Source organism: Juglans regia, chromosome 5 (genome assembly GCF_001411555.2).
Source record: "Juglans regia cultivar Chandler chromosome 5, Walnut 2.0, whole genome shotgun sequence".
Taxonomy (NCBI): domain Eukaryota; kingdom Viridiplantae; phylum Streptophyta; class Magnoliopsida; order Fagales; family Juglandaceae; genus Juglans; species Juglans regia.
This window is the reverse complement of record NC_049905.1, coordinates 19293361-19437539: the sequence shown is the minus strand read 5'-3', so window position 1 is coordinate 19437539 and position 144179 is coordinate 19293361. Positions and strand designations below refer to the sequence as shown.

Below are 144179 nucleotides of genomic sequence, written 5' to 3'. Positions count from 1 at the left end.
TCACTCCAGTCCTCCATTAGCATCAACCAATTTCGTCGCAAATATTCATATTTTTGCAATGATATTTCATTTCAACACCAGAACTTTTTGGACTTAGTATTGCCGAAGATCTTGCATCGATTCGCAAGTGATGTTAAAATGTATTTGCAACGCTGATGATACTTTTTGTGACAATTTTAAGCAACGTAAAAAGCTATTTTTCTTGCCGTGACTTAGACGTATTCTCCAAGACTCGCCTCGATTGTAACCTCGACCACAATCTTTTAGGCTTCATTTGTAACTTCAACTCATCTCAACTTATCACTATAATTTTTTAAATTCTAACATAAAATATAATAAATAATTCAACTTTTTCAAATCTCAAAATAATAATAATAATAAACAATAATATTCTAACAATATTTTATCATTTCAACTGAACTTAACTCAACTCAATTCAACATCTAAATGCACATCAAACGATTTAAAGCGATCACCTCTATGGTTTTGCCAAAACACCTACTATTTAATTAATGTAATTTGCTTATAAAAAAAATTCTATTATTTATTATTTCTTTATTTATATTTGCCTAAAACACCTACTACGTATGTACATCTCACCCACTTTTCATTTCAGAATTATAAAACAGCAAAAAATCATTTAATTAAGGACGCCTCTACAGCCCCCGCTGGCTGTCCCGCTCCCGGTCCCGCTCAATGCAAAATATAGTGTTTTTTTATTTTATTTTTTTATATATGTATTTTTTTAACACTATAAAATATTTTTAAAAAAAATAAAAAAATTATAATATCATTAAAAAATACTTACTTAATTATTAAGTAAAAAAATATATATTAAAAAAATTAAAAAAAATATAACGGGACCGGGAGCGGGACCAAGAGTGGTGAGAGTAGCATTATTCTTTAATTAATCTTGCAACGTAGGCTAGACTAGTCAAATTTTTCTAATCATTGCAGGAAAGTAAAAATGTTTATCTAATTTAGGTAATGTGATGTGAGTGGTTTTTATAACTTAATTTTAGCCGGAAGAAGCCGGATTATATAATAATAATCTGGATATTATATGGATCACTACTTTTTCAACTTTTCATAAAAATTTAAATTCATATAAACTTATTTCATACATTTTAATTTAAAAAGTTAAATTCACCTCAACATAAAAAAGTTAACACATCTCAATAAAATCTATAAAATACTATTATTCATCACTCAATTCAACTCCTCTCAATTTGAGTATAAAAAGGATGGTTGAGTTAATAAAGTAAGTTGCCTTGCACAATTTATTGTCGGAACTTGATTCTCATATCTCTTTTCCAAAGGCATCGTCCATGAAATTAGAACAACTGTCTTCCTTGGGCATTTCATTTTTCGTAGGCTCTAGTGGCTAGTACTATACTTCCTTCACTGCAAATTTTAAGCTCTTGTTTGGTTACATAAATAAGATAAGATTGAAACTTGTAATTAATAATAAGATAGTTTATATATAATAGTGAAATGATTTGAATTAAAACTTCTATAAAATTTTGAGAAATGAGAGAAAAAATTTTAAATAAAAAAATTATTTAATCATTGCATAAAAATGAAAATGTTTATTTAAACATGGTTGGTCTCCATGCGACACTTTTTTTTTACTTGTTAATTTGTAGACACGTGATTTCAATGTGGGCAAGAGTAAGTAAATTGACATTGAAATCACGAACAATGACTGTTCATCTGCACTGAAGTTTTGCCGTGTCGAATTGTAACATGTCGGAAGCTGAGATATTAGCAGATAACAAGTGTCAGTAGACGACCAGACGTGAAAGCAGTTGGAGTTGAATAGAAGTTGTGGTTGTTTTACAAGCAGAGGTTTGCCTCAATCTACCTCAATTCATTTTATTTATTTGTTATAATTTTTTAAAATTTTTATATAAAATTTAATAAATAATTCAACTATTTTAAATTTTAAAATAACTTTCTTAAATTCTTACATAAAATATAATAAATAATTTAATTTTTATTCTACTATTTATAAATCATCTCAACTCATCTCTAAATTTAAGACTTCATTTAGATTCAAAAATCCTCTCAATTCATCTCAACTCATCATTACAATTTTTTCAAATCCCAACATAAAATATAATAAACAATTCAATTTTTTCAAATCCTAAAATAATAATAATATTAAAAAATAATATTTTAACAATATTTTATCATCTCAACTCAACTCACTTCAACATCCAAACACAACCTAAATCTCTCTTGAGTGGAACTTAAACTTTCCGCGGCCACGTTAGGTGAGTTTAAATGTTGAAATGAGTTGAGTTGTGATGATAAAATATTGTTAGAATATTATTTTTTAATATTATTATTATTTTAAAATTTAAAAAATTGAATTATTTATTATATTTTATATTAAGATTTGAAAAAATTATAATGATGAGTTGAGATGAGTTAAGAGTAATTAATAATTCAAATGAAACCGTTGTCTTGGAATGCTAGAGAACTTTCAGGATACAACGATGTTTGGCTTTGTTGAAACTGTTTGTGTTGCAACTGTTCCTTTTTTATTTTTTTTTCCATAATCTGTTGGATTTAAGCCGTTTGGCTTTTAGGGAATTCTTTCTTTTTCTTATTTTTCTTTTCATTTAAGCTCCAATGCTTTTAACATTTTTCCAATTTCTAATGAAACATTATAATCTCTTGCTTTTAACATTATAGTCATGTTTTTCATAATTGATGTCTGATTGTAACGGTTTGGGGATATTTTTCTGCTTTATTTGGTTTCCCCTATGATTCTTTTAGGCCTCGTTTGTTTTCAAAAAGTATCTCATCTCATATCATTTAATCATTACAATTTTCTCAACTTTTAATACAAAATAAAATAAATAATTTAACTTTTTCAAATCTCAAAATAAAAATAATATTAAAAAATATATTCTAATAATATTTTATTTAATTTTTTAACTTTAATCTCAATTGATTTAATCTCATCTCATCTCATATTTAAAAACAAACGAGCACTTAATTGCTGGAAGGAAAAATATGCAGGTCTTATTTTACAGATTTCATCACTTCTTACATAAATGCTCTGTTTCGGCCGAAGTTTGCATGCAGCTCTATCTTGGAGAAATTCTATACTCTACCTTGAGGGATATAGATATATATATGGATTTTATAATCTTTATTAATACTTGAGATTATTTAAGAAACTCATAAAATAAATATTTTAAAATTACTTCATTTATTTGTATTATTTAGGAAATACTCCAATCTTTATGACTTGTTTAGTCAGCATTCAAACCTTTTGCAACTTCCAAAAACAAGCTTCAAATCCAATCCATTTTAAAATTTTAAGGATAGCATCCACCTAATTTAAAAAATGAAGTATTTTAATTAAATTATTAAGTGAAATGATGGAAAATTTCTATATTTTAATTTGAGGGATATATATATATGGATTTTTATAATATTTATTAATACTTGATATTATTTAAGAAACTCATAAGGACAATAATAAATATTTTAAAATTAATAAATACTTTATATTATTTAAGAAGCTCATAAGGAAAATAATAAATATTTTAAAATTACTTCATTTATTTATTTATTTTCGCTTTAAAATTTTAAACTCAAATCGTAATTTGTTTTAGAATAGTATTTAATTAATACAAAATGCCTTTATTTGTTTAAAAATTTTAACATTCATCTCACTGATTTAAAATTATTCACATTATTATAGTTTAATAAAAATAGAATGATTATGTAATTTAGTTATGTAAAAAATATTAATCAAACGAAATCAACAAGATGCATAAATAAATAAGATAAAAAGATTATGATTCCAAAAGAAAAGAAAGGGATGAGATGAAATAAGATGGTTTTAGATGAAAGTTAAATAAAATATTATTAAAATAATATTTTTTAATATTATTATTATTTTGATATTTGAAAAAATTGAATTGTTTATTATATTTTATATAAAATTTTAAAAAAATTATAATGATGAGATGAGATGTAATTAAACACTTTCACTATTCAAACACTGGACTTAAGTTTCACGTATCATATTTAAAAAAAAAAATCTAAAATTAATATAAAAAAATTATTTTTTTAATTGTAATTATTTTTTTAATGAGAATATTCCCCGCCGCAAGAGAACTACAAAAGCCTCGTTGTTTTAAAAAGGAGTAGGATTAGGAATTAGGACTAGGGTTTTTACTCTTTCGGCACGAGAAAGTTTCAATGGAGTCGCAGTTGAAGGAAGAAGAAGAAGGAGAAGAAGGGCAGCTTAGGGACAATGTGCAGCAGCTGGAGAGATCATTATTATCGCACAGTCGTAAATTGGTGCCTTGGTTGAACTGGGATGAGTGGCTCTTCGTCGAGCACTCTCTGTTCTCACACTCCCCAGACACCGTAGCTTCGGCTCTTAGAAGGGTAAACGTCACTCTGAACCTCCAATGTTCTGTTTTGTGCTTGTTTCCACGGAAAACCTTTTTCCAGATAATTGTCGATTTCCAGCGATACATGTGGAAAAATAAGCTGAGGATAACGCGCTTGGCAATATAAGAATGAGGAGATACTCAAGATTTAATTTATTTGACTATGTCGGTTGAAATTAGCTATCACGGGACATTTTTTTTTACCTATCCCTGGACATTGAAGAAAAAACTCCCGATAAAAGAATAGAATTTGAGGAAGAACTGTAGGGGGAAATTAGTAGCGGTTAATTAAAAAGAGGAGTTGAATCCCATGCGTGTGTTGCTGTTGTTTGTGAGCAACGGCTAATGTATTTTAATCAATTCATGTAGTATAATCACATTTTTTTGATTAAAAATAAATTTTTTTCACAGAAACCAAACAGAGGCTCGATTTTTCAAGGTTTTGAATTCTCTTTTGGGGTTTCAGATTTTGGCATGGCAAAGTAGAGGATGTCTGCCTGTGGCCATCGAGGTAACAGCTTCGATTATTGAAATTCAGCAAAAAGATCCTCATTTTAGGTAACTTCTATACACAGTTTCACAAATTGAGCTCTGCTTGAATTCATTTCATATTTCTTGTTCTTCAATTTATAAGTACGTGCATTTTTATTGGTCAAGGAAAACTGAAATGCTGCAGAAATTGCAGTTACTGCATGTTAGCTTTTGGAATTTTTGTAAAAGTTATGGATGAAGAAAGGAAGTTACTATGGAATTAAAATGTATATTCGGTTTTATCAAACTCTAGGATTTTGCTCTTTTTCTTCTTTTTGAAGTCTTCACCTGCAAGTTATATGGTGTAAATTATGTTTTTCATATATGCAATATGCTATGAATTAACTAATTGTCTAACCATTTTCTTGTGCCTTTTTGGTTTGATAGTAGAAAGGACCAATCACATGGTGCTACATTTGATTACAGAGAGGACCAAACCAACAATGGTTCACTTTCTGAGGAAATTTTGGCAATGTTGTACTGCATGGCAATTATTAGGTGAGGTTGCTTCATTTACTTCATCTTTTTTTTTTTTAATCATTTATTCATTCTTTTCCCTAAAAGGAGGATTAGAAGCGCTTGATTTGTGCAGTGAATTTCATTGACAATAAAATAAATCCTCTCCCTTTTTCTCTGGTTGAGATGACTATGACATAAGACAACTTGTGATGGCCAGAATGACAGAAGATAGTGTTGCTACATATTTTACAGAACAAAAAAACAATAATAATGAATTTTTAGTCATGTTCTGAAGCTCTAAGTGAGCGATCTAAATATAGTGGTGGATTGGCATGAACAACAGTACTAGTTGAACCTGTGGAGCGGAAAATTTATAGTCGCTTTGATTATATTAGAGGATCAAGAATCTTTTTGATAGGTAATCAAGAAAGTTTATTCATAGAAGTAGGCAAAGCCCAAGTACATTGAGTAATGACTAATGAGTATACATGAGAATAACCTAATTAGAGTTTACAATCGAAAGTAGAAGATCATGGACATATTTAGCCCATTACAAACAATAGCCCCCGCCCATAAGAACAAAGTTTTAAAAAAGAAAACTTTAAGCTCATCCATTGTTCTCTCACGGGACATTGGACTTTTAATAGGACTATCAGACAAAACCGAACTAGTAGGACTGTCGGAACTAGGAGCAGGACTATAAGCATTAGCAGCATTGGAGTGTGTAAGAGCAAGGGCAGTAGGTGAGCACGGAAGCTTCTCGTCAAGTTCAAATAAAGGACAAGTTTTTTGACTAGCTGGCTGTTTTCGGCATGAGTGTGTGGGTGTGGTTGGTGCAGCAGAGCTTTTATCATTTCTCTCCCGCCAAATGCACTAGCACATACATATAGGAACCATTCTCCAGATCGCTGCCAATTAGAGGATCAAGAATCTTATTGGGTTACTCGACTACATCTAGCAAACTTTTTTTCTCTAGGATCCAGAGGCACAAACTAGCACTATTGTGTGGTGGTTGCAATAATAAATTTTAACTTTTTGTTTACCATGAAAGGTTCCGTCGCTGATTTAGCTCAAGGATAACTTTTTCCCCAACCAGCCTTATTGAAGACTGAAGCACACTCTCACTGTAGATCATCTCATGACATTTTACCATAACATGCCGCGGAAAGAACATAAAATAGCCAAATAGAGTCCTTTTCAATAAGTGGTAGAGATTATTTAGACTGGATGCTGGTCACCTGATTTACCATAAAGCAACTGATGTTGTGTATTAATCTTTATTTAGTATGTATCAAAATATTCAACAAATGATTAAATCTATATTTTCCTATTAGCTCAAGATATTGGGATTGTTGATGATTTTATCGAGTATTAGAGTAGAGGTCTTTAGTTCAAATATATCATTACCTCCCAATTAAAAAGTCCATAGGTGAGGTCCATGTGTTGTCTGGTCCTACACCAGGCTGTGTTAGAATATTTATCAAATGATTAAATGTAATGCCCCAATAGAAGACCCAAACCACATGACCTATACTCTAAAAAGCCTAGTCAATGATATAATTGGAGCCCCATTGGAACTTTATAAAGAGAAAAAACTTCTCCTTCCCAAGCAATGTGGGATCTCATATATCACCTACCATTATCCTTATCATATGGGGTATCACAATCTACTCCTTAAATTCCCGTCGTCCTCATCGGTCCAGTCTGTCATAGTTGGCACAGCTTAAGTCCCACATTTCTGGTTGGGATAGGCTCTGATACCATTTGTAATGCCCCAATAGAAAGCCCAAACCACATGACCTATACTTTAAAAGGACTAGTCAATGATACAATTGGAGCCCCATTGAAACCTTATAAGAAGCAAGAACTTCTCATTCCCAAGCAATGTGGGATCCCATACACCACCTATCCTTATCATTAACATTATCATATAGGGTATCATATTAAATCTACCATTTCCTACCAGCTCATGCTTTTGGGACATTGATGATTTAGCAGTATGGTTTTGATACTACAATATGTATGCAAAGGAGGACTACCTTCTCACAAACTATTTCTGGTAGGGCTGCTCGATGAAAAATGATTCCTGACCTGATGTGTGTGTATTTTTTTCCCCGAGATGAACCCACCCTCCACAGGTTGGAAGTCCATTTTGGTTCAACTACAGGAATGCTTTTAATTCTTTTGACCAATATCCCTTTTGATTCAACCTGAGATATATATATTGATATTTAATGTGTGAATATATAAACTTACTGGTGCTGCATCTTGACAAGTTTCCCATTCAAAGTCATTGCTATTATTCTTAGCGCATGTGAAGAGAATCACGCCACTCAATTGGCTGTGAACCATTTGAATGAAAAGTGCATTAAATATTCTCAAGTCATATCCTTTAATGCGTATATGTGCAATCTGTCAACCATTTATTTAGAGAGAATTTTTCAACGACCGCTTTTTTTTTTTGCTTTTTCTTTTTTGTACAATCAAATATATTGCCAACAACTTGAATGAAAATTGTTGACCATGCGTATTCAATTCCAAGGCACATCACTTTACTTATGCTAGCTGTGCTATGCCTTGCACTCTTATTCTCTTTTCTAAGCTGTTGCCAAGAATGGAGAATGTTTTGTGCCATTGCAGGGACACAAATTAGCCCTAAGAGTGGTTTGAAGGCATTGCTTCCCATAATGATAGTTTACCCAAAACAAATTCCCTTTTTAGCTTCTATGATTCTGTGTCTTTTGTGCATGCAGTGGAAGAGAGGGGTCTTTGGCTAAATGTTGGGAGAGAAGACTGGAAATGGGTAGAGACTGTTAGCTTGTTTGGTGGATGGGGTGAGGTTCTGTCAAAACTCGCTAGATCTTGGCTGTCAATGGTGGATCTTAGCTCTAGACGGGGATAATGGCAGTGAAGTGGGAGCTAAATCTTTGAGAAATGCTAGTTGGCATACCAATTGTCAATGGACAACTCATTTTCACCGAATCACTAATTTTAAATAATTTTTATTGATCCATTAAAAATGGGTTGTCAATTGGTATGCCATTTATAATGATCCTAGATCATATGTTTACTTATAAAAAAAGAAGTGCGGGTTAGATCTTCCGACTTTTGAGCCAAAAACCAAACTCGACTTGGCTTGTAATACCTCTATGTCATCTCATTTGGAAGCATTTTCTTTCTACTGGCTTCCTTAGGGTTGGAAGTCGGAGGGGTGTGTTTCAAACCGATCAGTCAGAATTACACCCCTAATTGCTGGATTTCAATGGTTGAAAATCACAATTTTGTTGACCCAATGATATGGAGCATATTATAATCCAAGTTTGAAAGGGATACAATGTTTTTTTACAGACTTTACATGGGCTCCACTTTGCACACACACAGGTATAACCTTATAAACACATCTATTTATTGAACAGGTTTAGAACCATGTCACTGACCTATTCTGGGATGAAAGAAAACTTAATGAAGCTCACTCCAATTACCTGCAATCCTGCAAAGAAAGCAAATTTAACTGCTAACTATTACCAATTTTTATTCACATTGTGCAGCACGCTAGTCCCACATTGGGAATATGAAATAACTCTCATGTAGTGAGTAGGTTATAAAAGTAGTTATGAATGTTAAGTTCTGCATGGACTACTTACAACTATCTTTAAGACCTACCCATTCTATCTAGATTATATCCAATGCGGGATTGGGATTTGACATGTTGGCCACCCAAACTTGTATGGTAGTCATGCTTATTCTTAGAGTTGATCAAGTTGCCTGTTGGTGTGCATGCATGTTATGGAAGCTATGTTCACATATGAAACTTATTTTTGAAGGCTTGTGAATGGTGTTATCGAGAAGGCACGTAAGAAAACAGAGGTTTCAATTGCGGTGGCGGCTGATGCAATTGGTATTCCACGAATGCTGATTGATATTCGTCATGGTAAGCAACTTCAACTATTTAATTATAACGTGGAAATACTTATAAAATTTTTTTGACATGGAGATATTATTACATGTGTACCAACTTATTAAAAAAAGAAGATATTATTACATGTGTACCAATTTTATTTTTCACTTTTTGTTTTGATTAATCTTTTAGTATAGTTCCTGGTCTTTGCACACACCCATCCCCCACTAATATAGGAGTGAGTTTAATTATTTTAAGCACCCCATCTAATGTGATGCTGCTTGACTGTGAAGCCTATGGTGTTGCTCATTATTTTCAAATCCAATTTTGTTCTTGATCATTGATATGTCCTGGATTGAGTCAAATAGAGAATTAATTTTGTTTCTCGCTCTTTTAATTGCTATGATTCTAGAGGGATCTCACCGTGAACTTCCTGCACTTAAGATGGTTCGTAGTGCCTCAGTTAAGGTATGTTTCATTCTTGCTATTCTAATCTTTAGTTTGGACAATTTCTGATTCTTCCTTCTCATTCTGCAAGTTACAATTGTGATTAGCATTTGTAGGTGTCTAGAATTACTGTCTCAATTACAAATTATTACTATGTTATTAGATGATTGGACCAAAATTATTTCCCAAGGCTGTGTTCGGTTTTTGAGAAGACTAAGGACTTAACGTTAGGAGGAAAAATAATTATGGCAAATGTGGCTCAAGAATATATGCAATTTACTGACAATAGGATTGAGGTAGAGCATAATCCAATTTATTTTCTGCAAAAATCTCTAACATATTAGTTCTAACAATATTAATTTTTCACATGTATACTTCCTGTGTACTTGGGCTGTGCCTATTTTGCATATTTCTATATCAATAAAATATCTTCTTACTTGTAAAAAAAACAATATTAATTTTATGAAATACTGCATCATTAATATTAATGCATTTTCTCCTTTGTTATTCATAAAAAAAAATATATATTTTCTCCTTTGTTACCTAATAAAACAAGTGTTGGGGAAACATGAGTAGGTAATTCTGGATGTTTACAGTTTTAGAGGACATTTTTAAGTTCTGATTAGGAGGTATTCATTTGCTTATGTGCCAAGTTTGGTCTGATCTGGGCCACTGGTTAGACCATAAATCACATCTTATTAATTGCATTTTAAGTGTATGAAGTGTCATGTGCCAAGAATAAAATTTGAAGCATGAAATTTTCTCAATTTCCACTGAAAAGTTCTGTGAAGATATTTAATGTAGCCACAGAGGCTTGCATGACCGAACAATAAATCAGTTCAACTATAACAAAGCCTTCCATAATTGAAGATTTTATTAAAAAACGCAAAAAGCATAGCCCAGGTACACAGAAGTGTATAAGAGGAACATCAAATTAAGAATAGGAAATGAAACAAGAGAATCATGGAAGCTCAGCTCTTTAAAACCTATAGAAGCTACCTAAAGGAATGAAGTTATGGAAAAAGGATCGAGAGCAGACAATGGATAACTCACATTCCTTTTGATAGAATATTCTTGTTAAGGGTTTGGTCTGACATTTGGTAAGGTGAAAAACTCAGCTTTTAGAACTTGAATTTCAAAAGGCAAGACAATAATGCATCATTGAGTTGGCTTGATGCTTAGTCTTCGAGTTAAGCTCTCACGGTTTGTTTCAGTCACCGAACATCTGAGACTGTTTTCTTTAGCGCAATTTTTTGGTGTTGGATTAATTGAAATTAAGATGATTATTTGGGCTGGCTGCCTTGTTATTAATTTTTTTGTTTTATAAGTAATAAATTATTTCATTGATAAAAAAAGTAGGCATAGCCCAGGTACACTGGAAGTATACATGTGAATACACCTATTTAAGAACTAGAAACAGACCTTGTTATTAATTTTATTCGAGGGAGATAATTTTTGCGTCTTGGATCCCAAGGCAAAAGAAATTTTTTTATCAGTATGAAGAAGAATTTTCCCCCAAGGCAAAACAATATTAATTCTGTGTCTTAAAAATTCATGGAAAAGTTAAAAAGGGGGGAAGAATAACAGAAGGGTCCGTGATAAGGGTTAAAGGATCCGTTTTGGCTTGATGTTTGGTGTGGTGATCCGGCTCTTTCTAGTATGTTTCCGGTTATTTTTCGTTAGGCAGCCAATCGGAATGCTACTGTTGCTGATTTGTTAAACCGTTCCAATGGAATATTGCAGTGGGATGTTTGTTTAACTGTACAGGACTGGGAAATTGATGAGGTCTCTGATTTTTTCAGCTTCTTACACTCACTGGGGGTTGGTGGTAATGAGAGGGATAGAATGAAGAATGATATGGAAGCATACGGGCAGTAAAAAGTTTTCGGTACGGTCTTACTATAAGGCGTTGACTGTTCATCATTGTCCTCCTTTTCCTTGGAAGAGTATTTGGAGGTCACTTGTGGCTTCCAAAGTTGCTTTTTTCATATGGACAGCATCACTTGGGAATATTCTGACAATCGATAACTTGAGAAAGTGCGGTCTTCTTGTTATGGAGTGGCGTTTCATGTGAAAGAAACATGGGGAATCTGTGGATCATTTACTTCGGCACTGTGAGGTGGCAAAGGCACTGTGGGATGGTGTTTTCAGTAGAGTTGGGATGGCTTGGGTGATGCCTATGAAAGTAGTGGATTTACTTGCGTGTTGGATTGGATTGCAAAGTTCTCCTCAAGTGGGCTGTTGTGTGGAAGATGGTTCCGTTATGTCTCATGTGGTGTATTTGGTGGGAAAGGAATGAGAGATGTTTTAATAATAAGGAGCGCACTATGGAGGAAATCTGGAAATTCTTTGCCTTTGCTTTATTTCAATGGTTTTCAGCTATAGTGCTTGATGGCAATTCAGCTCATGATTTTCTGTTTTCGTTTCCTTCTTTATAGAATGTAATTAGGTGTTTTCTTTTGTATACTTCCTGTATGCATGGGCTGCGCCTATTTCACTCGATGAATAAAATTCTTTCTTACTTATCAAAAGAAAAAAATAATAGAAGGGTCCACAGAGTAATGTTCTAGAAGACATACCTATCTAGTTTGGATATTTTTTACCCTAGAATCGGAGCTCATGCATCCATTCTGTTGCATTATTTATTCATCCATTCTGTTGCAATTACTCATTCTAAAGCTTGGGATATTTGAAAATATCATGTTTGGTTGATGAAGCAGGCACTTGATTGGTTGAAATCATATTATTGGGAGCCTCAAAAGAAGGCAATTCCATTTCAAGGTGCTGGAACCACTAGCGTCAGAGAAGAAATTAAATTTAAACTCAGTGAATTGGCTCTCGCTCTGAAATTCAAGCAGAGTCCCTTGTGTTCTTCTTCACCAAAGGGAAAACGTATGTACGAAACTTTCTTTTCTTCTTTTCTATTAGTGTTTTTGATAAGTGATGCTGTGATAATAATACACATCGCTAATTTTTTCAATTTATGTGGTAAATGGGTTGATACTATTGAAAAGGATTCTGCATTGAGCATTGTGTGATACCTATCTAAGGAACATGAGCTTCGCATTCATGTGCAATCAATATTCATAGGAATTTATCTTTTTTGTCTGTCCTATGAACGATATGGGGGCTGGATATGTACATATATGTATAGATACATCCGTGCATCCCCAAAAAAAAAAAAAAGAAAAGAAAAGAAAAGGAGAATAAATGAATAAATAAAAACAATTTTCCCACCAACCATTGCTTGTTCTTTATTTTCGGGAGATCTCCACCAAATCTTGATTTATATATCATATTATAGGGGTTCTTATCTTTGTTCTTGGGTTCTAATTCAGCTGAGATTCCTCTTTCGAAAGCTGTACTCCCTTATTTTAAACCTTCCCCCCTCCCCAACACTGACCTGCCCAATAGTGATTTTATTTCACATGTGTTTGTTGGTTAAGGGACTGGAAAGTTAAATGTGGGTGCAGGTGCTGATTCATGTGGTTGTGGAGCATTTAGCTTGATTTGTTTTTCTTTTAGAATGTTTTTTTTCCGCATATAAATGGTTACAGTAGGATTGTATTGGATATCAGGAAAAAATAAGGTATTTGGCTGTTACACAAGTTGAAAGTTTAGAATTGTCACTCTTTGCTTGTTCAGAAAGATTGAAACATAAGACATGATTGAAAATTTAGTGAAACTAGTGAGTAATATATATGGGCTAGGTGAGTGTTTCACAACTGCATGGGAAATTGCAGAAAGCCAGGACAATTAAGTGCTTTTCACTTTTACTAAAATTCCACTTGTGTGCTGCTAAGCTATTGGTTCTTTACCATTCTTCATGCATACATTTTGCATTTGATATCATATGCTTGTTATTGATTGATCACATTTTGGTTATGTACATATGATACTTAGTAGTCCTCTAGGATATCATAATTCTATCAATTTGTTTTCACTTTCATAGGTAGCAGACATTGCGAATTACTTTGGGGGCGTAATAAATTTTTCTCGCTTGTAGGTCGCAAGCATCAATTATCAAAATCTGGGGGTAAGATCATTGTACTGGTGATTTTTTTGACCTGGTAGATTATGAATGCATCTGTAAATGTACCATACTGCATTGCCTCAAGTATAGTAAGAGTGTTGTATTGTTGTCCATATCAGAGAGGTGGAAGACGTTTGATATTAAAGAAGATTTTTGTTAAAAAATGAAAGTCACAAGGAAATTTAGTTGGAAAAACAATTAGGCATTTACTTCATCAAACACCATCAAACTTAGACACCAAGTGATACAAGAGTGTATGTTAAATGATTTTTTCTTAATAAGTGAGTGTAGATTAAATGATAGCAACAAGGAAGTTATTTTAAATTGTTAAAGTGCATTGCGTTTATATATATGTAGAGGTACAACTGTTGATACGTGCAAAAGATGAAAGTATAAAGCTATCAAAATTTGCAGATATGAATCATTTTCTTTTTTGATAATTTATAAAAACTTCATTAAAAAGCACAATATCCAACTTAAAACTATAGAGTGAAGCTTTTGCTTTATTCTAAATATGAAATCTTTTTTATTTTAAAATTGAAAATAAAGTTTTACTTAATTTCTTCTTAGAGATATGTGCTAGCGTGCGTCTGTTTTCATATATATGTTGGCTGATGGATATTTTCTTGTTTCAGTTTCTAAGAAACAGATTACCAAGAACTTGAAAATTCTTGTTCAGTTATATTCATCTTTCCCATCAGAAGTTGTTTCTATATTGCTGGAGTTCTTGTCGAAAGCCATAAATTCCTCAGATTTGGTTGAGCTTCCAGAAGATTTCCAAGTTGGTCCAATTACGTGTACTGCCATGGATAATTGGAAGCTTGTGATAACAAAACTCTCAAATAAGGAGCCAGAGTTACTGCTGACTCTTCTTAAAGCAGTTCTTGATATGATTGAAACTCAGGAAGCCATGAAATATGAGACAGGTAATACCAACTTAACCTTTGTGTGACATCCTGTTATGCATTCTTTTGGGCCTTGTTCAGATATCTCACTTTTATGTTACACGAAATTGCTACTTGTAAATGCTTCCAATCAGGAGATTTTATATTGGATTCAAGTCACACTAATTAGAGTGCAATCATGATCACAACAGACCAAGCAAGTTTGTAATAAATTATTTGACTGCTGTGATTTTTTTTCCTGTCGCTGACACTGGGAATTATATTTTCCACCACCCATGCATATCTAGGAGCAGGAAGAAAGAAATTTGTAGTCTTGTAGGTAAGCTGAGCTCCTTCCTAGCATTTTCTTTTGGCCACAGGAAGCCTGTGCATAAGCTTACAAATGAGGTCAACATGAATTCAAAAGTTGGTTCTTCCCAACATTCTTATGGCTTATTATGATTTGGTATAGGGAGTTGATAGATTGCACCTTTACTGACTCTTTTTTCTCCGTTGTTTATATGTTCTTTCCAATGGAAGTCACTGTTTGATTGTAAACTGACAATCTTCGCATGGGGAGATAGAGGATGTAGCTATAGAAGAAAAATGGAGTAGTTCTAGTGAAGGGCATTAGCACTATGTGATCGCGTGATATCTATCAAGTTGAAGGGAAGCTTCTGATTAGACTGCATTAAGTCCCTTCATGTTCTATGATATGGAAATTTTAGATTGTCAAAGAAGCAATTTCTTGATAAAATGAGTCTAACTGAATGAAATTGTAAAGATGTATCTGTAGGAATACTCAAAAGATGAGATAAGGATTGTAGTCATTCATTTAAAGGTAAGGAGGCTTTCCTTTTGAGGAAAAGATGAGTCACTTAACATTTCTGATAATATGGAACGAGACCGATTAATGCATTGTTGAGAAAGAAATAGTTTGAGGAAGGCCTATAAAAGCATGGTTGGTGTTGGTGAAAAAGGATACGTTAAATAGGGATAGCGGTATGATTTTGGATGGAATAGACTTATGGAAAAGAAAACATGTGGCCAGCACTGGTTAATCGACAAGGATTTATAGAGCTGATTCCAATATAATTGGGATCAAAGCTTAGATGAGTTAAGTTGAGTTATCGAAAATTATACTTCCGTGAGCTACTTAAGACTTTGGATTCATATGTACTTCGTCAACTGAGTTATATTTTTATTTCCTTTTGAAACATGTTAGACATATCCTTGCTTTGATACACAATTGTCATTTTAATTCTTCACTCAAGTCTGTCTCTCAAGGACATGTTCAATCATTAACTATATGTAAAGTTTTCCATTGAAAAGTTATAAGAGCCGGCTTGAGAAATGGTTAAGCTGCACATAGCATATCTTCTAGCTTTGCATGTTATGATTTTTCACATCTGCTCCAAAGGTTCGATATATACTAATCAGATCACTTTCATGATTTGATATGTGTAAATCTGTGTAGGAAGACAACATCAGACATGGTCAGACTATAGGCAGGACATCTCCCAAATTCAGCACCTTTCTTCTATGTTTGCATGGCTTGTTGAGAGTCTCAAGGGACTAAAGCCTCCTCGCCAAAAGTTTTCAGCAGCGGAAATTGAAGTTTATCCAACAGAAACAAATGTGTCGAAAACTGTTCTTTTAGAGCTTCTGCATAAATGTCTTCTGGTATCAGCTTCAGGCAACAAGCAGCTTATGGATTCAGCCCTCCATCTTGCCCAGCTGATGGGACAGAGCATTCTGATTGAGAAACTCAAAAAACTTCCCTCTTTAGGTTCATCAAATCTATATGTTACTGAAGAAGAAATCCCTTCTATGACGAATCTACTCACCCAGCAAGAGGAATCCATCAGTCAAGCAGCTAAGAAGCTAGAGTTGGTCAAACTTAACCGGATGAAGAGCAAAGTTGCGGAGACAAGATCCGGTGATGCGAAAAATATAAACAAATGGGTTGTGTCAAGGTCATGGAACCCCTGTCCAATTGGTATGTTGCCACATACCCTTGGTTCCTCCGGCTGTCTTCCTGTTCTTGAGCGTTGTGATGTCCACAGTAAGGTTCCAGAGTCATCAGAAAGGGAAGGGAACCGGGACTTGAACCGTTGCAGTAGCAAGAGAGAAGCCAGTTGTGACATTCAGCAAATAGATAAGTCAAGCATTAAGAAGAGGAAGGAGACAGTGGAGGCATGTGCGTCGGATGCAATTCCATCAATGGAAGGTGTGAAAGGCCATCTGATGATAGGTGGAATTTGGATGGGAGTTGGGGAAGATGAGCTACTTGCCATGGAGTCTGATGTAAGAATTTTGGTTTAAATCACATTTGAATTTATATGAGCAGTCATTTATGGACACAAAAGTGTTGAGCTTTAGCAGTAATACATTTGCCTAAAAGCAATTCTATTTTTGAAAGAAAAATTCTATTTGCAAACTTTTTTTTATTGACATATCAAACACACCATTGTCATGTAAGCATGCCGCATCAACAAATATAAAAGAGTATTTGTGTTTTGAATATTTTATCTCCCATAGTGAAGGGTATATTTGGTAACAAATTTTTTTTTTAAATTAACATAAATTAATAAATTAATTAACATGGATGTTTTTTTGAAAAACTTGATTCATCATCTATTTTCTCAGCATCTTTTCATCATCTCATTATATGGTATTAGATGATAGGTTTACAAGTGAACTATAATAAATAATTTTCAATCATCTAATGACACATTATAGGATGATGAGAGAATGATGAGTAGTATTACTCAGTCTTTTTAGTACCTTGCTGATCTGACTATTAAGCTATGATCACTTGCGGCAGCAGCAAGTCAGGCAGACAACCGATCCAGGTGGTGGAGGAAGGTCCTGCAGGGGCGACCTGAGAACATATTTTAACAAACATAAGAATGCCCACATGTGATCTCAGGTCGTCTCTGTAGGACGACTCCACCTTTGTAGGGATGTCTTGCCCTTGTTTCCAAACAATTTGGTGATGCCATGGAGATATTCCATGTTATATAGAGTAGTCCAGAGAACACTTGAATTTCAGTACTTTTGCCCCAAAAATGTACTACACCTCAGTACTAGCAAGAGGCATGCAATACTTGTTGTGAGTTCGTACAGCTTTGTACTCCATACATGCATGCACTCTCTATCGTACCGTTTGAGACTTTGCCAAGAAAAAAAGAAATGAAATGTCTTATCTCCTAGATGAGGGAGGCTAGGTGAAAGTGAAACCCCTTCGACCCATTAACGGGATATACTTCCCAAGATTCATAAATAAATTGAGATGTATATATATAAATATATATATATATATTTATAGATAATGATAGGCTTACTACTTATTAGTATCTGTTTATTATTTTTTTTTATTAGTAAAATTATATATTTTTTTAATTTTTTTTAATAATTAAAAATGTTAAAAATATACTTACGACGAAGTTTTCCTAAATACTGCAGCGGTGGGTCCTTTCCCCCGTGGAAACGGAGGCCATAGCGTGAGAGGCAAGTTGTTGGGAATGCATCTCATATGTTTGAAAAAAATCACCCTTTACTTTAAACTATCGTTCTTTTTGTATTATGATCAAACTATCAAAGATTTCGTTTTCTTCCAATTTGATACACAAGTTTTGTTATAGACGTGTTTCACCACCACCATCGCACGATCACCTACAACCAAAGAGTAAGATGGTTTGGAGGTTTGAGAGAACACCTCCAATGTCTAATTCAGTGATTGAAAATAATTCAATAATACCAATGAATGTCATCCTTTTTACGTACCTAAATTCTTCTCTTATATAGAGTTTTTGAACCGTTTTGTTGTTTAGATGATAATGGTCATATCTAGGGGTGTAAAAAAAAACCGATAAACCGGACCGAGCCGAACCGGTGGATTGATTCGGTTCCGATTTTTCTTTTTCTAAAACCGGACCGGTTCATATATATATTTTAATTTTTTATATTGTATATAATTTATATATTATATAATATATAATATAATATATTAAGACCGGACCGAACCGATCCGGTAAAACCGAAAGAACTGGTTTAGGGGGTAACAAGTGCGGAATCGGTTTTTAAAAATGCAAAACCGGTTCATACCGGTTTGGTCCCAAAATGTTTTTTCAAAACTGGACCAAATTGAACCGGTTACACCCATAATCATATCCATTATTCAAATTTTAAACCTAGATATGAAGGTTCGTCTCTTAATAAATCTGAATGATAACTGTTCTTATCCCTTGCCACAGTTGAATAGTTATCCAGTCAATATTGGCAGTCGACCAGATTATCTTGATATAGGCAGGGCTTCTTGGTAATGAGGCAGGCTTTGGGCTTAAGCAAGGGCTCAGGCCCATATGAGACTTACTAGTTAGAATGTCCTCTCCAAGTTTAATACTATCATTGTTAGATGAAAAATGGGCGATAGGAACAGTTATAATGGTTGGAATCTAAATGATGGGTAAATTCACAATATGAGTGGTAATTTGAGAGTAATAAAGTGATCACTTTGATAGTTTGATGATCATACTGGAAAAGAAATAGTAATTATTCTAATAGACTCCATATGGGTTCTCTTTTTGATTTATTCTAATATTGCATATTTGGGTATAGAGTAATACTAGATATAGTTTTAGAGTGTGTAAGTCTCGCGTACTCATTTTAAAAAAAAGTGAGGTCCATTATTACAACAATAATCTTTTTCACGTGAGTCTTAGATCTATCCACTTTATTTAAAGGGAGTGCATAAAGTTTGCATATCCTAATGCTGCAAATATCATTTCTCTTGAGTATATTAATCTTTGATTGAGGATGGCGCTATTCTTTCTTTTGTAAGTGGCTCAATATTTTTTTTAACAAGAGCATAAGCTTCTAGCATCATTGATCTCAAACATGCAGTTAGTTAGCTAAAAATATCGGGATATGCATTTCCTCTAGCATGAGACTCTTCGTTTGAGCTCTTATTCTTAGTCTAGTCCTCCCAATGCCCCGTTTAACTTACCAACGCACTGTATTACTCTTGCGTCAGGGCCCTTGAAATGCACCGTTAGACTTTCTCCTCAACGCACCGTTTCCAGCTCAGCACTTAAGAACAGAACCTACTTCAGTTTCACATCCATCTTCGAGATCCAACGATTTCTCCTTCCCTTCCCCCACGGAGAGAGAGAGAGAGAGTTTCGATCAAGGGAGTTTCCTGGAGAAGGGAGGGAGGGCGTGAATGGAACATTTTTTTCTTCCTCTGTAGTGCGGTCACAAGATTGAGAAAATGTGTTGTCGCAAACCTCTATTAGAGCACTTGTATTGGACTTATCAAATTTATTTTCAAATTTTAATAAAAAATACATGTTTTCTATATATCTAAAATTTCTTTATCCGTAACTTCACGTTGAATTAGATATTGAATTTATTAAAATAATAATATAATATTTTTTTTTAATAATAATATTTTTTTTTCATATTTTATAATTATACTAATCATATATTAATTAATAATTTAATCCGATTCTTACATTATTATTATAAGACGGTTGGAGATTAAACGTGAATAAAAAATACTATTAGATTAAAAGTGAATAAAAAATAGATTTGATGAGTGAACAACAGCCTTTTAAATTTGAAGAAACATATCTATTTACTGTAACTCAAAGTTTCACACTTATCTCTTTGGCTAATTCAATGCAGCTCCCTTTTGATGAAATTCATCATATTTTATATTTGGCTAGACTTCTAATTAAATCAATACCAATGTTCTTAGAGGCTATTATTTGGAAGAAAACGGTTGAATTGGTGGGAAGATATTCTCATCGAAAAAAGATTTACTTAGGTTATTGTTCAAATTTGAAGGTTTCAAGTGAGAGAGAAAAAGACACATCTATTAGATCCTACAATATAATTTATTGCTGAACATACATATATTTCGAACATTATTAAATAAATAAAAAGTAAACAATTCATAATTCATTTGATGTGTCTATATCTCTAAATAAAAACTCGTAGAAAACCTTAGATCCAAGATGTCTGTTGACCACACCAGTGGGAGGATCTTTGAGCCAATCCAATTTTAAACAAAGCCCGCATCCAAACCAAAACCAATACCACAAATGGCTCGATAATTGTCCAACTATACGATAACATACAAAACTTCTTAAATCCATAAGAGAAATGAAATTGTACATGCTTCAAATAGTCAAATCTCATATAAGTCTTTGTGAAAAATAGACTCCATCTTGAAAAAATATAAAAAAAAATTATTCTTTTTTAGTGAAATTCACTTTTTTATAAGAGAAAAAGTTCAAACCAGATGGGTGTTAAGTGGAGACTTACACCATTCAATGATATTGTGACATGTATGCTTTCCATCAAGAGAAAAATAGAACCGATTGCAGGTAATCACCATCTCTCTCTTTCTTCTCTCTCCTCAAGTCGTGTGATTTTTGTTCCCCCCCCCCCTTTCTCTCTCTCCTCAGGCTGTCACTTTCTCTTAGGTTGTGATTTTCGTTTTATGAATCTAATGTTGTGATTGTGTTGTTATAAATATGATGTTATGATTCTCAATTGCTATATCTCATGGTAACCAAACTGATTTTAAAAAAAAACCATGATTGTGACAAATTTGGGTGCTAAACCACTGGTGATTCAAATACCAATTGGTTCAGAAGATAATTATAAGGGAGTCATTGATCTTGTGAAGATGAGAGCTATAATTTGAACAGGTGAAGAGTTGGGTGCTAAGTTTGTGTATGAGGATATACTAGCAGATTTTCAAGAACTGGCACAAGAGTATCGATCACAGATGATAGAAACCATAGTTGAGTTAGATGATCAAGCTATGGAGAGCTACCTAGAAGATGTTGAACCTGACGAGGAACTTATTAAGAAATTAATTAGGAAGTGAACCATGTAAAGCAGATATTTCCTAGTATTATGCGGCTCAGCTTTTAAAAATAAGGGAGTTCATCCACTGGTTGATGCTGTCGTGGATTATTTGTCTTCTCCAATTAACTTGCCGGAAATGAAAGGAATTGAGCCAAAAAGAAGGCAAATTTGCAAAAGAATAGATTTTTCGGAATGCTTAAGGGGTAAAAGAAAGTGAGAGCTTGAGGGGAGAGAGGGTGGGGCAGAAATTAGACCTTTGGATGAAGAGAGAGAGATAAGGGAGAGGAAGAGAGAGAAGAGGGGAGAAAGAGAGTACCAAAGATGAGGGTACGAAATTTGATAACTTACACTCATTTCTATTTTTTATTTGTTAAAAGTCATACCCGTCACAAATCTATTGGAGGGTGTAAATTCCCTTTTAACACCCGTCCAACCCCTAACCTCTCTCTTTTATAAAGACTTTACGTAAAAATTTATCTATTTAAAACTTATAGTTGGCATTAAGCAATTCATAATATTTGTACAAATCATTGCAAAATACAATATATTCTATTGTTAAAAGAAAAATACTATAAATTTATAATACCATAAGAAACCGTACTTCGCGGCTTTAGAATATTCTGACAAACTAATTACTAAGAAGTGGGAGAGATTCGCTTTCAAACACTCTGAAGTCATACGACAGGACATCCCATTATCTTATCCTACGATGTTCAAACTTTTGTACACATGAGAGAGAGAGAGAGAGAGAGAGAGCATATGAAATTGCTCGTTCCATCTTCTGTTTTTAGTGCACAGCAATCAATAAATTTTCTAATGCTCTGCAGAGTTTGACCGATATGGATGTCTTTTGTAGAAAAGAACATGCTGTTTCTCTCTAGACCATATTTTTTTCTTTCAAATCACCGACCATTATGTTTTTAAAATAAAATTTTTCATGAGTATAACATGTATGCTTTTTAAAGATTTTTATCAAATTCCTCCTTAATTCTGTATCTGAATTGAAGGGAGCAAAGTGAGGTGGGCCTCTCTTTGCTCGCTGCTGCAATTTCAGTTCTCAAAGTTTTGATCCAGGCATCTCAAAGCCCAATTTCACATAGTGAAAAAAGAAAAATGATATTTGCAATGATTAAATGTGCAAGCGTCGCGCAATTTTTTTGAAAAAAGTGAGTAAATATAAAATCTACATAAAAATTAATTAATTTTTTAATAGTAAACTCCACTCTTTTTCAAAACGACTGTATAAATGCACACTTACGCACTCTATGACTGTATGTAACATTACTCGTGAAAAAAAGTTATAGATAGATGCACCTGAATATACAGACAATTCGGGTGGTACCTGCTTCTGCACACAATGGGACAGAGGGGTATGGCTTTATCATTACAACTTCAATCTTTATTATAGTATGAAGCTTCTTTAGAGCACTGTACAGAGACAAATGCATGAGAGGTAATGATGCAAAAAATCCAATATGCAAATCTATTTCTTCTAAAGACCATACACACACATATATTCATTATGAGCAAAAAGTTAAGCTGGGATCCATTGCATGTGAATTTTAATGATTTGGGTGAGATGAGGTGGTGTCTTCTCTACTCATGAGTCATGTTCTTCTGGATCTCTCTAAGATTACTAATTGTCCTATACTCATTCCCTGCACTACTTTTGGCCAAGTGGTCACTGAAAAGCAGATCAAATGGAAAACCTGAAAAGCTCAGTCTCCATGCATCATAAATTTATGAATAATGCTAGATATAGTTGTAAGGTGTGTAAATCTAGTACACTCATTTTGAAAAAAGTGGAGTCCACCATTAAAAACATGTTTGTCTCAGATTTACACATTTTCCAAATGATAGAACCTGTGAGTTGGCTTGCATTATTGCGTGGCATCATGGGATAGAGACCTAGCTACCTTACACTGCAGGCAGGCTGCAACTTCTATTGGCTTTTCCAAATCAAAAAGCAGGAAACTCTCACGTGGCTAGCTATAGTCATAAATCATTTTAATAATATATAGCTCAAGACAATTTCTAGCTCCTTTTGATCTTTCTGTAATAACCTGAAAAGCCACTGGATTTAACATATGATATTCATGTTTTTTTGGATGATTGCTGATGCCCACATGCAATACATTTAGATTTGTGCTAATGTAAGACAAAGCTCTTTCTCTCTCACTTCTCAGACTCTTTTGTCGGTATAAAAGTGAAAGCAGTACTACTTACTGCTGGGTGGGTCACATGGGGATGGATAAGGTCATGTGATGCATGATGTAATCCATACCACTTCTTCCACTGCAAATTTCTGAGCCTTTCAGGAAAACGTTCATATTAGTTTGGAATAGAATCTTCCTCGTTATCGGATTTCTTGTTGGACCTTTGGATTCTAAGTATCAAGCTGGTATTTCAGAGGTCTCCATAGGGAGAGCCAGACAACCTCTGTGATTAACACATGTAAAAGGATGTGTTGTGTTTTGATCAACCATGGTAATCAAGCAAAACACCACTTCATCTTCCTCCATCTAATCATTTTCCCATTTTAACACCTTCATAATTTACTAGAACTCCTATAGTTTGGATTTGAGAGTTCATGCAGGTAAATGTGCATGTGGGGTCCACACTGTTCCAATAAGGCACATATAATCTCTCTCTCTCTCTCTCCATACTTAGGCCATCCAATAAGCCTCTTCCCCACTAGAAGAAGAGGCACATAATCATATATCACACATATTTAAGCAGGAAAATTTTAGATCTTCAGTGAAACAACAACGATTCAATGAACATCAAGAGAAAAATCAACCAGAAAAGAAGCTGCATATAAAGGTTGACGTGGACGGCTTCATTATTTTGTTTAGTTATATATATAGAAGTGCATGTGTGTACACCAGAACATGCAAAGGGAATCTAAAGAACCTGTGCATGAGGCCATTCTTTTTTCTTTCTCTCATATGGGGATGCAGCTTTGAGAATTGAAATGCGCCCCTCCTTTAGCCAAGTGACAGAAATGGGAACTAGAAAATGATTTTTCAGTTTAAAAGTAGTTTTTTTTTCATCAGAGGATAAATATACTATTCCTTCTTGTCTGTCACTGCATGGAACTACTTTCCTACAGCTTCTAAGTCACGGGTATACCTTGGAATGTACAATATAATGAAATAGATGGAGTTTAGAATTCAGCAAAGGGTAGGAATGTTTCTACTCCCCTATATAAAAAATTGTTTTGTCATTATATAACTTGGCTAGGGGGATGGTCTTGGCTGTGGTGTACGCTGGATTTAACTAATCACTTGCAAATTAGGATTTTATCGTATGAAACGATTTCCTAAAATTTTTGCTTGAACAGGAAAACTTGAAGGTCTCAAGTGGGAGACAGATACTGCGTGATATCAGAGATTTCGTGGCTATAGATAAAACAGGCCTTTATGACATGCATATGATGGCCTTCCATTGACATTTGTTGAAGGAGAAATGTTGACTACTCAATCTAATTAGAGAGAAGTTTAGTAGTAGAAGAATATGTAATAGAATTTATTTTCATTCAAAACTAAAACTTAGTTTAATTAAGGTTCTTCACATCCTTCAATAGAAAACTAATATATAAGCTTTCTATCGAAGAATTGGAAAAACACACCTTAATTGGATTAAATCCATTAAAAGATGAAAAAAAAGAAGAAAATCTTAAAAATAAGGGTGATGCTAGATACAAGCATATGGGTTTGTAAAATATCTTCTTCTTCTTCTTCTTTCTTCTAGCAAAAACTGAGTTCTAATGAGGTGGGTTCTCATGATTAGGCAATATAGGAAGGCTCATCCAAATTAAATAAGCTCATGTACACTTCAAAAACACTACAAGAAAACAACTTATTTCCTGTCAGCTATTTCCTGCCAAAAAGATTATTTCCTGCTAAAATGAGTCTATTTTTGTCCCAAATAGTCATTCTCGTCGCAAATAATTTGTCTCAAATGCCCTATTTTTTTGTAGTGAAACTTTCTAACTCCTAAGAAACTAATATGCTGTATGCTGAACTTCTTTGAAGCAATGAGTTGGAGACGAGTGATCTTTATGTTTGGAACAAAAATTAAGTAAGAATTTTTATTTTGTTTTTTTGTTTTTTTGTCTCTTTGAGCGACCGAATCAAATCAAACAGAAAATCGAGGGGTTGTTCTATAATCTTAGATTCTTAACATGCATCCATCCACCCACCTCTACAGTGAAATGCAGCCAAGGGTGTGTGACTGTGGGGCCTATATATGGGCCACAAAATCCAGCGACAGATTTTGGTTTTCAAGTCCTAGAAGAAATAATTATCCGATCACTCTTTTTTCCAGAAGTAAATATCGGTGCATACTTTCCCATCTCAAAAACCTGAAAGATGAGAGTATGGAAAGCTTTGTCAGATGCTTTGAAACAATCAATCATAGCACACCCTTATCTAGTGCAGATCTCAATCGTAGTATTGCAAATCCTTTGTGATCTTGCATTAAAAACCACCTTTTAGCATTCATTTCCTTGATTTATGCGAGGAACATGAGCCCGGACGTACCAATATTTTGGTTCCATTATTACCACTTGTTTGCCTTTAACTATATGTGTTGTATTTGTTATAAAGTAGTGTTTTATTGGGGCACCCCATTCCCTCTTTCTGTATGTATATTTTCAGTTTAAGAGTAATCATCTTCATTAAAAAAAAATGAAAGTAACAATCAATAGCTAATTAATAGGTGATTGGTTCTTCTCATAAATAAAAATAATAGCTCAGTCTGTAGTATACTGACATGGTCACCTGCTTTTCAAAGGTAGAGAACCTGTGAGAGAGAATGAGAGCACAAAGAGCAGCTTTTATTTTAGTGATATGCTCATGTATGTTTTTGTTTCATTATGTTAGTAAACTCTAGAGAGAGAGAGAGAGAGAGAGAGAGAGATTTAAACATCTTGGGGGATTGGAGTGAAAGAAGAGAGTGAAAACAGGGGTGGTGAGAAGAGCATCAGTTCATTCTTTGGAAATGGCTTTCACAATGGATCAGAGCAGTGAAGAGATGGTGTTCTCAGTAGAATCTCAGAAGTCAGTGCCAGCACCATTCCTGATAAAGACATACCAGCTGGTGGATGACACTCGCACTGATCACATTGTGTCTTGGGGTGAAGATGAAACCACTTTTGTTGTGTGGAGGCCTCCTGAGTTTGCTAGAGATCTCCTCCCTAACTACTTCAAGCACAACAATTTCTCCAGTTTTGTTCGCCAACTTAATACCTATGTGAGAATCCCAAACCCATCCTCTCTTTCTCTCTCTCTCTAAAAAGCACGCACGCACACGTACACACACTCAAAATCATGAATACAGGACCCTGTTGTTCATCTGGTTTGTCTTTACTGTTATAAGCTAAGCATGGTTTGAAATAGTTTCTAGGGAGTTTAGAGCAAATTAATGAGTTAGCTCCTAGTTCAAAGGTATCTATAACACCAGGCTTTTCAAGGATGTTTTGTTTCCAAATTCTGGGAATTCTGTGATGAAAACTAGTCTGTCAATGTGTGTTCTAATGATATTAAGCTGAGAGATGTAGACAGCTGGATGTTACTTTTTCCTTTCTCAAGTTCACATGTTATGAGAGCCCTCAAACCAACAAATACACACTACACAACTTACTGATTAAAGTATTTTTTCACTAGATCTTACTTCTTAGAAACAAAGTCTCATATCAATTTCGTTTCTGTTTGGTTTATTTATATAATTCTAAGAACAAAGCCCTTGCAATGTTCTCTGGCTATTGATATGTAGTGTATATCAGCAGAGCATTCACATTATACGAATATAATTATACATACACACACTAAAAGACATGACAAGTGAAGATTCCTTACAGTTTTTTTTATTCAAATATTTCCACAAAAAAATATAAACACAGCATGTGGACTCTACTGTATTTAATGTTGTGGGGGTTCACAAACTGTGTGTCCCTCTTAATTGTAAGTAGTAGGCTCATAAAATTGTAGAGCATCTTGATATCCAAAATGGAGATCTAAATCCGCTAATCACACCACAACATAAAACAGAATCTCTTCTCAGTAAACATTCATCACTGTAGTTCAATGACTGTCCATATACTTCCAATACAAATCTTGAAAGACTGTCTCTGATTCTTCCTAATGATTATGACTGCAGGGCTTCAAAAAGATAGCTGCAGATCGATGGGAATTTGCAAACGAGTACTTTAGAAAAGGTGCGAAGCACTTATTATCAGAGATCCACAGGAGAAAAAACCCTCAGCTCCATCACCAACACTACTACCATGACCATCAAGCACGCCAATTTTTCCAACCTTCAGGTGATCAGATTGGTAATTGGTTTGAACCTGATCCATTGCCATCTCCAAAACCGAATACCGATATCCTCACAGCTCTTACCGAAGATAATCAAAGACTAAGGAAAAAAAACTTCATGCTCTTATCTGAACTTGCCCACATGAAGAATCTCTACAATGACATCATCTACTTCATTCAAAACCATGTAAAACCAGTACCCTATGATCAAAAAAGCAGTGATTCGTCTGTTCCAATGCTCATAGATTTGGATTCTTCATGTCAGGTTCAGAGTTTTGTGGGTGTTCAAGGTTCTAAAAATGGCAGCATGGGTAAGTCTTTGGTGACTAATTCAATAGAGGAAACAGATCATAGCACTGCTGCTGTCAAGCTCTTTGGGGTCCCTCTCAGTGGCAAGAAGAGATTGTATTCAGAAAAGGCTGATCGTCAATCAGAAGTGGAGTTTGGGGTCTGAGATGTTTAATTAGCTTCTAATTTTTGTAGGCTCCCATCATTTCTGAAAAAAGGTTATGTACAGTTTAAGAATTGAATTTTAGTTCAGGTTAAGAGCAGAAGGTCCACAAGTTTGGGGTTTCCATTTTTTTCCCCAAGACAAAAAGAGGATGAACTTTGACATATTTAAACCTTAGTAATATGCTAATCCATCTTACATTTTTTTCCTTATCCTACAGGTTGGCTCAACCAAGAATTTACATATTTAACTGATTATAAAATCTTCAATATGTAAAGGGTATAACCCAGATTTTTTTTAGTATAAACCAGAAAATTCTATTCATAAATCAGAGACTACAATCTTTCTAATTAGAAACAACATCAATTATATCACTCGGACACGCCTATCATCCAAATGAGCTCTGAGTCAAGAGCCAGAGCCTTTTTTGCCAATCCATGAGAAGGCTCATTAGCTTTTCTTCGCACGTGTTGAATTGACCAGTCCAGATGACATAGCTCCAGCTTGATTTCCTCTACAATTTGACCATAGGTGGTCCATGATTCTTCATTTCTTTCATAGCTTCCACAACCTTTAGGAAGTCCCCCCCTCTAGTACCACATTCTAGCTTCCTATGATCTTGCAGAAATTAACAGTCTTCCAAAGGGCCACACGTTGCAGCTAAAACTTCACTTGCTGAATCTCTTAATATTACTCCAACCCCCCATCTTCCTGTTCTCTATTTGGAGTGCTGCATCCAAATTCATTCTCACCTTGTTCATTAATGGCTTTTCCCATCTTGCAGTAGAAGCTGGTCTACTTGTGAAAAGAACAATACGGTACAAACCATCAGTACTTTTCTTTATATAAATGACTCTAATATTGTTTTTGCAATGTTAAAAGCAGAGTTGGGCATATATATAGTCAGTCAATAAACAACATTTGCTGGTGAAAAACTGATCATTAGGAGCTCAGCATTACCAGTGGAAAAAAGTAACATCATTTTCATCACTTTTCAGCAAGATGCTTTGGGGAATAAAAGATTTTGAGAGGGTAAAAAAATTGAAAAAAAAAAAAAAAGAACAGAGAAATCCAGAGGATTCCAGCTGAGAGGAATGGATATTGGGCAATCATGTCATGCATTGAGTTTGACGTTTTCATCATGTGGAATCTATATATGTTCACTTTTCGGTTTGATTCTGAAAAGAAGAAAAGAGGCAACAGAAAAAGAGATCAAAGAGTAGCCAAAGGGCTTGGGAGGGGGGGTAAAGCGATCAATGAAGGAATAAAAAGCAAAAAATTGGCAAAGATTGCTTTGGGATTGTAATTTGGTGCACTTTTTCTTTCCTTTTCTTTTTTCTTTTTTTCGTGCCTCGATCGAGATTCTACCCAAGTTCGTGTAAGTTTTATAGTGCTCTTGTTTCAGTACCGAAAAAAAGTAGTAAAAAATAAAAAATCACAACAAAATCTTTGGGATTTGTTTGGTTTAGAGATGAAAGTTGAAGAAAATATTGTTAAAATATAATTTTTTAATATGATTTTTATTTTAAGATTTGAAAAAATTAAATTATTTATTATATTTTATATAAAAATTTAAAAAATATATAATAATTAGATGACATGACATGATTTATGTAATCAAACAAGATCTACTCTCATAAGACCTCCTTGAATATTGAAGGCAAGGCACCATCTAACTCAATGGACCACCTCTTTCAATTCCACAAAGAAGCATTTCCTTTTCCAAACTCTCCCAAAACCTCACTTAAATGACCCTTGCAAAATCGCTCTCCCCTTCTCTCATGCTCACAAAAATAATAATAAAAAAAATGCAAAAAGCCTCCTATTGTTACCACTTGGATATAATAAGGCTCGTTTGGATGTGCATTTGGTCTCATATCGTCTCTTCTCATCTCAATATATAAATATTTTTTATTTTTTTTATATTTTTTTATCTAATCATTACAATTTTATCAAATTTTTATATAAAACAAAAAAAAAATCAACTTTTTTAAATCCTAAAATAAAAATTATATTTTAATAATATTTTAATTTTATAATATTTTTATTCAAGTTTTTTTCTATCATTTCCTAAAACTAAATAAAAGTCTTAACACGAATTATTTCACTACTATTCATAAATTTTTGATATTGTGTCATCTACTATTGAAATGACGCCTAAGACAATGCGAAGAATTGAAGTACAATAAACTTTTCCCAAAGAAAGTTTTAAGTGACAAGCTGAATCTTACTAATGGTAAGTTACTATAAACCTCACATAATTTAAAGATCAAGATTAAAGAACAAAGATCTGCTCATACAACAGTTACCTTAGATCCTAGCATGATCCAAAATTCCCTGGTGCATGTGAGATGCAAGGAATGCACACGTTCTAGAGAGAGAGAAAAAAAAAAAAGTAAGTATTAGGTTACACATAAATTTTACAATAGAAGTTTAGGTCTAGTATGTTTTTACAATTATTATTATCTTATTTAATTATTATAATTTTTTTAAATTATCACATAAAATAATATAAACAATTCAATTTTTTTAAATTTTAAAATAAAAATAATATTAAAAATATAATTTAATAATATTTTATTTAATTTTTAATTTTTATCTCATCTCATCTCATCTACAAAGACAAATGAGACCTCTCACAAAATTAGAAAACTTAAGGGGCAGTTAGGTTTACAAAAATTTGAACACCAACCCAATGAAAACTCATATCTTGAAATCCGGAATCCCCAGATCATTTGTGTAGCAAGGTGGGATTCCTAATTTCCTAGTACCTCTAACCTGTCTAATAATATTCCTGTCGAAATTCTACAAATATGCAAGGCAAATTTTCTACAAATATCTGAACAAAATATTTTGGAACCTTTGTTAGAAGGAGAGGGTCCTACAGTCCATCAAAAACAACAAGACAAGACATCTTTAAGGATCAACCCAGCCTTGCCTACTCTGTACCCACCAAGCCCACTGTACTGGACCACTGCCTTTCAATTTGTTTTCCCTACTATTTTTGGGACTGGTCCATATCAATCTCTATTTTAAAATCAAATCATGCATCATATTTTCAATCATTTTAAAAAATATTTGTGCGTGAGACTCACGTGCCGCCGACCATGCCGTATCTAAGTTTCAAGCACGGCTGAGTTACTCTTTGAGCCGTCACCAGTCTTAATTATCTAGCTATGTTTATGCTTTTCCCGAACCATAGATCCAAAGAAAGGAAGCGTGAAAATTAGCTTTAACAATGTGAAATAGACTACAATAAATCCATCAATTGGACTATATATTGAGGAATAATCTCATATTGCCTGTAGACAAGGACTTGGGTATGTTTATAATAAATGAGCAATCATTTCTTGAAAAACTGATTTTATGAGATGAGTTAGGCCCATGAATTTCTTTATGGTATCAGAGTCTGCCACTGGACGAATGAGGGTCTACATTACTTACCCTGTGACAATGACCAAAAACAATACTGACTTGCACGTAAGGAAGTGTGTTGAAGAATAATCTCACATTACCTGTGGATAAGATCTTGGGCATGTTTATAAGGAATGAACAATCATCTCTTGCTGAACAGGTTTTATGAGATGAGTTAGGCTCATGAATTTCTTCACTATAAAATCACTTCTATAGTGTCCCCTCCCCGACCTGTTCAAGGAACATAGGTCCATGTCTAATTTATGAAAAATTATGTATGCAGTCTCCGAATGAGGACTGCTCGCGCACGACTAAAACACATTGTCTCAGTAATTGTAAAAACGTCGTCATTTCATAATGAATTGAAAAAATGCATGGCTGAAACAAAACACTTCACTGAATTACTGAAATGAAACCCTTCGAGCTCGAGACCGCCATAACTGAATGGAGCGTCCCCTTCGAGCTCGAGACTGCCAAAGCATTGTCCAGGGTACTGTGTAGAAAGGGAGCCCCACCTTTTCCCTCACCAGACCCATTCTCACCCATACTGAGGGAGGGGGAGGGGGGAATATATACATCGTGTCCAACAAATTTCCTGGGCCACATCTTACCTGCAAAGACATCAATAGGGGACCATGAACGTACTGTTCCAACCTTTCATGCCATGCCCATGTTCTGTTAGCTCTAGCTAGATGGAACCAGCACTTCAGAGAAATTGGCGAGGAGAGCAAAAATGTGGACATGGATTGAAGAGTGGACAAAGATAGAGTGGAGAGAGGGAAATGTTTGAAAACTTAATTGAAAATGGACTCGAGATGAAAGTATGGAAGATGGCCTCAGGGCATTTATGTAATTTAACCAAATTTTTTAGTAAATTATCGAAAACTTCATTTCGTGCGCATGCAATCCCTGAATGGAGACTGTACTTTGACGAACTCCTAATTTATTGAACTCATTACCTATTTATTTATTTTGTATTGTTGCACTGCACTATCTACCGTTAGATTTTGTTGGAGCCCTCTACCCCTTCCCCTTGTATTCCTATTTGAAATGTTGTTTAGGGAAAAAAAAATTTATCCATATAGTAATTATTTGTTGAATTATCACTTGTGTGTGGTTGTTGAAAACTGATGAAGTTTTTACAAAAATGATCAAGTCCTTAAAATCTTTGAGTTGAGAGGATCAAGGACGGTAAGTATCCATGTTATAATCTTATATTTAGAGAAATGATATTTGTAGTCTGTGTCAAATCTCACATACTTCATTTAAAAAAAAAAGTGAGTAAATATAATATTTATATAAAAAATTAATTTTTAAATAAAAAATTTTACTCTTTTTTTTTTTAAATGTAAATTTTACACATTTTATAATTATATCTAGTATCATACTTATATTATTATTTTTCTCAAAGGCTAATCAAGCAAAAGAATATTAGAACTAGAGGCCCATGAAGCAACAGCTAGACAAGACATCTTGGACTGAATATTTTAAATTAGGTTTAACATCCAAACATTCAATTCTTAAATTACTAAATTTATCTTAACTCAAAACATTTTTACATATGAAACTCATAATATTTTTTAACTCAGTACCTCTTTACACACGGGATCCATAACCTTTTTTAACTTTTTATAAATATATATAAACTCATCTTAACATCTAAACATATTTAAATTTATTTTAGATGAGTTCTATAAAATTTATTATTATTCATAAAAATAATAAATTCATCTCAACATCTAAACTGTATTTTAATAGATTAACCTAAGCTTGCCTATTCTTGTAGTGTCTAAGCCTACTCTGGTAGTGTCCAAGCCCACTATCCTGGACCAGTGCCTTTCTCTCTGTTTTCTCTCACAGTTTGCAAACTGGTCCGTACCAATTTCAGGCAATGGTATTTCCATTGACTTTGTTTTGTATGGTAGTCCAATATATTTACTACAAATGATACAATAATTACTATTTCACAAAAATATAATTAAAAAATTAATTTTTTTCTCCTTATGTCAAATGTACAGTCAGCCACGACAACTAAAAGACAAATAAAAAATAATAATATTTTAATATAAAATTGTTGGTAAAAATAAGAATTTACTTTATTATTTTTAATATTGAGTATGAGAGAGAGAGAGAAAATAGGTTTAAGGCTTAACCTGTTGGGATAAATAGGATGTCAAAGACTAATTTAAAGTATTGCAATAGAAATAAATAAAAGAAAATAATGACTATCACATATAGAATACTAAAATTTATGTGGTTCAGCTTAATGTGAGCTTACGTCCACTAGCAAGGTCAGTATCAGAACTTTCACTATAAACAAAGATAGAGTATAGGAGATTTAATTCAAAACTTCTTCTTAAAGAAGTTAACTCTCGTACGCTCACAACTCTCAAATATCACTGCCTCTCAAAACTCAAAATGACTAAAGGATAAAAAATAAATTGTGTCGTTTCCTATTTATAAGAAACGATGCGGACCCTAGTTTGAGAACATTGGCTTAAGCGAGTAGTCGAGCGGCACTTGAGCAAATGTAGGGTTTTGACACCCCGCTCGAGCTAACTGTTGAGCAGGTGTCGAGCGAACTCTCGTACTTGTATACCGCTCAAGCTGAATGTCGAGCGGTGTCGAGCGAATTCTTTGACTTGTATTCCACTCGAGCAGAATATCGAGCAGTATTAAGCAAAGTCTCTGACTTAAATTCCGCTCGAGCTGAAGAACCACCACTCGAGCGGACACACTGTAAAGGCGCTATTTCAATTAGATTCAAGCTACCTCTTTACAAATCTCCACCTTACCTTGAACTTTACCAAGCCTAAAACAAAAAACCCCTGACCATAGAATTGAGCCCCTCCACCAAATCCCCTAAGGGAATCACAAACCCCGAACACCAATCAAGTCTAAACAGAGTTTGAACATGTACACTGCAACTGGCTTTGTCATCATATCTGCTGGATTCTTAGAAGTAGCAATCTTCAGAATCTTTATAACACCCTTTGTAACAATATCTCCAAGAAAATGATACCTGACATCAATGTGCTTCATTCTCTCATGATACATTTGATTTTTGATCAAATGTATTGCACTCTGACTGTCACAGAATACTGAAATCCCATATTGATGTAGTCCCAAGTCACTGAGCAAGCCTTTCAACCAAATGGCCTCTTTAACAACCTCTGTTGCTGCCATGTACTCTGCCTTTGTAGTTGATAAAGCAACAATGGATTGTAGTGTTGCTTTCCAACTAATAGCAGACCCACATAAAGTGAAAACATAACCTGTCAATGATCATTTTTTTATCTAAGTCCCCAATATAATCAGAATCAACATAACCAGTGATTCTGGAACTGAAATCAACATCTCTATCAAATATTAAGCCAAAGTTCAAAGTCCCTCTCAAATACCTGAGTATCCATTTTACAGTCTGCCAATGAGTCTTACCTGGATTAGCCATATACCTACTGACAATGTTCACTGCTTGTGAAATGTTTGGACGAGTGCAAACCATTGCATACATTATACTGCCAACGGCACTGAAATAAGGAACATTAGCCATGAATCATTCCTCCTCATCTGTCTGAGGAGATAGGGAAGCTGAAAGTTTAAAGTGTGTAGCAAATGGTGTACTTACTGGTTTGGAATTAAACATTCCAAATCTCTGAAGAACTTTCTCAATGTACTTTTCCTGGGATAAGTATAACTTTCTAGCTTTCCTATCTCTGTGGATCTCCATCCCCAGAATCTTCTTTGCAGCACCTAAATCTTTCATCTCAAACTCATTTCTGAGTTGGGTTTTTAACAAACAAATGTCATATATGCCTTTAGCAACAATAAGCATATTATCAACATAAAGTAGCAAATAAATGAAAGACCCATGAGATAACTCCCTATGATAAACACAACTATCATAGTTACTCTTCAAATAACCATGATCAATCATAAAGGAATCAAAACGTTTATATCATTGCCTTAGAGACTGCTTCAAACCATACAATGATTTCTTCAATCCGCACACATGATCTTCTTTACATTCAACAATGAACCCCTCTGGCTGATGTATGTAAATGGTCCTATCAAGCTCACCATGTAGGAACGTTGTTTTAACATCAAGTTTTTGTAGCTCTAAGTCATACAATGCTACTATATCAAGTAATACTCTGATCGAATTGTGTTTCACAACTGAAAAGAAAACTTCATTGAATTCGATACCTTCTCTCTGACTGAAGTCCTTAGCAACTAAGCGTGTCTTGTATCTTGCATCTGTATCACCCTGGATTCCATCTTTTCTTTTGAAGATCCATTTGCAGCCAATAGTCTTCATCTTCTTCAGCAACATAGTCAAATCTCATGTTTGGTTTTTGTGAAGAGACTCAATCTCTTCAATCATAGTTGCGCACCACTGTGCAGATTCCTTACTCTTAACAGCTTCTGAATAATTAGAAGGCTCCTGACCAACAATGTCATCTGCCTTAGTAAGAGCATACATCATCGTATATGCATGAGCATATTTAAGAGGTGGTCCAATATGCCTCCTCTGTCTACCTATAGCTAGATTGTAGTCTTGCTCACCCTGTGCCCCGCTAGCAGAATTAGAATCATGCTCATCTGCAATAGCATGATCTTGGGAGCCACCTGGCAACTCTTGTAGTGCTTCCACCTGGAACTCCACCTTCTTGCCAATATTATGTTCTTTACATGTAGGCACAATAAACTCCTTTCTCGGATTAAGTATAGATTTTTCATCAAATACAACATCTCTGCTGATTACAAACCTAGGTGATTTAGGATAACTATGATTACAATCATAGTTGCGCACCACTGTGCAGATTCCTTACTCTTAACAGCTTCTGAATAATTGGAAGGCTCCTGACCAACAATTTCATCTGCCTTAGTAAGAGCATACATCATCGTATATGCATGAGCATATTTAAGAGGTGGTCCAATATGCCTCCTCTGTCTACCTATAGCTAGATTGTAGTCTTGCTCACCCTGTGCCCCGCTAGCAGAATTAGAATCATGCTCATCTGCAATAGCATGATCTTGGGAGCCACCTGGCAACTCTTGTAGTGCTTCCACCTGGAACTCCACCTTCTTGCCAATATTATGTTCTTTACATGTAGGCACAGTAAACTCATTTCTCGGATTAAGTATAGATTTTTCATCAAATACAACATCTCTGCTGATTACAAACCTAGGTGATTTAGGATAAGTACACCACAGCCTAAATCCCTCCACTCCACTGGCATATCCAATGAATATGTCTTTCTTTTCTCTTTGCTCAAGTTTTCTATCATTAATATGAAAATATGCAGGACAACAAAAAACTTTCAAATTTAAATAATTTGCAGGAGTATCAGACCATTCCTCATTTGAGTTTTCAAACCAATAGCTGTGGCTGGAGAACGATTGACCAGGAAGTAACCTGTGTTGATTTCTTCAGCCCAAAAAATCCTTAGATAAGCTTGCATTAGAAAGCATATTGCAGGCTCTCTCCAAGAGAGTCTTGTTCATCCGTTCAGCTACCTCATTTTGTTGTGGAGTATGTCTAATTGTGCGGTGCCTAGCAATACCTTCATTTTTGCAGAATTCATCAAACTCACCTCCGCAAAATTCCATACCATTGTCAATTTGAAGTCGCTTTATTTTCTTACCTGTTTGATTTTCAATCAAAACCTTCCACTGTTTAAAGTTAACAAATATATTGCTTTTCTGCTTCAGAAAATAAACCAAACTTTCTATGAGAAATCATAAAAAAATGTAAGCAAATACTAAGCTCCACATTTTAATAGAACAGAAGATGGACCCCAAATATCAGAATGAATATAGTCCATAGTACTTTTAGTCTTGTAAACCCTTGTAGAAAATTGAAACTATTTTTACCGTCAAATTTCTCCACTTCAAAATTAGCCATAGCTATTCCTCCAGATCTCGCACAGAGCTGCATTTTGATATCAGTTTGTTAGGATAAACCAGATATCAAAGACTAATTTGAAGTATTGCAGCGGAAATAAATAAAAGAAAATAATGACAATCACACACAGAACACCAAGATTTAAGTGGATCAGCTCAATGTGAGCCTACGTCCACTGGCATGGTCGGTATCAGAGCTTTCACTATAAACAAAGATGGAGTACAGGAGATTTAATACAAAACTTCTCAAAGAAGTTAACTCTCGTATGCTCACAACTCTCAAACATCACTGCCTCTCAAAACTTAAAATGACTGAAGGATAAAAAAATAAATTGCGTCGTTTCCTATTTATAAGAAACGGTGCAGACCCTAGTCTGAGAACATTGGCTCGAGCGAGTAGTCTAGCGGTGCTCGAGCAAACGTAGGGTTTTGACACCCCGCTTCAGCTGGGTGTCGAGCGAACTCTCAGACTTGTATACCGCTCGAGCTGAATGTCGAGCAGTGCCGAGCGAAATCTTTGACTTGCATTCCACTCGAGCTGAATGTCGAGCAGTATAAAGCGAAGTCTCTAACTTGCATTCCGCTCGAGGTGAAGAACCACCGCTCGAGTGGACACACTGTAGAGGCGCTATTTCAACTAGATTCAAGCCATCTCTTAACATAACCTATGAATATGGATGCATGGGACTTTGAAAGATTGAAGGATTCTTCTCTTGTATGTAAAAGATTCACAGAAGAAGATTGATGTGCACAAAAACACTTGTATCATTCAACATACACGAACAAACTTATGAAACTTGTGGGCTTTATTGCTATTTTTTAAGGAGTAATAAATAATAATACATATACAAACGCTCTTCACAACATTTTTCATAACATATGATATAAATTGAGGATATTTTTATAAAGAGATATTACTTTTATATGGTATTTTATAATAATATCCCTCATTTTAAAACATGAAATATATTATGAAAAATATTGTGTATTTATCATTTTTCTTTTTTAAGATAGCAGATGTCAATGTCATGCCGAAAATGGACAATAAATTTACCAAAAGAAAATGTATTAAGCTCTTTTATTATATGGAAACGATTTTAACGATTTTAGGTGCGTAAATTCTGTGTATTTTTTTTTTTTTAAAGTAGATAAATTTATGATCCACATTAAAAAAACTCACTTTTTAATAATGGGTCCCATTATTTTTCAAAATGAGCAAACGAAAGTTTGTACACTTCATAATTATATATATATCATTACTCTTTATTATATGGGTGTAGGTACAAAAGTTGTGTGTATTGGTTACATCCTTACCATTTTTGCCATTATTATTGTATAAAACTTTTGAAGACTTTGGGCTACAACTTATATTTTATATATAAATCACCATATATGTAGAGGCATACTGTGGAGTGGCTGACTTCAAAGTTTAAATGGAGGAGATGCTTTTAAACTTTAGGAGACAAACATCAACCCCAAGAGATTGCATCTTAGTGGGAATTTCAAACTAAACCTAAAAATATGCCTAAATACCCTATTGCCTCATTCCTTATCAGGATGCATAAAATCCTTGTAAAGCATTTTCCCTGTCAGTCCTAAACTATTTGCTCCACAGTCCAATGCAACAGCCTCAACAAATCAAAGGAAAAACCATTTCTCCTAATGCTAAGTGTCCCCATAGTGGGTTTAGATAATGGGTCTCGATATTTTTTTTTTATTTAATGATTAAAGAAATATTTTTTTAATGATGTTATAATTTTTTTTAAAATAAATATTTAAGATAATTAAAAAAATACATAAAAAAATACACTTGTCGGGAGAATTCTTCTGTGGCTGCCACCCTTCTCCTAATTATCATACGCCACCATGAGATACCATTTAGTGACTAGTGAGAACCAAAAACTGTTGAGGAACCAATAACCAACCAACTTTATTTAGGCACATACCTTTTTTTTTAGCCTCACTCTTCTCTCCATTTCTCAATTAAAATGATTATTATTATCTTATAAGAAATCATGACAAGATTTTCTTTATTCACTGCAACTATTTATAGTTCTTCATTATAGATTTTGTTATTTTAATCATACATATTAATGTGACGCAATAGATTCTTCATTTTATCTTTTAAAATACAACATCAAAATTCATTTTTTCTATTTTACATATTGATTTTTATAATATATCATACATCAGCTTATCTATTTTTTCTTCATATCATTTAAATATTATCTTTTTATATTTTTTTATTCATTTCAAATATTTTCTCTAACTATCAATGATATTCTCAAATTTTTTGATATTTGCAATATCTCTCCATATATAATATCATATAATCATGTTCTATTTTAAATTAATCCAAGTTTATAAACTAAACCAAAATATAAATTAATTCAAAAAAATATATATATATTATATAATAAAAAGAAGAGATTAATTCAGTTTTAGATTTTGTCTTTGGTGCCCAGCAAAGAAGTGTGGGAATGAGAGAGATGATCTGAAATGAAAAATAAAAGACTTTTGAAAAAATGGAGAAAATCAATCAGCAGGAGAGAGAAACTAATTTAAAATGTTTACATTGATGAATAGTTCCCTCTACATGTACCTTGTTATTGTAGTAAAATGTAAAATAAATGATGAAATACATATCTTTTGAAGGGAACTTTTAAGAGAATTTTTTTATATTTTAAAGAAAAATAGTATAGAGCATACATTGGGATTGCTCTAATGACAATTAAAAAAGAAAAATAGCATTACACTCATTTTATTTAGGATTTTCAATTACAGAGGACAATTTGAACAGGTTGATAACTTGAGAGACAGGTAGTGACATATGATTACAAATAAATAATTAGTTGTTTTTAAAAAGGATGCATACACGTGGCAATCTCGTCGTAAATTATAAAAATTTGAAATCAAGGGAGTGATTTGCAAACGAATAAAAACTCAAAAACTGATTTTATAATTAACCCCAATTTTATTTTTATTTTTTTTGGCAATGTTTCGGTCCACGTGGCATCAGGTTGTGTGGATAGCTGTATTCCAGCTGTGCCATTGGCTAAAAGTAGGTGGTCTGTTATATATGCTTTTATAAATCGAATATTCTACTCAGCCTCCGGTTCGCTACCCGCACGCCACACTCCTGACGTGGCCGAACCCGGTTCCTCTCCACGTCACGGTTCTTTCTCTACTCAATCCTCTCCCGGATATGCATCTCACGCCACTCGACGAAACGTATCTCCCTCTTCAATACGCATCTCCATCTTCGAGCCTCAGAGAAACGTATCTCCCTCTTCGAGCTGCATCTCCATCTTCGAGCCTCAGAACACTCCCTCTTCGAGCCGCATCTCCATATTCGACCCTCAGAACTCTCCCTCTCGAACCTCATACTCATCCCGACGGTGTAACTCCAAAATCTCCGAAACCCTAGAAAATCTCCAAAATCTCCCAAACCCTAGAAAATCTCCCAAACCCTAGAAACAACTAAGTGGAAGATATGCATTTTATTTCACCCCTTCTCTCTCCCCCCTTCAGCCCGAAGCCACTGGAGTGATGGGTGCTTAACCTTTGAAGACCCATCTCCCTCACCCCTTCAGTAGAAGAAATTTCGTCTAAGGTAAGAAATTTTTTTTTTCCAATTCGTTTTAAATGTCTACCTTTGAAGACCCATCTCTCATTTTGATTTATGCATTATTTTTGGAGACACAGGGACCGATTCACCACAACTGTTTGAAGAACCATCTCGCTGACTCCCTTCAGTTTTTCAGTTTGAAGAAATCTCCGTGAAAGGTAATTTTTGTTTCAAATTCAGTTTATGCATCTACCTTTGTGTCAATGCCGATTGAAAGCCCTAGTATTTTTTGTATTCCAAATAAAAAACCCTTTAGAAATTAGGTTACATCCCTTGTAAATTACATTTTGTTTTTGTAAAAGCTCTGTTATGAACAATGTGAAGTGTTGAATGTAAAATAATTGCCAAGTAAACAGTTAGCAATTTGCGCATTCTTTTAAGCCAGATAGTTTTGTTAGTTTTGTTAGTTGTACCCAAATCTTATGTTTGTATTAATTTGTATTTTAGTAAATTATATGCCTCTGGTTGGCTGTTTAAAACAATTCTCTCATGATCTCATTGTATTTATGCTAATGTGTAGTCACAAGTGGTCTGCATATGTGACACAATTTTTTTTTTAGTTACTGGTCATGAAGTTACTGATAATTATTTCAATTGTCATACTATTGCCAAAAGGAAATTAAGGCAAAACCCTTTTCATCTTGGCAAACTTGCTAGTGCATTCCATTCATAATTTTATGCAATAGAATATAGGTTTGTAATGGCAAAAGACTAGTGGCAGTATCATGAGATTGAACATGCAAAAGCAATATCTTAATACAGAGATCAAAAACAAAAAACTTATAAATCAACCAAATGATGAAAACTACTATTAAGGCTTCTGTTTGACTGTTGTGTCTCTCTCTTGGAGTTTCTGCATTTTTTTTGGGTTGTATTTATTCACCACAACCTTTGACCCATCTGCCCACCCCCTTCAGTAGAAGAAATCTCTATCAAAGGTATGTTTTTTTTTTTTCCAACAATGTTTGGGTGACTGCGAACACATATTCTGGTGGCAGATTAGGAATATCTTCTACCTCTAAATGTGTGTATATCCTATGTAGCGAGAAGTAGGGAAATTTTCTTTTTCATTTTATGTGGTTTTTCCTTTGAACACTACTTATTAATATCTCTAATATTGTCATCATTTATAAAATTAAACGAGACCTTAATCAAATTTTTAGATTGTCTTGGACTAATATGTCACTTTTTAGTTTTTCACTAACTATTCAAAAGTTAAATCCCATGTTCTCTTTTAATTATCTTACTCTTTGTAATAATAAATACTATTTATTTAAACTTTATTTTATACTAATTATAAAATTGTTAATGGATTGTAACACGAAGCAAAATCACAACCTTTGTAATTTTTTGCATTGAAATTGTGCTCAATAGCAACCAAAGTCATGTTACACATTCTATCAATACAATGCGCTTGTTGTTAGCATTTTAACTGCTTTTGCTTGTTAGCATTTTAGCATTCATTTTTCTGGTTTTAGATAAATTTTTACTTGGTATGAAACAAAAAAAATAATGTCAAATTGATGTGAACAATAGATGTTGTTAGCATTTTAACTGCTTTTGCTTGTTAGCATTTTAGCATTCATTTTTCTGGTTTTAGATAAATTTTTACTTGGTATGAAACAAAAAAAATAATGTCAAATTGATGTGAACAATAGATGCACCCAGATTTTATATGGCAGGTTTGATATTCTGCTCCTACTGTCTAATAATTCTGATAATGAAGCATGTGGGTAATAATTCAATGTTACACTTAAAGTATTTTATGTCAATCATCACGTAGATCAACTATGGCATCGATTCAATCATCATCATGTATACTTAATGATTTTGAAATGGAATTACTGAGTTGTTGGTGTGGTTTGAAAGCGCCATTAAGGATCTCCCACACCTCCAAAAATCCTGGAAGGAAATTTTATGCTTGTCCGAAATATGGAACGGTAAATAATTTGCCAAGTTTTGTATTGCTTTAACGCATGTACAAAATTATATATACATTCTAGATTGAAATCCTTGAATTCTATACAGGAAGAAACAAGATGTCAATTCTTCATTTGGGCAGATATACTTCAATTAGTAGTATCTGAGAAAAACCTGGTGAGAGAGAATGAAATTCGGAAGAGGGAGGATGCTTTATTGTTGCGTGAGTATGAAGCTCAAAAAGAAAAGGAGAAACTAATAGAGAGAGAGAAAATGCTGAAGAAGCAAGAGGACCTACTTCGAGGAAAGTTAGTAGAGAATAGGGTTGTACGTATATTGTTGTGTTTATATTGGATTGTATCTCTTGTAATAGTTTTTGGTTGGTTCTGAATGTAGATGTATCATGTTAGTTTGAAATATAAATAGAATGATTAGATCCTAACATGTATGATATGTTATCTATGTAGTCTAATTATGACAGCTTAGGCTGGTTGCACTGTTATATGATTGAAACTGGGTAATTATATTTATGGTTGTTATGTGATTGTGGATGGGTAATTGAATATCTGGTTGTGAATGGCCCACTACAAGTGTGAATTTGGAGGTGGCTTAAGTAAGAAAAAGGAAATCCAATCTAAGCATAGAGAAATCCATTTCCTCTGCTTATTGAGCGCTTAAAGAAGTCAAGGTATGGGTTCTTGAGGTTTAACATTGTCAAATACGCCAATGTTGCCTTTTTTTTGCTTTTCTTCTCTTCTTTACGTGCAGTACTTCATTGATATGGGTAGTGCATTGTGGTTGTTAACAGTAGTCTTGGTTCTGCTGTGTATTGTGTTTTGTTTGGTCTTGTTGGTGGGAGTTTTGGTCATAGATTCTATTCTCCTATTCTGTGCACAAGACTTTGACATACTTCAGAGTTTAACACGAATGGGTGAGGCTGTTGGTTTCTCCAATTCTTTGCTGTTGAAATGCCTGATATTTGCTGCTGAAATGTCTTATCTTTGTGGCTAGTGGTATTTATTTTTTCTCAATTATTTCTATCCTGCTGATGTTAGCTTAATAGGAGAGCTGAATATCCAAAACAGATTCGTGTATAGTTGAGTTTTGCCTAGATTCGCATGATTATTAATAATTACTTGTATAAAATAAGTAAATACGTTGACCTTGTTTTTCATTTGGAGCCTTCTACATTGTAGATTTCTTCTATGCTAATTAGTGATAGCATGTAATGTTTGTGAGTACACAATTCAGATAACTTATTTCGTTGATGGTGTCTTGAATATACACAATTTCTGAATGGGGAGTGTTAATTAGAATTACTAGTCATATTTTCACATATATTTTCAACGAATCAGAATATATAGCTCAATGTGTATATAAACCCATATTTTACTATGGTTGTCATTTGTCTTTACAGGTGCTTATTTATTACAACAAATTGAATCAGCATTTAAAAATGGGTTATGCTTAGGACTTGGCGCAGAGGCAGAGGCATCTGGTGTTTCAACTATTCTTCCGTTCTGGTTGTGAATGTGCTGGACTTTTCTTTTATTTTTCTTGTATTTACCATGTATGTATTTAGAAGGATATTGTGACTTTCAGTTGTGGTTGAAGGAAAGAGGCAAATTTGCTTCATGGCATACTACCATCTTTATTGACTACTACATTGCCACAGTTTTCCAATATGCAATGGACATGCAATGGACGTATCATATAAAATTTCCCAATATTATCATGCAACGAAACCATCTTTTTAGACCTGAGAAATGGAGCATCTGAAGGATGCTGCAAGAAATAAAAATATCCATCTAACATATTGGAATTATTCAGCCATTACCATTTTGACAATACTGAATGTGGAAATCAACCAACCCAAACAAATGCAACTTCTCAACCATGGAGAGTAAAATCAGTTGGCGCATATTGTTTCTCTAATTTTTTACGTAATCTGTCCTCATCTAAACAAGCTAAGCATACAAGGTACAAATTTAATAATCTTGTGGGGTCTACGCATACAAGCTACGGAGCCATATTGTTTCTCACTTTACAGGATTTTCACAGAATTCACTTCTCAATAAAGTCCTTGATGTTCTTTGGCCAGATAAGGTACTCTTATCTTTTCTTTGATTCAGCCATATACTCGTGCGTCCAATAAGTTGGTTGTGCTGGCTTTAATAATTTGTCGCCTGGAAAAGTTGCACATATGCCTTCTGCAACTTCTACTCCAGTTCACTCTATTAGCATCCTGAAGAATATAGAAGTAAAATCATTATGGAAAGCTCATAGGAGATAAAGAAATAAAAATATAAAATCATCGCTAGATAGAAGTTAATACCTTCCTTTAGATTGAAGTTCAAGGAGAAGTGCATTGATCCCACCATTAATAAGAAAATCTTCATGAACGCCCTAAGCTAGTAGTTTCCTGATAAATCCAATTATCAAATGACTGAGAGGCAAACACTGAGAGGCAAAAGGCTTGTCCTTGAAAATTTCTTACAGGTAATCTAAAGGTTTCATGCTCATTTCCCAGAATTTACAAGAGGATCCCTATATAAAGGTTAGTCAGCAAACCTTAACAATATAATGATTATCACCATTATTCCTTAGTCACATGAACAAAGAAAAAAAAAATACAGTCCAAAATATCCAATCAAGTCCTTCAATCAGTTTTTGTCGTTGGCCGTGGCTTTGATAAATTACTGTGGCTAGGATAATACTTCCCGCCACGTGCACAACCAATTGTCACATACTTCGCACTCCCATCCAGATCTCTCTTCGTTCTTCTTATGATAACACCAAAACCCTCTTGTTTGGCGTATCGTTTGTAATAGTCTAAAACCTCTTTATCAGTAGCAAAGTGCATACCAGCGTTTGGAGGCTCAACTCTATTATCATCATCTGAGACTTCATTCATCCCCTCCCCGTTTGGCTCTATATTTATGTCGGATGAAGTTCCTGACAAGAAAGATTGCATGGTTAGTAAAAATTCAAATGTTTACTATATTTAGTAGATGTTAACTGATATGCATGTAAAATTAGACCTTCTAAATTCTGATCAGCTACAGAATTGGATGGCATCGATGGCACACGCGGTGGCATCGTCGAGTGCTGCATATTTCGAGATGCACATTATTTAGTAAGGAAAATATGAAGGTACAAGAAACAAGCACAAAAATAAACTACAAATGAACTACCTGGGTTGTATCTTCACATCGTGTCAACTCCTCCGGAATACTAGGTTGAGGGGATGGCATGGTTGGTCCAAAGGGTGGCGGTGCGAGATGCTGCAAAAAATTTTTACTTAGTTACAATGACTCAAACCCACGCATTAAACAAAATCAATATCCATTCTACACTATACCTGGCTACCCCAAGCATATGGAAATGGATGTGGATATGTTCCTGAGAAGGAAGATATCCACATGGTTAGGAACAATATATGTATTTTTAATATATTTAGTGGATGTTAACTGATATGGTTAAAAGTGTACCTCCTAAATTCTTTTCAGCTACAGAATTGGATGGCATAGTTGATGACTCACTTGCGCAATGTGGGTAGGGCATAGTTGGCACACATAGTGGCATCGCCGACTGCATAATTTTTCATAATGCACGTTATAAGATAAGGAAAATACAAACGTACAAGAAACAATCATACTCAAATGAACTACCTGGGTTGTATCTTCACATCGTCTCAACTCCTCTGGATTACTTGACAGAGGGGATGGCATGGTTGTTCCTTGGGGTGGCTGTGGCAGATGCTACAAAAAATCTCTATTGTTAGCATGACTCAAACCCATGCAATAAAAAAAATCAATATACTAAAATAACTTTACCTGACTACCCCAAGCGTACGGCGTTGGATGTGGATATGGATATGGATATGGATATGGATTTGGAGGCATCATATATGGCACGTTATATGGATTTACATTTCCATAATATCCCTATAATATATAAATAATCAATGGATTAAGTAAATGCTAACAATATCCCAGGCTGCGATATTTTCAAATAACCAACTAAAGCATACCTGGTTTCCTGAAATCGATGTAGAAGGCCTGGGTGGCCTTCCATCTTCCTCTTCGCCCATCACACAATTTATTCAATATCTATTGATGAAACAATATTATATCAACATAAAAAATCCCACAACCTATTATTGAATGGGTATAGAAGCTAAGGGCTGGAAAAAAAACCTGCATACATCCATCGTTACTCTTTTAGAATTTAAATGAAACTTGTTTTTATAAATGTGCTTGTTATAAGAATATTGGAATTTTAAAAACATATCTTCCATTTAATATATGAAACCCCATTCAATATATGAATTGCTAGCGTATGTGACATGTTTGTCTTTGTTAGAGTTCCTATAATTCTTGGAAGCAACATTTGGAAGCAACATAATAGAGGACAGTGAAAAAATTAAAGACTTCAGACTCGCATTACCCAAATGCATCTAATAGTCTAAACTGTTTCTCTAGACTATCCCACATTTGTTTATAAACTAGTTTTCCATTTACTTGCACAAAGGCAACAAACAACCCCATCCAACTAAACATTAGTGGACCAATTTGTTTCACACAAACTATTGTGCAGAATATATAGCCTCATGAGTCATCTATAAGGATGGCTTAATGGGACCAAATTGTTTCAGAACATAAATTTTTTTTTCCTTATATGTAAAAAATCCCATAACTTCTAAAGATAGTTTATTTTTATTAGAGAAAATAAGGGCCAAATATTTAGCATTCACAACCAGTTGACCACTGCTTGCAATATCATTTACCTTTTCCAAATGTGTTGTTCATTAGATAATATTATTCAATCTCTAGTTCTCTTTTTATGTAAGTATCTTCTCCAAATAAAAATTTCAAAATGATATTTCAAACATCTTTATTGTTTGTTTGTTTTTTTCTTTGACTAGATATCCTTATCCTCTTATATCATTATCATCAAGTTCATGTCTTTTTAGGGTATTTATAAATCCATATAAAAAAAAAACAAAGACCTTTTCCAAATGTGTTGTTCATTAGATAATATTATTCAATCTCTAGTTCTCTTTTTATGTAAGTATCTTCTCCAAATAAAAATTTCAAAATGATATTTCAAACATCTTTATTGTTTGTTTGTTTTTTTCTTTGACTAGATATCCTTATCCTCTTATATCATTATCATCAAGTTCATGTCTTTTTAGGATATTTATAAATACATATAAAAAAAAAACCAAACAAACAATAAAGATGTTTGAAATATCATTTTGAAATTTTTATTTGGAGAAGTCACGCAACTGCTACTGATTGGGCATGTTGAAAAAACAAAATAAAATACAACAATATCAAAAATCAATTGGGCATTGCTTAATATAGTGGAGGTGCCGTTCAAATACCTCCTATCTATCTCCTTCTTGTTGGTGGGTGGCTTACGCAAACATGGGGCCAAAGTATCTGTACAAAATGTTGAAAACACAGATTAAAACAGGAATAAAAAGAGAAAAATAAAAACCCATTCTCTTTTATTTCTTACCCTTACAGTGGCTCTCGGCAGCAGCAACCCAGTGGAGGAGCCACGCACTCGGTGTTTACTGTGAGTCACTCGGTGCTATACGCCGTGATGGAGCCACCCACGCACTTCCGGAGTGATGGAGACGCACGGGGCTGGCAGAGGGTGAGGCCGGCAGCGAAAGGACACCAGCTGGGGGAGTGGAGGAGAGAACGCGGGGGAAGGAGACGACGCAGAACGCGGGGGAACGACGCAGGGAGACGAAGCAGAACGCGGGGGAAGGGAGACGAAGCAGAACTCGGGGGAAGGAGACGAAGCAGGGCGACGAAGCAGGTAGACGAAGCAGGCTGAGTAGAACGCGGGAGATGATGCAGACAGGGCGACGAAGCAGAACGCGGGCGATGCGGGCGACGCGGGCGACGCGGGAGACGAAGCAAGGAGACGAACGCGGGTCGGGGGGGGGAATTGAAATCAAACTAAAAAGGGAAACGCATGTTTGCATTAAAAAAAAATAAAATAATAAAATAAAATACACGTCGGATGGAGTGCGGTGGATGGGTGAACAGTAGGCACCTGTATAGTAGAACTCTTTATAAATCCCCCACCCAAAATCATTTCAACAATGTTCCTTTAGATCATCATAAAAAAAATATGCCAAAAATCATATCTTCCATGATTTTGTATTTGTAACCTCCATTCATTCGATCATTCCTTCCTTCCTTATTGTGCTGAAGTGTTAAGACATCCTTTGTTTTCGTAAATGAGATGAAATAAATTAAAGTTAAAAATTAAAAATTAAATAAAATATTATTAAAATATATTTTTTTAATATTATTTTTATTCTAAAATTTAAAAATATTGAATTGTTTAAAGCAGTAGCATGAGACCCATCCCGATAAGAATAAAAATATTTTTTTATTTATTTTTTATTTTTTCATTCATTTTTTTATATTCTTAAACATTTATTTTAAAAAAAAAATTACAATATCATTAAAAATTACTTCTTTAATCATTAAGTTAAAAAAAAATTATTAGGATCTAAATTATTTTTAAATTGTTTATTTTATTTTGTATAAAAATTTAAAAGAAAATTATAAAAATTAAATAAGTTAAAAAAAATTATATAAACAAACATGATTAGCCTATTATTCATAGGTAGGGGCAGGTTTTGTTCACATTGCTCTCCTTTAAAAGCCACAGTCCACTATAACTGACCAGTAGAAGGACACTTTTGGAGGTGCGAAGTTTGAGGGGCTCTTATCTATCACTTTTAAGAGTGGGGTTATTATGCCGTTTCAGTCTTATCGTTGGATGTATTATTTAGTATTTTTTTAATATATTTAAATATTTTTAAAAAAAATATTAATACACTTAAAATTACTTTCTTAATTATTAAATAAATAAAAAAATTTTGCCCAGTGATCAAATAGAGCAGTATAAATGGGAGGGCAAAATAGTATTTTCCAACTTTTAAACCAAAAAAATTGGTTGGAATATTTATAGATTGATGATTATATATTGGTGTAAGAAAATGTTGGAGTTTTTTGCAGAATGGTTTGATGTCAGCCATCCATATTTGCTGCAACAAAAGGCAGAAAAGCTGTATAGAAGTCAATGGATATTGTACCTAATTAAAGTAATTTGACACATACAAACTAATTTTGAAAAGAAGAGGTAAATAATAATAATAATAATAATAATAATAATTGTGATTTGAAGCAAAAAGGAATGGTACTGTGCTTTGCTTTTTTTTTGTTTAAATGATAGGGATATTATCCTCTTATTATCTATTTACTATTTATTTTATATTTGATTTTTTTTAATTTTTTTATTTTACTTAATGGTTAAGAAATTAACTATTAGTAACATTATATATTTTTTTAATTTTTTCTTAATGATTAAGGATGTTAAAAAAATACTTAAAAGAAAATGATAAAAAAAATAAATACATTGTAAATAGTAAATAGGTAGTAACCCTATCACTATTATTTTCCTTTTATTTTTATCTTATTTCTTCTTCATTTTCCATATTTAGCTTAAAAGAAAAAGACTTTTTTTGCATATAGTTTTAGAAGATACATGCTAAGAGACACACTATTGTATACATCATTCTACTTAAAAATGATAGGTTATTCAGATGAGAATTGCTATAAATATAAAAAGATTATATAAAAGTAAATCTATAAACTGACGTGACCTCAAAGAGTCTATTAGATCTATTTTATAATAAAAAATAATTTTATAATTTAATGTACTACATCTAGCCACGTCAGTTAATGAATTTACTTTTATATAATTCTTTTATAGCAAAATTATTTTCCTTTATTGACTTACTTGTATTGTTAAAAAGCAAAGAAAATTACTCCTGAACAGCTCTTGAAATGAAGTATAAAACGAATTGAACCAAATGTAAAATGGGATAAATTAAATAGAAACCTTTAAGTTTACATGATTTAATGAGCAACGACCTTACTTCAACATGAATTATTGAACATATGCTTGGGACTGAAAAAAAAAAAAAACACATTTATTAGAAAAATTTTCGAAATTCCTCTTATAAATGGTTAAGAGAGTAAGCTTATATCCTTTTCTCCAATTCTTTTTCTTTGAAGGAGAAAAGATGACTGGTCTATCAAGTCGGTACATAGAGTACACTTAGTAAAATGCCTACATGATATAATTTAATTTAGAAGATAAATTTTAAAAATAAAATTTTACTATTTAAATAGATAAATGATATTTACAATCATAAAATACGCGGTCCTTTTAAAAAAAGGAAAAGTCTTCTTGCAAGCGATTTTACACACCAAACCGCGCACTAATGTTAAATTTAAGGCATTCGTTTAATGAAACAATACAAATTAAAGATGAAAATGATTTCCGTGAGATAAATAATCTTATTATTCTCTCAAATTTTTTTTTTGTAATAAAAAAAGCTATGTGAGTAAACATGAGATATGTATGAAAAAATTAATTTTTTAATGATGAACTTTATTCTTGTTTAAAAAAAGTAAGTAATATTTACATAATTTATGACTATATTTAACATTACTCATTTAATTTTAAGATGAAATAGGTTAGGCTAAAAAGCACAGAAGAAAGAAAACTTAACATATATTATTTTCAAGTAGGAGTGTAAAAAAAAAATCGATGAAACGGTAAATCAGACCAGACCGGATCGTACTGGTAGGTTTGGTCTGGCACCGAGTTTGGTTTGGTCCAATACCGATTTTATTTTTCTTAAAACCGGTCAAAATCGGTCCGGTTCCAATTTTTCTTTTTCTAAAACCGGATCGGACCAAACTGGGCTGATTCATATATATATTATAATTTTTTATATTATATATAATTATATATAAAATAGTTTTATATTATATAATAAATTACTAATTAATATAATATTAAATTTTAAAATCTTATATCACTATAATCTATTATATTAATAGTTATACTAATACTATATTACTTATAATATATAATATAATATATTAAAATTAAAAAATCGAATCGAATCAGACACAAATTGATAAAATCAAAAATATCGATTTAAGAGAATAATGAATACAAGATCGATTCTTAAAAATATAAAACTAATATATTGATAAAATTTTATCTAAAATCAAATCAAACCGGATGGATTACATTCCTATTTTCAAGTCAACATCCTGAATAGAGGACAAGGCGACAATTATTTTGGGCGATGAAACGACAAGCGACAAAGAAGTAAAGTAAATGGAAAATAATAAAGAAGTGGAAGATAACAAGGAACCCACTGCCCACTGCCACTGCCACTGCCTCAAATGAAAGAGATTTGGGGAAAGTTTCGACAATTAAGCAACAATATGTTATTGTTATAGTAGTAGTAGTAGTAATCAATCCTTAATCCTCTCACTTCATTCTCTGCTGTATTGATGTTGAAATCGTGTGACACCCCCTTTCATTACATGTGTCTCAATAATTACAAGTGCTTCGAGAATTATTGGGCGGTTTTGGAGTTGGAAGATGTGATATTTTGTCTTATTATCCAATGTCGTGTTATTTAATGACATGGCATAATAATGTGAAAGGATGAAAATATCACCAATCTATATTTAAAAAATTATGTAATAATTAATATAAAAAAAATACTTTAATTATAAAAAGATTATATAAAAATAAATTTATAAATTGATATGATTTAATGTAATATGTTAGATTATAAATTTATTTTTATTATAAAGTAGATTTAAATAATTTCATAAAATTAGATTAGTTTATGAGTTTATTTTGTATAATCTCTTTATATATATATATAGCAATTCTCTTAATATAATGTGATAGGATGAAAATGAAAAATTCTTCTTCACACTCTACTGTGTGAAGAAGCCCCAGCACACCCAACGTGCTAGGGTGAAAAAAAAATAAAAAAATAAAAAATAAAAAAATTTTCCTTCACAGTGTGCTGCGGCTTCCGGCTGCTCCCCAACATATCTCGGATGAAAATACCACGAATCCATATTTAAAAAATGAGAAATGATATTTGTAGTCGTGAGTGTGCAAGCGCCATGCAGTCACTTTGAAAAAGTGAATAAATATGAGACCCATGTGAAAAGAAATTAATTTTATATGAGTGAACCCCACTCCTTTTCAAAATGACTGCATGACGTTTGCGCATTCCACGACTGTATGTAATATTACTCTTAAAAAATATGTAATAACTAACTCAAGTTTGTCTAAGAAATCTTAGGGCCGATTCTTTTATTTTTTCCTCCAAAAGGTATGGTAGTCTTGGCCCTTCAAGTTCCAATTCTCATTGTATTTAATCTAGAAAGAATAAAAATGACATTAGAGGAATTATTTTTATTATTTTATAATTTTTTATGTGATTTCAAATAATTTTAAAAAAATAATATATATTTTTTTATAAGAAACAAAAATTCATTCATATAAAATGAAACATGGATACATAATTCAGTTACATTGTTGCATCTAAGAGCATTCACATCCGATTCCCTAAATTTTTCTCTAAATTTTAGCTAAAAATGACACTCCTTATAATTTTATCCTAAATTTTACTCATTTTTAAAAAACCTTCTACATCCCATTCCCTATCCTTTCTCTATTCTATTAAAATAATATTCTTCTATTATTTTCAAACTTCACTACTTAATATTTTTTCTTATGTTTTGAACTATTATTATAGTGAATATTTTAAATAAAATTTTAAATTATTTTTTTAAGGGTTTAATAATATTTTTAAAATTATTATTTTTATATTTTAGTAATTATTTAAATTATTTTTAAAAATATTATTTAAAAGTATAATAAATATGAGTATAAGAGAAAATATAGTTGATTGAAAAAAGAATTTATTTTATTTATTTAAATAAAATATTAATAAAAAATGATTTAGGGGATGAACAGTGGTTCCCTATATTTAGGGAACCACTGTTCATTTCCTAAATCAAAATCCTAAAATAGGGAATGGGATGGGAGGGGGTTTTTGAGCTTTTCCCTATAATTTTTCCTATAATTTAGAAAAAACAGTGTTTTAGGCATCCGGATGGAGATGCTCTAATAAAACTCGAGATATAAGAAAATCAGGACATTGGCGCTACCATTGAATTGTACCTTCAACTAGCCTAGCCTGACGGGCCAGCAAGTGAGCAGCCTCATTACTTTGTTTTCCAACATGAAGTATCTCGTATGCTTGAAATCTTCGTAGTAAACGCTATATTTCCATAACCAAGGGATCCATAATAATGAGATTTTGTTCTCTAGAAATCACAGCTTCGATAATAGATAAAGAGTCACATTCTAGAATTAAACCGTATACCAAGATGAAGAACCATCTGTAACCCTCTAAGAGTATTGGTATTGGATTAACCAAATGTCTTTTCATCTTTATATTTGACTAATTTTAACAATAAATGGCCCACATTAAATTAGCCAAAGACTTTTCATCTCAACTATAAGTTACAGTAATTTCATTTTTCTTTCCAAAGATGAAAAGTCCTGTAGCAAGTCTAAACCCATTGTTTATTATATTTTGGCTCCTCTCTCCAGTGGCTCTTTTCCTTCTTCTTTCCCGGGACCCTTTTCCTGCAGTTGTGATGTATTGCCTCACATTATAATATGGTGGGATAAAAGTAACAAATATCATCTCATGTTCGTTGCTTTACCTTTCTCTTTATATGGTGGGATAAAAGCAACAAATATTGATATCGATTTTGTTTATTGGATTGTGAAAATGAAAATGAAAATGATTGTTAGAAATTATAGGTGATTATAGGAGGTTATGAGAATAAAATTAATTAAAAAATAAAAATTAATTATAAAAATATAAAAATATAAAATAATAATATTTTATTATTATAGAGAGTGTGATGATTAATCCAATGTAGACTTTAAGTTTTGAATGATTAGTTAAAAGTGAAAAAGTTATATATTAGTCAAAATTTGAAGAGTAAAATAGCCAATATAATGCCAATGCTCTAAGCGCAGCAAGAGCTTCAATCTCATCCACTTCAAACTGACCCACTTCTCACCTGCTCAATACCATCAATACTTCACCATTATCATCCTCTCAAATAATCCCGATTCCAATAGATGCAAAATGTTTAAATACAGCCCATCAAAATTCAATTTAACCTTATAATAAATAATTTTTTGATTGTAAAATATTGCATCATAATATAATAAAATATAGTAATTAAAAAAAATTCTAAAAGGAAAACGTGTAGCATGATTGTAACTTTTGTCGGCAACTTACACTTGAAAAAAAATCTTGAGATGAATGATGGCATTGACAGAGAGAGTTTGGTTTATGACATATTGTACCAAGAAAATAAAAATCTTCAATAATAATTCACTCTCTTTTTTTTTTCTTTATATTAATTTTCAAAGAGTAATCTCTCTCTCTGATCTCTATCCCTCTTTCTTGTCACTTATCACATGTTCTTGTTGCTTTCATGGTAAGTTGGCACTTGATAGGAGCTGCCAAAGTCCTATCCTTTTCAGCATAAAAGCTAAGCATGTTGCCTTTGGTGTCAAGAGACTGTCAATTCAATATTAAAATTTCGTTTGTTTTCACAATTTATTTAATTTAATTTTATCTAATTATAACAACCTTTTTAAATTCTCATATAAAATAAAATAAATAATTCAACTTTTCTAAATTTTAAAATAAAAATAATTTTAAAAAATAATAATATTTTATTTAACTTTCATTTAATCTCATCTTATTTGTAAAAATAAATGATGCTTAATCTTTTCGCCTAATGGTATCTCCCCCTCTTAATGTATGATAAAAATGATAGAGCTTCTATTGTAACCCAACTTTAAAACAATTGGGGTTCCATAATTATTATTTTTTTCATTTAAATTCAAAATGAAAGATCAAGAGTTCGACCAGGACTGATGCAAAAAATAATAAAATAATGTGACGTGTAGGACATTTTTGTTTTAGTTGTGAAGTAGTAGTATCTGTATCAATAGTTGATATTGATAATTATATTTATCGATTTTAATAATGAAGGACCATTTCTTCTAGGGTTGACATATAAATTAGATGAGTAATTCTATATATAATTAAAATTCAACCCTTTAATAATTGCTTGACCAAAGCATCAATATATTTTATTTTAGCCTAATTAGTTGTATGGTTTTATACATATAAATGTTTTATGGTTGTCTAGAAATTAAGAAAACCACAAAGCTTCTAACTAATTATTGCATGGCAATTTAAATCATGAAGAGAGGTCCCCTTTTTAATTTTTTATGCATTCATGTATAGACTAATATTTTATGAGATTGAGAATTAGAGATATAGACATTTAAAATCAAAATATAACATGGCTTGTTCGAAAATAGATCCCATCCTAAAATTCTTATCTCATCTCCTTCCTAAATATAATTAAAATATAAATATTTTAAAACTAATCATTACAACTTTATCAAAATCTTAAAAAAAAAAAAAATCAACCTTTTCAAAATTCTAAGACAAAAATAATATTATAAAACTATATTCTAACAATATTTTAATTTTAAAATATTTTTTATTCAATTGTTTTTCTCTAATCATTTTCTAAAATCTAAAAAATATTCAACTCAAATTATCTCATTACTATTCACAAAATATTTTATTATTATTTATAAAATTCTCATCTCATTTTATTATCCAAAGTCCAAACGAGCTTGACACTAATGCTCTAAAGAAAATTGAATAAAAATTCTTTAAGTGAGAGATATAGATACATATAATGGACTTCATAGTATTAATTAATCATTTAATACGACTGAAAAAATGTCTTCGGACTATCACAAATATTATAAGATCTATTTTATATATCTATCTCTCTTTATAATTTATGAACTCTAAAATTTGTTAGAAAATCCAAATCCTAGAAAACTTGCACAGAAAGTAATAATGCAGTAGAGGTAATTTATTTATTTATTTATTTTGTTATCTTTTAAGGATGTAAATACTATCTCATTTGTTCTGGAGAACCCTCAATTTTTTATTTTAATTTTTTAATTTTTCGGTGTTGCTTATGGCCCTATGGGTGGTCACAGCCTTTGGATATCTCTCGGAAACAGTAAACACCAATAATTTCTCTCTCCCCCCCTTGTTTTTTTCCTGAGCCAATAAGATCTCTTGTTCCTTTTATTGTACATTGAATTAACGGCTACTTTGTCTGGTTAAACGTTATTTTCTCCAAATTGTAAGATTTGCTATGGATTTTTCTGTGGGAATTAGAACAATAGTTTTTGCGTCCACACAAATGAACCCTCGAAAATTATGTTCAACCAGAACCGCGCATTTCAGTGGTACAAATGAACAGTTTTGTTTTCCCTCCCTATATTTATTCATGACCTGTTTGATATTCTGCCTTGCTCAAGAGAGAGAGAGAGATTGAAAGGTCTGTGCTGGTGGAGGAGGATTTGGTGAGTTGTGATGAAGAATCTGTTGGACTGAAGTGAGAGGGACCCCACACTTCATGTCCATCATCGTCTTCATCAACCTCTTATCTTCTCTTCCTTCTTACCACCACCATCAACACCACCAACCCCCCCACAAGATCCTATTATCTTTGCTTCTGGTGTCTTTTCCATTAGTTTATACAGATTTTGAGGGTGCACCTAATTGTGCTTCAAATCCCAATTTATTCCCAGATCTTTTTTCCACCTTATTATTCTCAAAAAAGATTTATCAGTAGACTTAAAAGATTTTGGGGATATGGGTCTTTGTATGTAGACTCATCTTTATCATTTATCTTGGGGTTCAAAGTTTTCCTGGTGTCAGGAAAAATCTATATCAGATCTGAGTGCCCCCACCTTCGTTAGCTTCCTGAATTCATCCAATACTGTCCCCCCTCCCAATTTACTCTTTGTATGACACCTGCTGAGCTTGTCTGTACGGTCGGCTTCCTTACTTGGAGGGCCATTTTTTTAAGCGGAAAGAGGGAGAAGAAGCTAAGAGCTTCTTCGGCTTTTTAGATTGGATTGGCTAAGCTGACTTTTCACCAAAGTTATTTCCTTTGAGGTGTCTCTTTAGTTGCCCATCTTCTGTTCTGATTAAACTTTGACAGGGAGGCCCACCGTTGGGTTTGGTGGGCTTTCTTTCAGCCACTAAAAACCCATATGTGCTGAAAGTGATAGGGAGATCCTTCTTTGCTTGTTTATGTTAAGGTGGTTGAGGAAGAACTGAAACAAAAATTCAATTTCCTCATTATTGTACCATTGCTTTAAAAGTCGATTGGTTCTTCCTTTGGTATTGCCATATTCATTGATGAGCAACCCGTTTTTGACCCTAAATAGTTGTACCCTTTTCTAATGCTACTTTACTTATTGATCACTTGCTTCCCCTTCATCCTCTTTATAAAGTCCCTCCCTCTCAAACCGCTCCCACCACCAGGGGCTAATGATATGAAATTGTCGTTCCTCTGGTTTTGGAAAATCTTATCATTGTTTCACATATCTGAATCGATAAAGTATACGCTGTCAAGTTGCTATCTTTCTCTAGTTCCCTACAATATGTCTCTAATGAAGAAGAATCCAAGTTCTAAAGTACAGAATGTTGAGGAGACCGGAGAGATGTCGGTGTTGGACTTGCCAGAATTGGCCTTGGAATGCATTCTTGAGAGGCTACCTCCTGCTGCACTTTGTAGCACGGCTGCTGTTTGTAGCTCGTTGAGGGAGAGATGTATGAGTGACCACCTTTGGGAGAAGCACATGAGACAGAAGTGGGATAGAATTATCGGTCCAGCTGCATACAGGGAGTGGCAATGGTATATTGCTTTGAACATGGATTCTAACAGTCTAAAGCAAGGCAAGCAAAGGGGCCTCATGTGGTTTCTATCTCTTAGTTGGCCTTTTTCATGGTTTAGATGGAGTGTTGACAATGGTAGCAAGCAAAGAAGTTCTTTGCCGGTTGATAAAATCATGGGTTGGTATCTTGCCCTTGAGACTGGCAGGTTCTGGTTTCCTGCTCAGGTCTATAACCGCGAGGTAGTGACTGTACTTATGTGAATTTTTCTACAGATAAGCTTTTTTTAGCTTCAATTTTATATTTGCTTATTAGTTTTATTAACCAATTAAGCTGTTTTGTAGAATGGCCATGTTGGGTTCATGTTGTCATGCTATGATGCTGAGGTTAGCTATGATTGCCGCACTGACACCTTCCAAGCCAGGTAATTGGACAGATGGCCTTCTTAGAACATAACTTTGAATGAGTTTAGTTTTTATTTTTTTAGTTTTTATTTCTTCATATCTTACTCTGGATATTTTAATTAGTAGCTTTTGTTTGAAAAAAAGTTAGGCTTTTTTAATCAAGAATTGGGAGATGGATGATGTATGGTTATTTGATTTGGATGATTATCTTTCCATTGCAGGTATCCACCTCATGGAAGAAGAGCTGTTCCTATTGAGATCGGTGTGCCATGGGAAAGGCTAAGAGCACCACCTATTGACACTGCTCCACACGACCTCCATATCTCTGACTGTTTAAATGAGTTACGCCCTGGAAATCATATTGAGATTCAGTGGAGAAGAAATAAAGAGTTCCCTTATGGTTCGTTCCTTGCAGAGATTTCTTGCAATGAATGTCGATTTCAGTTTTATCTAAATCAAAATTGGGTCTCTGCTCGTTTTGATTTTCTAGATTCTCTTTCTTTGTTTTATTTGTTCTTTTATTACATGATTTGGGTTGCTAGGAGATGGATAAAAGGAAGTCATTTGAAGAAACTTCAAGAAAGAATGAATACTTTTTTTGCTAGATAAGAATTAATACAATGATGGGAAAGACAAACTGACATGTCTGTTACTGGTTTTTGAAAGAGAGGGAGGGAGGGAGGGAGAAGTAAAACCTTATTCCTCAGAAAACATAAAATTTGTTCAAGCTTGATCGCATTTTTTTTTTTATATTTGTCATGTTGCCACAAAATATAAGCTTGATCACCTTATTCATCCCCAAAACCGGTCACATGATTCACACCTACTACTTGCACTGTCAATCTAAATCATTTTGGAAAGTTTCATTGTAGGAAATAAACTTTTTATCAATAAGAGCCTGAACGTAGCTAAAGTTTTATTTAAATTATTTATCCTTTAAATTCATCTACCATGTCTAAAGTCTATTATACGATCTTTTGTTAATGATAATCACACCATCATTTGCAGGTTGGTGGTATGGTGTAGTAGGTCACTTGGAATCATGTGATAGAAATGAGAATCACTGCCGTTGTCATAGTAGTGGTATGTTGATCTCATCTTTTTTCCTTGCATCTAGAACTTTACACTTTATAATACTGATTTGGACATAAATGAAAAAGGAGGTGGGGAGGGATTGGACTGGAGCTGATTCCAAGTTTTTCTGTGTTTCTGTATGATAGTTGGGCAGAGTTCAATTTGATCTCCTTCAAGTTTACTTATCAAAAGATAAAAAAAAGTTGGACAGTGGGTATTTTAGCATACCAAGTTTCCCATCTTATCCTTAACTGTCTTGAGAAGAGAAAATACGTATTGTATAAGGAGAAAAAGATGGGGGGTTAAAAATGCGTAAATATTTAGAATAGATCTTTAATAATTATCTTGCAAGAGGCCAATAGCATCTCTAAAAATGTGGATGGCATGAATGTGAAGTTTACTTTCACAGAACACGCCAGTTTTAGCAAAGTCCCTTTCTTGAAATCCCATTTTTCAATTGTGGACCGCCATTTATGATATTTGTTGGTCCCCAAGACATATCTTTGTCAGCATGTCATAGTTTCCACCAACATGGTGATAACTTCTGTCTCAGTGGAATATTTATGGCCAACCACATTGACAGAAACACAATGTTTCTACTAGTACGCTGTCTTTTCCCTAGTAGTTGTTTTTTTTTTTTGTTATGAGGGCTATTATGGTGGAAATTAGAAGAGGTTTCGATAGTGAGTCGAGATGAGATGAGATAAAAGTTAAAAGTTGAATAAAATATTATTATAAATTTATTTTTTAATATTATTTTTTGTTTTGAGATTTGAAAAAGTTGAATCGTTTATTGTAATTTGTTTGGGAGTTTAGAAAAATTGTAATGATTAGATGAGATGAGATGAGTTGAGTTAAGAGGTTTATTGTACCCAAACAGCCTTGCTTCCAAATTTTCTTTGATTGTTTTGTCTTGTTGACAATCAAAAGCTGCAATTTGGCAAAGTTGCACCTCGGAGTGACATGCATCTACCATTCCTTTTACGAGAAATTTCTGTCCTTTCCCTGGTCACAACAATTAAATAAATAATAATGATGAAGAAAATAAAAGCATGATAACAAAATAGTTTCTTCTTGTTACTTGTTACTTGCCCCTAGACACAGTTCGGTAGTCTTTTGTGTTAAAACAAATAAGTTTACTTTAAGCAGGTAAAATTTTTTTGGCATGTGAGCAAGTGAAATCATTTTGTACCTGACTTCTGACACAAGCTGAACTTTATATATAATTGATATCAATTTTTAATTCTTTTAACCCCAGAAACTTTTGCCTAAGGATGATTTAGTTCCATGCTTTGGCATGTCAAACCTTTTCTTAAAGCCAAGTGAATAGCCTGGTGCTTCTATTTTTTTTATCAGTTAACCTTTACTAATGTATATCCATAATATGGATACATCAAATAAATAGTATACAGCACAAACCAGAAAGAAAATGGCAAAAAAAAAAAGGATATTGGTAGCAGCAAGTCCTGTAGGGTAATCTGGATGCTAATTTTAAGCCTTCAATTTCTGCCACAGACACTGTAGTGCTGGAGTTCAATCAGTACACCACTGATTCGCGATGGAGATGCACAACCATCAACAGGAAAGACCACAGGGAAGAGGGAAATGAGGCAGATGGATTTTATGGAGGAATCAGAAAGCTTAAGAACAAGGAGGAGATTTCCACATGGAAGCAGCTTTGGCCAACTGAAGTCTTGGAGTAGCATACATTATATCAAAAGGGGCTAGTAAACATCACCACCTGCAAACATAGGCGAATATTCTTCTGTATCAAGCAAATTCCTGAATTTTCACTTTGCAAAAGTGGATTTCAGAAGTTGGAAAATCTGCTACTTATTCAGTCGCATTGATGTGGAGGCATGCTCCCTTTCTTCCCCCTTTTGCTATTACATTTTTTTTCATGATAGATTTCAGGATGTTCTTGAAATGCCAATCATGAAAATTTCCTCCCATTTAGGCCAAATTGATGTACAAAAGTACCCCAACAATATGCTGTAATCAGTAGTTAATCTCACCTTGTTTTGGTTGAGATAGCAATAGAAGAATGATAGCTTTGAGATCATACATCATTCATTTCTCTGGATTTCAGGTTATCTATTGTTTACTGTCAATCAAATGGAGGATTGTTAGCATCTTTTTTTAACATCAAAGGATGACTAACTTCTATCTAGGTATCAATAGTTTTTTGTCCCAGATTTTATCACAACCTCCATAACTTAGAGTGCTATTTTTTGGGTTTCAAAGTCACAGATGTTAAAACTTATTGCTGAGTCTCACATTGCTTAAGAATTACTATTGTATTGTCTTAACCGGTTTCTATCTCACCCCCCGTACCAGGGCTGGAGGCCCTGCTCCGCACCATGCGGATAGCACCTCTAACTCAAACCAACACTTAAACCAACCTTAATTACTGCTACACCCAAACCTTTCATGGCAGCCCATTGCTCAATTCTACTTCGTGCTTCTCCTCTTAAAGGGCTCAAAGATTGGCAATATTCCGAGAGAGATGCCAAGCTAATACTGTTCATCTAGTCCGGATAAAATTCCGGTCCGATCTAGAATCTTCATGTCCAGATGCATGCGAGCTGATATCCAGTCTGAATTAATAAATATGGAAAAAAAAGAAAAAAAAAATGATGGGCAAGTTGCTGTCTGGTTTTTTGATGGGCATGCAATCTGCAAACATTTTAATTCTTCTTAATTTGCTCCTCTAATTCTAGTGCTATAACTGTTTCTTAAAATAGTATCCATTCCTAATCAATATATTTGTGTGTGTATTTATATATATATATATATATATATATATATATATATTTGATGCCCACTGAATTCTCATGACTGAAGTGTTGTACAATTAGAAAAAACAAATTAATTAAAAGGTGAATGGTTCATTTAAAAAAAAAAATTTACAAAATCTAGGAATGTATAATAGCTTAGTCTAATTATTAATACAAAGATACACTATAGCATAGATACTGATTAACATATATTCTCTCTAAAGTTTGAAAACAAAATACAAGCCGAATACGTTTGTAAGCAATATTGTTCTAGAGGAGACAACAAAGCGAGCGCGCAATATGTTTTCTTGAAGATGGTCAATGATAAAATGATAATAATGTTGCGTATAGTCGGAAAATGCGTAAGTATTGTGCAATCGTTTTTAAAAAAAGTAAGATCTATTATTATTATTATTTTTTATGTGAATCCTGAATTTATTCATTTTTTTAAAAATAATTATACGACTCTTATACACTCATAACTGTAACTATCATTTTTCATCTCTTTATATTTAGTGTCATCGTGGCAGATGCTGCGGACAATCTGCATAGCACCATGATTATCACAATGAATAAGAAAACTATTTATATATATATATATATATATATACTAGTGGTGATAAACGTGCAAAGCACGTTTGCCACATCTATCAAATTAAAAAAAAAAATAAAATATAACTTTGAATATTAAAATATTTTAATGTATAAAAATAAAATTATTATTTATTTATGTTCATCATTTATTATGAAATTTAAATTATATTAAAAATTCAAATTAATTAGATAATTTTTTTTCTTAAAAATGTACAGTAAAATTTTATTATTTATTTAATGATAAAAAATTAGTATTTTAATTATCTATTTTATGTTAGTTTAAATCAATATTTAAACTTCTATCGTTAGATTAAATCTGAAAATTAAAGATGAAGAGTTGTAATTTAAAACCTATAAATCAATATTTTTCCCCACCTTTCATTTCTCTCTCTCTTTCATTCCCCACGCACAATTGTGGTATTACGTCGCACATTGACATTCACACAGACGAACCTAAAAAGAAACAAAAAAACAAAACAAACATGAAAAAAAAAAAAAAAAACCTCTTTACTGTTCATAACAGTAATGAACAGTATATGAATATGCGAAAAAAAAAACCACACAGCTTATTTACTGTTCATTACTGTTGATTAACAGTAATATGATAGCCTCTTTTAAGATATCGACAATATATATATATATATATAAATTGAAGTTAATTTTAAGTGTATGATAGAATATTTATATTTTAATTATCTATTTTATGTTAGTTTAAATCAATATTTAAACTTCTACCGTTAGATTAAATCTGAAGATTAAAAATGATATATCACTTTTAGTATTACTCTATAAAAGTCTAAATAACTTAAATAAAAATCTAAAAAATACTTATCACACAAATTTGATCCAATCAATTCAATTATATATACTTGCTTTTACAAATTCTAATATAATCACTAAAAATTCAAGAATTATAAATAACAATTACATAACAATTCGACTATAAAGCAAGCATTTGACAGAAGTAATAATTTATTTTACTCTTTAGATAAATACAAAAAAAAGTCTATTTAAAGAGAAAGAGATAATATAAACATTTGCGGAAAAAAACATGCGAAAAAAAAAAAAAAAACTTTACACTGTTTATTATTGTTGATGAACGGTAATAAAGGTAATATAAACAATTGTAAAAAAAAAAAAAAAAAAAAAAAAAAAAAAAAAAAACTCTACACTGTTCATTACTGTTGATGAACAGTAACATCAACAGTAATAAACAGTACCTGCATAGCCACTTTTAAGTTATAGCACAAGGCGCAGATATATATGTTGTTTAAAAGTCATCATAGAACCCATATATAGGGTCAAATGTCGGCAAGTATGGGATATCCCACCTCAGTTAATTTTAGAGCAGATAACGACAAACTATTTCTTGCTATGTCAAGAAATCAAAGAAATTTTAAGCAAAAAGTAATAACTTATAGTGGAGTGACAATTCGTGGGATCACCAATCTCAAAAAGTTACATAAGATATCCTTGTACTACCATGCGTGCTTTGTTTTGTTTCTCATGAAACATTACGTTTGGAGTGATTGGCTCCCTTTTGTAGTTGAGTTCTAGGTTGCATTTAGATAGCAAAGTAATCTTAGATATTATGTAAATAATAATAATAAATAATAATAAAATATTAAATAATAATAAATAATAGTATAAAATAATAATAAAATAATAAATAACAGAATACTCTACTACTCAAACTAGTCCTTAGCCAAAAGAAAATTATTGTCCAAAAAGAGACACTAGACATACACACAAACTACACCTTATCTTTTCCAATTCTGCTACAGGCAACCGGGGTGGGGAACCGCCGGGGAATTGGATGTGACACGTCAGCCGGAAAAAATTAAAAAAAAAGAGAGAAGAAATCGACTGAAACATATGAGAGAAATCGTGGAAGGCGTTCCAAAAACGAAATAGACCATAGTTGCCCTTCAAAAACACCTGAAGCCCCAGAAGGAAAGAACCCAGATGGGTGGTGTTCCGGGTCGCTGGGTTCAGTGAAGTTCCTCCAGTCTCCTTGCCAGAATCCCACTAGTATCACGAACGCTATGAACAAATGAGCAGCGTTGTCAACACCATGTTCACCACTAAGCTCTCCCTCGTACTGAAAGAACCATAGAAAGGTGAAGTGAGATTGAAAAACTTGGAATGTGAACTAGAAAGTGAGGAATCTGAGGATAGGAATGATTTTTGTGGACTCAGACTTGTAGTTGTCCCTCATATTGAAAGAACCAAAGAAAGGTGAAGTGAGATTGTTGATATTTTCCAACCGTTCTTCTACATGTTTTTTTTTTTTTTTTTAGCAAACAATAAGTCGAACGCAATATTTTGAACGCCAAATTAACTACAGAATTAACAGCCCAGTATCAATCAAAATCTCCTCCAAAGTTTTGCAACTAATAAATCCAAACATTTCTCAAGCCTACTGAGATAAACTAAAGGGCTTAAACGAAAGTTAGAAAAGCCAAGCTCGTCCAGCTTAGAATCTGAGCTTGGTGCTGCGCCAGTGCCTTCGCTTAGCGTTGTACCTGATAGTGTTGTACGCATACGGATCCAATGAGGAATGGGTCGGATCTGCCTCATCTTCTTGGCCAACTTCTTCTTGATCATGAAGGTCTTGTGTGAAAGCATTTTCGCTGAGGGAGGTCGGTACCTGATAGCATTCTTCTCTACAATGACTTGACTTGTGAGTGGCCTACTAAACAGCTTCCCTTCTTCTCTGCATTTCAAAACTCTTCTTAAAACCCATCATGTTTCTTGTTTGCAATTTGATCCCAGTCCGTCTTTCTTTGGAGCCTGAGAGTCCTTCTTCTTTGCTCTCTCACCAAATTTTGCTTAATTTCATTTATTCTCGTTTATCTTCTTCTTCCGCTCAGACCCAGTTAGGAAGCCACAGTTCACAAGGTATAGCATACGCCCTCAAACGAACCGTTTCATTAAGCCACGTAGGACACGATTACACTGCAATTCCCCCCGTCGGTTGCATTTAGCATTTTTCTATCTTTTCTGGTTCAGTTCTGAAACTATTCAATAGTATTCTGCACTTGAGTTTGTATGAATTTCCAACTAAGTGAGAAGAAAAATATTACACTATTATTCATTATTTTATTATTACCTTTTACTTATTTTTTACTACTATTTATTACTATTCAATATCATATCATTACTTTTTTATTATTATTTACAAAATATCTGAGATCACTTTACTACCTCTTATCCTACATTTGTTTTTTTTTTTTTATTCTTTTCCATTACATTTTTTTTAAAACTTTTTTTAGAAGCTTTTGCCAATCTTACAGTCATTTTTTTTTAAATGTTAGATACAATTTTAAATATATAAATTTCTGGCATTCTATTTTAAAATAATAGTATTATATTAACCTACTTAAAAAAGAATTAGATCTCATATTTATTTTTTTTATAAAAAATATACTTAAAATTATAAATATCAGTTTTCTTTTTTAAAAAATGTGCTTATAGTAAAAGTCTAAAATATAGATAACTTTTATCAAAATGACCTGCATCGAACTCATAAAAAACATCTAGCTTAAGTTTTGATCTACAATAATTCTAAAGTCTTCTCTAAATTTGGAGAGATACTGTTCATATTTCAACCTATATTTTAGTCCCAAATAATCAACAATAATTATTAGGAATTATGTATCTCTTGTGTGTATCTATTGTGTTGTAAATTTGTGAAAAATTATATTTCCCTTTTGTAGTGTAAAATATAATAAATATTAGGGAATAAAAAATATTATTAAAAAAGTTATTAAAATATATAATATTATATTTTTATTTTTATTTTAAAATAATTAATTTAATATAAATTAGTTTCTTCAATAATTTTGACTTTAATTAAAATTTTAATTTTTAGCCAAATATTAGACTTGTTTTGGCTAGAAGCCTAGAAGAATGCCAATGCTAAGGCTAATATTGAGTAAGATGATACTCGACTCCATTCCTCGGACTGGTGCAATTTGTTTTTGTTTTTATTTTTCAACCGTGGAGAAAGCGTGCTGTTTTGATGGAATGGAAGCCCTCCAAATGAGTCCACAGAAGCAACCAAGCAACACCTATTTCATGAACTCACTCTCCTCCAAGCTCAACCCAACCTTCTCCTACTCTTTCAAACTCCGAGCCTTCTTCTGTACCTCTTCTCTAACTCCATTAAATTTAGAACCAGCCCAAAACCTTCTAACCCAACCTCCAATTCTTACTCCAACAAAAACAAAAGCCGCTCTTTCCAGTAACGGTGTTGCGGGCAGGGTTGTTGAGGCCTCGGCTGCTCGACTCAAGGAGAACTGGTTGGATTCCCTCACCTGCCCTTTCCCTGATAATTCCGCCCCTCTCGAGGACAATGGGACCAATGCGGGTTCGGATTGGGTTCTCGGTATCGATCCGGATACTCATGGCGCATTGGCGCTGTTGAGAACCGCTGAGTCCGGTTCTTCTGCTCAGGCAAGTAATTGGGTTAGCTTCAATTTTCGTTTTTTCTTCGATTTACTTATGACGTTTGATGAATTTTTTATTTTTTATTTATAAGTAAAACAAGTATTTATTAATCCACCAAGTGTCAAATTACAAAGTTAGAAATGCCCTAATTATGTAGGAGCATTAGAAACTAAGAAGTCATGAAGGTCCATGCTATTAAAGTCTACGGCAATGGCCCAAGTACAAAGATTTCTAAAAAATAACAGTTTCAGCTTCTCCAAAGATTTCTCTGTCTTCGAAAATCTTCTCATTGCGCTTTTGCCATAAGCACCACATAATACAGGTAGGGATCATCTTCCAAACCTCTTTGATATGTCTCACCCCTCGAATTGAGGTCCAGCAAGCCAATACATTCAAAACGGTTTCCAGCATAACTCACGCTAAGTTCATTCTTTTAAACACATCATCTCAAAGAGTCCTGGCTATCTCGCAATGTAAAAGGATTTTCCGACTTATCCCCGCTTTTACACATGCAACACCAATCTGCAATGATTATCCTCCTCTTTCTTAGATTATCCGTGGTGAGATCTTGCCCAAAGACGTTGTCCACACAAAGAATGAAGCTTTAGGAGGAGCCTTATGACGCCAAAGCCTTCTCCAAGGAAAATGTATCTCAGGAACTTGTATGAGGACCTTATAGAAGGAGCGAACAGTGAACACTCCTTTCCTTGCAGGACTCCACCACAAATCATTTTCATGTTGGATATTTGGACGAACAAAATACAAGAGACTATAAAAATCTACAAAACTCTCTATCTCCCAATCTTGTGCAGCTCGGTTGAAATTGATGTTCCAGTGAATGTTTTTACCTGAGACTTGCATAACCTCCGCCATTGTGGCATCTTTGGCACTTGCAATCAAGAAAAGAGAAGGAAACAGGTCTTGTAGAACAATGTTACTACACCAAGCATCATTCCAAAATCTGATCTTGGAACCTGTCCCCAATTGCAGTCTAGTGTAATGATGGAAGACCTCCCATCCTCTTCTAATATGTTTCCATAGCTCCATTCCAGAGGCTCCTCTAACTTCTCTAGTACACCATCCCTCCTCTAAATCACCATATTTGTTCTCGATCATAGTCTTCCATAAAGCCTTTGGTTCCTTGGTATATCACCACAACCATTTGCCAAGTAACGCCCGTTAAACAATCTCAAATTTCTAATACCCAAACCACTATTGGAGATAGGACGGCACACCATCTCCCACTTGACTAAATAGAATTTAAACTCATCTCCTAAGCCCCCCCACAAAAAATCTCTCTATAGCTTCTCAAGTCGACCCACCACACTTACCGGTAAAGGGAATAATGATAGAAAGTAGGTGGGTAGGTTAGAAAGTGTAATTTTGATTAATGTAATCCAGCCCCCTTTTGACAAATACATTCTCTTCCACCCTGCCAGTCTCCTCTCTACTTTTTCAATCACTGTATCACAAATCGAGCGTGCCCTCGATGCTATACCCAGCGGTAACCTCAGATAAGTCATAGGAAGAAACGCTATCTTACAACCCAGTGTGCCAACCAACTCCCTTATATCCTGAACTTCTCCAATCGGCACCAACTCGGATTTATCATAATTCACTTTTAAACCAGACACTGCTTCAAAACACAGCAGCAGCGCCTTCACAGCCCTCAACTGGGCTTGATGAATTTTTTTTATAAGTAAAAAAATTGACATTATTTTTATTTCAAGAAGTTGGATGTATATGATATTTAGCATAGTTAGATGTTGACCATGGATGGAGTCCTTATTTGACAATGTATGCTTGGACTCTGCAAGGGCATTAGGTAGACCACACAATGTTATGGTGCATCAGGAGGGTTCACGATTTTGTGAAAATTGGGGCTTTTGGAACATGTGATCTGAAAACGGACATTGATGAAAAAATGAATTGGATGCATGTAACTTACTCATTGGCAGTTTCTTGTTCTTTTCTTTTCAGCAAGTTATTTGGGTCTTACGGTTCCAAGGGTTTCAAGCATTAATCATACTTCTTTTAGAGAAATAGATGGCGATGGGGGATTCATATCATGTTGTGGACCCTTCTTTTGGGGTTGCTTCGTAGATCTCGAATTTCACCCCTACACACGAAATTCTACTCTCCTCTGTCTCACTCAAGTAAGTTGCTTTTGAGAGCATTCCGCCATTTTTTGGCAACTTTCACTTTCAACACAATCCACTGCCTATGTGCCCTTTACGCCCAGTCATTCCAAAGAACACTTGCCCCCTGCCGCACACTAGCTGGGGCTTCTTCCTCTACAGCGTGATTTGGTTTTTGAATTTTGTGAGAAAGAACTGTTAGACCTTTGAGGGTTTCAAATTATACTGATTAAAATGAAGTTTCATTCTTGGGATTGCATTTTGAGTCTGTGAGACCTAGCTGTTTCTCTTCTCTTATTATTATTTTGGACTTACCTAGAGGATTGCATGTGACCTTTGTGCTTCTGAAGTAGATTTCTTATGGATGAATAGAAGAAGAAAAGGAAAATATTTTATGTGGATGTTGATTATAAGGTGGATTCTCTTACAATTTTTGTGCGGGGCTTCCTTGGATTGAAATTGTAAAGAAGTGGGACACCTGTCTTAAGAGAACTATGTATCAAAAAAATGTTTTAACAGAACTGCTTACCCCTGCTTGGTAAGGCTCTTTAATAGTAGTGATGACTTAGCTTGTAGGATAAGCTAGCCAATCGAGGAAATTACTGTTTTGATTGATTGATTTGTTTAATCTAAATTGTCATGCTCAAGGTCAGTTTAGAAAGCTAGCTCACAATCAGTTATAAGATAAATGACCTGGGCTTGAGCAGCCTACTACTTGGCTTAACCTGGCTTGTTTACAGCTCTGATAGGGAGTCAGTTGTGGGATTTTTCTTTACTTAGTTGATACAAAACATCTGTTTTTCTTTGCTTTCATACAATACAGACTACTTCGTCTAATTTTTGTCTTTTATTTTTATTTTTATATCTTCTCAGTATTGCTTCTCATTCTCTCTCTCTCTCTCTCTCTCTCTCTCTCTCTCTCTCAAGTGGAGTGTGTTTGTCATGACCTCTTAACGGAGTGGTTTTTGTTTTATGGAGATCCTTGCATGCTTAAAAGGGTTTTTTTGGCAATAACATCTAGAAGATCTTGTGTAAAATACTACCTAGCATCTAGTGTACTTTGTGGCAAGACAGAAATTATTGAAGTTTTAATGAGTTCAACCAGAATGCGGTTTAAGTCTTTATTTCTAAACCATTTTGAGATAATTGGATGTAAGCAACTGGCCTATTAGCTCAGATGGTTAGAGCATCGTGCTAATAACGCGAAGGTCACAGGTATGAGACCCGCATGGGCCAGACCAAAATTAATACGTTTATTTTACTTATAAAAAAAATATAATTGGATGAAAGCCTTTGGAATCACCTCTTGTACTTTTTATTGGATTTTCTTCAACTCTTGCTGTCTATACTTGTGTAATGAGGTCATTCTCTCTTTAATGAGATTTTTATTGGTTATGGAAAGACAACATATTTCTAACAAGATGCAGGTTAGTAATGCCTTTCATCGTTATAATTTCTCTTGTTTTCATTGGCATGTGCTGTGCACTTATCGATCATGGTTTGCCATGATAAGAACGAGATTCAACCAGAGATGCTTAGGTGGTTTATTTGTTTTGATTTTTATTATTTGTTGCTTTGTCTGGTTCAATAATACTGCTTAAGCCTACTTCTCTGATTAGTATTATTATTGTCTTTATTATTTTAATGCTACAGGTATTTGACTCTCCACACTTGCAAGTACTAGTTGGGAAAAGAGTTCGACGACGTTTAGATGCCAAGTCTATTGTTCAGTTGCTTCGCAGTCTTGATGCTCCCATTGGTATTATATTTCTCCTCTATTCATGATTTTATGGTGGATCTGTGTAGCCTTAAAGGGTGGAACTTACTATTAGACTGCTAGTCTATTTGAGAGAAATAGTATTCATTCTTCCTCACTTGTTGTGGGAAGCATCTGTGCTTTACTGTGGGGGAATGGGTGCCACTTGACTTGTTTTGGAGAAATGTAAGATGTGAGACTTGGATGAAATTTTATTCAACAACTAGGGGCAAGAGTGATTTATTTTCTAACCCAATTTGGTGGTCTTTTTGCCACTTCCTAGTCCATCATTCTGCCATCTTACTAGAGCCTTGCTTTTGTCATATTTGATAATTGTTTTTTACAAATCAGCTTCCATGATGTTTGTACTTGTAAAAAAAAGTATCTATACATAGATACATGTATACCTCTCTCTCTCTCTCTCTCTCTCATCTTCCTGTGATGTGCAATATACAGCCGGCAAGATGTCTTGTTGTCATTCATTATTGGAGCAATATTCTTGAAATCATGTTGATATGGGTGCTGTATTTTTTTGAAAGCTTGAGTATTTTTCTAATGAATTGACTGTTTCATTTTCAGGAACTACTGCATATATAGAACAATCAATCCCCTATCCACAGGATGGCAAACAGGTTTTTCTGGTCCCTCTCAATAGAAGATATCTAAACTATTTTCCTAGTGCTGTCATATACCTTTAATCACTTGTACTTGTCGTAGCCACTGCTTTTATTTGTTTTTGACGCCCTAGCTTTTTCATATGTGGCATTAGGTTAATATCCTGTCAAAAAGAGAGAGATTCATTTTTTATTTAATGCATTACAATACTAGTGCAATCTAATTTAAAGCTGTTCACTTTGCCACCGCATTTTTTTTTTATAAGTAAGAAAGAAAATTTTATTAATACGAATGAAATAGGCAATGCCCATGTACACATGAAGTATACAAAAGAGAACACCTAAATACATTCTAAGAAGCAGAAAACGACAACAGAAAATCATAAGCTGAAGCTCCGTTAATTATTAAAACAGAAAACCATAGCCATAAAGAGTGCACAAAAAAGTTCCGAAGTTTCTCCAAAGTACAGTCTCATCATTGAAACACCGCTCATTCATTTCCATCCAAATACACCACATAAGACACAAAGGAACCATCTTCCAAACTGCATCCATTTGAGAGCAACCATGAAGCCTGTTCCAACACGCAAGAAGATCAACCACTCTCAAAAGCATCACCCAAGCCAAACCGGTTCTACAAAAATTCCATCACAAGAAAGCCCTTGCCACCTCATAATGCAAAAGTAAATGATCTACAGAGTCTCCATGCTTCTTACACGAAACACCAATACATTTTTCGTTTGATGATTAAGAAATTTTATTGAGACAAGTAGCAAGGCAAACCCAAGTACACAGAAGTATACAAAAACTGAACCTAGTTACAAGTCATGAACTAGAAAAAGAAACAAGTAAATCATGGACACTAGTTCCGTTAAACATGATAGCCGAAGCCCATTGAAATAATGTATTAAAGAAAAAAACGTCTAAGATCATCCACTGAGCGTTCCTTATCTTCAAAGCATCGACCATTCCTCTCACATCAATACATAACAGTAAGACCACACTTCCTCAAATTGTCAATCGTCAAAATTTTCCCAAGAGAGGCAGTCCGTATGAGAAAGAGCAACTTTGGAAGGCGCGTGAGACATCCAAATACACTTCCAAGGAAAAGGAGGAATATTCTGAAAGTCAACAGCTTACAATACGATTGAACTGTAAACTTTTTGCTCCCCTTGGACCTCCACAACATCTTATCACCCATCATTACCACCAAGCCTCAAAGAGTATAAAAAACTGAAAAAACCTGATACTTCATCAATCTCCCAATCCACAGCTCTAGTAAAACAAACATCACACTGAAAAGAGCCATTAGAACGAACTAACAAATCTGATACAGATGCACACTGATCAGAAACCAGATGAAAAATGGCTGGAAACACCCTATTAAGGGCTCGATCACCACACCAAATATCAAACCAAAAAAGGATCCTAGATCCCTCTCCAACAGCATAACTTACATGGCTTACAAGACTCTCCCAGCCTTTCTTGACATTTTGAGTTTTTCGCTCTATATTTAAATATTTTTACTTATAAAAAAATTATATATTTGAATATTTCTAGAATCTCATACAACGCTCAGAATTTAAAGCCAACTAGAAATACAAATTGTACCCATTGTTTCGATAACTGAGTTTGGCCAACACTAAGAACTTAACAGAATTGAAGAGTGGAGCGTATTATTGCTGCAACTCTATTTATCAGCTGTCATGAGGAACTTCCAAAGTTTTATGAGCTAAATACATTTAACATCAAGTTTTGAATGCCAATTTTATCTTTTGAACTGGAGTTCATTAAACTAAGACATCTCATTGACTTGCAATTAATATTAAAGAAACCAGTATTATCTACTTTAAATGGACTTCATTTTTTCTTATTCCAGTTGTGCTTCAAGTTTGTTATTTTTTCCTTATTGGTGACACTTCAAGTTCACTAACTCTCTCATCTTTAGTTTTGCCTGCATTTTATTTCAGCAAATTGCACCAAACTTCCATGCTCATGCTTACAATAATTTTCCGTTTCTGAATCAAGGGGTGGTGGGGTGGAGGCTTTGGGTATGGGCTATGGATTGGGATCTTGGTCGCCTCTGGATTTTCTGTTGTTCCAGTGCCATCTATATTATGGAAAAACCAGTTTGAACTCTTTGGAGGGAGATCTACGAAGGTTGGTTTGATCCTAACTTTACACACTAGGACAGGCTCTTCTCATTCTTATCTAATGCAATGAAGTTGGCTTATCAACATTGTGCTAATCATTATAGGCCTGTTAAATCTTCAATTTACACTTCTTTTTTTTTATAAGTAAAAATATTAAAGATATATATATCAAAGGAGTAACCAAGTACACTAAATGTATACAAGAGAACACCTTGCCCATAATAGAAAACCTCTAATAACCCAAAAAGCCTGTGAAAAACAACAAAAAATACACCAAGCCCGACCCCAACCCCTTGCTTCCCATAGAACTAAAACTCTACCCAAAAAACCCAGCCCAACCCCTTGTTTCCCGTCTTCACAATGCCCTCCCTTAAGACTTCCCTCTAGTTGAGCTACTACCATTAACGTCGTAGTTGATTGCCAAAAAACGACACTGTAACTCCCTGCTTTTCTTGAAACTTGATTTGGTTTCAAGAGAGCGGCTTGCCTCGATTGCAGTAATTAGTTCTTTAAATTGGTCTTTACATCCTCCATGTGAAATTCCCACGAATTGTTGAATCTCGTTAACTTTAGGCAGAATTGAATCTGCTATTGGAGGAAGAGAGACCTGGGGAGCCACAATTTACACATTTGTATTCACTTTGATTTGTTATCCCTTCAAAATCCCAGAAATTGAGTTGAAGAGAAAATATATGTATTTTAAAGGCTCAACTCATTAAGTTGCACTAGAATTTTGTGAAGACCCTTAAGATATCTAATTCCTGCTGTGGAAAATGATTTTCAGATTATATATTTGGTCCTATTGTGAAAAGTTTCTTGGGAGATTTACTTATAAAAAAAAGATTTCTTGGGAGATTTTGTCTTTAAACTTTTGGAGCAAAGAATCTTACTCCAAATAGAGTAGTGGCTATCATTTTTTTGACCTTATAACTCTCTATTGATGTTGGTGGCACTGCTGTTAAAGCGACTGCAGGCTGGTAGCACCACTGTTAACTGGGTGTGACATATATAAGTTTTCAAGAGAATGTTTTTTTAATCGGTAAGTTGTCAAGAGAATATTTCTGTCATGATCCCATTGTAAAACTTCTAGTGTTGCAATGCCCACCTCCCTTCCCTTTTTTCATGGTGAATAAAATGGGAAGGTGCCAACACCTAAGAAAAGATTGAGGTCCAATGAATGCTATCAGCTTATTTGGTGCCTCATACATGCCTTTTGTAAAACTCAGGCTTTTCTTTCATACACACATTTTAACTGTGTGAACAGTTAAAACTTGAATAATTCATACAGAGGGCCATGCTTTGTGTACTTGGATGATTGCTTGATGAAACTCCAAGTTGAATTATTCACTATTGCGCGCGCGTGCGCGCGCGGGGGGGTGGGGGGGGAGGTGGCAGGAAGGGTGGCTACTCAAATTGCACGCCTAGGTACAATTGAAGCCCCTTTGAATCATTGTATAGAACAAAAACTTATCCCTTCTAAGCAATGTGGGATCCTATTCACCACCTATAGTCACTCAATATGTGCATCACATATATGATCTTTGACCGGCAAAAGTTCTGAAAAGCCAATATAGTTGCCCCCTACTTTTAGATCTCTTGTTCAATGAGCCAAATTTGGAGGCAGAGAACAGCAGTATGCTATTATTCTCTCTAGTTTAGAATCAAGCGAACAAAATGGACCAAGAAACCAAAGAGAATATACTAATTTGAATGACATATCTTGCTCTCCATCAAACACCGTTTCACAAAAAAATCTGCCCCCTCTTTTAGAATGGGGGTGGGGCAGAGAGAGAGAGCTTCTCATTTCAAGATGTTCTTTGCCCGAGACTTTTCCATAGGCATGCTTACCGTTAAGGGGTTGTTCATGTATTAGGGCATAGAGGACCTCCAAATGAAGGTGGGGCAGGAACAGTTATCCACTTATATACATATATATAATACAACTCTTTTAAGAAAAAAAACTCCATATGAACTGATGTATTTTCTCATTTAGTGGCTTTTGCTCTTGCATCAAGCCTTTCAAAAATCAGTTATTAGACTAAGCTAGAGCTCTCATTGGGGATTTTTTTTTCTTACTTTAAATATTGCTTTCAATCACATTATGCTGGCTTTGCCTTTTGTTTAAAATTTTTATGGGATATTTCTGTTTGCACTAAGTATAACTTTATGAGCTTCTTTTTACTCAATATGGTTGGATGGATTTTGAATTGACAGGATGATAGCCGGACAGTTGCATCCACATTATTTCCATCATTGGGTCCCTTACTGAAAAGAAAAAAGGACCATGGTAATCACTCTCCTTTTTTCTAAGCTTTACTATCTCCTTTATTGATTAAAAACTGTCATTGACTGTTATGGCTTAATGAATGGAACTCTGGCCAAACCCTCGAACGATGTAGTGCTTCAGAGCTTGTATTGTATTATGGGGCTCATAAGTTATATAAAAAAAAAGGTATTATGGAGCTCTTTGCCAATTGAAGAGGGTTTATATGATAGCCCACAAGTTGCAGCAGTGTGGAAGATGGTCCCTATTTGTCTAGTGTGGTGTATTTGAAGGAAAAGGAATTATAGAAATTTGGAGGGCCATGTATAGATCATAGAAGAACTTAGAAGAGTTTTTTCTTAACAAACTATGTTCCTAAGGGTAGCCACTATGGATTAAAATGGGCTGAGTTTTCATGATTTTCTTGTATCTTTTTCTTTTCTAATTCAGTGTTTCCTTGCAGACATCTTGTGTACTTGAACTATGCCTCTTGTATACTTTATTTTCTCTTCATAAAAAATTCTGTATTTTTTTTTTGCATAATCACAAGGTACTTGATTCTGTTGTAGCAGAGAGTTGGATTCCCCAGAATGAGCTTGACTGTTGTATTTAATTTTTCAATTGTATGAGAATGAAATTTTCTGTTTAAATGAAAAACCAAATAGATGAAGAAGGTGCAAAATGTTTCAAAACTATTAAGAATATAATAAAAATAATTAAATCTACATCTTCGCATTAGCTTAAACTTTTGGGACAAGTGGTGACATAGTATCCGAGTAGAGGTCCTGAGTTTGAATCTGACTCTACACTTTATCCCATTTAATTAAATATTCCATGTGTTAGGCCCACTCATTGAGGGGGAGTCTGGCTCACACTTGAGGAGGAGTGTTAAGAATATAATACAAATAATTAAATCTACCTCTTCCCATCGGCTTAAGCTTTTGGGACAAGTGGTAATTTTACAAAAATGATACCAAAAAATGAGTAAGATAAAAGTGCTCGTTTGAGCTGGCTGTATAAACACATGGTAGAGACACAATTTTGTCAACTTTGATCTATATATAATGATGTTGATAGGAAGGAAGCATAACCTTCTTCCTCTCATTTTATGTGTCTTTAAAATTGTCAACAATCCTTTTCTTGAATTCCATAAAGGGTGACTCTGCCTATAAATTTTTTGTTCCTCCATAATTCTTGCAGAACTGTCAAGAACACTGTAAGGATAAGTTACATTTTGTGTCATTGGATGCCTATCAAAACTACGTAGAAGTAGCTCCCTTACATATTTAATAAAATTATATACCCATTCTTCGGTTTGCGTGGATCTCATACCATTGTTGTGTTCAAGATCAAAACTATGGTTACGACTTTTGTCTACACTTCGTCCGTAGAATAAATGTTGCTTTATCTTGTACTGGAGAACCAAATCACTTCATAACTAAATGCCTGTTGTTCTTGAAATACAACGATGGAAAATCTTTTAGATTGGTACGTAGTATCAACTGAGTCAATGAATGTTCTCATGCAAACTAATCATAGATTGTTTTCCGATTTATTTCTGTCCTGGTCTGATTTCCTGAAATTTACAGGAAGGGCTGAAGCTCTACTTATTGCTGCCTATGGCAAGGGCATGAAGAAGTTAAACCCATCATGCACATCAGATGAAGTGTTGCCTTAATATGGCAGATTGCACCGGCATCTCTCTTTAACTACAAGATCTTAATATGTGCCAGTTGTCAATTCTCTGAAAGCATGTGGTGGAATGAGTTATTGAATGAGAAGTGAACTAGAGCAGCTCAATAGATTCGCTTTTGTCAGGGCTCTGGTGTTTCTCTCAGATTCAAAAGAGACCTGGTAGAAGGCTGATATAACCATTTTTATTGCTGACCATATGAAGTCACATCATGTACATCCCGCTGTAGTGTTGCAGGAGTATTAGATATTTGAAAAAGTCTTTGTTTTTGGAAAAAAGGGCTATTTCTTCTTGCCATATCTTTGCACTCTGTCTTTCTTATATGCTAAATTATGATTTGCAGTTCAGATAGCCAACTAAAACAAAACAAATGCCTAAGGACCTGAGTTTTATCCATTCCAATCTCTAAAATGAGAGGAGATGATGATACATGGAAACTGTTTTTCAAAGTGTTCTATTATGAGGCGAATGAGATTGCGTTAAATACAGAGGGTTGCTAGAATGATTTTCCTGTGGACATGATAGCATGGAGCTGTGACAATCAATGTAAGCTTAAGGATTTTTTTCCTTCTTGCCTTTACGATTGGAATATTTGGTTTTGAGAATTTTTTTAGAAGTACTGTTTATTGGGTTTTGAAAAAGGAGAGAAAATAGAGAATAAAAATTTTTGGTAACCAACTAGGTTATTTTCTCTTTAGATTCCTTCAATCTTTCTTTAATCTCTTTTTCTACCTCAGACTCTGAATTGCACTGTTTGATCATGACTTTTGTTGTTTGTTTCCCTCATTCTCACTTGGTTTCCTGCATATTTATTTTCTCATTTCTGTCCTCTTGCCCTTCTTTCCTCTTGATTCTTCCTTGCGTTTTTTTCTCTTTTTTTTTCTATTTTTGGATTGAATTCTTTTTTTGATAAGATTTTTGGATTGAATTCTTGCAGGAGAAAATGCTTTTGGCTGTGGTGATGAAAGTAGGAGAAAAATATTGATTTTGATCAAGTTATTGGTTGATTTCTACACTTCTGCTGACTTCTAATGGAATAAACCTTTGGACTAACAAAGTTGAGGATGTGAAGATGAGAACTTGTTATATTGATCCTAAATAAAAAGAGGGATGAAGCTAATTGAAGGCATATGGATTTTGGAGGAATTGTAATTTGTGGGGAGGATGATTGGGAATTATGGTGCACTCATAGGGAGAAATTATTGGATCTGATGAAGGTGATATTGCTGTGAATCCCTTCTGGACAATGTCGGCGGAGAGATAAAGCCCGGGACCGGCTTTTGTTAACTCTTTCAAAGCAATATTTATAAAATTGGTAAAGAAGTGGAATTCATTTCTCCCCCTGAAGATATTGAGAAGAGAGATCTTATTACTGAAATAAGGTTGGTAAGAAATGAGGAAATAGCATAGTGCTAATTGGTTATTTCTTAGAATCCTCACCTTACTAAGTTGATGTTCAGTAATGTTGAATCTTGGAAATGATGTGTAAAAGTTCTTTTGTTTTGTTGGAAGAGATTAGACTAGCATTGCCTCTTCCAATTTAATAATGTTCTAAGTTTAGAACACATCCCTTTTATAGAAAAGAATAGACAACCACTCGTCAACTTTTCAGAGGAAGTGCTCATGGATGGGGTGTGGTTAGTTGGCCGTTTTGTGCTCCTCACCCTACCTAAGTGTGAAATTTTTGTGGATAAATACACCTAAAATCTTTAAACTATCAGTTTGCACCTTTCACCCAAAACTATCATTGTAGTCTCAAAACTACCAAAAACACTTTGTACCCTCCATTAAGATTCGATCAATAAGTTTGTGCACATCTCCTGTTTTTCATCAATTTTAACAGTTTAGTTATACTCTTCCCCTCTCAAAGTTAGAAGTGTTTTTTCTATTATGGGAACAGTTGTTTTTTTAAGATCTGGGTTCCTTTGTGAGCTAAAAGGAACAAGAAGATTGGAACTATAAACCTCATGAAAGAGATGAAAGATCAGAGTTGAAAGATAGCGTTGCAGGAATATCAAGCTTAGAAAAGTGAATCAGAAACAGATTGAATACACTGAAGTGGCCATGAAATGAGAAGACTCAGGATGCTAGAGCTTGTGAAAGAGGCTTTAAAAAGTTTTGGATACAAGGGGGAAAAAAAAAACTTGAAAGCTGAAGGTAACTAGTTCATTTAGTCAAGTCCCTCAAGCCACTAGAACTTGCTGACGAGGGTGGTTCAAACTTCTTGAAGCTGACTGTAAGCCGATATCGCCAAGCAAGGTAGGTTAGAGCAGCAGCAAGAAGAGACGTGACATTTCTCCTATGGGGTTCTTCTGACAGCAGCAGATTGAAAAAATTGGATGCAGTCAATTGCAGGTGGTAGATGTTTTAACACGCAGACCCCTGTTTTCTGGAGTTAGAATTAGTGTTCTAGACTTCTAGTTGGTCTGAGTTGAAATATCACCGCACACCCTTGTTTGAATTTGTTCTCTTTCCTTGAAATATCATGAAGTGTGAGAAAGGAGGTAGCTTGTATATGTTTTGCTTTTGAGGTGGTGTGCATTTGTCTACCTTGTCCCTTAACATTTCTGCGCCTTCCATGCGTTTCATTCGTTAGGAGTTCACATGGATCATAGGTTTGAGTGTTCCACATATTTCTCCAAAATAGGGGTTCTGGAACTTTGGTGGAATATTTACTAAGAGATCTGCTTGGTTCAGTCCCATATTTTCTTCTATAGATACAAGAAAATGGTCTCTGTAGAGAGAGGACGGTATGTGAGAAAGTAAGCTATGTTGAGTTAACCACAAAAAGAGGTGGCGGAGTGGTCCTAAAGTGAGTTATATAAACCAAATGTCTTGGATTTGAAACTCTAAATTCATTGTTAGGGTCATTAGACTGATGAAACTTCCTCTTGAATTAGTACAAGTGCATTTCGAGAAACTCTTTGTCAATAACTTGTGAGCCCTCGGAATTAGTCGGGATTTTTTTTAAACATCCAGTGTCAATAAAGAAAAAAAGAAGCAAAGAGGTCAAGTTGGACCGAACATACCGCAGCCCCGGGTGCTTAGGGCAAAGGGCCCACATCAAGGTGCTAAGCCTTGCTATTATGCCTGGGGTAACTTTTCTAGAGTGGTTTGGATATCAAAATCATCTTGATCTATCTCATCTACTCATTACAATTTTTTTAAATTTTTAAATAAAATACAATAAATAATTCAACTTTTTTAAATTTTAAAATAAAAATAATATTTTAATAATATCTTATTCATCTTTCATCTCAATTTACTATCCAAACCTCCCTCTAGTTTAGATTAGCTATGCGCATGGATTGAATACTTGGTTCTTGGTGAGCTGAGCAGAGAGTGAAGGCCCCATAGGAAGTTATAACTGCCGTCTGATTTATATCTGCTCAGCACCTACCCTAGCAGTTAGCAGAACAGCATTGAATAAAAGAAACTGATTTGATAAGCAAATTGTGTTGGCTTCCAAGAATATGATTAGAATTGGAAGTGTAAGCGAAAATATGTACTGGACTCGAGATTCAATCATCCAAATACCATTAAATTGAAGCTCTTTAATTTTTGGCCAAATAAGAGACAAGGTCAACTTTTGCAGGCACCACTTCCCAACCATATGGTCTTACAAGCTGATTTCATAATGAGGAAGTTAATTGCATGCCAAACGCAAATGATATTTAAAGACAATGACATGAATACCCAGAACTTTTATGCCCTAAAAAGTGAAAGGTTTCTGTCATTTGCCCAATCTTCTCTCTTTCTCTCTCTGTTTTTCTGACATGTATTTGCCCGAAATATCTCCTGTTTCTATTGAAGGGTGATCTCAAAGATGGTTCCATCAAGATTCCCAACAACAGATCGTGTCCCAGCTACTTCAGTTATTTCCATTCCATGCCGAATAGCTTCATTAATGACCAATGAATCCATGCTGCAAAGAGAATGATGTGCGCATAAGGAAAAGGCAAGTTTTAGAAAAAGCTTAACGTCTGCAGCAGTTATAGACTTAACAATCAAAATTACAAAGAAATGCACACTAGTACTACTTTGATCCAGATAACAAGTCAGCTACGAATTGATAAAAAGCTGGCAAAAGATTAAATATATCGATAAGATAGTGAACGTATATAGCAGCAATGATTTGATGGTCTATATTCATTAGGACTGAACATATACTTCACTTTTCGTATAAAAATTCATGAAAGGTTCCTAAAAGTTGAAACAAATTTGCAACCATTGAACAGCAAAGATATTCATGGAAGGGTATTTACAATCGGTCTCCAGGGATTGGATCTAAATCCTCCTAGGGGAATAAATAATCAAAGAAAGCAGCTAAGAAAGGGAGTGTAATGTAAATCCTTCTGATCTGCAGATTCCAGAAGTTCTGCCAAAATATTTTTCCACCCAATTCATAACACGAGATGAAGATAGGATACCTAATGGGTCAGATCTTCATACTTCCCCTGATCTTTTCATAAAAAAGTAGGGAAACATTTAGAACAGCAGCCTAATAATTTTCATTGGGAGTTTTGTTTGAATTAATCCTGAACCTGCATCAGACCTAAGTATACTTTGGGCCTTGAATTAACTCCTTTTACAACCCTTTATACAACCATGCTTTAAAACGAGGGTATTTATGTAAAGTGATGTTACTTTTGTAAATTATTTTACAAAAATGCTACTCATTTAAAACATAGTTGTATAAAAGTTGTAAAATAGGCTGTATGTCCATCATTTTCCACAAGTTATACCTGGATATTCTCAGAATTTTCCAACAATAATTTCCATCAGTTCAGTAGATGTGGATGTAAACAAAGGAGTTTGCATGGTGCAACGGGGTTTATAATCAAGTATATCAGTGACATTGAAGTAATATTACTGGCTGTCAATAAAATTCACTAGATGAAGCAATTGTGAGTTACTTACATCTTAGCTCGGGATACATAGGCAAGTATGAATTTGCACCGTCCTTTCCCTCTTATTTGAAGGAGATGTTTCACAGTGTCATAAAGCAAAGGAATGCTGGATTGTTGGAAGCTTATACACTGTCAAGGATTATTTTCCTTCCATTTTTTCACAAAGAAATTTCCTTAACTTTTCTTTTTCTAATAATATCCTATTATTTTCAAATCACGGTCCTACTTAAAATAGATAGGTAAGTTATGATTCTATAACATATGGTCAAGAGATGTTAAGTTTCAAATCAAAAGCTTATAATAATAAATTACCAACAGGTCAGGTAAATGGTTTTGACACCAAAAAATGCAAAAGAAAAAGCAAAAACAAACAGTAATAATGACACATGAAATGAAAGATAGTAATAACTAGAGAGACATCAAATTAAATGATTATTTAGAAGGAAAAAATAAACCAATGTAAGTGCTATGACTAACATAGTAGATTAATTTTTTGCACCATCTGAGGAGGATATGGATTAACTTTCATGGTGTTCTGACTACACAAGCTAGAGATTTACTTCCATTTTATGTGAATTACACCACTGGCTTATGCATGCTCTTTTTTCTTTTGTAAGTAATTCAAATTTCATTAAGAGTGCAAAGGGGCCAACCCAAGTTCACAGGGTGTATATGATAGAAAGCACCTGATTAGAAAGGGGGAAAACAAAAACAAAGAAAGCAGCCAGTTTATTATAGTTCTTGAAAAAAATGATGGAAGAATGAAACATTTAAGGATATATATGTCAGCTCCAAGAACTAAATCAAACCCTCCCGAATAATTTTGTAGAATTTGGTTGATCTGATCAATATTTCCCCATTCTAGCTTCTCAGCTACTAATCCTGCATACATGAAATTAAAAAGAAAATCAGTGACTCATACAGATCTTCCAATTTGAGTCTATTTTCCTCACCAGTACAACAATTTGGATTTTCAGGAGATGCATGCAGCTCTATATTTTTCTTCAGTATCTGAAACAGGTAGAATAAATAGTCAAGATTGGAGATAACCAACCAAATGTCAAAGCATTGAAATCTAACTTCGTCATCTTGCCTTGAGCACTTCATCATTATGGTCTGTCAAGACAAAATCATGGCAAAATCTGCTGCAAAGTATTCCGGTAATTCCTGTAGTTCAACAAACAGAAACCATCATGGCTCCATGGTCTGGTTCAACAACAAAACAATGACCAATGTATTCTTTAATCACTGTTCCTTACGAAAGAATGCCACCCACAATGTCTCAGAAAGCTGATAACAATAAGGATACAAGGGTTTCTACTTGTCATAACAAAACCAAATATTTTTATGGATCATTTTTTTTTTTTTTTTGAGGATGAATAACAGATAATCCTGATGCTTACCTAATGTTTTTATTTTTATAAGTCTGAAGCTTACCTAATGTAAACAAGATATATGTTTGTATGTGTCTCCAGCTTAGTCAAAGTGAAGTCTTCTGCCCTAATAGATATCTCATGTATTTACATCTTACTTTTTCAAAAATCAAAGTATTCCTTTTTCTTGTTAGGTGGATTCTTGTATGATTTTCGTGTATTGAGGTAACCCCTTTTTTGTCATTAATAAAGATAATTACAAAAAAATCAAAGCATAACAGGGAAAAAATATTTAAATGCATTCATGAACAAAACCTCTCTCAAACACCCTAAGCAGCAAGCCATTTTTCTCTCTCATAATCGAACTTTAGTAAATATCATCTAATTGGTTTTCTTTTTCTTTTCTTTTTTTTATGTCAGAAGGTTCAATCCATGGTCATGAGATGCATTTCTAATAGAGTAAACGCTACCTTATCAAAGGACTGAAGACTTTTTTAAATAGCCACTTACCAACACCAGAGCCTAATTCGATAACAGAACATCCTTGGAGCATCTCAGAATTCTTTGAAAGGTAATTATTCAACAGCATGGCGCCAGGCCAAACCAATTGTCCCGTCAGATCATAATCAGCTGTTTCAAGAATAGTTAGAAACATACTTTAAAAAAATAAAGAAAGAAATGAAGAAACTACAATTGAATATAAATAAGTATGGAAGTAACAAAGAAAAGAAAATTACACTTCAGAATACCAAATCGTTTGAAAAATAGAATGACAGATAGAAAAACTTAAATCATCTCAGAGGAAGCAAGAAAAATTGACTTTAAATTTAAGAGAGTTTACATCTACAAAAGCTTGGCAAAGATACTATGCTGACTACACAAAAGCTTGGAATACTGTAATACTCTAAGCCTTCCACAAGATCCAAAATTCCTTAACTGTCCTCTCATTAGATTCTAAATGAAGGTGAAACATCACATATATATGCAAGTGATGATTAATTCTTTGGAAAGATCAGTCACTTCAGCTATAATCATGATTGCAATATAACGTGGCAACTCTGATCTGCAGCATAAGAGTAATCTGGAATCCAAAATATCTTTGTTTCACGAGTAATTTACTATATGTGAATAAATATTTTTATGTGCCTAAGTAGACCCCTTCTTCTTTCTCACTTACTTAACAAAGGAAGGTTGATTTATAGACACCCACCATTAGATAGTACCTAGCGTTTGAGTGTGCCATCATTTAGTGGGGCTGTTTCGAAACTCAGTGCCCACTTAAAATGGGAACAACTAATACCCTTTGGGTCAATATTCGATGGTACAAAATCCCATTAAAGAAATTGGATTTATCTGACCTATGATCTAAAAGAAAAGAAAAACCAAGTGTTGTTGCCCAAAATTAATGACAGCTCCCATGTTTCCAGCCAAATCAACTTCGTCGCCATGCTTTTAGAAATATTCAGTGTAGTTTCCCGAGTAGCAATCATTTTTCTGTCTATTCTACATCAACAACATGCTAAAGAAATTCCAGTTGAATTAGAAATTAACATCAGAAACGCTTCAAACAAACAATTAAAAGAAAATTGGAGAATAGAATCCATCCAAAAAGCTTATGCAAAATGAGACCACTGTAGCGTAAACGATGAAGTTATTACATTTCTATTTAAGCCCAGTCCATTTGTTATTCATACAAAAAAAAAAAAAAATCAAAACATTTCTAACCTAATAAAATTACAATGTGGAAGTAAATTAATTACTAGAAGAAGAAGCTTACTAGAAGCAGAGTGGAGACAAAATAGTTGAATAACTTGAGACCCAAATGTAAAATTCGTTAGCTGGTAACTGCATATTTTCAACGTCATTTTACTAGTAATTAATAGCCAGTTAAGAAGAACAGAAAAGATTATTTAGAACAGACAGAGAGAGAGACTTGTCATTGATGAAGAAAGATTCGTCTAAACAAACTATCTCATCCTCGTCTTCTTCTCCTTCCATGTCCAACGAGAACTCTTCTTGCATCTGCGTTCTGTGTGTTGGAAAAAGCCAGGAGGGTTTGTCAGTGTTAGATTTGTTTGTTGAAACTAGGCTTATGCCTGCACTTGAACCGGGTCGGGTCGGTTCATCTACGGTTTTATTTTATTTATTTATTTTTAATGTGGGCCTTTTTTGGGGTTTAAGAGCACAACATCGGACCTTAAAATAGGTTTGGGAGGAATGAAAGACAATTGCAAATCAGTTTGCGGCTGACTTCCTTTTTTCAATCATTTTAAATATTTGAGTAACGTTAGTTATAATCTTGGAGTATTTAAGCGTTGTGTAATCGTTTTAAAATAAAATAAAGTTTATTTTTAAAAAATTAGTTTTTTTCATGTAAATATCGTATTTACTTACTTTTTTTAAAAAAAATTGCGTAATATTTACGCATTCTATAACTGTAAATATCATTTCTTTAAATATTTACAGTCTTTTTCTTTTCATATAAAAGAGAAAAATATTATTTATAATACTAATTCCAAATACTTCTTTTATATCTATTTAACACCTCTAATGAGAAGAATAAATAAGAAAATAAAGAGTATTATTTTATTAACATTGGATATTCGAGAATAATGACAAGGTTTATACGGCTCACTTAAGAGTATTTTTATTGGATTATGTAAATGCAAAGTCATAATTTACATAATATCATACGATTTTACATTTGCCTATTCTACTCCAAACCTAATCTCACATTAGAGTAGCTATCTATTAGTTAAAATAATAATAATAATAAAATATGATTAACATATGATTGGTAGAAATAAACTATAATAATCAAATTATAATTAACATATATTAATTAATAATTAAATTATAATTAATATATGATTGGTAGAGACAAACTATAATTAAGTACCAGAACCATCTGAGCTTCAGAATTTCTTTTTTTAAGTATGGTAAACAAAATTAATTAATAGCAGAACAATAATTTAATGTAAAGCAAATTCAATGCAAGACGTTTAACGAGGGACAACAACACTTCAAGTGCAAAGTGACAAAAAGAGACAGGAGCAGCATAAAAAAGTCCTTTTTTTTTTTAAGTTTTGGTCTACCTAAAGTAAATATCAAATATGACCTAAGGAGGTAGTTTACTGTAGCTAAAAGTTATTTTTTTTTAAGAATAGTTATATATACAAAAAGATTATACAAAGTAAACTCATAAATTGACGTGATTTCATGGAATCTATTAGATCTACTTTATAATAAAATTAACTTTAAAATATGATGTATCATATCAAGCCACATCAGTTTATGAGTTCACTTTTTATAATCCCTTTATACCTAAAGTATTTTCCTTTTTTTTTTTTTTTTGACATTTGCATAATCCAATGTAATATATTTTTATGCTCTATTAGAGCATTCCCATCCGATTCCCTAAATTTTTCTCTAAATTTTAGCTAAAAAGGACACTCCCTATAATTTTATCCTAAATTTTACTCATTTTTAAAAAACCTTCTACATCTCATTCCCTATCCTTTCTCTATTCTATTAAAATAATATTCTTCTATTATTTCTTTATTACTTTTTTCTCTCACTTCCATTTTCAAACTTCACTACTTAATATTTTTTCTTACGTTTTGAACTATTATTATAGTGAATATTTTAAATAAAAATTTAAATTTTTTTTAAGGGTTTAATAATATTTTTAAAATTATTATTTTTATATTTTAGTAATTATTTAAATTATTTTTAAAAATATTATTTAAAAGTATAATAAATATGAGTATAAGAGAAAATGTAGTTGATTGAAAAAAGAATTTATTTTATTTATTTAAATAAAATATTAATAAAAAATGATTTAGGGGATGAATAGTGGTTCCTGTTCATTTCTTAAATCAAAATCCTAAAATAGGGAATGGGATGGGAGGGGGTTTTTGAGCTTTTCCCTATAATTTTTCCTATAATTTAGAGAAAATAGTGTTTTAGGCATCCGGATGGGGATGCTCTTAGGTAAACACGTCCTTTTATTTGCATTTGCATAATTCAATGAGAGTGCTTAACCATTACACCACTCTTTAAAAAAAAAAGGATTAATTTATTACGATATATTTTAGATTTTGTTGTCAACTTACAAGAATTTATAATTAATAACAAGGAATTATATGTACCATTTAATTTAAACGAATTACAAAGGGATTTTGTGTTGATTAGGTTTTACAAATATATTAATGTATGTATTGTCAAACCAATCAAATTTTTTTAATGATATAGCATTGTTAGTGCATCTTCGTTAGATTAGCAATCCCAAAAGTCAAAATTTGACTAATATATTACTTATTGACTTTTTGGGTAATAACTTAAAATTTGATCTCCAAGTTAGTCATCCACTCTTTATAATAATAAAATATTTATTTTTTATTTATTTTTTAATACATTTTTAATATTTTATTATTTTTATGTTTATAATCTCCAACCACCTTTAACAATCATTTTTATTTTCACATTCCAACAATCTATGCAATTATATAAAATTATACTACTTTGCTATAGTAACAAGTCTTATTTTTCTTCGACTTGGGCTATACTGTAGCTCATGCAAATATTGAGGATGTTCTTAAAAATAAAAGAGGTTCAATTTCATTTTTTTAACAGTCAATCCAAGACTTCATCCTTCTTAAAAATGTCTCAAATATAATTTTTTTTTTTTAAATTAGTTCTATTTGGACAGGTTACTAACTAGCTAACTATGCTTGGATTTCTTCTTTTAAGTTTGAACTGGCATATATATGGCCTCATTTGCATTCAAAATCCAGCTCAACTCATCTTAACGCATCTCATTTCATTATTATAATTTTCTTAAATTTTCACACAAAATATAATAAACAATTCAACTTTTTCAAATCTCAAAATAACTTTTTCAAATTTTCACACAAAATATAATAAATAATTCAACTTTTATTCTACTATTCACAAAGTATCTCAACACATTTCAACTCATATATGAATCCAAACTACTCTGACTTTTTATTCATTAAGTAAAAAAAGAAAGAAAACCATATATGATTCGATCTTTTTGTTGGACTTTAGTGTACTTGTCTTGAGTAATACCAAAACAACCTTAAAAAAAAAAAAAAAAAAACCACAAAAAACCAAAAAAAAAAAAAAAAAACCAAAAACATGGTTTGATATAATTGATTCTTGGCCATAAAGCAAATAAAATCGTGTTGGGATGACCATTTTTAGTCCGAAATGGATAGTATTCATTCAGGATAAAACATAGCAATTTGCTCCTTATATTTTTAGAAGTGATTAGATTGGAATGTGAAATGAATGATGTGTGCTTGCTACCCATTTCTCAATAAAAAGTGTTTGGGGGTGCTTTGAGAGACAACTACAATGGTATCAGCAACAAGACAATGTTTAATTCCATAGCTTGAAGATTGCAATCATGTATCAGCAAAAAGAGCATCATGGCACAAGGGAGAGAAGCTATAGTTGAAGAAGAATTCTCCTAGACTTTGTTGAAAATTGAAATGGTGGAGGGGTGATTATAAAATAATATGAACTTAATGGTCTAATTTTTTTAAATTAAGTTGATGTCCCAATAATGATTTATCAAAGAAAAACGATATTTTCTCAAATTTTCAATCAGAATTTATGGTTTATTTCATATAAATACAGATAAAACATTATACGTGTATCCGAAATTCTCATATGAATAATGATGTAGGGTTTATATAATGTGTTATTCTCCATATCTAACTATTTTTTCGGAACAATGATTTAAAGAGAAACTATATATATCTATTCTAAACAATCCTTTTAGATTACACGCACACTAGGGAATTTCAACCATAAAGAAATTGCTATTTACTCTCATGCCAACCTAGGTACTTATCATGAAGATAAACATGGATTGCTAACTTCTTGTTTTTTTTTTTTTTTTTCTTTTTTTCTTTTTCAGCTATTAGAATAAAATAGTCATCACCTTTGCTGATTCATAAATGATACTCACACAAAAAACATTCAAGGAGATCCAAATTTGAAAAAAGACCCCAAGGGCAAAAGGCCTGAGGCTTGTTGTGTTGAGATATAAAATAAATAATAAAATCTACATATTTCAATCATCTTAACTTTTTAGGACGAATGATGATTTCACATGGTATCTGAACAGAGATTCTAAATTCGAATCCTGACTCTATACTCTATCATATTTAATTAAATATTTCACTTGTTGGGCCTACTCATTGAGAGAGAATCTAGCCCACAAGTTAGGGAAAGTGTTAAGATATAAATAGATAATAAAATTTAACTATTCCTATCAATTTTACTTTTTGAGATAAGTGGTAATTTCACAAATTGGTTATCAACCTCTTTGTGAGAGGGGTGTTACCCGCTCTTACAAAAAAGCTCATCCTTATCAACTATTTAATATATTTTTATTATTTTAAAAAAAAAATCTTCAATTTAAAGAAACATATGTCTATAACCCAATCGGACAAAGAATCATCTTAGGTTTCACCTCCTTTTAAAGAGTACCCTTCTCTTGAAACTCTTTGTTCATTTTCATCATCAATGTAACAAAACTATAATAAATCTTGTTTTGTTTTATATAGTAAGTAATTGGGATATAGCATTTTCAATTGACCTTAATATTTTCATTACAAAATTAAAAATATTGGATTATTAAATGGTACTGTTATTAGGTCATCTGAAACTTATTACTCAGATGACCCAGTAGCAATACTCTTGACATTACCACATAGTGCAACGTAGTTTATTAAAAATAAAAAAAAATATAGAAAATATATTCAAATATAAAATTATGTTCAAAAATACAAAAAGATGAAATAATAAAAATCTAAGTTCTATTTACTCATTTTGTATTTTATATTTTTAATTTTTTTAATAAATCACGTGATGGTGTCACGCCAAAATAATCATAGGAACGGTAAATTTCAGATGGCATAGCATCATTCTTATCATTATTACACATTTAAATATTTTTTTATTTTATTTTAGTGAAATACTAAAAATGGTTTGAAGGGCACGTGGAAAAACCAAAGTTCGTAAAAAATTGTACCAACGGAAAACGACCAACTTCCAACAACCAACTACCTACCTACCTCCCTCCTCTCCTCTACTCCCCCGCGGTTCTCGCGGCGATGCTATCCATGCCGCTTTCTCTCTCTCTCTCTCTTCAGACAAGAAAATTGCACCGAAACTGCACCATTATCTAAGAATTGAAACTCAAAAAACATTTTAAATAAATAAAAGAAAGATCCAAAAAGCCAAATTACAATGTAGAAACATCGTCGTCCAGCACGAAGCAAGCTTTGGCACGTTTCCGTTACCCTTCTCTTCCTTCCCTCTTCTTCATCTAACAACCCCACCTAAACCAAAATCTCTCTATACCTGCAACTTTCGGAACCAATAACTCCTAATCATAATCCCCAGATTTAATATTTTAGGGCTTCTAAACCCCAGCCTGAGGCCTCGATTTTTCAGGTCTGTCTCTCTCGGTTCTCTCTTTGGTTTCTCTGATTTTTTCTATTCTGTTTTTGGTTGCCGTGAAATTGGAGGAAAGTAAAAGGAAAAGGGGAATCTTGATCGATTTCGGGTTTTATTTTTCTTGTCCGAATATCTTAATTTTAGTTTAAATATTGGCTTGTCATTGTTTTGGAGCTGAAACGATGATTTATTATTGTTGCTGTTATTGCTTGAATGTTTTTTTCTAGAGCAATATTATTTTTCAATGTTAGCCTGACCTGATTGTTTGGTATATCTGGTTGAAAACTATCTGACTGCAAGCTGCTTGTGTACGTGTTTCTCTTTTCTTGCTTTTGTGGCATTTTGAAGTTTTCGGCACTTAAGATTTCTAACACCTATCATCTTTGATGCAAATCGTTATGATATATTTTCAGCCTGTAGCCTCTGCTCACGTATTAATTAGGGCTTCTGTGTTCCTGAATTTCTGAGGATATTAGTTGGGACGCTGTTCCCGGACACTTGGTACCAATCAAAAAAAGATATTAGAGGAAACTATAACTAGAACTTTTGGCAATACAGTTTCCATAATCAGCCGTTTCTTACGCTAGTTGATCGAATTCCAAAATGTTTCATTGCTTTTGGCGGTTTGCTAATGGTCTGCTGGTTTCAAATATCTTCTTGTACCTTGCTCTCTCTTCTTTGTGATGATAGATGAGACTATAGCTTGAATTTAGCTTCCTCTGTTACTTGTTAGCATTTTTTAAAGTTGATTCCTTTTTCATGTGATTAACGAAAATAAAATCTGAAATAAACAACATGTATATCTTTTATGATACGCCGGACTTTTCCTAAAGACACAGACACAATGCTCAAGTTGTTAGGTTAAATGATGGGCACAAGACTAAATATCGTTGTCAATAATCTTTTCCTATACTAAATAAGGTCATTGAGTTTTTTAGATTGGATTTGAATGATAGTTGTCATGGTGAGTTATCTTTCACGGTCTGCTGTGATCTCTGCTAGCCAGTTAAGGACTTACGTAAGTTTTCCTTGCAGGGCACTTACTTGTTTCGTGCAGTAACTCTAGTCTTTCCTTTTGCTTCTATTTCAACCATGTCTAGTTTGGAGGAACCACTTGGTCTCGACAAGTTGATTGATTCAGAGGTTCTCGTCTGATGCTTGCCGGCCAAGTGTAGATGCTATGGAAATGGGGAATTGCTTTAATGAAGGAAGGAGTTGCAGCTCATCCAACAGTTGTGCGTGAGTAGTATTTCATTATTTTGTACTCTTCCTCGCTATCTTCATTGTATAAAGTAATCACGCAATTCAATTTTATACTTTTTGTGTACCATTCTCTCTGTTTCTCCTAATACACTGGCTGCACGCACTCAACATTTATTTACTGATGTATTCTTCTTTTTCTAATTTTGCTGGTAGAGCCTAGCTACATCATGAAACTTTCTTCATACCTTCAGTGGATAAGTTTAAGTTTCGTTGGTTTATTCAACCTGAAATTTTGGTGTGCATGTTATATTCCTACTTTTTCTCCCCTTCAGTGATGGTTTGAACTGAAATTTTGTTGAAATAAGGATTGCATATTTCTAAACTATAATTAAATATTAAGCCCTTCCTCTTATTATCTTTAGTGCTAAAAATAGATATGTTAATGGATTTCATTTCATTCGATTATATACATTCTTATATTAAAAGGAAAAAAAGAAGCGACTCCATAGGCCTTCTTACTTTAAGTTTATCTCTTCAGCCAACAACTGAAATGCACCTTATTTTTTTTATTGGTAAACAAAACAATTGAAATGCACCTGATAAATCTTATAGGGAAAAAGTACAAGATCATATAACTTTCATTTCTAAATAGGGATTCAAAATACTAATTTTTCATGTAATACTTTTAGGGCCAATAGTTTACTACTCATAAAAATTTCTTTCTGTTGTATCACCATTGTGTAGGTCTGATTGTCAGATACAGCATCCAGCTATATTATTAACTTAATAAGACTTACTTTGTTTTAATTTTATAGCTTTATTTTATTATTGGCACAACCGAAACCTCTATCCATTTTCAGTGAAGATTATGAAGAATATTTGAGGGAGGCATTCCCATGGAGACAACATTCAAGACATGTGTCCCAAGGTTCTTCTCTCAATAGAAGGTCTTTGAGGTTAGGACAAAATGCCGTGGTCTTTGAAAATGTTAGTGATCCATGGTACTTTCCAGACCGTCAACACCTTAAGGTCATTGACCACAACATACCGGAGACGACAAATAAGGTGAAGTGATTAGTGAAATGTCTTGTGTCCGTAGTCTGTCATCATGTTTAAATTACTTGATAATCTATTCCTGAAGATGTAGAATTCTCGTTCTTGAGATGATCTTTTAATGTTTTTTCATTATTGGTAAATGCAGTTCTTGATAGGTATACCAAATTTCGTAAAGATAGTTGAAGTTGGTCCAAGAGACGGATTACAAAATGAGAAGAATATCGTCCCTACCTCTTTAAAGGCTGAATTGATCCATAGACTAGTATCTTCTGGATTGTCCGTAGTTGAGGCTACAAGTTTTGTATCACCTAAATGGGTTCCTCAGGTAACATGCCATGCCATGCCATTTCAAGTTGATACTGTAACTTCAATTATACTCAGTAAACTTTTTTTTATATAAGTAAAAGATATTTCATTAAAAAGATTGAAGTTGTAGTAAAGCTTTAAACTTTAAGCTCCACAAAATTGATTTTCTTGGACCACTTAACTACCTCCAATTTCCATAAATTTCTCCTCAATGATATCATAACTAGAAATTCTTTTATTGATGTTGTTACCAAAAAATATTATTCATGTAAAAGCATTAGCATTCGAGACAAATTTTGAATATTGAACATTGAACACCAAATAACTGTGCTGTTAGTTTTGGATTCTGACCACTGATAATGTTTTCTCTTCCTAATTAACATCTTGCTTTCTGTTGAGTGTTAATAAGGAATGCAATAAGTGAACTTGTGACTCTGTGTTATAGTGTTTTAACAACCATATTCTTAAGCAACTTTTTCAAAAGTTCAAACTCATTGGACATGTAGAGATACTCCTATCAACAAACCAGAGAATTTATCCTTTATTGAAGCATATGGACTCTTTTACGTTTTTAATTGGTACTGTAGTATTGAAAAAAATGCATTGGGAGTAGAAAATGAAAAGGGGAAACCAATAGAAAATCACATCTCTTTAGATAATAGCTTTAAGCAGCATTCATTCCCTTTGCACTGATGATGCAAACCACAAGAGCAAAGTATTATTGTTAGTTAGTTTTTTTCTTTGCAAAAAAGCTATTACATTTATATATATTTATATACCAGAGAAATTCTCTCTTGAGAGACTTTTTACCTTTGTGGAATTAACACTTAAGTTTAGAAGCAACTATGCTTTGGGATCGTAGAATGAATAAGTAAAAAGGAAAGGAAATTACTTGTTAGTAGATGATAGCTTTTAGCAACATTCTATTGCTTTTGATGATGCAAATTCAAGGGGAAAAAACAATCTTGAACACTGGTCCCATTCAACCTGGGACCTTGGACATTGTTTCTCTAGTCAAGACCAAGTACTGATTTTGTATCTTACTGCTTACTCTGGCTAGATTCTATACAATAAGGTAGAAAATAAGGATAAACCAGATAGTGATAATTGATAATTTAGGAGAGTCCCCACACTAAGTCATGCTAGAACTGAATGCCAAAACCATCACCTAGCAGGCACTTGATGAAGCCTGAAGATAGATGTCATCCACATCTAATTCCTTGCTCAATCCACATGACCCCCCTCTGTACTCTTGTCCAGAGATTAGCATTTTTTACCCGTGATCAATAATTCATCTTCTTGTGGAAATTTTTCCTAAATTCGAGAAAAAGGATATACAATGAATTGGGAAAAATAAATCTTTTATAACCAACTGTATTTTGAAGAACACTATTCTATTTTAGTTGCCATCAATTGCATTGATTGTCATGGATTGATTATTTCTCAAAATCTTTTGGTTTTTTTTGAGTAACACTTGCATATCATAAAAGATGCAGGAATCCATCTGCTTAGGGCTTGATATATGATATTTTGATGTATTCATTCGGTCGATGTTCTTGCATTTTCAAAAAATAACGATAAAAAAAGACAATATTTCTTGCATTTCAGATTTTCGATTGAACATAATGATTGGCCTTTATGGTTTCTGGACCATTAAAATTACTCTTTTATTGATGTTTGATGCTTAATTTTCTTCCAAGCATCTTCCATTGTTGATGGATTTATTAGTTACTGGTGTTTCTAAAGCACGGATATACTGATAGCACAAAGGTCTGTCTGTCTCTCTGTGGTACTATTGATTGCATGGTAGTTTTTCAATTAAATATAAGAATCTTAATCCTCGTGTTGTATCTGAAGTTGTTCTACTTTAATGTTATTCCTTTTACCTTTTCAGCTGGCAGATGCAAAGGATGTAATGCAAGCAGTTTCTAATTTGGAGGGTGCTAGATTACCTGTTCTGACACCTAACATAAAGGTTGGTAATCTGGACAAAACGCTGAAGTTCAAAGAATGTATTTATATTTTGATTGTAATTCTCTGAACTGCTTTATCCACCTATTACAGGGCTTTGAAGCAGCTGTTGCAGCTGGTGCGAAGGAAGTAGCCATATTTGCGTCGGCTTCTGAGTCATTTTCAAAGTCCAACATCAATTGTAGCATTAAAGAGAGTCTTGCTCGTTATCATGCTGTTACTCGTGCTGCTAAGAAGCTTGCAATTCCTGTTCGAGGGTATGTCTTATCATTATATTTGCATTGATATTTTTACATGAGTGACAGCAAGACACATATATGCCTCATTTTGACATTGAGTGTGGAAGAGTATTTGCTTCAGGAGTTCTCTGTTGGTGTAGTGAGTTAAATGTGAACTTAAACACAGATTTGACATTAGGGATTCTGTGTACTGTTACATGTTCACATCATTTTATTTTTAAGTGCACTTCATGTGTTAATTTACTGTATATTATTTTAAGGCTCTGAGACAAATGAGTTGGAATTGATTCTTGATAGGTACGTATCGTGTGTAGTAGGCTGTCCAGTGGAAGGAGCAATTCTTCCTTCAAGAGTAGCACATGTGGCAAAGGAACTGTATGACATGGGTTGCTTTGAAATTTCCCTTGGCGACACAATTGGAGTTGGTACACTAGGTAAATGTTTCGACTGACCTCTCTTCTAAATTATAAGTGTTTGGTTTTATTAAAAGTGATACCTGAGCTTGGTTGCAGTATATAACTGTTTAAATAGAATTTTGTAAAGAATGGTGGTGAATTATGGAGTGAAGTTGATATTCGCTGGGGACATAATGTGTATTATTTTAATATCCAGGAACAGCTGTCTTTTACCCTTTTTTCCACTATGTTCTTCAAAAATTTTATGGTGTAAACTTTTATCCCGGTATTTATGTACTGTTTATTTGCTTTTTTATCTGTTTTCTGTGTTACAGGGACTGTTATTCCAATGCTCGAAGCTGTAATGGCTGTTGTTCCTGTCGAAAAGCTTGCTGTTCACTTCCATGACACTTATGGACAATCTCTTCCAAATATTCTTATATCCCTCCAAGTAAGCTTTCAAACAAGTGGAACCTAACCATGTCTGATATGCATATCTTAATGGCAACTCTAATTGAAAATACACGGTGCATTGTTTAGGATCAAGCAGTTTAAAACATCTATTAGTTGGGTCTCACCTAAGGTTTTTGCTCTGAAGAAATAAACCTGTAATCACTTATTCAGGACAGCATTCCTTTGAACCGTAACCTTTTTGCCACTGAGCCTTGCAACTTTTATGGTGAGACCATCTGATGCTTATGAATAAAAGGTCTTAAGTGACTCCAGGTGAAAAGTAATTTTTTTTTTATGATATAGAATCTCACCAAGGGAGGGCTCTTCAAATCCACCCTTGGGGGATAATCCCTGCATACACAACCCCAACCATGAGAACTATGTATTAGATAATCCGGGAGAACTCCTAACAGAGTTGAACTTAAGATGTCTAAGTTTATGGCTTATCCCAAACCAACCATTTGACCACTAGGTTGACCACAAGGGCCATTTTATTTTGCAAATTGGACAATTTCTTCAATGAGCTGATGATTTTTTTTTTCCCTCGGCAGATGGGGGTTAGCATAGTGGATTCCTCTGTTGCTGGTCTAGGCGGATGCCCATATGCTAAAGGAGCTTCGGGAAACGTTGCCACTGAAGATGTGGTATACATGCTTAATGGTCTTGGTGTAAAAACAAATGTGGATTTGGCCAAGCTTTTGTTGGCTGGGGATTTCATCAACAAGCATTTGGGTCGTCCTTCTGGTTCAAAGACTGCCATTGCACTGAACGGAATGACAGCTGATGTCTCTTAAGATATAAGAAAATGGAGGTACATAAGTTTTATGTTCATATATCTGCAGCAAGGCAAAAAGGAGATTTCAGGCTTACATGGCATGATTAATATCTGTATATTGCCCCATACAAGGAATAAAAGAAACCCAAATCCATGCATCCAATAATTATTGCTTTCCATTAGCAGCCACTTACACGCAGAAATGGCATGCAATTGTACTAAATAGAATGTTTTGGGACCTTTAGTTACTAAGTTTTAAACTCATTTGGAGAAGGAGAGAACAATATAATGGTTCTAAACTCCTTTTTTTCCATTGTAAGTTGCCACTTATACCATTTGAAGCACGAAAAAAATTACTGTTCCATATCAGATGTTAATCATATCAACTGGAGTTCTGGTTTGTGCTGTTCCATGTCAGTTTTACTTGCCGACGTGATCTCATAGTAAAATGCTTGTTTTTTTCCGACGAACATCTTTTGTGTCATCAGCTAATTATTTGCCACGATTGTATATTTTGAAATGAAAATTTGTGGCAAAATACCATATTTCTTGTAGTGGTAGCTGGATTTGAACCCAAGTTTGAGAGCAAACATTTCCACTTATTTCATCCCTTATCTGTGGCATGATCGGAAATCAATGGTAAACAGTGATACGCTGATGTAGAAGATAAAGGAACTTGAACATTTTGTCCTGCGGAATGAGATCATTGAACAAAATAGCGAAACTAGAGAACAGTAGATGTAAAACTAAGCATCAGTCCTTCCTCCTTGTGCTTTAATGCTGACTTCATAAACTATATATATGATCTGTAGTTACCAGTGTTTTTATTACAGTTTTTGTTGATTACAGCAAAACCTTACCCCAAAAATTCTATCAGATCGACTTACAACCTTTTTACCACTACTTTACTATTAGTAGTTTACTATTAGTAGTGTATTTGTTTTTCTTTTAAGTATTTTTTTAATATCTATAATCATTAAGAAAAAAGTTAAAAAATATACAATTTTATTAATAATCACTTTCTTAACCATTAAGTAAAAGAAAAATTTAAAAACAATTAAAAAAGTAAAAAAAGTAGTATTTAAATGTCACAGATTTCATATGTAAACTATTTAAATTTTATTATTTCTTAAAAGGAAAATATTGTTCCTTATCTTAAATTTTATTATTTCCAGTCGTACTTGTTATATGTCACAGATTTCATATGTAAACTATTTAAATGAACAGTCATTTAAAATCTAGGGTGAATGTACAATAACATCGCACAACTCCATTGTGGCATGAGACCACTAAGAAGTAGTATTGTTCATCCGGGTTTCGGCCCAAGAATCTGGGTATACTTGAACCGGAACCCAGGTTTCAAAACCGGACCAGAACCCGAACTAGGTTAGCTTGGGTCAAGCCTGGGCCAAAACTCAGATTGAAACTAGTTTTTAAAAATCCAAAACCCGGGTTCTAGTTTGCACCCTTTTTTTTTTTTTAATTAAAGACTACATGCTATGAATATTTTTTCATAAAAAAGTGTTGATGCAAAATTTAAACTCTATTTATTTAATTTTTTAAATCAAAGCCTACATGACGTTCCTTGACCACCAATAAAAAGTTATACGGAGAAGAGAGAAAAAAAAAAAAAACCATAAAATAGAGGATTCATTGGATATAATATGCATTTTTCTTTTGAGATTCTATCCATTTAGTTGCTAAAAAAAAAAAAAGTACCCGGTGTACCCAAATTCTTCTCTATGTAGATACCGGCCCGGATCTGTTCCAGGCCGAAACCCGTAATCGGAATGGAGTCCAAACTAGGCCCAGCCCGAATAAACAGGCCTACTAAGAAGTTGCTCTCAATGGATGTAGTTGAGATCCCAATGATGGTAGAGCAACTTGACTTTGACGAGTGAAAAAAGTAAGACAAAAAGCAAAAATAAAGAGAAAGAAAGGCTAATTGCTTTTTTTGCATGCCCACCAATTTTAAAATTCTCAGCCGAAATAATAGCCTAATGTACTCATAACGAACTTTGTCTCATACTTTTTTCGCTCGTTGTCAGTCAAGGCTCTCCAGCACACTTCAAAAACAATTTTAGCTTAGCTCCATGGATCCTCACATTTTGTGGGGTATGGTTGGTGGCAATTCATCATGAAAAAGCCGGGTCTACTTTTCATTAATGTGTTATGCAATGCTATCCTCACACCCTAATTAAACTCTTTGCATGCATGCATGCATGCATTCCCAAGCTTTCTTGGGCAAGCAAAGAACTGTAAGTACATGCTACATTGCTTTGTAATATGACCTTCGAGTAGTGGTAATTCATGTGGATTTTAGGACTCTAGTTTAAGGGCCAAATTCAGACTAATAATAGTGATTAAGGCAACTACAAGAGCCATAAATGGTTCGAGTTGTAAGGTATAAGATTTGAGTTTCTACGAGTACGGTGTGAAGGAGCCGATTAACCTATTTACAATTCTACTTTTTGACATATCTATTGAAGTAAATCCCACAATAATGAAAATGTATTCGCCTTTTACCTTTATATAACTACGATGAGTCTCACAAGAAGTAGTGTGTTGATACTTGATACAACAGACTTACAAGTAGAAAGTTTTTTCAAAACATGGTAATGGATAATTACACATTACAAATTGCTTTTAGTTGGCTAATATAGCTTGGCTGAAACAATGAAACCCCCAAAACTTGGTGATCTTGAGCAAAGTGCATGGATGTCATTGCTTTAAGCTTCTCTAATGGGATTCTTATTTCAAGCTAATTAAGACTAGTTCTGACTTTACAACTGGCAATGGATTACTGATCTCTGCCATGGATTGATTTTAGATCTTCTTTCCCTTTCCATTATCAACTTTTGGAAGATGCTAATTATTACAAAATGTAAGTAGTGATATTTCAAAGAATGCTGAAGAAAAACAACTTAAATAACTTTAAACTTGGTTTCCAATAAGATAATTATACAAAGTATTTCAAGTTATTAATTGGAGTAATGCTAAATATACGAGATTTACAGATTCTAAAATTACAAATACCATTTCTCTATTAATTATCGAGCCCCGTGAGCAGGTGCTAAGACCAACCATCCATGGCTTTCATGCATTGGGCTTTTCCTTGTCATTATTGAAAGTGAATTAGAACAACATCATTTGATCCAAGACAAATAGAAATCATTCCACATATTCATTGTCCATCCATTCATGGTCCACCTGTCAACACTGGCCTGCCTGTTTGACCAAGTTAAATTGATTTGATTTTGATTAAACTTTATATTAAAGAGGGGTTAAAACCCATGTTTTGTGACCCTAAACTGTTATCTTTTTTTTCATTTTATATCCTAATCACTAGAATTTTCAATTTATAGCCTGAATTTTGGGTTTCAAAACAACATCATTTGATCCAATTATCCTTGGTTTTCATACATATATTGGGCTTTAATTCCTTGTCATTATTGAAAGTGAATTAGGACAACATCATTTGACCCAACACCAAAATCATTCCATATATGTACACTGGCCACCTTTGCATGGCCCACCTGTCAACTCCTACCTGTTTGACCAAGTTGAATTGGTTTGCTTTTGTAAACGTCAAGTATTAATCTCTGCCCTATAATTATCAAAGATAAATGTCAATTTACAATTTAAATTTCTAAATTTTGGTAATATATGATCTTGTCAGAATTTGCCTAGATATTGATTAAAAAAATAAGTAAGGTTACATATAATATGTATAAATCTCTCCCGTCTTTTAAAAAAAATGAGATTTACTATTCAAAAGTGGATATTTTCATATTAATCAACTTTATTCAAAAGGAGTATTGGTGATTGACCCTAAGATTTTATATCATATTACTCTAAGAAAATAGAGTAAGTGGCACAATCATAATGGTCGGATATTAACTGATGATGTAAATTATCTGTTCCTTAATTTATACAACAGACCGGAATAGAGGAAAGAATCATTCCAGCTTACAACAGTGATTCGGGCTCCGATACAATGCTCTTCATGTTCATTCATAAAATATGTAATAAATAAGCTAAATAAAAATAAATATAGAGAGGTACAAGAATTTATGTGATTCGGCATAAAAGTCTATGTCAACTGATTGTTTGGGAGCGAAATCCATTATAATGGATAATTTTACAATCTTTCATGGTCTCATATCTCATAGTACAATGGAGAAATTTAGGAAAAATTATTTAAAGTCGCTATGTGTGGTAGAGTTTGACGTAGGGAGCTTCTGTAGAGAGATTTTGGATAGAGAACTTGTCAGATTTGTGGGGGACTTGCTCTTTATATAAATGTTTATTTCTTTGGAGTGATTAAAGCTTCGTTTGGTTACTAAACATATCTCAATTCATCTCAACTCATCATTACAATTTTTCAAATTCTAATATAAAATATAATAAACAATTCAACTTTTTCAAATCTCAAAATAATAATAATATTAAAAAATAATATTCTAATAATATTTTATCATCTCAACTCAACTCAACTCAACTCACTTCAACATCCAAACGCAACCTAAGTCTAACTTGTTCTGTTTATTTGTTGGCTTTATCTCTTAGCTTGATTTTCAACTTTATCTCGAGATTAAATTATAAGTTACTAATCATGAAAGATCATACATATGAATGCTAGTAGAATTAATTAATTGACATTCAAGAATGTTGGAAAAAAGATGAATAATGACATTTTTCTTTGTCAATGTGTGGCTTATATGATCTACCACTGCAATAATAATAAATATTACTCACATTTTAGATATTATTCATGTATTATAGGATATATTATGATTTGATGATACCTTTCAATCTACAAAAATAAATATTCAAACTCAATATTCTCTCATGACCAATATTGCTAAATTTGTATAATTAATAATTAGAGAAACACTTTAGTCACAAATGACTTGCACAAAAGTAAACTCATAAAGTATCATGACTTAATGTAATACGTCAGATTTTAAAATTACTTTTATCGTAAAATTTAATAGATTATATAAAGTTACGTAAGTTTGTGAGTTTATTTTTATCATGTAATCTCTCTGTATACAGAGCACTTCTCTAATAATTATAGCATGTCATGTTGAAATTTGTTCAAAAATTCACAAATCATGACTGTCTCTATATGACATGAGATTGAACTTTAAGTTCGATCACTTGTTGGGGAAGCTCTCTTGCGCGTGCAAACCTTTTTGATTTACGAATTAAAGAACATAGGAGTACTACTCTTTGTTGTGAGATGACAACTTTTGCAAGCAGATCTGGGTCAGCTGGGTCTGTATCGAGCTCCTCAAAATCTGATCAGATTCAATTAGCTTTTTTTTTTTTTTTTGGAACCCAACAATTTCTTGATCAAAGTATATATAATATCCATGCATCATGTAATTTACAGATAAAAAATGCATGTGATCTATTTTTACTTGTTTTATATATTTTTTTATAGGACACCTACGTCTGCTTTTTATTTCTATCGTTTGTATGGTGCCACATTGTATATTATGAGAAATATAAATTATTAAATTTATATCTTTTTATTAATTTAAAATTTTAAAATAAATGATGATTTGACGTGTTATGTTTTGAGTTCAAATATTAACTCTACACACTATCATATTTAATTAAATATTTTACGTGTTGATCGTTCATTTAAATAGAATATGACAACCTATAGACCATTCAAAAAAATATTTAAAAAAATATAAATAATTAAATTTCCGCCCTCGCCTTTTTTTCTTAAAAAAATTAATAATCTTAAACAAAGGAAAAACCGAATATTAATATTTAGGTCATACGACTGAATTAGATTGATATCAGATAGATAGATGGATAGATCTATCATGAAAAGGCTATTATATATCATGAACTACTCCAAAAACTGCTGCATGCTATCTTTCTCTCTCTGGTTCATAGAGGTTCCCAAGCAAACCTAGTTTTGGCAAAAAATATATATATATATTATAAATCTGCAGCATCGATCCAAGATTCCCAACATCACCTTCTGCAAAAGATTTATTTGCATTCAGGCACCAAAACCTAGGTGGTCATGTTTTGACAATCGCCTTCATTGACTATTATCAGTTTCAGAGCTCGGACTCCGAGGTCATACCCATCGGCCAAACAGAACCACAGGTCCATAAGTCCAAAAGCATATCCTCCAAGAAGGAAAGAGAGAGAGAGAGAAGATCAAGAAAAGCATCAACAGATCCCTCTTTTTTCTTGTATCCCAAACAACACCGATCGAGGGCCTTCAGCTTTTAAGATCGAGTTATCTCTTTTAGTGGCCTTTTCAGCTAGATTCAGAGAATCAGACAAGAAAGTTGTTTGTTTCTTTATATAGATATATATATATATATATACACTTCCTAGGGTTTTGAGCTGGAAGTTTCGATCCATGCATGATCTGGGTCTTGGTCATGAGCAGCAGTAGCTTGAAGCAGATCATGGGTCTTATATTTAGAAAAGAGTTAGCTTGCTTCTCTCTTCTACTTCTGGTTCTGTTTCTCCTACAAACGTCGACGTCTTCTGCAGCTGATCATCATGTGTCTGCAACATTTGCAACCTTCAAAGCTAAAGCTGGGTCTGCCTCTAAAGTGAGTAGTACTATTGATGCCGAATCCATTAATGGTGGCATTGGAAGAGATGATGCTCATGTTTTTGGCGATGAAAAGAGGAAAGTCTTTACTGGTCCAAATCCTTTACATAATCGATAAGTAGCTAGATAGCTAGCTAGATCATACAAAAAGCAAGCATGCTCGATTCTCTCTTTCTTAATTCACTGCTACTTCAGGCTATAATATTTTCCAGCTTCTTCGCTCTTTCCTTTCTTTTCTCTTCAAAATTTATCTGATGGTTGAGACGTTTCTGCTTTACCATCCATAGGAATATTGCAGTATTTGCAGATTAAATTAAAGTCCTTGTTTACATTTTTGCAGCAAAAAAAGGAAGAAGAAAGTATTATATATATGATATTGATGATTTTTGTTCCATTAATGGAGCTGATACTGGTGAAACGACTATGAGCATTGTTTTTATTTTTTTATTCCTTTTATGGTCGTTGGTATGCGTGTCTAATGTTTGGGTCGCTACAGAACAGTACTAATTATATATGTAGTTTGAATTAGGTTGTCGTTTTCTTGTGAAGTGGACAGTTTCCAAAACACATAGTACCTGCAGTATCAGTCTGATTAATATCAACATCTCTCATGTTTTCCTTCAACAAATATATATATATATATATATATATATTTATGGATTACTATTTATCATTCCACTCTTTATATTTTATAAAGTGAAATAATATTTATAATTATAAATGTATAAATATCGTGCGATCGTTTTTAAAAAAATAAATAAATATAAAATTTATATAAAAAAAAATTAATTTTTTAATAATAAATTTTATTTTTTTTTAAATAACTGTACGATATTTATATATTTCACGACTATATGTAATATTACTCTTTTATAAAAAAATATTCTAATATACTCTCACCTTGTAAAAAAATTATAAATATAAAATATAAAAATAAATAATATACATAATATTTCTCATATATAATAAAATAAATCATTTAGATTTTATAGTATTTCATCCCTATCACATAACTGGCCTGACCTTTAGGCAAAATTCTTATTTAGAGCATTCTATTTTTTTAAATATATCATTAAAATTTATTATTTAATTTTATATATTAATTTTTACGATATCAATTTATATTTTAAGAGTACTTTTAAGAGCATTTTTCTATATTTTAAAAAGATATATAGTATAAAGCATCTATTAGAAATATTTATTACTTGTTAGAAAAGAAATGATAAAAAAACAAAAATGAAAGAATATGTGTAGAGGCTAGATCAGGAGGGGCTAGTTTTACAAATGATTAATGTTTGACTGAAAAGCTGCAGCATTGGATTCAATTGATACCATCACCTTGAAGTTACATCTTTGACTTTTGTTTGTAAAAGTTTGATACTTTTTTAGACACCAAAACTTTTAGGCCGATTTGGAAACAAAAAAAATTTTATTATAATTTTTTTAAAATTTTTATATAAAATATAATAAATAATTTAATTTTTTAAATATTAAAATAATAATAATAATATTAAAAAATAATATCATAACAATAATTTTTTTAATTTTCATATCATCTCAACTCATTATCTAAATTTCTTCTTAAATTTTGCTTATATCTCTTTACATGCATGCAAAGGAATATGAATGCATGCGACATTTTTTGATATAATTGTAATAAATTAGATATAGAAGAAATAAAAGAAAGGATTAGAGAATTTTCAAGTGTTTTAGAATTTATAACTTCAGATTATCTAATATTTTCGATGTTATTTATTGTATGACATATGTTAAGATCATGAGGATTAATAGTTTAATTAAATTATTAGTATTTAATAGTTCTAGAATTTTTGGATTAATGGTTAAGTATTTAACAAGTGGTATCAGAGCTATATACGCTACTATGCCACAAGTTCAAGTCATGGAGGAGTTGACCTATAAACTATACTAAAATATTTTGATATTATGTATGGATATGATGTTAAGTTATTAACTACAAATAAATGAGCAAAACCGTCAAAAGGAAAAAGACTACTATTGGGTCAATGTCAATGACTCAATAGAAAGATAAATGTGAATGTTAAATTCGGAAGTACGATGAAATGTTATGATCTTAAGAATTAAATGCTTAACTAAATTAGTATCTAATTAATGGTCCTATATTTTTTAGATTAATGATTAAGTATTTAACAATGTGAAATTTCCTGTGTTTTGAAAATTATATATGGTATGAAGAAGTATGTGTGTTGTTAATGGGAGGTGCTTCGTTTGGAACCTCAACTCATTTAAACTCATCTCAATTCATCATTACAATTTTTTCAAATCTCAATATAAAATATAATAAAAAATTTAATTTTTTTAAATTTTAAAATAAAAATAATATTAAAAAATAATATTTTAATAATATTTTATCATCTCAATTCAACATCTTAACAGACTCTAAATCAATTGGATTGGTCGGCAGAAATTCCAGAAGTTCAAAATTCAAGCCCAACCAGGCCAGCCCATTCTTATTTAGAGGTCTTATGGATGAGGAAAACCTTACGCCAGGCCATTAATTACCTTTTTTTCTTTTTTTCTCTCTCCTCTATAAATAAGCCACTAATTTCTTCCTCATGTTTAATCAATTTACAATCCTAGAGTTTTCTCCCTCTCATTTCTCTTTCAATGACTACAATACATCAATCAAATTATAATACCAAAAAGCTTGATGTCCTCACAGCATATGACTCGACTCTCTAAATAAAAAATTTGGGTTCAAAACTCTTCATCTCCTTGTATATATAAAAATAATAATAATTACATCAATCCCCTAAATTTTGAAATTAAAAAAAAAAAAAAAAAACCCATCATATATGGGGAAGGGCAAAACTGTTTTGTAATTTCATTTCATACTCATTCAAGTGTATAACAAAGACTTTTTTTTTTTTTTTTTTATCAAACTTGATAATTGCTAATCATATTAAAGTTTTTCATTTGAAGAAACTAAAAAAAATAGCATCATATTTGTTGTTCATTCATTTTTCTTTTAGAGAATTACTTTGCCTACAAGAGATCTTGTTTGTTTTTGCAGATGAGGTAAGATGAATGGAGATAAAAATTGAAAGTTAAATAAAATATTGTTAGAATTTATTTTTTTAATATTATTTTTATTTTGAGATTTAAAAAAATTAAACTATTTATTTTATTTTATGTGAAAATTTTAAAAAAAAATTATAAAGATTAAATGAGATAAAAATGATGGTAAAAAAAAAACATTCTTACTAAAATGATTTTATACATTAATGCATCAATCAGTTTTCTTTTTAGTTGAATATTTTAATTACTTTTTGTTCAATCAAGACTTGACAAGTCAATTTAGAGCATTCTCATTGGATTAGCTAAAAGTTAAATTCAATGAAAATTTAACTATTAAGTCATAAAATAGCTCACATTGAATTAGTTACAGTAATATCTAAACTAATTTTTAAATTTGAAATATACTATTCATTCATCAAATCCCTTTTATATTATTTCTTTCTCTCTTCCGAAATCTCCATCATGTACGCGGGTTCCCTTTTCCCCTTCCCACGGTTTTAATCTTTCCCTCGCAAGACCCAGACGCCCTTCGCACCAAGACCCAGACGCCCTTCTCTCTCGTATATATCTTCCATTTTTGTGTGTTTAGAGGCAAGAAAATTATGTGGTATGCAATAGGCCAAAGTTAATGCCATTGCCAGGGCTTTATTGGATTTGTTGTCAAGTCTATCACCTGAAGCCTCCCCCCAGTAACTGTAACCTCTACAAATTTCAACCTCTACAAATTTCATAGAGCTATTTGGGCATCAGCCCATATCCGCAGCACACCAGTACTGTAGCTTTTTTTTTTTTTTTTTTCACCCAATACACTTAGTGTGCAACGGATGTTATGCACAGTAGAGTGCGATTTATATTTTCTCAATTTCATATATATCTTTATACTTCCAATACAAAGCTGATGAGCTTAGAGGAAAAAAAAAATCTGGTAAAAAAAAAAAAATTAGTTGGATGGGAAATATTGGATTGGTTTGTAAATTAAGACATTTATATAGAATTTTAGGTAAATATAATTAGACGTTTGTGGTTATAGCATTAAATAATAATTGAAAAAATATAATTTTTTTAACCTATAATTTAATTAGAATATAATTACTAATTAATATATAATATTATGAATAGTAAAATATGATAAATAAAATAATTTCATAATTAAAAAAATTAAAATATTTTTGAAATTCTTAATTACTCATAAATAAATAGATAATTTAATGTAGAGATTTAATGTGAATAGCCAAAGTCAAATTCATTTTTTATTATTTTATTGTCATATAATGAAAAAATGGTTATTCCAATGTGGAGATTTATGTGAATAGAATATTTAAAAGTTAAATTCATCTTACATTTATAAAAAAATATACTTTAATTTTAACTAATTCAATGAGAGTACTCTTATAATTTATCTTTTTATAAAAAAAATCTATCTACAGTGAAAAAATAAAAAAAGAAATCTATTGAATGAGTTCAGACAGTTACATCAATTATAAAATATTATTATTTATTTTAAATTCAATCATTTTTTAAATATATCGATTATTAATATTTACTGTGTGATTAATTTAGGCAAAATTACTAAATTGCGTATATGATAGTGGCGTACCTTCGCTCTTAAAATCCTTCTTAAACCCTACAAACATGAGGCAACGAGTAGTCCAGTAGTGAAAGAAGCTTCTAGTTCGCATCTCATTCCTCTCTCTCTCTCTGCTCATTCCCCAATGGCGAAGCGTCTGATCCCTTCTTTCAACCGCGTTCTCATCGAGAAAATTGTTCCTCCTTCAAAGACCAACTCCGGTATCTTACTTCCAGGGTCAACCACCAAGGTAACTTTTTCTTCCTTTTTTTTTTTTTTCCCTATGCTGGGAAGATTGGTACTTTTTCTGTATTTGTGGGGTGTCTTTTTTTTATTATTGACACTGAAATTGGGTTCGTATCTTTTCCTTGCAATTTTATTTTGATTATACTTCTATCTTGTTTTTCTGATCTTCGGTTTGGCTTTTGGGGATTTTTCTGGTTTTTATGTCTTGTCCGGACGGGAGGCTTTCTTCCCGATTGATTTGTGGTGTCTTTTTCCCTTCTGTCTGGGTGTGGGTTTGATTTAAATGGACTTTCTACATTGGCTTCCATATTGTGATCCAAGTTATTGTTAGTTTGACATAACTTCATTTTCGGATATTTATTTGGTGTCTTTTCCAATTAAACCCAAAAGTTTTCTTTTTGCAATGTTCCTTTAATTGGGTGTGGAGTTTTTCTTACGGGCTTCATTTGATCTATTTGAGTATCTATCACATTTTGCCATTGAAAGTTTTTGATATCTGAGAATATGAGAGTCCTTTTATGTTACCTGAGATTGTTATATTCTGAGGAATACTAGAAAGTAGAAACAGCAGCTACAGGTGTGACCGTTGCTCTTATTCAAATCGAAACAGCTCCTCGTACCACTTACATTTTGCACACAATTTATGTGTGTTAAGTATGAAATAAGTGAGTTTCACGTCTTAACATACATTGGAGCAAACTGGTTTCGATTTGAGATTGCCATAGGCACTCCTTTATATGTTTATTTGTTTATTAGCCACTGTAATTTGTTGTTCTTGCTGCTGTTGTCCTTTTCATTCTTCTTGTTGGTTTACATTGCTCTTGCACCTCTTTTTGACGGCTTGATAATGCAGCTGAACTCTGGAAAAGTTGTTGCTGTGGGCCCGGGAGGTCGTGATAGAGATGGCAAACTTATTCCTGTCAGTGTAAAGGAAGGAGACAACGTTCTCTTGCCTGAATTTGGAGGAACTGAAGTAAAGCTTGGTGATAAAGAGTAAGCTATAGATTTCTTTTTTAATGTTATCCCATGTCATGGAACCTGTGAGAGTCCTATTGCCTTTCTCTGGTGGGAAGGTGTTTGGTTTTTGTGTTGGAAGAAGGGGATTAAGGGAAGGCGGGGGGGCAGAGTGATGGAGAGGATGCAAACCCTTTTTTTTTTTTTTTTTTTTTTTTTTTTTTGGGGGGGGGGAAGGTGTTATGAGGGTGCAAGTTTCCGTTTGGATTGAGAAATCATCTCAACTCATCTCATTATTATAATTTTCTCAAATTCTCACACAAAATATAATAAACAATTTAACTTTTTCAAATCACAATTCAACTTTTTCAAATCCCAAAACAATAATAATATTAAAAAATAATATTCTAACAATATTTTTTCAACTTTTAACTCTTATTTAAAACTATCTCATCTCATCTCACTATCCAAATGGGGGCTTAGGCTTTTTGATTGGCAGATACATGAGCTAGGCTTGGAAAAAGAGGAAAAAGAAAAGGAAATATTCCGTCCCTTTGAGTTCAGTCCTCCATCAACCACCCTTTGGCCAACATATTTAGGCATTGTTTGGATGTTGAGATGGGATGAGATAAAAATTTATAATTGTTGGAGTTGAGATATTTTATGGGGTTTTAGAAAATGAGAAAAAAAATTGAATAAAAATATTATAAAGTTAAAATATTATTAGAATGTTATTTTTGTTTTGAGATTTGAAAAAGTTGAATTGTTTTAAATATTTCATTTGGAAGTTTGGATAAGTTGTAATGATTAGGTAATGATTTGATGAAAAAGTTGAAGATTTAAAATTGAAAAGTATTTGTGTTTTAGTGATGTTTGAATGTTGACATGAGATGAAATGTCTGAATTTTGGTGTAAGATAACATTCACAAAATTGTTTTCCTTGACATTACACGACAAACCATTATCATTTCCATACCTAACATATTTTCCCTCGACTTTGTTTCAGGTATCATCTGTATAGAGATGAGGATATCTTGGGAACTCTCCATGACTAAAGCATGGTACTTCACTATCATTGTTTCAAGCGTTCGTGTCCCTGCTCAGCACGAGGCAGTTCAGGATAAATGGAGAAAAGAGGCCTTCTTATCCCTGGAACTTGAGAATTTTGTGCTTTTTTGCATTATGTAACTCTTATAAAGCTAGACACTACAGTATTGCTGTGGTTTAAACGGACAAGATGAGGATTTGAAGACAACTCTATGATGTTTCATCAAAGACTGCAGAAATAATGAATTTCCCATTTGACTTACTATTACTTTGGTCCATTCAGATTTTATCTTTTGGTGTAGACAATTGGAGAACCAATTAGGATTGTTATGTAAACATAAATAATGCATGTCTGTACGTACATGCGTATAAAACATTTTTATTTATATACATAAAAACGAAATCATTTTAGTTCCTCACGATGAATCCTCAAGTAGTTGTCATTCAATTTTCCGATCAAGCATAAAATATATAAAGTGATTATCGTGTGGCTACGTAAAGCAATAAGCAAATTAACCAGCCTCGATTCCAAACCCAAGTAACAGAACTAAACCATGTTAAGTCGGGAAAATGCCCTATCTTCATCAAGTGCTGAGAATTTTTAACAGCTAAAAAACAACACAAATTGTTTATCAAGATGATTACACAAAAGTAAACCCACAAACTAATGTGGCTTGATGTGATATGTCAAATTGTAAAATTACTTTTATTACAAAATAGATCTAACGGATTCTACGAAGTTACATCAGTTCGTGAATTTACTTTGTATAATTTCTTTATGTCTATGGCAGTTCTCATTAATAAAGCATTAAGAGAGAGAGAGAGAGAGAGAGAGAGAGAGAGAGAGGTTTCTGTTTGCTTAGAAAGATTTTGTTTGTACTTTTGAGAATTTTGGGTACCATCGTATTTTTGCATTAGATTGGCTTTTCTGAAAAAGCAAAAATGCATGTTATATGAGCTAGAAAGAATGAAGAATCAAGAAGCCTACACCAAAACCAATTAATTCACATGACATCTATTCTGTAGAATTCATTTTGTCAAAATAGTTTTGTTTTAATTGTGTTACACCCAATAATTCAATCCAAACACTTCTAAGATTGCATGTCTCTTCCAAACTGAAATTCTCATGTACTCCTTAAAAGACAAGAAAACGAAGCAAGCATGCAAATCATCCATGAAACTATTCTTCAGAACTTTTAGAGGAGTTTATAAAGCTCTGAGCAGCATCAAAACTTAGTTCTTCGTGCACCTGGAAAGAATAGGAAAGAAATTTTAACACCATTAGCAACAGCCAAAAAAAAAAAAAAAAACTAATCGGAGTTCTGTAAACATACAGCACGTACAAGTTTCTTATGAATTTGTTGAAAAGCCTTGCAAAATCTCTCTGCTTCTGCCGCCCCCACCTATGACACAAATGAGCACCGCTAGTTAGTTATCCCATTCCCATCTTTGTCATCATGCTATGCTACCTGTTTATTTGTTTTTTTTTTTCTCCCTTCGTCATGCTGCATTGAACTGCTAACAATATAGCAAGTCATGAAACAATTTGGTATGTATGAAAAAACTTCCCAAACAGATTTATAGGGAGGAAGACAATATGTTATAATAATCTTCATGTTTCCTAGAAACAAAACATGACCCCCAATTTGATTTCAAGGCCAAAAATAGTATCAGCAGTTTCGACTCAATGGCTGAAATTGATACACGAATGAGCAGAGAGAATCTTTCAGAATTAATATATGTACAACCAAAAGCAAGCAAAAATTTTACTTTTACTTGTTAAAAAAAAAAAGCAAGCAAAATACAAGGTTAGACTTTGCTGACCAAGGTAAGTAGTACCTGTAAAGAAATTTCAAAGCAAATAGAGGAAATAGCAGTTGATGCGCCTCTCACTGCTTTACATATACTGGAAACTAAAACAAATTTCTGCTTATTCAAATAGTGGATGGAAAGTTGAAGATGAGTATGTTACTTTGCAAATCAAAAACCATCTTTTCAGACAAATAATTATGCAGAGATTGGTTTTGAAAATCTTCAGGAGATGCCCCAATTTTCCCTAATTCTGATATCACACCAAGTGAGATGGAATGAAACCGAGAAAGTCGTTCTCTAACTGCAACTACAGTTCTATTCCCAAGCTCAAACTGAATGAAATAAATAAAATATTAAACTAAAATTACTAATAAAAAAATATCAAACAAAATTGAACCATTGAACTTTCTTCTCAAGGTTTAGTTCATAGAGTCAGTTATCTGCCTTGAGCCTCACATAATTATTTATTGCAAGCTTCATAAAAACCTATCTATGCCAGTTAACTGAAATGTTAACTAAACACCAACCCAACTCATCTGTAGTCCAGTTGACAGAGCAAGGGAGAGTGATGCCATATGTTAGCGATATTCAATACCCTAAATGACAATCTACCTAGCATGACTCAAGGCATTTAACAGGTCAAAATTAACCATGATACATCCCTTCATTCACTGTACTATGGTGGTGTAATACCACAAATGTAGCGAACACATAAATTCTGCTTTCAAGTACAGTTCAACCCAATCAAATAATGATAACTACAGGCACAAAAAAGGAACGTTGTGGTAATAGATAAAAGCAAGAAGACCTGTAATCTCGAGATAAAAGCTGCAAACAGAATTTCTGTAAAAGTGAAGAACAGCCCTAAAGCTTCTCAGGTTTTTCATTGACATTATATTGGGCATGGAGATCATCCTCGGTATTATTTTTCTTAAGCTAAATCTCTGTGTGATAGGTTTTTTCTTTATTTTATTATCTAGCTTGCCCATTCTCACGGGTTGTGAGAGCCTAATTTGGTTTAAAGTGTACATACGGCTCAGGATTCCTATTGGTCTCTTTGAAATCCACAGTATCTTCCCTTTTTTTTTTTTTTTTTGTGTGTGTGTGTGTGTGTTGGGGTGGTAGAACTATTTTTTGAGTTTCAATTGAGTTGTAGATATGACATCATTCTTAATATAGCAAATTAACACAAACTCTATTAATTACTCATTCCTCTCTCTCTCTCTCTCCCACAAACTCTATTAATTACTCCTGCAATCTTAATATTTGCAACTATATGAAAGGAAGCTGATGATCGGCATTTTCAATTGCATTAAGGTTTTTTTTTACCTCTCTGAGCTATGAAATATTCCAGGAATCATTCCATTCGATTAATAAAATCGTCTTTCTTACTTATCAAAAAAACAATTCCAGGAATCATGGCCAAAAATCTTCATGCATCAGATAGCTGATAATTTAAAAGTGGAGTTCATAAGTGGCAAGATTAGGAACTCTAGTAATTTTTCATAAGTGGAGTTCAGCATACCTTCCTTTCAGCAGCCAACTTTAGCTTCCCCCAAAATGCATCTGTTAATATATAGCCACATAAGCAAGAATATTTAATTTCTTTGGTAAAAGTCAGCATACAAGTGTACTTATCAAAAAAGTGAGCATACATGTGCAAATGCATCTAGTCACCTAATCCTACTAGGTCTTCTCCCTATATTGAAAAATATAAAGCAAAGTGTTAAAAAGCCAGATTCACAATATGTCAAGTATCTCACAAAAATTTGACCATTTACTTGTCAATAAAATTTTCTTATTACTTATAAAAAAAAAAAAAATTCACAATACAATTTGACTCCAGATTCACATATAAATTTGATGAATGTAATGTTAGCAAAGCCAAGACCCCGGGGGAAGCTTTTCTAAGTTTTCCAGGCAAGTACATGATAGCAAAATCGGTGCAAAAATGGAATCACAATGGTAGACACAAACCTCTTCATCGACAAGCAAGGTGCTTGTAGGTTTCTAAAGGAGAACAAAGGGAAGGAAAGAATGACTTTAGATCAAATATAAAAGGTTAGGGTGTTCACTTTTATTTGGAATGCTTACGAGGGAATGGAAAAAAATCGGTGTCCTTCCATTCCTCTCCTTCCTCCCTCCCTTTTAATCAACTCCCAAACAGACCCACCATTCCCTCTTGTTTCGAACCACCCCAAAAAAAAAAAAAAAAAAAACTGACTGTATATGGAAAAGCAATGCACCTTGCTGGGTAAAAAGACAATTATTATAAGAAAATGTAATCGAATGGATACCTTGTTGGCTAATTCCTTGATTTTTCACTTCGTTTTTATTGCCCTCATCCCATGCATCTTGCCATTCCTTTATCTGTTATGAAGTCAAAACTTTCAACCATCGCTGAACATATACAAATATGTCACAATATTGTGTGAAGCAGTGGAAGTCATACCACCTCACTCTGTGATGACCTAGAGGTTGATTCTCTTGATGCTTCTAATTCCACCTGAAATTAAATTCAAAATCAGAGCCAGATGCATCTATAATCAACCAAAGAGGATTTGTTTAATAAATTCTTTTAAATTGTGTAAAGGACAATAGAATCTACATACCATTTGGGTCCTTCCACTAATTTGGATTGATATTATATATAAATAAATACACACACATACCACGCCCATTAAAACTTTTGACACTGCAGAAATTCAAAACTTTTGACATGCGCTTTTCGCCGGAATTAACCTCGTCCTTTCCTTTTTCTGTCTCTCTATTAGTTTCTTTTTCTTATTTCTTGTGAGAGGAGGGTTGATGTTCACTTCTAGGCATTTGAAGGTGGAATCGAAGACCTTCGTTTTTTCGAAAGAGCGAGGAAATTATATTCGCATTTCTGAGAGGAGCAGAAGGGTGGTTAAGTTTGTTTCTCTTAGAGTGCCGGTGTTGTCATGGGTGGCAAAGGTGTTGGAGGAATGCTTGGCACACTCTTGGCGTGATGGGTTTTTCAGAAAGTTGTGGGAGGGTAATGGTAGTGGTTGGTAAAGGTGTTGGAGAGGCAACAAATGAAAGGAAGGAGCAGAATGTGCAGATCATAGTAGATAAGATGTAACACAGAATTATGTGCAGGCAGTATTCAAAAATATGATGAAACACTTGGACAGTAAACATACTGTCCGAGACTAAAATAATATATAAGAATTAAACTAAATCGAGCATTCCCCTTCCTTCCTCAAAATTTGTCACACACTTAATCATCTAAAGAACTGAGAATGTGACCCAGTTCTGCCAAACATGCCCACTGCCAGTATTTCGTAACTAGGGGTAGCAAAATAGCGTGTTGAATGCTTTTCAAAATAACCATAAAGCACATAAAATTCAAGAAACCACGTAACATATATTTTTTGATTGGCACCGGTTGCCTGAGAATAGCATTCGAACTAATTCTAAGGGTGCACAGGCCCTCGGTATGGAGCTTTCCGCAAGTGCACCATGAGTAATTCAAGGGGAAAATCCCCCAGTCTGATGCCCCCTAAAGATTGTTTGCAATCAAGAGGATTCGAACCTTCGACCATGGAGGGAACATACCACCAAGACCAAGGCCTTTACCACTTGAGCCAACCCCTAGGGGTCTTTCTTTGGTATACAAATCAAATTTCAGTATTATGCATAATCGATTCCTAGTATGTCCAAGTAACAATAAGACTCGTTCAGACAACTTTACACTGAATCGGACCATCAGACATCACATATGAATCCATCAACCCTTGACCAGCTTATTCTTAAAACATCCTTGATATCTTCATACCTGTTAGTTGTGCCATTCACAAATCGTAACAAGAAGACTCGTTCAGACAACCTTACACTGAATCGGTCCATCAGACATCACATATGAATCAATCAACCCTTGACCAGCTTATTCTTAAAACATCCTTGATATCTTCATACCTGTTAGTTGTGCCATTCACAAATCGTAACAAGAAGACTCGTTCAGACAACCTTACACTGAATCGGTCCATCAGACATCACATATGAATCAATCAACCCTTGACCAGCTTATTCTTAAAACATCCTTGATATCTTCATACCTGTTAGTTGTGCCATTCACAAATCGTGATTCCTGATTTCAGTTTTTTAATTGAAACAAACCCTCTTGCTTCTTCCATCCATGATGCATCTTTCGCCCAAAAAAATGAAGGGCTTATGCTTATCCCATACCCGTTAACCTTGTTACGAAACTATTGGACACTCAGTTACCAACTGGATCAACTTCTATGCTACTAGCTACCCACTAAGTAACGCAACCTTTATGCAACAAATACAGACAAACAGCAAATAAGAGCAACCATAACAACCCCAAAATTCGGGACTATCAGCCACTGAACAGGAAATAAAGAGAGACCCAGTACACATACTGGCATCATAACAAAGAGGTAAACCTTTGGGTTTAACCTCAAACACTTTGTGTAATAAACACGATATAACTCAAAAATTATTTTTTAAAAGAATAACTTGGAAAATAGAGGAAGAGTTACACGGTAATCACGAGATCGGACGACGGGGAAGAGATCAAGAAGGCGTCGGAATTCAACTTCGTCCATGCCTGCTCCAACTGCTGCTGTTTTCGCTCTCCCCAGATTAAACGGCAGACCCACTTCTTTCCTGCTTTTCTTCTTTCCGAAGTTTCAATATCTTTTATTTGTAGTACTTCTTCTTTTTGGGTAATTTTTATTATTTTCTCATTTTTAAAGGTTACTTTACATTCAACTATTTCTTCCAAATGCTTATGTTTGTATTTGATTCACTTATTAATTAAGAAGAAAAATCAAATAATAAAAATAATATTTTTTTACAAGTTATTTTATTATTAAACCGTTTGTGAGATTACATCATTCAAATCATTTAAATAGTAATATTTAATTTATAAAATTAAATTTTAAAATTTATATTTTCAATTAAATTAGATGTTTATATATAATAAAATATTTCTTTATATATATATATATATTATAAGAAGAAAAATGAGTAAATTTATTTAAAGAAATTTGTTACACGTAACTTGCTGAACGTAGTAACACACATAATATCATCAAAAACTCTACCAGCAATCACTTTTAAGTATTTCTTATACACTTCATTAATATAATTTGTTACATTATTTTTTTAATATAAAATAATTATTTTGACTAATCATATTATTAAAATATATAAAAAATATATAAAAATTACTGTATATAATTAAACTCTAATATCATTGATGTGATATTTCCATCGCATCTAACATCATTATTATGGCAGTAATTGATATATGCTTGTCCTATCAACCATACAAACGTTACCTTTGGAAGATTGAGATTTCCAAATGAAATGAAGATCCCTTCATTGAGCATAGGATAGTGCAATAAAATGAAACTGGTTTTATTTTGAATTTTACTTGCATCCAATATAATTTTTTTTTTTTTTTTTTGGATGTGCCTTGTTAAGCAAACGAATAGATGTAAATATAATCGATTTTGGTAAATAAATAAATTTCATTCATTCAATTTTTAACCAAATAGATAACATTTTTTCACCAAATGTCATCTATATTTTTGGACTGATGTTCCTATGAGTCTTGCACTAATCGTGTAGCATTGTAGGTTCTTAGACAAGTGAGCCCCAATGGGTCCAACACACCCTTTTCTTTTTTTAAAAGAGTTAGTTTACATACAATTTCAGGGACGGCTTAACGTATTTTGTGGCCTAAGGAGACACATGACGTTTTAATTTAAAAATGATAATAATATTTAAATGTTAAATAATAAAATTTTATTAAAACTTTTTGAAAGAAAATCTAATTTTGTTGTAAATAAAATATTATCCGTTATTTGTATATATACTTCTTTTAATACTTCATTATGAAAACAAATAAGGCCATCGATATTAAAATAAACATCATATTTTATAAAATATTCAAGAGTAATATATCATCATTTGGCTTCTTCTATTCCAATTTCACCATTGTTTGAAAATTTTATACATTTTGAGTAAGATTTTCTTTTAGTAAAACTTCTATATTTACTGGTTTTAATTTTTTTACCAAACTTTACCATTTAAGATTGATTTTATTTTAGGCAAAAAATTCCCACTAACCAATATTTTTTTTATAATTTTTTTTAGGGTCATAATAATATTTTTTTTCCCCTTTTCGGGGCCTTAGTTTCCTACCCACTGAGTTGGCCATGTACAATCTCTAAATGGAGATTGCTCGTGCAAGCCTAATTTTAAAAAGTTTTAAAATTACAATAATATCTTTTTTAAAATAATTTGTTTCCTCTTTTACCCTCATTTATTAATGGGACTACACACACAGTCCCTTACTCAGGACTGCAAATAGAATTTCCCTTTTGAAAAACTCTATACCCAACAGGCCAGGAAAACTGTGGGAAAACCGTGTCCCACGTGGCAAATTAAAACAATGTCGTTTTCATCTTTTCTAAAATTTCCTCTGTTTTATCTTCGTATTCATTCTTCCCATTCAAATACCCTTTTCTCCTTCGTCTTCCAGAGCTCCCAACCAATCCTCATTTCCTCATTTGTCTTCCACCTTCCCCACTCGAACCTACCACACGAAACCGATGATAAAACCCTTGATAGTACTACATAGGTGATTGTGACGATGATGATTATACCCAAGTCGATGAGATGAAGATCAGGATCCGAGGTTCCTCTCAGCACAATTAGAGAGTCGACTCAACCTTGATAATAAAACTAACAGGTTGATCTTTTGCTTCTGACATGATCGCTCCGATCAAACTCCTCTCAACTTTGCTTCAATGAAATATCTTGCTCTTTTTTATTTTTATTTATTTTTTCAAACTGTGCTTTTGAAACCCTGCCCCATTATAACCATAAAATTCACTAAAAAACAAGAGTAATCAACATAAACCTAAGTAACCAACAATGACCCAGATAAGATGACTAAAAAGGAGGGAGACAAATGGAAAATGATGTTTGGTTAGATCAGAGAAGTGGCGAAAGACCCGATGTTTCCTGGATCATTCCAACCACCAATATTGGTTGCATTCCAGTAAAGGGAAGGATCCGATAGGCTGATTTGCTCCATTTGGTTCTGGCAAGAACCGTTCCAATTCAGCTTGTGTTGTCCATTTTCTACTTTCACTTCTTTCATGGCAATCTGATGAGCTTCACTATTACCCACTATTTACAAGCCTTCAAATGGCTCCGAGCTTTGGAAATGATTGGGTGCGTGAGTGTCTTTGATACCATCATTGAAGAAATTTTGTTGCTGAAAGCTAGAGGCAAGCAGGAAAGCGATGGTTGGAATAGTGGTTAGTAGTAGAAGCTGAGGAGTCGAAGATGGAATAACTTGAGAGGAGCTGTATCATTGGAGTTGTACCAAAAGAATTCTGAAATTTTCTAAGGGTTTCGTTCTACAATGGAGCAGTGGTGGGTCCCATTTTTTTTCTTAATCCAATAAATGAAATAAACAACTGGTTGCATTGTCGTTCCGCAGGCCGATTGTATCTAGCAGAGCTGTTCTTTTTCCCCCTTAAACATGGCATTCCTTTTGGGCAACCCGACAAGAGATCTTGACCCCATTCTAGTATATAAATTAGAGCAATATTACATACAGTTATGGAGAGTGCAAGTACTGCGTAATCGCTTTGAAAAAGAGTACTGTCTATTATTAAAAAATTAATCTTTTTCATGTTGGTTTTGTATATTAACGTCGTGTTTCGTATACATTTGGACCAGGTTCTAGCAACTCAGGTATTCAAAGCTAGGACTGCGAAACGAAGAAGAAAAAAGTTGGAAGAGGGCGGTTTTGGGGCAATGAGTCTCCAATGCCAAAGTCAGTAGAGTATTTTGGAAGTTTGTAAATAATGAGAGAGTCTAGAAAGCTTTTCTCATACCTGGGGGCCACTATTTATACCGGGAGTTTGGAAGGCAAATCGTGCCTGCCCCCGTGACCTACGTTCTTACTATTGATCCCTTTGTCAGGGTCCTTTAACGCGGCGTGTCTCTACTACGACGTCATTAATGCGGTGTGTTACTCAAGTAGTGGTGTCATTAATGTGGCGTGTTACTCAGGTAATGGTGTTATTAATGCAGCGTGGTTTCCAGATTGTCTGCCTCATTTGGTTACACAGTTAAAATGAGATGAGATAAGATGTTTTGTTGAAAGTTGAATAAAATATTATTATAATATAAAATTATAATATTATTTTTGTTTTGAGATTTGATATTTGAGATTTGAAAATTTGCATTGTTTATTATATTTTGTGTAAGAGTTTGAAAAAATTGTAATGATTACTCTAGTGATATCTTTGGTGGTCTGGCAATGTTACATTGTCAGAGGATAGAAGGTTCCCTTACTTCCCGTTCGTTCATGTGGGCAGGTACTCAAGGACTGGACGTTGTTCGTGGGATCTCCAGGACGACGAGGGAAAAACCCCTTACACTATATTTACTCACTTTTTCTAAAGGAATTATACACTACTTGCACACTCTATAGTTACAAATATAATTTCTCTATAAGTTAAGTAGCCTTTTTTTTTTTTTTTTTTTTTCAAATTCTGTGTTTCTTAGCTGAGGGAATGATTAATCTTGGAGTCTCTAAGCTCTTCTCCTATTGGTATCTAGGTCTAGGTTGCACACCACATTCTTGAAAGCTCAAAATTGTCTGTTTATTTTTTTCCCTCAAGCACATGCATGAGCATGTTAGAGCATTGGCAATGGACTAGCCATTTGCCAATGCAAGTCTAACTTAAAAGTAAAAAGAGAAAAAAATGCCCACATCGGCCTAGCTAAATATCTAAAGTTCAACATTTTAACTACAGTAATTCTTCATCTCTCGCCAAGTTTGGCGAGCTACTGCACACAGACCAAATGTTTATTTTATCATTTCTTGCCTCCCGCTTAAACTTTTCCCTCGGTTTTTCCCTATCTTCTTCCCGAAACCACATTTCTTCTTTCTTTCTTTTCTCTCCCGAAAATCATTCTCTTCCTTTCTTTCTTTCCCCTTCTTTGTCTTCATCCCGAAACCTCCATTTCCTCTTTATTATTTTTTTTCTCCCAAACTCCTCTTCCTTTCTTCTTCGACCTTCTGTCTTCGAAGCCGATTTCTTCTTTATTTTCTTTCTTTCTCCCGAAACCCATTCGAATCCTTTCGTCGTCGCCCTTGTATTTCGTTCTCCCGAACCTTCTCTCCCAAAACTCCTTCTCTTCTTCTCTTCCGGCCTTTTCTTTCTCTCCTCTTCTTCTCTTCTTCACCCTTTTCTTTGTTTCTCCCGAAACCCCCTTCTCCTCTTATCTTTTTCGCCATTTTACGCCTTCTCCCAAAACTCCGAAACATAGCAGGTCTTCTTCGTCTTCTCCTCACTGGAAGCGTCGGCTGGTGGTAAGTTTTCTCACTCACTCTCTGTTTTACTCACGGGGTCTCACATCCCCGATTATTTAAACACGCACACACTCAGAAATCTTTGCTTTCAAATGATTAAATTTTTGGGTTTTACAATAACAGAGTTGGAGGCAAACACAATCACTGGACCGTGTGGCATGCTCGTGAACTGCAATCGATCCCCACGTCCAGGTTTAGGTATGGATGATGCTGTTTTGCGGATTGTTTGCAATTTATACAATATTTATTTGGGGATGTATATGTTTTTTTTTATAAGAATTTGTGGACTGTATATATAGACGTGATTTGTGGAGATTTATGAGGGTTTTATTTATTGGATTCAAACCTTGTGCAATGTTGTTGGTTATTGGTATTCTGTGAGTGGAATTTTTTGTGATTATGCCTCTGTTATTGCAAATCTTTGACTGTGTTCATATAACTTCAAGACACAGAAATTGACTACCATATTAATTGATGACTACACTTGGGTTCCACCAAATGTAAGGGCTGATCATCAACTGAGAAATGGACTGTTAGTGTGCTGAAATTAGTTAGAAGATATTAAGGCCATATGGTCTGTACGTATGAACTCAAACTAGTATTGAACTTTGTAATAGGAACATCATACATGCCTAGAATTTATGTATTCAAGTTTGGGAATTCATCAAAGTAATGTTGCTAGTGGGAATGTGTGAAAACTATAAGGGTCTGAGCCTACCTAAACTATAAGGGTCTCGGTTTTATGACTGTTTTGCTGGACTGCTTTGGTTTTCTGGACTGCTTTGGCATTATGATGGTGCTATTTAGATCCTACCATATTTTAAATTATCTTCTAAATGAATTTTGTGAGCTTGTTTTCAAAGCCTATAAGGGTCTGAGCCTACCTAAAGCCCCTATACATGTATCATTTGAAATGTGTGTAACCAAAAGTGAGTTGCTGTGGCATTTTGTAAACGGTCCTCTTGGTTTTGCATGTCTCGGTTTTATGACTGTTTTGCTGGAGTGCTTTGGTTTTCTGGACTGCTTTGGCATTATGATGGTGCTATTTAGATCCTACCATATTTTACCACATTTGTTTCCTTTTCCTTCTAATTTTTTTAAACTTTGCTTGTATTCAATTAAGTTCTATTCTGCCTAGCTATTGCCAATACTTTGCTTGTAAAAAAAGTTTAATTTTTTGTACTTTGCAGCATCTTTTGCCAATATGACTAGTGGAAGGAGATGAGAATGAGCCATTGATGTACTTGGGAAGGTGGGTGTCTTGAATTTTTAAGGATAAACATTGTTGGAATTTGGTTGAATTTGGACCACATGATATCCACTGCTTTTGTTTTATGAATCATACAGCATATTGATTTTTTTTGCTTATTTTTGGCTACTCTTTTCAACCTACCTAGAATGCAGATTTTTGGTATTTGTATGCTGAAAATATATACCCCATATATTTTTGTATTCTGAAAATATATGCACATATGGACTGTGTGCTGAAAATATATGCACCTTTTTGTATATATGATATTATATTATGGAATGTACAGCAAACAACCATTTAGTGGGGTATATTTTGTATGCTGAAAATATTTTTGGGGTATATATTCTTCTATGTGCATTCCATAATATAATATCATATATATTATGGAATGGATGTATGCTGTTTTAAAATTTTTAGATTACAAAATAACCCTTGTACCTTTTATTCCTTTGGTTTTCATTATTCAATTTCCTTTGTTTATGCAATATGATGTTGAGATGCCTTGATGATGCTAAGATACTACAACATTCCATTATGAGATACCATATAATACAACAATATGATGCTGAATATTTAATATTCGACTTGAATATTGGCCAATGTTCTGACTCTTTGAAAATTTAACCCTTTTCAAGGATGGACACACGTTTTGATGATGACCCCTTCTTCACTACACTATTGCAAAGTGGAGGAGGAGGTTGTAATAGTGCCCCAAAGCAACATGGTAATGTTGTTGTCCAAGCAACCCCTAACGACGGTGAACAAAGGCATCCATCTAAAAAAGTTCAAAGAGGTGCATCGTTCACTGTTGAAGAGAATAACCTCCTCGTCTCAGCTTGGCTCAACATTAGCATTGATTGTATAATTGCACGGAGGAGCACGACCTTCGGCCAACGCAGCAAAAACAGAAGATCGATCAAGTACATTGATATCGTTATGCGACCCAGGCAAACCAAAAAAAGCATGCCATATCCAAAGATCATAAGATGCAACAGCTTCTAAAATAATAGTAGGCTCATTCACGTGACCAGAATACATACCTTTCTATGCAGTAGGACAATTCTTCCATTTTCAATGCATACAATCAATGCTACCCAACATACCTAGAAATCCATGTCTTTGTCCGGCATCTAGTAACCTCACTATATCACTGCTGTTTGGAGATCTCAAATACTCACCCCCAAAAATTGAGACAATTGCCTTAACAAATTTTTTCATGCTTTGCCGTGCGGTGCTTTCTCCGATTCTTATGTACTCGTCCATTAGATCTGCGGTGACCCCATATGCTAGCATCCTAATTGCCGCAGTCATCTTTTGAAGGGAAGACAATCCAAGCCTCCCACTGGCATATCTCTTTTGGACAAAATAATCATCGTGAGAGACTATTGTATCATGTATGCGTAAAAAAAGATCACGACTCATTCGAAACCTCCTCCTAAAAAGATATGGCGGATATATTGGTGTTTCAGCAAAGTAATCATTCCAAAGGCGTTGATGACCTTCGAATGAATCACGTCTGATGAATCTACGACGTTGAGGAGTACGACGAGGTGTAGAAGATGTTCCCTCGGATATCATTGTAATTGCTTGCATCATATCCAACTCATGATCAGAATAATCATCATCAAAATTTGAAGAGGGATCTATAGTAAATGGAAGAAAACTAGAATTGGAGGAAGGAAGTTTGGTTTTTGATGAGTGTAATTAGAGGATGAGTCTATTTATAGGATTTGATCATCAACTAGTAGTTACAACTAAAAAAAATTGGTAAAAGAAGAATGGTTGGCTACAAATTAGTTCATTCAAAAATTATAGATGGTGATTGGTTGGTATAATAAGTTGTTGGCATGTTTGTTAGATTCAACTACAATTCTAAATGTAAATGTTGAGTAGAAGAAATGTTGGTATGTTTATATATGTGATTGTTGGGTGAATGGTTGACAAAATATATTTATTCAATAATTAGGTTGAGAGAAAAAATATTTGAAAAATAATAATCTTTTTTATTAATAAAGTTATTAATTAATATATCAACTGTATTTGTAAAAAAAATATATATATATATATATATAATATTTTATTATTATTTGAACTTCAAGATAGCTAGTCCAATGTGGACTAATCTACCTACAAATCCATATTATAGCTAAAATCTAACATTCTAGCTAAAATTTAGACTTGGCAATAACTAGACCATTGCCAATGCTCTTAGAGTGGTATGCCAATTGTGCATCATAAATTAATTTTTGGACAGATTGAGATTTTCTAGAACTTTTTTTTTTATGTAAATTTTTTTTTCTGGAACTTCTGTTTGCATTCTGCCATCCCATGAAAATACCCCTACCTATTATTACTACAAGTATCATCTAAACAAAAGAAAATTGAAGTCCAAATTAAAGCCAACCCCATTATCAATGTTTTAGGAGTTCCAATTGTGGGTCTACGTATTAAATTGTATACAATCATGGGATGACTGTCAGATTTCTAGAAAATCTGAACAAACTCCCTTGCATTCAAATGAGTCAAGATGCAAGTGGGTGCGAGAACTTCATCTGTCAACAGCTTTTCTATGGTTCCCTCCCCTTAAACGATCACTAGACAATGGAACCTCGATCAGAAATATATTCGTATCAGGTAGTAAAAAGTGGGATTGTCCAAACGTAACAGGGCAATCCGACAATAGATTACATTCATCCAGATTAGAGTCTCGATCAAATTTAGAGATCTACCAATACAGAAATGGGCAATTCCTACACCGACTCTTCTGTGATACAAATTGCTTGAAAACTGAAAATGCTCAAAACCAAAAAACAAGGCTCAATCTAAAAGTCTCCGTTGGCAACAATGGAGGACAATGATTCTATTAACAGCATAGGTTGATCCCCAAGAATCATGAGGATATCCGAGGTAGACAGACAACTAATTTTGTTTCCATTGTCAAGATTTCCCATATTGCAATGCAACTAGTAGTGCTTCTTACCACCGCCCTTCTTTTTACCTCGATTCGTCTTTCCACCTCCCTTCTTTTTTCTTTTAGCCACCATATGAGTTTCAGAAGCATCGTCTCTAGATGGGGTCGGTCGTAGCAAATGTTTTACATCAAGTATACCGTTTCTAAAAATACCTTCACTTGCTTTCAAAACTCTGTCCTCAGGCTTGCGTCTCCCCACAAATCCTTTAGCACTGCCACCATGCTTGCCCCCAAATTGTGCGAGAACTAAACGCTGCAAGCTACATTAGTCAGTAAAAGTATAAAAACTATTCCTATTCACGTGAAGAAATGATATAAAAAGGTGAAGACAATGAAAGAAATTGATAACCTCTTGTAGCATTTTCTCCTCTCTTTCCTTTTGTTTCTTCATCATGGGTCGTGCTACACTAAGGGGTAGTCTATGCTTCTTAGGAGGCTGTTTCAAGGGTAAGCACAGATTTAGGAAGTTCTAAATTACTACAATATGCAAAAATATTCTACCAGTGTACACCACCTAACTGCTTCCTTGTAGCAAACAGAATAGAGCTAAAAGTTTTTAATGGAAAGGACGGAGTATTTACCTTTCCACCCAATGCAACTATCTTCCTGTTCTCAATTTCCTTTCTCTCTTTCCAAGTCATATGTGAGGAGCCTGCAAAATGCCATTACCAAAAATTATCACAAACATATGAGACCCATGAAAAGAAAAAAAAAAGTTACAGTCGAGAAACAAATAGCCCCAACAGAGAGCTTAAAATTAAGCTGAATACTATTTGAACCAAGGAGAAACTTTTACTAGGTTTTTATACCAATACTTCGCTTACAAAACAATAAAAAAAAGTGGTCCCGCAATGCATGGAGTGTTGCTTAAATATCTAACACTAAAGTCCAACAACACATATCAGTGCCACCTTCACTTTGCCACATTCAGGGTAACCAGTGACCACCAAAATGCTGCAGTGTTGAGTATAATTCCTTTAAGTCTCATGTGGTGCATTTGGCTGGAAGGAATGGTAGGAACTTTTTTTTTTTTTTTTTTAAATAATGAATAGGTGAGGTCAGGCTTCTTATTATTAAGCATACCTCACTAAGGTGGAGGAACAACCATACTTACAACTTCCAATACAAATAAAAAAATTACATCAATGTTGAATATAAGGAATACCCAATTTATCCATACGGACTAAACCCCAAAGACGATCTTGCATCACCTCGTCTAAAATCTGATATTCTACCTTTAGTCCCCTCTTTTGCCAAGAAGTCCGCCACCATATTTGCTTCTCTAAAAATATGCCGAAAGCGAACGTTAAGAGCACTTGCAAGCTCCTTTACTTCCTCCCAAAAATCCCATAAAAACCAATACTTACAAACCCCCAAAGCTAATGATAAAACTTTATTGAATCAAGTAAATAGGAGTAGCCAAGTACACAAGAAGTATACAATTCTTTGTCCATGATTTTCTTGTGGGCTTCTGTTATTGTGCTCAATGAGGCTAATTTCTATGATTTTCTTGAATCCATTTCTAGCTCCTAGTTTGTAACTAGGTGTTCTCTTTGTATACAACCTGTGTACTTGGGTTTTGCCTAAACATTTGACACTAAATGGTTCAGAACAGAATATATTTCTGTACATGGTACTTGCAAGTAATTATTAAATTTGGCTACATATTAATCAGTTTAACATAATACATAAAAGAAATGAGTGAAACTTCGAAGACACGTCAAGGAAAATGGAAGAACTCAAGGCATTATTTTTTATTACTCTTTACCACTGGGTGACAGCACACTTTTGTATTCCCTAGGAGCTATTTTACCTCTTCCCCCTCTCTTAATAGGCATATTCATAGTATACTCCCTATATATCATGTTAATGCCTATGCTCTTCTTTTATTATTAATAAAATTGTTCTAATAAAAAAAATCTGTTTAACAGATGCATACAATGATGCAAAACGTTAGATTAACAAAAAGTTTTCTAAAGCAAGTCTATAGACCAAGGCAGTTTCTAGTTCATTTCAGATGGACTGAACAATTCAATATCATACAAAGAAGCCTCATCAGCAAGCCTATTTGACAGAAATTTCACACAAAGTAAGGCCAACACTTTTTAAGACAAGTTCATATGATGCATATGGCGTAATTAATTCAGTAATTTCACATTTCTTTAAATTGTACTGAACGGAGGATTCTAAGAATCCTATTGTTTCAAATCCAATGCTTGTGATCATATAAATGTTCCACACAAACATCTACTAACTCCATGATATCAGCTTCATGTATTTCACAAGTACAAAAAATTGCCTCTTCAAAAATCTAATGTTACAAAAAAAAAAAAAAAAAAAAGAAGATAAACTGAGCAATGATAAATTTACCATTCGGCATAACCTACTATTCATGATTTTCAATAATGTAGTTTCTTGGAATCCGATATCTCCACTGCAAAACTTAGGACATTGGGAATCCTATATTTCCAATGCCCAAATTTCCAACAAAAGCCGAATTATCAAACTAATCTAAATATGTTAAACTACTCTTTGCCATTATCATCATGTCTATGTTCACTTAGTTATTAACTATTATCGATTTCAGATAATAATTTGTCCAAAGAGGTTCAAACAGAGCAAAACCTATGGGATACAATTCATAGATACACACCTCCCAATGGCCATGACCCATTATTCAAAACCATGCTCAAATAAGTAAGTAAATAAAGAAAATAAACCCATTTATCAAAAAAGAAGAAGAAAATTAACCCACTTTGTGATCTTAAGCAAGTAATAATTTTACATGGTATTAAGCTAAAGATAAAGATAAAATAATATGATATAACATAGATGTAGGATATTAAAAGGGGGGGAAATCAAGACATGCAATTTTGGGACTAAAGTAATGAAAAGGAGTAATTAAAAGTGTAATAAAATTACTGAAAAGCTCAATGTCCTTCATGATCTTCTTGAAGTCCATCTCTTCGTCCATGGTGTCGGTCCCGCCTCTTGAGGGCCCTCCTCCTCTATCGGCTTCTCTCTTCTTCTTATACATTTACGTTATTTTCTGTGGTTAAAAAGTCTGACTGCAAAGAAACTCAACAATCGAAAAGTTAAAAAGGACTTGTAAAGCCCAAAACACTAGGAAGACAGAACTGTGTATATGTCTCTACCTGAATGAAGAACTGAGTGTGTGGTGGCGTGGGAGTGTCGATGAGAAATGAGAAGGAATTATGTAGTTCCAAAGCTGTGCCGACTGAGAACTTGAGGTTTCCGAAAGCTTCCTGCTTGCTGAGATTTTTTAGAAGCACCTAGGTAGAAAGAGCAAAAAAGTCATAAAATTCAATAAACGAAGGCTAGAAAAACATGCTACCATTCAGCTCTCCTCCAAAGAGTTTTTACACACCAGGTCTACCATTAATTGAACCTTTTTGGCTAAGTTTATTTCAATCCAAGAGGATACCGTTTATGACCTATGATAACTGGGCCAAGGCAAAGGGGCCATATTTTACCAATATTCTATATAAGAAAGAGGATCTCAATAACTAAACAGATGAGAATCCAACGTCATGTTGCTCAAACACGTGAAAATAACATTACTATTACCCTTGTTTACCAGATAGGTAGGTGAAAGAAAATATAAAATAAAGATGCCTTCACGATTGGCACTTTAGAGTTTAGAAGTTGTCAATCACCCAACACAAGCAGACTCCAAAAACCTAGTAAGAGAAGGATATCCCTATACAATAATTTAAGTGCCCCTTCATTGGAGCCAAAGCAGAATATGGCTGACATTCTATACAAACTTCTGACTGGGTGTTTGCTGAGATATTAAAATCCCATTCCAAAAGTTTTTTTTCTTTTTTTTTTTTTATAACCGTGGGTGTCCGGGCCAGCTTGCGCGCACCTCGACTAATCCCATGGGGCTCTGAAGTTAACGACCAGGTAAACCTCCAGTGGCCCTAAGGGGACTCGATAGTAGACAAAAGATCTTATAGAAGATCACTCCAAATGTCATGTAGGAGATATAACTTAAAATAAACCTGAAAGAAATCACTCATAAAAATAACTAAAAAAATATAGCAGCATTGATAATTTATAGGGGCAACAAATGAAAAGGAGGAGAAGGATGTGCAGATCATAGTAGATAAGATGTAACACAGAATTATGTGCAAGCACTACTTCAAAAATATAATGAAACACTTAGACAGTGAACATACCATCTGAACTTAAAATAATATTTAAGAATTACACTAAATTGAGCATTCACCTTCCTTCGTCAAAATTCCTGTCACACACTTATCATCTAACGAACGGAAGATGTAACCCAGTTCAGTCAAACATGCCAACCGCCAGTATTTCGTAACTAGGGGTAGCAAAATAACGTGTTGGATTCTTTTCAAAATAACAATACAGTACATACAATTCAAGAAATCACGCAACAGATATTTCTTTGGTATAACTTATAAAAAAAAAAGATATTTCTTTGGTATACAAATCAAATTTCAGTATTACGCAACAGACTCATTCAGACAACCTTACACTGAATAGGACCATCAGACATAACATATGAATCAATCAACCCTTGGCCAGCTTATTCTTAAAACATCATTGATATCTTCATACCTATTAGTTGTGCCATTCATAAATCGTGACTACTGATTTCAGGTTTTTAATTGAAACAAACCAACCCTCTTACTTCTTACGTCCATGACCCATCTTTTGCCCAAAAAAATGAAGGGCTTATGTTTATTCCATACCTGTTAAACTTGTTACGAAACTATTGGACACTCAATTACCAACTGGATCAACCTCTATGCTACAACCTACCCACGCAACCTTTATGCAACAAATACAGGCAGACAGCAAATAGGAGCAACCATATCAACCCCAAAGCTCGGAAATTTCAGCCACCGAACAGGAAAAAATAAAGAGAGACCCAGTACACATAATGGCATCATAACAAATAGGGAAACCTTTGGGTTAAACCTCAAAACACTTTGTGTAATAAACAAGATATAATTCAAAATTTATTTTTTAAAAGAATAACTTGGAAAATAGAGGAAGAGTTACATGGTAATCATGAGATTGGACGACGGGGAAGAGATCAAGAAGGCGTCGGAATTTGTAACACACGCCGCCATTGATGGTGGAGGAAGAGAGGGATGGCGCACGGTGGAGAAGATGAGAAGAAAAGAACTTGTGGAACCCTAGCTCGAAGCAACTCTGACTAGGGGAACTGAAGTGTTCAAAAAGGGGGAAGTACTTGGGTGTTTTGGAAGGGTGAAGTAGGCTGCTAACGGGCTGGGCTTGGAAGTTTTAGTTGGTCTTAGTTGTTTACTTTACTTGTTGAGTGTTGGTCTAGGTGTAATGGGCCGTAGCCCTTAGTCGTTTATTTAGTAGTCTTTTATTTAAGTTTGTTTATTAGCTGAGTTGGTCTGTAAGGCCCAGTAATGTCTCTTTATTTTTGTGTACCTGGAACCTGGAGAGGTATCAAAAGTTTAAGAGAAATGATAGTTGCAGTCGTGAGTGTGCAAGCGCCGTGTAATTACTTTGAAAAAAATGAATAAATACAAGACCCACATGAAAAAATAATAATTTTTTAATAGTGAACTCCACTCTTTTTCAAAGTGACTTCACGGCGCTTGCGCACTCTACGACTGCATGCAGCATTACTCTTCTTTCTGCTACTGTTCCATTTCTTTCACTATTTTCAGTAGTGTTACAGAATTCAACTTCATCCACGCCTGTGTTACACGCAGATTGGAGCAGCTAGGGTTTGGCTGAGTTGGGTGATGGGGGTTTGTGTGAAGTGTTCACTGTCCTGGAGAGTTAAAGTGTAGTCATGAAAGTATGGACCAAGTCCCTCATGGGCTTGCGCTCCGTATATGAAGAGTCGGCTTGTGGCCTTATTGTCTAGTCATATAATTGATTGTAAGTCAGGCCTTGGCCCATTTCCTTAATGTTTGCTTTGATTCCTTTATGTTTTCCTTAAGAGTATGGCTACTCATCATCTCAATTTGCATCATCCTCCTACCATCTCATGATGTGATATTAGATGATTGAAACTATTTATTATATTTCACTTGTGAACCTATCATCTAATGACACATCATGGGATGATGAGAGGATGATAAAAAAATGAATGGTTAATAGATTTTTTGTTTCCTTAATACATTGTCAAGTTATGTGTGCATAGTATCTTCAACTTGATTTTAAAACACAGCCTAAAACGAGACCTAAATCAATACAAGTTTTACAAACTTCAAAATAAAAATAATGTTCAAATTATTTTTTAATTTCATAATATTTTAATTAAATTATTTTTCTTTCCATTTTTAAAAACCAATAACTGGTTATTAGCTCCTTCACCTTTTGGACCTCCAACAGAAGATTCCCCTTGATTACTGTTCTAGTTATTCTTCTAAAGCTCAACTTTCAGGATGGTTAGCTGCTGGACAATGAAGTCATTCTGCCTTTTCAACGCCAATATTTCTATTTCTAGACTTGTGATATTGTGAATCTGTTATTTTTTAGGGCAGTGAGCCCATTCTGTAATTGATTTAGTCTTGTATCTTTTGCCATGACTTGTATTAATTTGGACACTGAGAAGATCAGTGTCTCTCTAATACCAAAATTTGTAATACATTATACACCTCCACAAACTTTCTATAAATTCTTAGTAACAGACTCCGTGGAGGGGAGCAACCTAGAAAAAGAGAGAGAGTAGAAGAAAGAGAGATAAAGGAAAGTAGCTTTTTTATTAGGATAATGATAGGTTTATTACCCTCCTACCACATTTTTACTACTCTATAGTGTATTTGATTTTATTATTATTATTATTATTATTTTCTTTTAAGTATTTTTTAACATCCTTGATCATTAAGAAAAAATTAAAAAAATATACGATATCACTAATAATCACTTCCTTAACCAGTAAATAAAAAAACTAAAAAAAATTAAAAAAATTAAAAAAATAAAAGTAGTAAACCTATCATTGTCATTTTTATTAAGGAATGACTTGTCGTTACAAAGAGGGATATCCACTAAATTATGGTGTAACCAATCCGGTTTTGGACAAAATTTATGACCGAACCAGTATGTACCGGTTTTGCATTTTTCAAAACCGATTACACACCGGTTATCCTCCTAAACCAGTACCTCCAGTTTTACCTATTTTTGGTCCGGTCTGATTTTTCTATTTTTTTTGTAAATGTAAGTTTGTCATTCATAGGAAAGACGTATTTGGACAATTTAATGATTTTATGGTAAAAAAAGGGAACTCAAAGATGATGGTTTCTTAAGTAACTATATAATAGAAATTTACGTAACCTAATATATAGAAATATATCTTCCTTTATCCATATTTTCTACCTCTCATTTCCCTTAATTCTTTCCACTTTTATAACCTAACAAAGTCCAATTACATTCAAAACAAAATAAGAAAAATAAATGAGACCCATTACATAACAATCAAGCTTCCAACTTCCAAGTAGTTTACGTATTTAATATTAGACCATATCCACCTCAAAGATTTCCTTTTCTATATAAATAAATTAGATAAATATAGATAAATGATATCTATAATGATAATTGAGTATAATCCATAGTTAACCTAAATCTTGGGACCAAAATAATTACATAAGAACTTCGATGATGACGATTCATCTAGTTTTCAAAATCTTACATAATTAGGAGTCAGTGAAAAATCATTAAATTAATCAGCTTCTAATTTCGAAAATGAACAGACAAGATCAATTGTTGCTATGAATAAGTGATTATTTCATAAGGAACCATATTTTGTTCGGCCATTAACAACCCAGTTAATCTTTTAAAACCAAGCATAGATTCTTATGCTTTAGTCATGGAACTTTCTGAGAATCACAAAAACACAAACACAATCTGTCAATCACAAAAATCTCGGATTCAAAAACCCTAATAACACAAACACAATCACAAAATCCTAATGATTAATATCAGGTTTCAAAGTAATTTCAAGTAACTTAAATAAGTGAAATGAAAAATAATAATGATGTAAAATTACCATGAGGAATCGAAGCAGTGAGCTCACGGTATGTGCGACGGCCGGTGAGGAGAGGTGCAGTCTGTGCAGAGACTCAGAGAGTGAGGCAGAGAGACAGAGACGAGAGGGCACTGGGCAGAGACTGAGAGGCAGAGAGGCGGAGAGAACTTGAGGCAAAGTGTAAGGAAGCTACGGGGTAAGCAGCCATGGAAGTAAAGGAGGAAGCTTTAGGGTTCGAAAGGGGGGCGGATTGAGAGCAGTTTGCGAAATGGAGATACGGGAGTGCGAATTGGGAATTAAGGCTTATGGTTGTATCCAAACGACGTAGCTTCAGCAAAGAAAAGGGATGGAACGACATCACTTAAATAATAAAAGAAACGGTGCAGTTTAAATGTGTAAGGAGGGTCACGGGTAAAGTGCTCCGTTTTAGGCTAAAACGGTGCGTGTAGTATTTCTTTTGGGACCGGTCATTGTAAGGGCATTTTAGTAAAGTCTTGTTGAGTCAGTTAAGTCCCACGCCGAATGGATCAGTGATTCATTCTGGAGCATTTTCATCTTTACTTGTATTTTCGTTTATGGAGGAATTTGGGGACCTCAAATACCCCAATACGTATGAATCTATGAGGTAAGTTTTCATCAGCATCAATCTCGTTCTTACTGTTCTATTCCTGTTATTTACATACATCCAGACGTAAGAGAGTTCTTACAAGTGGTATCAAGTCACCGATCCTGCTTATTACATCCAAACAAATCCAGTAAATCACCAACTCCATACCCAGCCAAACACTACATTCAACAGAACCTATCCAGCTACCATCGGATTGCATTACCCAGACATTACATTTTCATTACCCATTTTACAAGCCAAACACTCACCCAAACACAATTTCATTTACCATGGCCGAAAATACCAGATTTAAGCACCAGCAACTTCAGCTTCAAGTTGAGCACCAACAACAAGAAATCCTGGAATTAAAATCAGATGTCAGTAATGTGCAAACTGATGTGAGTACGGTGAAAGTAGATGTAAAGGAAATCAAAGACATGTTACGTACACTTTTTGCCCAGCAACAGATCCAACCACCACCACCCCCTCCACCCTTCAACCATGAAATTCCTCCCGACAATGACCAGGCAGACCCGAGAAGATTCAATCCTAGGGGGGTCAGACTTGAATTCCCTCATTTTCAAGGTGTTAACCCAGCAGCATGGCTTTTTAAGGTTAACCATTACTTTGAATTCCATCAAACACCACTACCACAGCGGTTGTTGATGGCATCGTATCACATGGAAGGGGATGCTCTCGTGTGGTTCCAAAATGCAGCAGATGGGGGCTTATGCAGGGATTGGGATACTTTTTCTAGATCATTACTACTTCGTTTTGGTGCAACAGCTTATGACGACCCGATGGAAGCGTTGACACGACTCAAGCAAACCAGCTCCGTTGCTAGTTATATGGCGCAGTTCGAAACATTATCTAATCGCTTGAGGGGCCTATCGGACCTCCATAAGCTGAGTTGTTTCCTCAGCGGCCTGAAAGATGAACTCCGCATACCAGTAAGGATGCTGAATCCAGTGAATTTAAACGTAGCGTATGGCTTGGCAAAAATGCAAGAAGAGTATCACAGCAGTACTCGAAAGTACAGCAAACCGACGGAGGAAAGGACCATGCCAATGGCAGGGGGTAATTCTGGCCAGCATTCTTATTCCAATGATAATTACAATAAATGGAAGAAACCAATGAGTTTTACAAAGCCAGTGACATCCATGCATATGGATGAGAAGAGAAAAAAAAGCCTATGTTTCCATTGCGATGAGAAATGGAATCCCACCCATACTTGCAAAAATCCTCGAATTTATTTCTTACAAGTGGATGAAGAAGGAGGAGAGATGGAAGAAGAGGAACCATGTGAAAAAAAAGAAGAGCCCAAGCCTCTAGAGTTAGCGACCAGCGACAACGCTGAACTTGAGATCTCTTTGGCTGCTATAGCTGGTACTCCGACAGTAAGAACTATGAGGTTGATTGGAAGTATCAATGGGGAGCAAGTGGTGATTTTGCTAGACTCGGGCAGCTCACACAATTTCATTGATTCAACAATGGCCTCCAAGTTGAAGCTGCCAGTGGATTACCTAGTCAACTTGAAGGTCCGAGTAGCTAACGGGGAAGGCCTAAACAGTGAAGGGCTGTGTAGATCAGTCAAGCTTAAGGTGCAAGGTAATTTGCTTCAGCTTCCTCTTCATTTATTAGACCTAGCTGGTTGTGATATTGTTTTGGGAGTCCAGTGGTTGGAAACCTTGGGCCCTATTACTTGGGATTTTTCTAAGCTAGTGATGAGCTTTTGGTTGGATGGAAAGGCCATTGAGTTGAAAGGGCTGAAATTAAACCCTTCAGTGGTAGAGGAGGGTGGAAAAGTTTGCAAGGCCACTATGGTAAAAGGGAAGGGAATTTTCTTACAGATTATGTGTGTTGGGGAAGTGAACCAAGAACATGGGAAGCTGGCTGAACCATTTCCAGCACTGTTAGTAGACTTTAAGGAGGTGTTTGAGGAACCTCAAGGACTACCCCCACCCCGTTCCCATGACCATCACATAGTGCTCAAGTAGGGCACTCAACCCATCACAAATAGGCCATATCGCTACGCGTATTACTGGAAAACAGAAATTGAAAAAATGGTGGCTGAGTTGTTGAGTTCGGGAGTGATTCGACCTAGTTCTAGTCCTTTTTCTGCCCCTGTTCTGCTGGTTCGTAAAGCCGATGGCAATTGGCGGCTGTGCGTGGATTATAGGGCACTTAATAAGGAAACGGTAAAGGCAAAATTTCCAATTCCAGTGATAGATGAGTTGCTGGATGAACTCTTTGGAGCGGTGATCTTTTCTAAACTCGACCTACAGTTGGGCTATCACCAAGTAAGGGTGGTGCCTAGTGACATTCCCAAGACGGCTTTCCGAACACATGAAGGGAATTACGAGTTTTTGGTGATGCCTTTTGGCCTCACCAACGCTTCAGCCACATTTCAATGGTTAATGAATGATGTATTCAAACCCTTTTTGAGGAAATTTGTCCTGGTTTTTTTTTATGACATCTTGGTCTATAGTAAGTCTCGGTAGGAGCATGAAATTCACTTGAGAGAGGTTTTGAAGGTGCTGAAACAGCACTGTTTGTATGCAAAAAAATCAAAGTGTCGTTTCGCTGTGGAGGAAGTTGATTATTTGGGCCACATTATTTCTGGCTAAGGTGTTAAAGCAGACCCTTCAAAAATTCAATCCATGTTGGATTGGCCATTTCCCAAGACATCTAAGGCCTTGCGAGGTTTTTTGGGGTTGAATAGAAAATTTATAAGGCATTACGGGCTGTTAGCAGCCCCCCTTACCCAGTTGTTGACAAACAATGGGTTTGTTTGGACCCAAGAGGCAGAGCTGGCCTTCCAAAAGTTAAAGGAAGCAGTGACTAGCCCACCCGTACTTGCATTACCAGATTTTTCAAAACCGTTCACAGTGGAGTGCGATGCTAGTGGGAAAGGAATAGGGGCTGTCCTTATGCAGTCGGGGCAACCTATTGCTTTTTTGAGTAAGATGTTAAAGGGAAGAGCTCTACTACTGTCAACGTATGAGAAAGAATTTCTGGCCATTGTGACAGCAGTGCAAAAATGGCGGCCCTACCTCTTGGGACAGTCATTTATTATTAAAACGGACCAACAAGCACTGAAATTTCTGCTTGAGCAGAAAATTGGGACAGAAGTTCAACACAAATGGGTGAGCAAGTTGATGGGCTACGATTTTAAGATTGAGTACAAGAGCGGAAGAGAGAATGTCATGGCGGATGCACTGTCGAGAAAATGGGAGGTTGAGAATGAGGAGTGGGGTTTGCTTGCCCAGATTTCTTTTCCCACTTCAGATTGGGTGGAAGAGCTGAAACTCAGCTATAAAAACAGTACAGAAGCCTCGGATCTGATGGAAAGGTTGTTGAAGCATCTAGAGGTTCCTAAGGGGACAACATTACAGCAGGGGATAATTTTGAGGAAGGGCAGAATTTTTATAGTTCCAGAATCACCATTCAAACTGAAAGTACTTCAGTTTATTCATACCGACCCTATGGCGGGGCATTCGGGGTACTTAAAGACCTATCAAAGGGCAAAAAGGGATTTCTACTGGCCAAGGATGAAAAGGGATATAAAAAAATGGGTGAGGGAGTGTGAAATTTGTCAGGCTTCTAAGTATGAAACGTTACCCCCAGCAGGGCTTCTACAACCTCTGCCCATACCTCAACAAGCGTGGGTAGATATTTCGATAGACTTTGTGGAAGGGCTACCAAAGTCTAAGGGGTGTTCTGTAATTTTTGTCGTAGTGGATCGTTTCACTAAGTACGGGCATTTCATGACCCTATCCCATCCCTATACAGCTCAAGAAGTGGCCAAAGTGTTTTTCGGTTCTGTTTTTAAATTGCATGGTCTCCCCAAAACCATAGTTTCTGACAGGGATCCGATATTCCTGAGCTCCTTCTGGAAGGAGTTATTCGCCCTACAAGGCACTTCCCTAGACTATAGCTCAGCGTATCATCCGCAGAGCGATGGCCAAACGGAAGCTGTGAACAAGGTTGTAGAAGGTTATCTGAGGTGCTACGCAGGATCTAAACCCACGGGGTGGAGCCAGTGGCTACCGTTAGCCGAGTGGTGGTACAACAGCACCTACCACAGCTCAACCAAATTAACACCTTTTGAGGCCCTCTACGGTTACCCTCCCCCAAGGTTAATCAACTACATTCCAGGTACATCAAGCAACCCAACAGTTGACCAACTATTGCAAACCAGAGAACAAAATCTACAACTCTTAAAGAGTAATCTTAAGGCAGCTCAAGACAGGATGAAATATTATGCTGACAAAAGGAGAACTGAAAGACAGTTTAGTGTTGGGGACTGGGTATACCTCCGCCTGCAGCCGTACCGCCAGAAGACAGTGGCACTGCGCAGAAACATGAAGCTTGCACCTCGCTTCTATGGGCCCTTCAAAGTGCTCCAAAGGCTCGGATCCGTGGCCTACAGACTCGAGTTACCTCTCTCATCTCAAATCCATCCAGTCTTCCACGTGTCTTGCTTGAAGAAGAAGCTTGGAGATCGTACTCAACCACTGGCGACGCTGCCACCTACCAACAGCGAAGGGGAAGTGATCCCCGAGCCGGAAGCTGTGCGTGATCGACGCATGAGACAACAAGGGGGACGGGCTACTACAGAGGTATTGATCAAATGGGTCGGACTCTCAGATGGGGAAAATTCTTGGGAAAATCTCTGGAAACTTAGGGCTTTGTATCCACACCTTGTGGACAAGGTCTTATAAGGGTGGGGGAATGTAAGGAAGCTACGGGGTAAGGAGCCATGGAAGTAAAGGAGGAAGCTTTAGGGTTCGAAAGGGGGGCGGATTGAGAGCAGTTTGCGAAATGGAGATACGGGAGTGCGAATTGGGAATTAAGGCTTATGGTTGTATCCAAACGACGTAGCTTCAGCAAAGAAAAGAGATGGAACGACATCACTTAAATAATAAAAGAAACGGTGCAGTTTAAATGTGTAAGGAGGGTCACGGGTAAAGTGCTCCGTTTTAGGCTAAAACGGTGCGTGTAGTATTTCTTTTGGAACCGGTCATTGTAAGGGCATTTTAGTAAAGTCTTGTTGAGTCAGTTAAGTCCCACGCCGAATGGATCAGTGATTCATTCTGGAGCATTTTCATCTTTACTTGTATTTTCGTTTATGGAGGAATTTGGGAACCTCAAATACCCCAATACGTATGAATCTATGAGGTAAGTTTTTATCAGCATCAATCTCGTTCTTACTGTTCTATTCCTGTTATTTACATACATCCAGACGTAAGAGAGTTCTTACACAAAGAGACAGAGACGAGACTCGAGAGGGCAGAGTCGCAGAGAGGCGGAGAGTGAGGAAGAGAGGGGCACCGACGGAGGGATTGGAGGATGCTACGTGCGGCGCAGTTCCTGGAAGGGGGGGGGGGTATCTAGGGTTTCTGAGGGAGGGAGGTGGGAAACAAACTGAAAGTAAAACCCGTTTTTTAGAGACGAAATCTAAGGGTTTGGGGGGAAACGGCGCCATTTCTTACAGTGATTTATACCCTATAATATATATATATATATATATATTTGTTATAGTGATTTAACCTATTAAACAAAAAATTGTTCTAGATTTATATGATTTAATATAACTATATTAGTATAGTATTAGTTAATAGTTATAGTGATTTAATATAACTATATTTGTATAAGTATAACTTATTAACTATAGTCTATATTAGACTATTAGTATTAGTTATAGTTATATAATATATTAGACTATACAATTGTATTAATATTATACTATTAGTATTAGTATATATATTAGTATTAGTTATAGTGATTTAGACTATATATTATTATTTGTTAATTGTAGTAAGTTTAATTTATTATAACTATATTATTGATAGTATTATAGTGATGATATTAATATAGTAATTTATTATTTAGTATAGTGATTTATATACTAATTTATACATAGACTTAAAGTGTACTACGAATAGTAATATAGTATTAGAATCTAGTATTATTATAAATATTAGTATTAGACTATTAGTTATAGTGATTAGAATAACTATATATTAGTATTTATTAATTGTTATAGTGAGTTTAATTTATTATAACTATATTATTGATAGTATTATAGTGATAATATTAGTATAGTAATTTATTATAATAATATAGTATTGGACTATTAGTATTAGGTCATAAAATGAATAACATTGATAATTTATTAGGTCATTAAAATTTAGTAATAATATTTGAGTGATTTTCTTTCTTTTTTGATTCTTACTTCTTATGATAAAATGTTATTAATAGTTGAATATATATATATATATATTTTATGTTTAAAGTATATTATCAATTAAATTTTCATCTTTAAGATAAAACTTTTATTTTATAAATTATAATAACATTATCTTATATATAATTATATTAATAACATATGACCAAACAAATTACAAATGTTCATATTTATGATTAACATTTTATGTTATAATTTAATAAATTATGACATGAAATTATTTCATATATGATATATAATTATATATATTATATATAAAAATTTTATATATTATTATATGTTATATATAAAACTTATATATATAATATTTTGTATAATATTAATTTTGTATAAAACTTGTATATATATAATATTAATTTATATATTTTTTCTCCAATCAAGCCGGTCCGGTCCCAGAAACCATGGAATTGGGATCGGACCTAGTCCGCCCAGTTTTTCGATTTCAGATCGTACAAGTTTAAAACCAGGCCAATCGGTCTGGTTTAGTCTGGACTAGTTTTCCAAACTACATATACTGACACCTTGTAACTAACTTGTGGGCAAAAGGCCAATACACTGAAAGCTTGTTTGGAAAAAGTTAACATTTCAAAATTTTTATCTCATCTCATCTCATTTCATTTTCAAACATCATTCAAATACAATACTTTCAAACTAATTATTATAATTTTTTCAAACTAATCATTACAATTTATCTAAACTTTCAAACAAAAAATTAAAAATAATTCAACTTTTTTAAATATCGAAATAAAAATAATATTAAAAAATTATATTCTAATAATATTTTAACTTTTTAATTTTTTTTATTTAATTTTTTTTTTCTTTTTCCAAAAGCACAAAACATAATTCAAATTATTTTATTATTATTTATAAATTCTCATATTATCTCACTCCACCTGCCCTGTCCGAAAAGTGGATTAACTCGAAAAATCTTGAAGATCAATTTTCTTTTAATCGGGTTACATTTTTCAATATCTCTATTTTCTACTTGAACTCTAGTCGTCTCATATTTTTAATATTATTTTAGTGGATTTTGGCCTATAAATGTGATGGGCCTAAGCAACTCAACACGCAATCCACCATGTGTTGTTGGATAAAGATTTGAGATGAAAATTAAAAGTTTAATAAAATATTATTTTTTAATATTATTATTATTTTAAAATTTTAAAATATTTAATTATTTATTATTTTGTGTGTAAAAATTTTAAAAAATTATAATAATAAGATAAGATGAAACAGTAATTCAAAAATTGAAAATATTTCACCAACTATCTAACGAGGGTAGTGCCCAATGAAACCTGAAAAACTAAAAAGGAAGTATGTAGGCATCTTTTTTTTGGGTAACTATTCTCATCTTATCTATTTATTATAATTTTTTTTAAT

General features: G+C 33.7%; 8 protein-coding genes and 2 pseudogenes across 16 annotated transcripts; 6 read left to right on the top strand and 4 right to left on the bottom strand.

Annotated features, from left to right (window-relative positions):
• Window positions 1–4177: 4177 nt before the first annotated feature.
• On the top strand, window positions 4178–17199 carry LOC109017998 (pre-rRNA-processing protein las1). 6 transcript variants are annotated; one of them, XM_019000183.2, is made up of 9 exons: window positions 4178–4416; window positions 4888–4979; window positions 5343–5450; window positions 9236–9342; window positions 9722–9777; window positions 12477–12648; window positions 13709–13792; window positions 14425–14715; window positions 16151–17199. In XM_019000183.2, the coding sequence occupies exons 1-9, from the start codon at window positions 4225–4227 to the stop codon at window positions 16996–16998; spliced, it is 1950 nt and encodes a 649-aa protein (XP_018855728.1). In that variant the 5' UTR covers window positions 4178–4224; the 3' UTR covers window positions 16999–17199. The 6 variants fall into 6 exon arrangements, with proteins under 6 accessions (XP_018855728.1, XP_018855727.1, XP_018855726.1 ...); XM_019000182.2 differs by having other exon boundaries at window positions 12474–12648; XM_019000181.2 differs by having other exon boundaries at window positions 5340–5450.
• A 9058-nt stretch (window positions 17200–26257) lies between these two features.
• LOC109017997 (heat stress transcription factor B-4b-like) lies at window positions 26258–28528 on the top strand. The gene is made up of 2 exons (XM_019000179.2): window positions 26258–26814; window positions 27721–28528. The coding sequence occupies exons 1-2, from the start codon at window positions 26563–26565 to the stop codon at window positions 28330–28332; spliced, it is 864 nt and encodes a 287-aa protein (XP_018855724.1). The 5' UTR covers window positions 26258–26562; the 3' UTR covers window positions 28333–28528.
• A 29019-nt stretch (window positions 28529–57547) lies between these two features.
• Window positions 57548–62556, top strand: LOC109004046 (F-box protein At2g32560-like). Its single transcript, XM_018982439.2, has 5 exons — window positions 57548–59188; window positions 59291–59370; window positions 59572–59750; window positions 60359–60433; window positions 61940–62556. Exons 1-5 carry the CDS (start codon window positions 58514–58516, stop codon window positions 62125–62127), a joined length of 1197 nt encoding a protein of 398 aa, XP_018837984.1. The 5' UTR covers window positions 57548–58513; the 3' UTR covers window positions 62128–62556.
• A 3715-nt stretch (window positions 62557–66271) lies between these two features.
• On the bottom strand, window positions 66272–66423 carry LOC109004033 (annotated as a pseudogene).
• A 1313-nt stretch (window positions 66424–67736) lies between these two features.
• On the top strand, window positions 67737–80578 carry LOC109004045 (Holliday junction resolvase MOC1, chloroplastic-like). The gene is made up of 7 exons (XM_018982438.2): window positions 67737–68253; window positions 72039–72144; window positions 72721–72773; window positions 74784–74915; window positions 77123–77195; window positions 78761–79410; window positions 79802–80578. The coding sequence occupies exons 1-6, from the start codon at window positions 67738–67740 to the stop codon at window positions 78847–78849; spliced, it is 969 nt and encodes a 322-aa protein (XP_018837983.1). The 5' UTR covers window position 67737; the 3' UTR covers window positions 78850–79410; window positions 79802–80578.
• A 1806-nt stretch (window positions 80579–82384) lies between these two features.
• On the bottom strand, window positions 82385–87227 carry LOC109004044 (protein N-lysine methyltransferase METTL21A). The gene is made up of 8 exons (XM_018982436.2): window positions 87081–87227; window positions 86925–86992; window positions 85658–85777; window positions 84868–84941; window positions 84728–84785; window positions 84555–84656; window positions 83785–83896; window positions 82385–82789 (listed from the first exon to the last, which is right to left on the bottom strand). The coding sequence occupies exons 1-8, from the start codon at window positions 87167–87169 to the stop codon at window positions 82669–82671; spliced, it is 744 nt and encodes a 247-aa protein (XP_018837981.1). The 5' UTR covers window positions 87170–87227; the 3' UTR covers window positions 82385–82668.
• A 5035-nt stretch (window positions 87228–92262) lies between these two features.
• On the top strand, window positions 92263–99403 carry LOC109004042 (annotated as a pseudogene).
• A 10913-nt stretch (window positions 99404–110316) lies between these two features.
• Window positions 110317–112776, top strand: LOC109004041 (10 kDa chaperonin, mitochondrial-like). Its single transcript, XM_018982435.2, has 3 exons — window positions 110317–110511; window positions 111361–111500; window positions 112468–112776. Exons 1-3 carry the CDS (start codon window positions 110407–110409, stop codon window positions 112514–112516), a joined length of 294 nt encoding a protein of 97 aa, XP_018837980.1. The 5' UTR covers window positions 110317–110406; the 3' UTR covers window positions 112517–112776.
• A 713-nt stretch (window positions 112777–113489) lies between these two features.
• On the bottom strand, window positions 113490–119006 carry LOC109004032. Of its 2 annotated transcripts, none has more exons than XM_035690453.1 (6): window positions 118847–119006; window positions 116773–116826; window positions 116618–116690; window positions 115846–115886; window positions 113852–113911; window positions 113490–113757 (listed from the first exon to the last, which is right to left on the bottom strand). In XM_035690453.1, the coding sequence occupies exons 1-6, from the start codon at window positions 118910–118912 to the stop codon at window positions 113689–113691; spliced, it is 363 nt and encodes a 120-aa protein (XP_035546346.1). In that variant the 5' UTR covers window positions 118913–119006; the 3' UTR covers window positions 113490–113688. The 2 variants fall into 2 exon arrangements, with proteins under 2 accessions (XP_035546346.1, XP_035546347.1); XM_035690454.1 differs by having other exon boundaries at window positions 116776–116826.
• An 8555-nt stretch (window positions 119007–127561) lies between these two features.
• Window positions 127562–136074, bottom strand: LOC109004040. Of its 3 annotated transcripts, none has more exons than XM_035690204.1 (7): window positions 135964–136074; window positions 132190–132285; window positions 131093–131230; window positions 130860–131005; window positions 128519–128589; window positions 128287–128373; window positions 127562–128190 (listed from the first exon to the last, which is right to left on the bottom strand). In XM_035690204.1, the coding sequence occupies exons 4-7, from the start codon at window positions 130972–130974 to the stop codon at window positions 127930–127932; spliced, it is 534 nt and encodes a 177-aa protein (XP_035546097.1). In that variant the 5' UTR covers window positions 130975–131005; window positions 131093–131230; window positions 132190–132285; window positions 135964–136074; the 3' UTR covers window positions 127562–127929. The 3 variants fall into 3 exon arrangements, with proteins under 3 accessions (XP_035546097.1, XP_018837977.1, XP_018837976.1); XM_018982432.2 differs by lacking the exon at window positions 135964–136074 and adding an exon at window positions 132993–133191; XM_018982431.2 differs by lacking the exons at window positions 132190–132285; window positions 135964–136074 and adding an exon at window positions 132993–133191.
• Window positions 136075–144179: the final 8105 nt, after the last annotated feature.

What these genes read in the sequence shown, in the direction of transcription:
- LOC109004032 (XM_035690453.1), bottom strand. Translation starts at nt 118,912, where the DNA reads ATGGACGAAGTTGAATTCCGACGCCTTCTTGATCTCTTCCCCGTCGTC. An exon ending in GGTCATCACAGAGTGAGGTG is followed by an intron (nt 116,691 to 116,772) that starts GTATGACTTCCA and finishes ACTTCATAACAG; the next exon opens with ATAAAGGAATGGCAAGATGC. An exon ending in AACAAATTCATAAGAAACTT is followed by an intron (nt 113,758 to 113,851) that starts GTACGTGCTGTA and finishes TATTCTTTCCAG; the next exon opens with GTGCACGAAGAACTAAGTTT.
- LOC109004044 (XM_018982436.2), bottom strand. Translation starts at nt 87,169, where the DNA reads ATGCAAGAAGAGTTCTCGTTGGACATGGAAGGAGAAGAAGACGAGGAT. An exon ending in AGTTCTTGGAGCTGACATAT is followed by an intron (nt 83,897 to 84,554) that starts ATATCCTTAAAT and finishes GACAGTGTATAA; the next exon opens with GCTTCCAACAATCCAGCATT. An exon ending in TATGTATCCCGAGCTAAGAT is followed by an intron (nt 82,790 to 83,784) that starts GTAAGTAACTCA and finishes TTCTCTTTGCAG; the next exon opens with CATGGATTCATTGGTCATTA.
- LOC109017997 (XM_019000179.2), top strand. Translation starts at nt 26,563, where the DNA reads ATGGCTTTCACAATGGATCAGAGCAGTGAAGAGATGGTGTTCTCAGTA. An exon ending in TTCGCCAACTTAATACCTAT is followed by an intron (nt 26,815 to 27,720) that starts GTGAGAATCCCA and finishes TTATGACTGCAG; the next exon opens with GGCTTCAAAAAGATAGCTGC.
- LOC109004041 (XM_018982435.2), top strand. Translation starts at nt 110,407, where the DNA reads ATGGCGAAGCGTCTGATCCCTTCTTTCAACCGCGTTCTCATCGAGAAA. An exon ending in TTCCAGGGTCAACCACCAAG is followed by an intron (nt 110,512 to 111,360) that starts GTAACTTTTTCT and finishes TTGATAATGCAG; the next exon opens with CTGAACTCTGGAAAAGTTGT. An exon ending in GTAAAGCTTGGTGATAAAGA is followed by an intron (nt 111,501 to 112,467) that starts GTAAGCTATAGA and finishes ACTTTGTTTCAG; the next exon opens with GTATCATCTGTATAGAGATG.
- LOC109004046 (XM_018982439.2), top strand. Translation starts at nt 58,514, where the DNA reads ATGCTACTTTACTTATTGATCACTTGCTTCCCCTTCATCCTCTTTATA. An exon ending in CTCAGGTCTATAACCGCGAG is followed by an intron (nt 59,189 to 59,290) that starts GTAGTGACTGTA and finishes GCTGTTTTGTAG; the next exon opens with AATGGCCATGTTGGGTTCAT. An exon ending in ACTGACACCTTCCAAGCCAG is followed by an intron (nt 59,371 to 59,571) that starts GTAATTGGACAG and finishes TTTCCATTGCAG; the next exon opens with GTATCCACCTCATGGAAGAA.
- LOC109004040 (XM_035690204.1), bottom strand. Translation starts at nt 130,974, where the DNA reads ATGTATAAGAAGAAGAGAGAAGCCGATAGAGGAGGAGGGCCCTCAAGA. An exon ending in TAGTTGCATTGGGTGGAAAG is followed by an intron (nt 128,374 to 128,518) that starts GTAAATACTCCG and finishes CCCTTGAAACAG; the next exon opens with CCTCCTAAGAAGCATAGACT. An exon ending in AGGAGAAAATGCTACAAGAG is followed by an intron (nt 128,191 to 128,286) that starts GTTATCAATTTC and finishes TGTAGCTTGCAG; the next exon opens with CGTTTAGTTCTCGCACAATT.
- LOC109017998 (XM_019000180.2), top strand. Translation starts at nt 4,225, where the DNA reads ATGGAGTCGCAGTTGAAGGAAGAAGAAGAAGGAGAAGAAGGGCAGCTT. An exon ending in TAGCTTCGGCTCTTAGAAGG is followed by an intron (nt 4,417 to 4,887) that starts GTAAACGTCACT and finishes TTGGGGTTTCAG; the next exon opens with ATTTTGGCATGGCAAAGTAG. An exon ending in GCTGATTGATATTCGTCATG is followed by an intron (nt 9,343 to 9,721) that starts GTAAGCAACTTC and finishes CTATGATTCTAG; the next exon opens with AGGGATCTCACCGTGAACTT.
- LOC109004045 (XM_018982438.2), top strand. Translation starts at nt 67,738, where the DNA reads ATGATACTCGACTCCATTCCTCGGACTGGTGCAATTTGTTTTTGTTTT. An exon ending in ATCCACAGGATGGCAAACAG is followed by an intron (nt 72,774 to 74,783) that starts GTTTTTCTGGTC and finishes TTCTGAATCAAG; the next exon opens with GGGTGGTGGGGTGGAGGCTT. An exon ending in TTGGAGGGAGATCTACGAAG is followed by an intron (nt 74,916 to 77,122) that starts GTTGGTTTGATC and finishes TTGAATTGACAG; the next exon opens with GATGATAGCCGGACAGTTGC.